This window comes from Chanos chanos, chromosome 4, assembly GCF_902362185.1.
Source record: "Chanos chanos chromosome 4, fChaCha1.1, whole genome shotgun sequence".
Taxonomy (NCBI): Eukaryota; Metazoa; Chordata; class Actinopteri; order Gonorynchiformes; family Chanidae; genus Chanos; species Chanos chanos.
Genome location: NC_044498.1, coordinates 19,935,872 through 20,080,050, shown reverse-complemented (window position 1 = coordinate 20,080,050; position 144,179 = coordinate 19,935,872). Strand labels below are relative to the sequence as shown.

Sequence of the window (144,179 nt, the reverse complement as noted above, 5' to 3'; positions counted from 1 at the left end):
ATAGGTCTGTCCCATTAGGACGCCGAACACAGTGTAGTCTTTGTGTCTTGTGGAGTTTATGTGAAATGTGAAGCTCCGTGCTTTCCTCAGGAGAAAATATCCAGATGTGATGCTCAGCAGAGGGTTGCCGTCATTATGCCATACACTGGGGAAATACTTTATCAGTCTCTAACTGTGCACACCGGCAAACTGTAAATCAAGGCCAGCTTCAGAACCAACTGACACAAATGCCCAAATCCAAGCAGTTCAACATGACACCTGCTAAAGTCATTCACTTTGGTTGAAGCTGCTTAGGCCTAATGTTTTAAATAAAGGAGAACTGGTTTGCATCTTTCACAACATCTTTTTTCATGTCATCTGATGCTAAAATGAGTACTTTTATGGAAAGATGTTGTTTTAAATGTTTCATCACAGCAACAGTTTTATAGCAATTTTACCAAATGAAATCTGAGTGCCGTTCTAAAAAAATATCTCTATAAACAGGTGTCCTAATAAGGAGGACTTTTACAGATCATGTAATAACAAGATCAATGAATAGTTTGAGAGACTTGTCTCAGGAAAACACATTTACACTGCTTTCACAAAAACATATATTAAAAAGACTTGGCAATAATACTCAGAGCCTGAAGCGTGATGTTACCTTTTATTTGGACTGAGAAGCATAAATATATTAACATTAAATAAGTGGCATTTCATCTGGTTTTAAAGCCGACCTGGCATTGATTTTGAGACAGGACACAATGCTTGTAGCACAACACAGCACAACACTGCACAACATAACCACTTCAAAATTAAAGGTCAAAATAATCCAAATGCTTCTGCTTATCCTAAATGGTATCCTCTGTTTCACCAAAGGGTATACTTTTTACAGTTGTAAAACTCTGTGGGTTCATTTTTTGCAGACCTCACAACAGTTGCATATTGCTGACACGAAGAAGAGGAAGTACCACATAAACGAAGTTTTACTAAGAAAAAATACAGTCTCTCTAACTCTTTCTAACTCTCTCTCTCTCTCTCTCTCTCACTGCCTCTGATGTCTGATGTCTGATTAGATGATCTCATGTCTGACTAGAGACTTTCTAAACTATTTCTAGTGAGACATTAGATCATTCTCCAGGAGGGGAATATGGAAATCCATTCCACACTCTACAACTAGTCGTTTCCCTTATAGGCCGTTTAGATGTTTACATCTGGTGTCTGTAAATACCCTGGAAGTTATTCAACTTCATCCTGGTGTTTATGAAATGTTTCTTAAATTAGTTGTAGAGTATATAAAGGGGCATTATCTTCTTCTAATATGGGCATATCTTAAAGCAACAATACCTGCACCACTGGGTGCATCTGGTCTCTTCAAATTGTTTCATATTCCAGGACCATAAGTCCATCCTGAACAGAATCAATCAGAGCCAGTCATTTACACAAAATAGGGGCCCATAATACACATGCAACACCATGCTTAACAACTGAGAGCGGGAAATGTTAGCTGATGGCTGTATTTGGCACTTTTCAAATACATACATTTCTACATGTAGGAAAAAGAGTGAAGAGACAAATCATTAGACTGTGTTGCTTCCTTCCACTGCTCAGAAGTGTTTTTATAGTAACTGATCTGTCTGTCCCTGTCAGAGCACTTTGACTTGTAATTACTGTTGTTCCCCTTTCCTGATGCAGTTTTCCTTGTGTGGCATTTGTCTTTGTTTTTGATACTTTTCCATTTGACAGCAGAAATGTGTTGTTTCTGGGATCTGCTACTCAGACCCCAGCTGGTGACCTCTTTCAAAATATTTATTTTTTTACTGTAACTTGAATACGTGGAGACAAAGTTTTAGATGACATGAATACTAACATTGACTAAATGAGCATTTCCAGCCGCTTTGCCCAAAATATCATTAAATTATATGATTCATTTAGGGCATGATTTCTCCTCTGTAACAGTCCGGGAAACTTGCAAAGCTTTTTTCTTATGTTTCGTTGTTTCTTTAGCTAAGTTCTACTTTGTTTGTACTCAAAACTAAACATATTCTTGTTGAACTTTGGAGGCATTGTATCTTATTAAAAATTCAATAGCGCACATTTAAATAAGAAATCTCCCAAAATTAAAAATTCCACAAGCTAGACCTACTCAATCATTTAGCTATGACAAAATGAGAAATAGATGATTGCTTTCATTTCTGCATGCATTGCTGAGCAGACATTCATTAAATACGGAGACAGTCTGCAGAGTTGCAGATGATATCAACCATCTTAGGAACACACGTCAATCAGCAAAAACCAAGCCACATACTCGCTGTGTACAGCACTAAGACTCTATGACTGGATGAAGTCTGAAGGCGCGTGTTTAGAATTGCTGCCTTAGCCTGAATGTTTGAGGTCACCGTTTCCTCTAACCGAAACCAGGACTCACGCGCCAAGCAAGTTTTGTTTGTTTGTTTTTACACACATGAGTAGAACGGTAGAACGCCACAGGTCTGAATGTTTTGAAGTAAGGGCAACAAATACGATTGCTTTTTCATACACATCTAAAAATTTTGAAATAAATCAAAAATGCGCCAAAGAGATGGTCAGCTTTGGCTCAGTTACACGGAGGAAAATTAAATGCAACAATTGTTTTTAGGCAGAGAAAACTGATATTTTTTGCTTTGCCACAAAACCCAAATACTCTCAGATGGCAGAAAAGTGCAGTTCAGCATACCATCACAGACACCTCTCAAGTTACACTAGTTTCCAGATGCTTATGAGTGTTGAGGCGCTTTGGGGTTAGACAGTGTGTGTGCACTCACCAGGCACAAGCTGAAGAATGGGTGAACAGATTTTAATCAGGATGTGAGTTAAAGACACTGTGTATTTGTGTACAGAACCACATTTTGGTGTGTGTGTGCATGTGTGTGTGTGTGAATGTGGTTGTGTATGTGTGTTTGTGCGTGTGTTTGTGTGTGTTTGCCCAATAATGCACAAAGCCCAACATCTCTGTTTCATTCTACCCAAGGGGTAGGCTGCATGGCTTTTTTTTACTGTCTCAAGTTAATAGACAGTCCAACCAATGTTATAATTATCACAACAAATCAGGGATATGGTATTTTTCTCTCTTTGTCACTGAAGTTTTGTGCAGATATTAAAGCCGCATTTTTAGGAGAAGGTGGTAGGGGATGAAGTCACCATGAACAACCTGACAACTTGAACAAACACCTCCACACTCTCTAGCAGATCAGATGTTGCTTCTTACAAATGCGAATGTCCTCAACACACTCACACACACACACACACCTGCAGTAAGCATACCTTCATGAGCCTCGGAGAGACTGTAAAAGTGTTTAGGTTCGCTAAGCCTTTGTCCCGGCGGTGGTAAAAAACAAAACAAAACAAAAAAAAACCACTGTATATAACAGTACAAATATAACTGGTTCATTTCATTATTTGGCCTCTCATAACCTCTGAAAAACATCAGACAGATTTTTCTGAAAGTTTTAATGAGGCAATTAGAGGTTTCTTCTAAGTTTAGGAGTTTGTGTATAGTCTCACAGATGATGTCATTTTCTCCGTATCCAGTTCCAAGAAGTCTGGATTTAGATAAGAGAATCCCCAGAATTTCTGGCTGGACCACCAGCTCTGTGCTCCTGGGGATCATGGGGGGAGGGGTGGGTGGGCATCAGACAGGGAGTAGAAGACTAGCAGACACGAAACAGACGGCGTTTCAGTCTCATGATTGAGCCTCTTTTATATCATGGCTCAATCATGAATGTTCTGGTTGTTAAAGACTTCCTGTATTTTATGTGTAGACATGTTTGTTTGCGGTGATGAAGATTACTGGTTCTTATAATTTGTTCAGTTTTACGGACTTAATGATTTGCACGTGGTAGTTTTCATATCCTTATAACTTCTGGAGAACGTGTGAATTTTTATACCTTTCCAGTGTACATTCTGCCAGGTTAGGAAGTAACACATAAGATGTCGAAGTAATTTTGGTCAAAAACTATTTTGCTCTTCTCTTTGTAAATATTTTCGCATCCAAAATGAAGATTGATCTTTGTATCAGCATGTGATTATTTATAAGTACAATCCTGTAATTGTGACAAACTTGTGAGAGAGCTGCACATGTTTAGCACTGGGGGCACTCATTGTCTGTCCTGTCTTTCTCCCAGGTCATCATGTGGCTTTACTGGACTCTGGGAACCTTACTGTATGTTGCCACGGTAATCCCAGCCCATTGCCAGAGTGGTGATGGTGGGGACTGGGGATCTGGTGATGAACTAGATTCTGTACTAAATGGCAATACGTCAGCTCACACTATTCATGTGGTAGGAGATGATCCAGCTGGAACTGGGAGCAGACGCTGGCAAGATACACAGTTCCAGGTCCTGCCCCAGACAAACAGTGATGATTGTGCTGTTCATTTCAGCACAAGCCAAGCCACTTCCCGTTATTCACGGGCTTACATGGAGGAGCTGGCCTATCTCAAGACTCTCCAGCATGGAAATCAGGCCGTGATGGAGAACTTGGTTCAGTTTGTAGGGGCGGAGATGGGAGATCAGCGCTATGAGGAGGTAATTCAGGAGAATATTATTGGCATCAAGGAGGATCACCTCAGCTGTGATGGTGTAGTGAAAAAAGTAGCTGAAGAGCTGGAGAGTCAACTTGAGGGGGACATCTTGGAGGTGCTGGCAGGGATTCAGAAGTGAGTAACTCCTTTACGGAATTTGCTGACATGATTCCTTGAGGGAAATTGCTGACATGATGGAGAATAACTTGAACTTTAGACTGGCTCTAAGAGAGATTGATCTGGGAGAAAACAAATCTCTTAATTTCAACTTGAAAACATCACCACATTTAAATAATTCAAGTGTATCAGTGCTATGAGTTCAGGAAATGTTAATATTTGAGGATGAAAATTCATGACATGAAGATGTCTGCTGAGGATAATTCTATAAGCTATACTTGACACAGAAACACACACACGCACACGCGCGCACACACACACACACACACACACACAATGCAGTTTTTGTAAGAAATCCAGATATTGCAAATTTATAGCATATTTCCCATCACCAAATACTATGGCGACGAAGCAATGAATACAATGATGTTAAAATTTAATTCATTAATTGATCAATAAGTAGTCTTGAAGAAGTTAAATAGAAAGGAAGCCCAGGTTTCACAGTAGAATAACGGTCAGAGTTTTGCTTTGTCCCTCATCTCTGGGTTTTCCATCAGGTCTGCTAGTGGGGAATGTAGATTCTTTGCCCCCTTTTGAGGCCCCTGATGTAAGGAACATTCTCTGGGTTACTTGGAGCTCACTCCTGCCAAATTTTCTTTTCCTCTCTTTTGCTTATGTTTTGTCTATTTCTTTTCTCTCTTTGAAAGGATCAAAGAGGAGTCTAAAGTATTTGCGGAAATGCTCCGTGCCACAGCAGACGTCGCCAGTCGAATAGAGAGCTCTTCTCGGGCGTTGCATGTGGAGCTTGGTGGGCAGAAAAGAAAGAATATGAAAGCACCCCGCTAAAATAGTCTCATTGTCCCAGAGAAAGATTCAAACTCTGACATGCCTCTCATCCATTTTCTTCGGAAATCAGAGACTCATCGCACATGTGCTGTGCTGTAAATGTAATGTTAAATTTTGTGATCACCATTTGAATACAGCTGACTTGGAAATAATTCCCAATTCCTATCATTTTTAAAAGAAATTAATATTTTTGCCATTGGGCACTTTGGCATGAAATTTCTAGCTTAATTTTTTTCAGGTAAAAAGGACGATACACAAATGAAGAAATGAATTTTGTATTGTTACGACAGAAGTCAGTTACTTGTCCATCAGTATGCTCAGTATCCTTTAGCAAACAAGAATGTGTAGAGAGCACCTTTTCTCAGGCAGCTTCAGTGTCATGGTCAAGTTGTCCTGCTGTTAGAGAGACATATGGGCAGCAGGAGCAGCGTGAACCGAAGGATTCAAGAGGGAAAATTCTTACATCTTAATGTCTTACATAAATTTGAGTGGTCTGAAAGAGTAGCACAAGCTCTACTGTGTTAAGCTGTCCTCTTAATCTATTTTATTCAATAATAAAATGGACAATTGACGTTTAGCTTCATATCCCCTTTTAAAAAGGCATGTCAACAACGGAGTCATCGCACAAGCAGCTAGCTGTTGTACACATTTATTTATCTATGCTTATAAGTGCTTTGAGCATGCAAGTGAGGGTGTATGTATATATGTGTGCGTGTGTGTGTGTGTGTTTATTAAAGAAAGAGAGAGAGAGAGAGAGAGAGAGAGAGAGAAGCAAATTGCTCCCGATTATACACATTGTTAAAAAAATACCTTTCATGTCTTTTATGTATACAGTAGTACAATTGTAAATGTATATATTATAAATATGGATGAAATAATGTCTTGAAATCTATGATGTTTGTCTTGGAGAATACATATCTGAGCATATTAAAAAGACTTGGCCATCTGTGTGGACTCGGTGTGCTCACAGGATCTTTTTGGTTTGTTTACTGCCATACACTCTGAGAGTGATGAGAGTCAAATATTAAAATAACAACAGCACAGATGAACAACCTTACAATGAAGATTCTTTCAAACAGTTGTCCCAATAATAATAAATTCACCTCTTCTTAACTGAGTAGTACATTCTCAGCTGGTATATTTAACTTTTCTGCCCTCTATTGGTGTTTTGAGGCGCTTGCACTCCACCAGTTTCCTTTCTCAAGAAATACCTGTGTTTTGAGCGGTTATAATTTTGTCAAAAAATAAATAAATAAATAATAAATAAAAAAAAGGCCATGCAAGCACAACATATTTATTTATTTGTTTGTTTTAGTAATTTCATTATTTTCCATTATTTAAATTCCATTCCCTCCTTTTGCAGTGCATGTTATATGTGTATGCAAATACGTGCATAAATATTAAACTAGGTCCTGCTCGATACTTCTTTCAGCAGTACACTGTGTTATCCTGGCATGAGTTCGCGGTTGATGGAAAGCTCGAAAGACAGTTCAAGAGAAGCTCTGGTCCCTCCTATTCTGGTTGACATCACTTTGGCGTGGCAGATAGTGCCGAGTAAAGCAGTTCATAGGTAGAAACAAAGCTACGCCCGGTCAGTCTCTGTGGGTGCGCGGTATTACCGCATCAGTTGGTATTTGGATGGCTGAGAGTAACTGAAGACTGGTCTATAGAGAACTGCGACAGGAGTTGCACCGATACAGTTAAGATTTCACTCTGTCAGATCGCTCTAAACAACGGCATTTCACCATAGAAAAAAGAAAAACTTTTTACTGCTGAATTCAGCCTTTAACAGGTGGCAGCCGGCTTATGCTTTTCAGTGTGTATTACTACACAATGATCATTCATCGAGGGTTGAAGTTTTCACGAGCCTCAAAGACTGGAGGAAACTGAATACATTTCACTGCTTAAAAAATTATTATGTTTGACCGCAGCCTTCTGGATAATGGTGCCTAACGTTTATACCACATTAACAGATTTACACGTGTAGCGTTTTTGAAGAGGCTTGGATTATTTGAGAACGACGTAAAAATATGTGATCACCTTCAGAAACTGTTTGTGTCAAAGCGAACTGTCTATCGAAAAGCATCACACTGCCCGTGTAACACCCGCCCCGTGACAGACGAGGTACTGTAACAGAAAAAAAACATGACTCTCTTTCTGAGCGAGATCATAGTACTGAGCATTTCTTCGTAGGTATGGCGTTAATGTAACATCACAGAAAACCCAGTTTCCTCAGCGCGCTCTTTGGTCACAGTGGAAGTCACTCTAGAGGTTATGGAGCGCGTTTTCCATCACCTGTTCTATCCGAGGACCGCGTTATTCTCTTTATTCTTATGGCTGTCAGGTAAGTTGAGCTTCGTTTTGTCGTGCTGTATGATTTGCACTAATAGGCTCTACGTCAGGAATTTTTTTTTTTAGGAAATCACAAGGTTTAAAAATGATCATAACAAAATTTTCAAATAAAAATTTTCAAAGAGCAGACGAGCGGGCTATTTCTTTAAAACAGAATTTTACGCGTTAGAATGAACCTTGCAGGTTTAAAAACCTAATGCTTTGATTTAAGTATTGTGGAGGTACCTTACTGTGCCTGAATCAGTCAGTTAAATTAAAAGTTCTTTAAGGGAGAAATTTGGCAGTTCGGATTGACCAGCGCAGCTGACTGGCTGACTGACTGAGTGTTTTCTTACTTTTCACTTTGACTTCAGAGGGAAAACTTTCTAAAATGTACCCTCCTGTACTCTACATATGTATATGTTTTCCCTCTTTTTTAACAAAATATCTGGACATCCTACATCCTACATTATCACCAGCTTGAAAGAGTTTGACTGAAGCAGCATGGCTGCTGACTGCATTTAGACTCCCCACCTGCTCCCAGCAAAATGCATGCTTGTGGGGTGGCTTTAGCACGTCTACTGTGCTGGACATCATCCAAGACACGATTCATGGATGGCCTTGAAGAACCGGGGTGTCATCTCATTTAAGTTCTCTCCTGATATGTGGCTTTGATCTAACTCACTAGAAGGCTCTTGTCAGTCCCTCCACCTGGTCTGTACTGTTTTCTGACAGACTCCAGAACATCTGCACAGAGCTGGCATCACATGTGGGGTGTGCATAATTGAAGCACGGTGTAGGAAGCCTCATCAAATCAGACTGCATGATTAATCATGAATGAAGGCAGATTTCCTTTATGTCAATGGTCAATCCACGAGGTTTGAGGAGACAGATGAGGTAGAAGAGTATACTTATTTTTCTCATGTTTAATTTGACCAAGGGGAAGGAGGGTTTCACAGATGTATGATTCCTAATCTTTTAGGGGACTCCGTTTCTCCTTTCTTCAGTGGTCACAGTGTAGAGACTGAAAAACTCAGATATCTTCAGGTTTTAAAGTACATTCAACTGACCATAACTCCCAGGGCAGATGTTAACATTGATTTTCGAATGACATAGTGGTATTCCCCTAGAGTCTGATTCACTGTCCAGTAATAGATAAGCCATCAGTAAGTGAGAGCTACAAGGGAGCTAAGTGCTAGACACTGACATTCACAGAGCTCTTGTGATGTGTAGCATCCTGACCTGACATGTTCTATGGATGAAAACTGCCCTATTAATGTAGGGTTTCAATGCCACCTCAGCTCAAAATTTAGACTTGAATTGTCCAACTTAGGGAGCAAGGACACTTGTGCCGATTTATTGTAGATGTTGGGGCTTGGGCAGGGGTGGTGGAGTGGGTTGTAGCTGAGGCTAGATATGTCATGTGTATATGTGTGGGGGGCGGGGGGGGGGGGGTGTAGTAAAAATGGTTGTCCTACTTACAGAAAACAACTTTCAAAGTTCATAAAAATCTAGTGTTAAAATAAGTATCTGAGAGGCCTAAGCAGTAAAAACAATTCTAATTATAGTACAATGCTGAAAGTTATGTTGATAATGAAAAAAAAATAAGAAGAGAAGAGCTTTTGCATTCAATGTTACGAAAAATTAAGATGAAAATCCTAGTGATTTAATCAATGAAAAACAATTGACAAACTCAGGATAACGATGCAACTAATTGTGGCAATGTGAAAGGAATTAATGAGAGTAATTAAAAAGCATAATCTGCAGATCTAGATATGGAATCTGTTAATTAATTAATGTTCCAGTGATATGCCACCAGTGTTGTCTGTAAGCATGATCTCAAATCCATAACTGGCCTCTTCTCTCTCATCACTAAAAATCAAACTTCTTGCCTTTCCCATCTACTTAATAGTGAGTTTGTATCAGTTACTGCTGACTTAAGGGTTTGACTATACCACTCTCATTTAGAGGATGCATGACCTTAAGTTATTGAGGAGGCATCTCCATGACTGAGTGCCAATAAAACACACAAGAGACATCATGAGTGGTTAATATAGCAGAATTTCTTTGGCTAACAAACATACTCTGATTATAGTACAAAGTGGGACATGGGACAGCTCATGCGTAGATCCTCTTAAAAATAATTTATATCAGTTTTAATCATTTAAAATGAATCTTTCATATTTGATGATAAATTGCATAGTGATGAATGTAAAATAGTAATGAGAGCAATAGGACGATGTTATAGTTATTCGCACGAGTGTCAAATATACATTTCAGTTCTCTTTTTCTGCCTATGATGTAGAATATTAATTTTTAAAGAAATCTAACAGTTGCACGTTGGTGCACTCTAAAGCAGCGAACCAACTGGACAGTGTCCTATTTCCCTTCTTTCTCTGTTCAGCGGGAATATTTCAGCACTCATCATAGGATAATGAAATTGTAATTTAAAGGGATTAAACTGTGTTTAACCCTTGTTTCGAGTTCATACAGCCTACCTATGAGAGCTGTACATGTCAAATGCCAGGTGGGGGAATTACAAGGGGTCATTTCAGCAGAAACAACACTCTGCTTGTTGGGTGCCGCTTTTCACCCAATAAAACATTTGATTTGTCTACATATTGAAGCCTTATAATCCATGTAACATTTTGTCTAGTTCAGAATAGGTGAATTTCACAGAGCATGACATTACTTCTAAAAGAAGTGCTACTTCTCATTTATTTATTTTTTATTTACCCATAACTGAATGAAACGTTTTACTTTTTCTTTCATTCATTTACAGGTAAGCCATACTTGATGGTTTGGGGCCAAGCATTTCTGCTAATGCTACAATGCTGCAACAGTTACTAATGTAATAAAGGAATGACTCATTTCTTCTCCTTAATTTGCAGTTTCCTGTTATGACAAGACACACTCGCATGCTGAGGATGAACTCTTCAAAAAGCTGTTCATCGGCTACAACAAGTGGTCCAGACCCGTGCCCAACACCTCAGATGTAGTAATTGTCAAGTTTGGCCTCTCCATCGCCCAACTGATTGATGTGGTAAGTGTCAGTATTCTCCTGAAAAAGAAAAGAACAAAAGAAAACAAAGAATGGGAAATGCAACACTCTTGACAGTGTATATTATTACAAGCATGAGGAAAACTTTAGCAGGGTTTATGTGAGACCTGAGCTCAGAAATTCACAGGAGTAGGCTATTTGTCTGGGCACTGAGGCTCTTGGATCAGGAATCAGTCAGGAATCAGTCAGGGGTCATTCGAAACATGTGAGCCTAACAGATTCAGGATAAGCACAGGATCTGTCAAACCATTTAAATGAAGCTGGGTCAGGTTAGGATACCAGCATCAGGTTACCACAGACTTCACAAAGAGTCTTTGACATGCAATGGACCTGAATTGTTTTTGCTAAATGACCATAAATTAAAGTTTACTGAGTGAATGTTTGGCACTGCGCAACACAAGATCATCTCACATGTCTTGCTGAGTTGTCAAAGTTTGCTGAGGATATGCAAGCTCATAAAGGCAGAGTGCCATAGACAGACAGTCATTTCAGACCACAGTTCTCCTGTTAGACAATTTTAAGAGGTGTTTTTTTTTTCTTCGCTAAATGAATTTGCTCAGTGGTTGTTGTTTAAAAAGTTTTGGTATGATTTTTTTCTGAAGGCAAAATTTGTCTTTGGCTGCGATGTTTGTCGACTAAAATGTCCATAATTACAGTGTATTCGGTGCTCTACATAATCTACCTTGTTTTTCACTGGCAGGACTGTTTGGAAAATGGTGCTAAAAGATAGCATTTCTGCCTCTATGGGCCAAATATTTACAATGTTAGAAATACTACCAGATGTGGGATAAAGATCAGTGAAATGTACCAAGATACGGGAAGAAAAGTTATGTCGCTTCGGTTTGTGTGTACACTTACCCCAGTCAGACTTACCACTCGTCACTTAGTGAGGGTATAGATAGTTCTTGGAACTTTGTTAAGTTGTCGTTAGGGAAATGAAAGAATAAAAAAACGTAAGAAGGAGCTAATCTGACTCTTAATCTGGTTTGTGGCATTCCATCACGAGTTTGAATCTAGTTTGTGGCTCTCCATCATGAGTCGAAAACAAATTTTAGCACAGAGACTGGCTGAGTTTTCCATTCTTCACTCCTACACACAGCAGCTCATGTCTACAGTTATATTTAGAAGTGTAACCTTTGTTGCCGAGGACAATCAACAGAAGAGTCACGCTCTTTCCAATCAAAGAGATTCTAAATATTCCCATTAAGTGTATCCATATTTCCTCTTTACACTTACAGAGCACAGTAAGACTTGTCTTCACTGAAGGCTTGTCCAAGAACTAGTTTCATACCAAGATTTGTTCAAGATAAAAAGAAATGCACTGATTTTTTTTTTATTATTATTATGATCTTATTTTAGTTCAGTTGAGACTTGAATTGGTAGCTAACCTACCCTTCATTAATGTGACCAATGATGTTAAAAGGGCAAGAACAAGAACTTTTCTGAAACTATACTGAAAGACTTTACGGTCCTGATGAATCATTTGTTTTTTGCTGAAGAGTTCTTATCCATCAGGATATTAAAGTTAAGATGCCGCTGTGCTCAGTTGTTAGGTCAGTGCGACCTGTCTCAATCAAAGGCGTTTTCCTGGACGGAACCCAGACTGTTCTTTCATCTTATCATCCTCTTCTCTCCTTCCTCTCTCTTTTTTTTTCACACTCTCCCTCCTCGCTGTAGGATGAGAAAAACCAGATGATGACTACCAATGTATGGCTGAAACAGGTGTGTACATTGTCAAAGCTCACATTTAATTCATTGTGTAATAGTAAAATTGAAAAATTGATATTCCCTTTGCATATTCATATATATTTTACACAGAAATAAAAAAGATCAGAGTTTCAATACTCAATGTGTATACTAAGATTTTGAAATAAGAAAAGATATACATCACATATACATCATTGCCTGCTGTCACTTCCTCCAGGAATGGAATGATTACAAACTGCGATGGAGGCCGTCAGACTACGACAATGTGACATCTATCAGAGTACCGTCAGAACTCATCTGGGTCCCAGACATTGTCCTCTACAATAAGTAAGTGAGTTCTAACAGACACAGAGGTTTGGGAAAGTGATATCACACTCCAGCGCAAAGGCTTTGAGGAGGTTGTTTGTGTCACTACAGACGTTTAGACAGAGGATAATACATGTCAACTCAAAATGCTGTGTAGAACATTTGAAATGCTGAGTTGGTACCTTCAAGTGTCCCAGACGTGAAATTTGGTCATCAGCTATTTTATTGTCATTGTAATACAATGCCACCTTCATGGCACTGTTTTAGGAAGAGGGCCATTAAAAATATGTAAGTTGACTGCCACCTACTGGAAAGTTAATGTCACTGCTCTCAGTGCTCTCAGCTGGTCATGCATTTCATATAATTGCTTAAAAGTAGAATATCCCTGTGGCAGATTATGATGCATGTGCTCACTACTTATTGTCCTGAAGTAGTCACTTGAGCCTCTGTAAATAGGCGTATAATTAGTTTGCTCCAGTCGGCCTGGATTGAGGAGTCACGGCTGGCGTAGGAGCATCTGCTTAAGGAAAATGACAGGCAGATGCATCGATAAGAGCTCTTTATTATCTCCTCAGCTAGCTACAATTACTGTCACAGCTCATGGTAATACTGATTGGATTAGCCAGGCAGCACACATTTCATCAACTTAAGTACATTAAAGATAAAGATCTGACTGTCAGCTACTCTTACGAAACAGTACTTTACTGAAGTTTATTTTTCAAAAGTGCACTTTACTTTTCAGGTACTATTTTTGTCCTTATTATGGCCTAATCATGACCTGCTTTTAGTGGATGTGTAGTCTAAGTACAGTGAATGTAACAGTGTTCCAGTAAAGAACGCTTTAAAAGTGTGTGTCTTCTTTGTAAAGATATTTTTTTACGACATCTTTTCGGTAATATGCATACATAATACATGAATGGTTACCGTATAAAATCAATATTCATGTGTAATATTTAAATAAGGTGGTTCATTCCGAACCTACTCAAGAATAGCTCTTTCTGGAATTACATATTTATGTTATGAATCAATCTGATTCAACCGTAACTGACCTACCTAATGTTCATCTACCCTTTCAGTGCAGACGGTGAATTTGCTGTAACCCATATGACCAAAGCCCACCTTTTCTACACGGGTAAAGTACGGTGGGTACCCCCTGCCATCTACAAGAGCTCCTGCAGCATAGATGTCACCTTCTTTCCATTCGATCAGCAGAACTGCAAGATGAAATTTGGCTCTTGGACGTACGACAAGGCTAAGATCGACCTGGAGCGTATTGAGAACACGGTGGACCTGAAAGACTACTGGGAGAGTGGGGAGTGGGCGATCATCAACGCAGTGGGAACCTACAATACCAAAAAATACGACTGTTGCCATGAGATTTACCCGGACATTACTTATTACTTCATCATCCGCAGGCTTCCTCTCTTCTACACCATCAACCTCATCATTCCATGTCTGCTCATCTCCTGTCTGACCGTGCTGGTCTTTTACCTGCCATCTGACTGCGGAGAGAAGATCACACTTTGCATCTCTGTTCTTCTCTCCCTTACTGTCTTCCTCTTGCTCATCACAGAGATCATCCCATCCACATCGCTGGTCATCCCTCTCATTGGTGAATACCTGCTCTTCACCATGATCTTTGTCACTCTCTCCATCGTCATAACCGTGTTTGTGCTGAATGTGCACCACCGGTCGCCAGGGACGCACAAGATGCCTCGCTGGGTGCACTCGGTATTTCTGGACCTGATCCCGCGTTGGCTGTTCATGCGCAGGCCCGCGCCCGACAGCCGACGGCGCCAGAGGTTGTTTCTCTTACGGCGCCAGCGGGATTCGGCGTCGCGAGCCGTCGGCCCGGCTCCCGCCTCCTGCTTAAGCACGTCTGCGAGTTGGTTCTCCGGAGAGATGCCGGCGGAGGAGCTACGGAGGCACTGCTGTTACGAAGACCTGGAGCTCGGAACGTTGTCGTCCACTTTTTCTCTCTCGTTCCGCCCACCCTCGCCCCGTCCCCCTGGCTCAACACCCCCACCGCAGCAGAAGCATGGCCCCTCCACTAGACTAGAGATAGGTATGGCTAACAGGCAGCTGGGGAGCAGGGCCAATGCCACAAAGAGACCTGCCCAGGTGGACAGTCCGTTGTCAGATAACCCAGGACTCACTTTATCCCCCAGTGTCCTGCAGGCCTTGGAGGGAGTGCTCTACATAGCAGATCACCTGAGAGCAGAAGATGCTGATTTCAGTGTGAGTGTGACCGCGCAAATCCAAGCGTTGTTTTGTTTTCTTATGCATTGGCAACTGCATAAAACCAGTTTACCAGCTGCACATTGTTGTTGCAGCCCGTTCTTGATCACATATTTCCTTTCTTGCTGAGCGCTAATGAACCTTATTTTACCAATGATAGATTTGGTGATTAATGAACAAGTTTAATCAGTGCAACAACAAAAATATTCTTTATAGTGAGCCTCAAGGATTATGGTGTTTACTACAAGATTTCTCAGTTAGCCTTAATCTCAAGGAGAAAAAGCTCTTGATTTCTGACTTGCTGTTTTATGGCTAAGAGATCCCTCTTTGAAGTACACCCCTCTAGAGCTGGGAATCATTGTCTGGCACAACCTTTCTGGTCACTGATTGTCAGGCTTGAAAGGAGAGTTTCGTGTGCCAAATTACATTATACACCATGGGACCAGGGATGTACACCCAAACTCCGAATTCACACATATGGAATCATATGTCATAAATGTAAAGACTCAATCAGTGCTAAACATAGAGCAATTACAAAAGAGAAGACCAAACCACCTGTAAATTAAGCTTGCTCCTCCTTTCCTCTCTGTTCCCTCTCTTTTTACACAGGTGAAAGAGGACTGGAAGTACGTTGCCATGGTGATTGACCGGATCTTTCTATGGATGTTCATCATAGTGTGCCTGCTAGGAACGATTGGCCTGTTCCTACCACCATGGCTGGCAGGTATGATTTAAGACTGGCACACACACACTGTCACATACTGCAAAAAAAAAGGACCTTTCATTACGGGCTGACTCACACAGGATCCACATAAAGATGCTGTGTCCTGTCACAAGGACTGCCAGAAAACCACCATCACGCAGGGACGACTGGATTTTCTCCTTGATGGACAGGGAACGTCTCACTCAAAGCTCCGAGGACCTGACTCGTTACTGGGAACTAAACATAAGCCTGAGCTAAAGTAGAGGCGTTCATCTAAATGTCTTGATGTTCTGACGCTATTATGGAAACAAATGTACAAAAAATAAAACTGGTTAGCCACAAATACAAGCCTTCTAATAAAAACTGACAACTGTAAAGAACACAATTTAATCTACTTGACAAGTTTCTGACAAAAAAGAGGAGCATGTGATATTGGCATCTCACTTTGCATGTCATGGACCACTAATCTCAAAGATGAGTAAAATTTTAAGGGTGCGTCACATATCCTGAAATAGCCCTACAAAGGCAATCTAACAATCATACACACACACACACACACACACACACACCACGCAGGGCTACAGCCCCACTGTCCTTTTCCTATGGCTGAAGATGTGTGATATGCAGAGATGACCTTTGGACAGACAATAGCACAAGACTGTAGAGGGGTGTCTGAAGAAGGGGGACAGAAGCTTTCTTAGAGTTTTCTGTTCATATTTATACTGTCAGAGTCATTTCCTGACGTGTGGGGGCACAGGTGCAAAAGAGGATGGCTCATTATTTGGTCTCCATGAGCAGAACTGACAAAGGGCACTGGATGTACGGCAGAACTACATAAGGATATATTTTATCTAAATGTAGGTACAAAAAGCAAACATCAAGGTCCACGCGAACCAGCGGCAAAATGAGGTGTTATGGATGACCATCGTGTCCTATTTGCTGATACGCTCATATTATAAATCATATTATAAATGATTTGACAGAAACTCTCCATTTGTGTGCAGCCTCTATGTGTCTGTACACACATAGTCAACACACTCCCACACTTTCAAAAAAACCCCCATGAAACGTGTTATTTCTAAAAAGCCTGCTAAACATTTTATATGGGCCCCGACACAACCATGTCATTTTTTTTTTTTAATTTAGGTGACAAAACTTCGAGGAATTGTTGCCCGTGTACCATGAACCTTTGCTCACAATCTGCTACTCCAAATGATGTGAACTTCAGTATAAAACATCTGAGACAGTTTAATAAGTTTGCAAAAGAAAAATTGCTTCACCAGAAGGGCCTGATTTGCAGAGGGATTTGTTTCTCGTTTGAAGGACTTGGTGCCAGTCTCTGCTTGGATCTCTGATAGAGCACTGGATGTGGGTTTCTGTGGTCTGGGTTGAGTTTATACATTATAACCCACACGAATAATCTCAGCAATTTTTCTTGTCTCCTCCCTCATGAATTAAGACTTTTCACATTATTTAAACAGCATGGTGCCTAAAGATGACGAATATATAGTATGTTTTTTTTGTAATGTTCTACAAAAAAATTATATTAAAACATTTGCGTTGCTATGTAGTCTTCACAGATATAAACCTCTTTTCTATGGAAAAAAACATACATTTACTAACCAGTTAAGACAACTTAAATTTGGAGAGGAACACAGACATAGAGCAGACATATTGGCATCCAGCAGTTTGTACTTAATTTGGACCTAACCTGAAGTTTGTAATATCAACCTGATATTATCATGTCCTTCAAATGTAAATCAGCTGTCATAACCACTTAAGACAGTCTATAATGACATGTATTCAATTTTCCATTTTACAGATCAAACTGTAATTAATCTCTCATAGAAGGTATTACTAATAAAAGACATAGCTCATCATTATGTCATGTGCAATTTAGATTTTATGAATCATGGCATCTGCTGACATACACACTTGTTATTTGAAAAATTACAACTTTATGATACACATAAGTTAATCTTTGCCAGTGTGTAGTGGAAGGGGAAATGTGTGGACTGTACTGAAATGCAATGTTTAGTCATTCATTAGCAGAAGAATGAAGATTCCTCCATTCCAAGTAGTCCAAAAAAAAGAGTTTAGACAATAGTTCAAATTAAATTTGTTTTGATAAACCTTTCGAAATCATTCCAATTCCCAGGGAATTTGACCACTCTTGGTTTTTATGTTACATTAAGCGATGTTTGCCTTTACAGTGTGGATTCATGTGTCCATGATCCTTTGAAACTGACAGTAGCATTGTTCCATTTTGTTATGATGCCATGCTGCTGAATAAGTCTTGAGACAAAGAATATTCTAGGACTGAAATGGTACAATGAACTAATAATGTCTTTTCATAAGCTGAGATATGGGCTTACACTGGGCTTGTTCACAGTTGATAGACTTTCAAGACCATAATAAGCCGTATAATCTTTAAAGCAGGACGCACACATGCCTCTTCGGGTTGTAGCAGTCTGGACATGGGTCAGTCAGTCTGCCCACAGTGAGCTTATAGAGCAGAACTATGTCTTCAGGGAGTCTCCTGTGATGCTTCTGAATCCAAAGGTTTGGGTTTGGCCAGGTTGGAACGCACACGTGCCTGGTCCACCGCATCCAGCAGGTTCTTGGCATCCATGGCCAGGGTATGGGCAGCTGCCAGCATCTGTTTCTTACACTCCTCCTTCAGAGAGGTGATGGCATTCTGCTGTGCCAACCGCATCTTACTGATTAGCTCAGCCATGTCCTTATTCAGCAGCTTCTCAGTGCCCTCAATCTACACAGACAGATGGGGGACAGAAACATGGATCAACTTATATGTTATTACTTCTCTATCAGCCAATTCCCTATCATGCCACCATTGTCTATCACACATCATTCAAGGAACACTGGTCACATGTTTATGTCATGCTCACAATGAGGGGTAAGCAGAAACGTAAAGGATACAGCAAGGGTAGAAGGGCTGGTTATGGATCTAGAATAGGAAGATGACGAATAGAGATGAACAGAGATGACGACTCAGGTAGAAAGGTTTAACCTTACCTCTGTCCTTATGGACTCGTGCAGAGTGGGCAGTATGTCATCCACGCTGTGAATCAAATTTCGTAACGACAGTCCTATGCCCTGAGATGGAAAAGGACGGAGACAGAACAGGCACCGAGTCTGTAAAACCACTTTGTTGATGTTTGCTCACACATTGTCTCTCACCTGAAGAACATTTTTGGAGGAACTACGTCTCCTTGAATAACAGTTATAAAATCAAGTCTCACAAACTAAAGAAACAAAAAAAAGTGCGTTTGGTAATTTGATGACTGCACTCTAAAACTGTAACTCACTGTTATACCACCACCTGAAACACACAGAGAAACAACTATCAATCTATAAATGATTCAGGCTCTGATTCTGCACTTTGTTTACCTTCACAACTGAAATGTACTCATTGGATGGCAGTGTATTGATATCATTCTTCAGTTGTACCACCACTCTGACCACCTCCATTACACACTGATACACCTTATCCTCTGACCGATCCAGCTCAGCTGTAGGCGCAGGCTAACAGACAAAGGAGAAAAAGAGAGAAAAATCAGGGCACATAATTGCATTTTTTAAGGAGATCAGTGTACGCAAGCCCACAGTTTCAGTTTTTCTGGTTTGTAGTAAGAATCCAAAGAACTGTCTTGTTTAGTTAACAGAAATCCATTTGAAAGACACTATGGAAAAAAACAAGCTTCCTGAAATTGAGGTGTTACCGTTTGTGCTGAATGTGTGTGTTTACAGGTGTGTGTGTGTGTGTACAGTCAGGAGTTCAATGAGTACCTGCACTGAGATTCTTGGAGGTTTTGGGGGAGGCTTGTGAAGAAGTTCAGCTTTAAGAATAAAATTAGGAAGAGTTTCAGTGACTCAGTGACTTAGATTTTTTTAATTACAGTGACTGATATACAAACACATAGAGAATGAATATTGAATTCAATACATGAATACAAATATTGTGTTGCGGTGTTAACATTTTCCTTTTTTTGCCAGTCTAGGGGACATCAGCACCACCACATAAGTGCACAGAGAAAAGAGAACTCACCATATTTGGTCACGTGCTCAGGTGACTAAGGGGGATGAAACAGAATAAAGGAACAGCAGATGTGAATTATTAGTCTAGTCAGAGAAGCTGTCGTTAAATTTGGACCAAAACTAATCTTAAGACATATTTCTCTGCTCTGTACATACCTTCGGGTCATCTGTGCTTTCCTGAACCATAGGATCCTGAAAAAAAACCCAAAATATGAGGAAATAACAGTTATTAGTTATCTTAGTAAATCAGCATATTTTTAAGTTCTCTTCACAGCTCACAGTCTAGAGTAGGAAGATAAAAACTGAAAAAGAAATTTAAAAAATGTGTGCTTTAAAAGTGGAATTTTCTAATTTGTCACAATTCCTTATGTAGTTTATACAGTTGGTGAGATAGAAGAGGGACCTGTGCTCTGTGCAAATAGGTCAGGAGTTTATCCTGTTCCTGGCACTCTGCATCAGATATGCTTCTCAAAGAACTCCTCCTCCGTCAATATGTTTCTAAAAAAGCTCTCGCTCCATCACCTTACATCAGGTTGTTTCTCAGACAAAGAACGTACGCAATTCAAGTATTAATGTAAATCTTTAATGGGAGAATGGGAGGGTGGACTATGAGAGACATAGCCCTCTCACCAGGAGCCTCTCCTCTTTCTCCAACCACTCCTTGTCTTCCATCATCGCCTCTCTCTGTCTTTTCATGGTGTCCTGCATACGCTGTTTCTCCACCTGCCACAAACGCTGAGCGTCCTCCTTACTGGATGGTCCAAAGGTAAACTCCCCTTCCTACCACAAACAAACAGAAACACGTACTATAGCTGACAGTATGTTACAGCTCTGTACAAGGCTGATCTAGATAAAGTGTTTCCAAGCAATAAAGACACACAAAGGTAATGGACAATATAATGACAATGCCACCAGATACTAAAATTAAGGTCAAAGAGATATAACAGACATTCAGAAATCAAGGAAAGCAGAGCTACGTCTGTACTCTTAGTAAGGTAATCCTTCAAATAAATATACAGACTGACTGAATTGTTTGCAAAAGAGTAACAAAAATAAGTTAGCAGTTTGAGGGGAAGGGATTTTAACAGGCACAGTAGTTTGAGGTCTTACTCCCAGGCTGCGGCGTCGGGGGGAAATCTTTGGCAAGACCAGGTGGTTGGTGGAGTCAATGGGTGATTGATATTCACATGGACTGGCCAGGTCAGGCGAACTGGCACACAACGCCTCGTTCAGCTAAAGAACAATCCACAGCCAAAATCAGACAGACACACAGACTCAAGGACTCACACACTGAAAGAAAGTATTCACACACCCATACACACAAACAGTGCTATAATTGTCTAAATCAGGGGTTTTCAGTCATGGCTTCATGAAACCCCAGGAGTTCGTGTTGGTTCTGTAGGGGGTTTTTGAGTTTGTGATAGAAACGTCATATTCAATTCACTGAGTTAAAATCTACACTGATACTTGAGGCAAACTGTTTGGGTTGAAGGGGTTCGCCTCACAAAACACATTGGACCCCCTGGTCTAGATAATCACTGTTTTCAAAGAACTGGCAAATAATTCTGTGAAAGCCAGAAAATTCCAACGAGCTACAGAAGAGAACAGGCTTATCCTGCTCTAATTTAGTGGGGTTCATTCTAAATCATATTATATTCATCTACAGTATATAAAAGACTCCAAAATTCTCCTTACAGGCATCAGAGGTAAAACACAATACCTGAATATGTAGGCCAATGCTGAGTGTGTTTCCGAACCGACCCGGTTTCATTCTTGTGGGCTGAACAACAAAGACATGTAAATGTAACTGTAATTATGAATGTAATTTTGACATCTACAGAGACGCACATAAAAAGTAATGTAATACATGAAAGCACACTGGCACCTTTGGTGGAGGCTCATTAAATTTAGGCTCTAAGAACCTCGTGGAGCGTGCTCTGTCTCTCTCCCTCTCCACCTCTAGTTCCTTCTCCATGTCGTGAACATCACTGATAAAGACAAAAAAATAAAACTCACTGAAGTACGACCTCGTGCATCAGCCCAATAGTACTGTATTATTAAACTAACTGATATTACAATAAAAGACAAATCATCTTTGATTAAGCTCTGAATCCTTACAATATCTAAGAGCCTCATGAATTTAATGCAGTACAGTCCAAACATGAGTGTTTCCACTCTTAAGGTTTGAAATGTTCCAGATGGTTGTAGAACACAACCATTATTATTACTGACAATAGTAAGTCCCAGACAGCTATAAGTAAAGACTTACCTGATTTTACACACTAGCTCAGTGAAGCTGGGTCTCTCCCGGGGGTCGTAGCTCCAGCATCGGGTCATGAGTGAGTAAAGGGCAGGGGGACACTTCTCTGGTTTAGGTAGTCGGATGCCCTGCTCCAACTGGTTGATTACATCACGATTTTCCAACCAGAAGAAGGGCTGCTGTCCTCGGCTCAGGATCTCCCACATACACACAGCTGGAGACAGACGGAGAAAGAGCTCAAAAGCTCCACTGGTTCATGTGAACAAAGCCTCCAAGATTGGACACATTCTGGGCCCACACTGAGATAATTAGTCTGAGGTCAGCTCATTAAGGTAAAGGTCAAACGTGGGATGTGCATTTAAAAATGTAAATTTGGACTGCAGGCATAAATCCAGAAGGACCCCAAAATAGTTTTGTATCACATTAACATGGGCCTTTAGTAAGAGAGCAATTTTCATAAAACCCAACCAAGCAGTTTATGGGCTGCAATAGGCACTCATTCCAGTAGAAGACAAAAAAAGAAGAATATAAATAGCCTGATAACAGTGTCCTATACTGCACCGTTGCTGCTTGGGCTCCTAAGTATGACTCAGCCACACAAAAAATTGCACTAAAAATCTGATAAAAATCAGGTCGAGAGCTCTCTAAAAATGATGTTTCTGGAGGTTTCATGTATTCAGGCTGATGCACGCTGTTTTATCAAATGTTGCAAAACATCACTCGACGCCATGCCGGCAGCTGTTTGATAAGTGTACGTTAATGTCCTTCCTCAGCAGAAAACCTCTCTCCCCTCTGCCGAGACCATGACGGATCAGAATGTTACGGGTCAGTATTGCATCACTGGGATCAGCTGTCTCCCCCGACTTCATTCGGAAAGCGAGGATGCTGTGAGTGGAAGGGCAAAGCTCTTTTATATAGAGCCATCCATCAGAGAGAATAAGCGTACGATTATGAATCAGTGCACACAGCTGCCTCGCTTCAGACAATTCTGCAGAGGAGAGCTCCTGACACCCACCATTCAAGCGTGACCTATCTGTAAACAGCAACACTCATTCAGTCAATATGTCAGGGAATTTTCAAACTTGTTGACCCCCAAGAGGTTCAAGGTGAATGTCTGGCGTTAGATGAACTGTGTCGGTTTACTGAACAAACAAACAAACAAACAAGCAAAAAATGCTATTTCCTAATCAAATTCGGTTAAAAAAATCAGTCTGAAATGACTACAAACATGTAGCATTTTTCCTTCAGAAAAAGAACAGGATCTCTTCCTCTAATCACAGTCATCACCAGAGGAAAGAAAATGGGCAACAGCCATTTCCCCTAAATTTTTTGACCGAGCAGCAGTCGCCATAAGAGGTCATTTGAAATTTAAAAGTGTTGACATACCAAACATATTCATGATAAGAAGATTAGGTCATATGACAGGAAATCTACAGACTAGGCTCCATGTATAAAAACATTGCTTACCTTGAAATTGTTCTATATTCCATTTAAGTACAGTGTCTATCTACTTGTGTACAAGCTGGTTACTTGGAACATAAATGTTATGACGGTTAAATCTTATGGTGTTTTCTTAAAAATCTCTAAACTTTTGGGAAACCAGAGGACTTTTTTCATGCTTAGTAAATGTAAAGATAGATGCATGTTTTCTATTATATTTGTGGAATGATGATGGGTTGCTTTATCTCTTTGGTCCCACCAATAACAATAATCTGAGGTAATACAAATATGCTGCAAATAGGTAATGAATTCAGTGGTTCAATAAATAAATTATGTTCTTCTACCTTTCATATGTTGTTTATGTGTCATAAAACACATTTTTATAAATATATTACACTATTTTGTAAACTAAATTTATAATCCTCTACCTACTTTGATCAGGGTTCATCTCAGGGAAAGAGAAGAGTTTTTCTTATTCAGAGTACTTTTGTAAATAAGGAGGAAGAAAGAAAGAATAACTGAATGACTGAGATGATGAATCTTATATTGATCTCTCTGAAGTGGTCAGATTACAGGCACTCACCAAACATCCACACATCACTTGCAGAGGTGAAACGGCGGAAGTTGATAGACTCAGGGGCCATCCACTTGATTGGTAATCGGGTCACAGACGCTACAGATAAGATTCAGAAATCTCTAGTCAAAAACTGCATGTATCTTGTCTAGAAAAGCACTGGAGTTAAGTCTCAAAAATACTGCATTACTGTAGTGCATTTTATTAAAAAATATTCCACAGACGCCTTTATGCTAAATTTCAACAAATTCTGGATGTCAAACGAATCACAGTGGCCAGGGAGCTTTGGTATCTAAAACAGCTTTTTACCTTTGTAGTACTCTTCATCCTCAATGTACCTGGAGAGACCAAAGTCGCCAAGTTTCACACACTCCGGCGTGGCCACGAGCACATTCCTCACGGCAATATCTCTGCAACACAGACACACAAAAACATGGTGATAGTGTAAACTTCAAAGGGTGACCCATGGTTATATCCAGTGTATAGCTTGTTGGTTCTATACAGTATCCATTTCTCTGCAAACCATCGGTCTGCTGTCATAAAACTTTGAATACTGCAAACAGTAATTTTAATTTGAAAATAAATAAAAAGGACTGAGCCATAGCAACACTTATAGCAAACAGAAAAAAGAGACAAGAAATGATACAAATGAGAGTTTAAAAAAACACAAAACAAAACAGTAATATGACTTTTTTTCATTTGAGGTATTTCAAACAATACCTAAAACAAAGCTTGTCTCTTTCTCACACATTTCTAGGCATGAGATTCTCTGATATGAAGTTCACACCCTTATGGTTAAAATGAGTTTGTGTTAATAAGTTGCACACCTGTGAACCATGTTTAATCCCTCTAGGTAGACCAAGGCTTTGCAAATCTGCAGGCTGAAGAGGACTAGCGTGACGTCGTTCAGACTCTGCTGGTTTTGGGTCAGATAATTCCCTAGCTGCAAGTCAAAACATACAGTAGCAAAGATATTAGTACACTAGTGTAGCATTGGGTTCAGGTCTATGCTTGTTTCAGAGTATCAGCTCGCACCAAAATTTGTCAAATACGTGGCATTTAGGACTTGTCTCTGCAGAGTGGAAGACAGAATGCAAAAGGTTCTACTCTAGCCTTAACTATTATCAACCCCGAAAATGTCTTACACTACATCCTGTTTTCTAAAATTGTGGAGATGGAATGTGAAGCAAATGTTCCATTGGGATGGAGAAAAATATTTAAAGGTGCCTTTGTGTGTGTTCACAGGGGTGCATCATCCTCATACAATTTGTGACCGACAGAGTGTTGTTGGCTATTTCAAATTATGCAGTATGAAAGTCCCCTTGGGCCTTGTCAGCAGCTTGAGCATTAAGACTTTTATGCCAAACATACGGTAAATGTTTATGAATATATTTGTACGTCCTTTTCAAACTGATTTGGATAGATCATTTTAAGTTGATATGGCAAATGGATTTTTTTTTTTACAGATATAAACAGCATCATGAGCACTCAGATACTATTGATGCAGTGCAAAATTAAATTTGGGTTCGCCATTCAATTCTGCTGCAACAATTATTAAATGACTGTATAAACGAATCAATAAGAGTTCTCCATAGAAATGTTTTTGTGGCTTCTGCCAGCAGTTTTCTCTAACCACGCAAGCTGTAACTGTCAATGATAAAATTAACGTGGCTGTTTTTCACCTCTCCGTGCTTGTAGAGTTCCATGACTATCCAGACAGGGTACTCCTCAATGATTCCTATCAGTTTGACTATGTGTGGGTGGTCCAGCTTCTTCATCATCACTGCAGATAATGAGGGAGTCAGATAATGGAATAAAAAGACAAAAAAGAAAACCTCGAAATGGAAAAATGCCAACAGCTTTTTTTTTCATTCAGAAAACAAGCTTCCAAAACAAAAGCAAGACATATAATGTTTATAGATTCTGGAAATTTCCCAGAGCATTTAAAACATTACATGTAAACATTCTGTGAACTGTCTGTTTACTTGACTCTATTGATTCCCAGAACATTCTACAAATGTTTACAGCAATCCTTTATTATAAGCATTTTTAGGACATTCCTGTCATGATAATCAGGACAATACTGGAATGAAATCATCATCTGAAGAACATTGCCAGGAACTTGACCAAATATGGTCAAGAAATCACTTTGTTTTAATTTGCATACAGGCAAATTAATTACAGTGATTAAACAAGGTGATATCACAAAATTTGTGCATTACTTGCATTTTGTACAGTGAGATCATAACATCATGTCAAATGAGACCTTTTAAATAAGTCTGTTGTTCTGGATCGATTTCACATTCTTACCTGCTTCACTCATAAATTTCTCCATAACATCCAGTGAGCAGTCCTTGCAGGTCTTCACTGCCACTTTGATTCTCTCTCCATTCTAATTTAAAGACACAGCAAATGGTTAAATACTGGAAAGAACGTATTCATACTGTACAATTCATATACGGTCCTATATGTATATATGACCATAGACTGTGGGGAAAATAAACATGCCTTATTTTTGTACATTCCTTCATGGACCTCTCCAAAAAATCCCTCACCCAGAGTCTGTCCCAGGATAATGTCTTCCCTTGAAATTCCATATTTTTCTGATAAAAAGTACAAGATAGATCTCACACAACTGCTAAATATGCCACCAAGTAAATATGTGAAAATGTGTAGCATATTGCAAAAATGAGCATGTTTTCAGCAAAGCACAAATGTGTCGTATTTTAGTTATTTCTTCCTTTTACCAGAAGGTGGAGGTCTTTCATCCAAAATTTCACAGTATATATCAGAATCTAGAGGGGAAGATAGGTATCAATAAGTTGACAAATCTGTTGCAAAAATAAATAGTTTATTTACAACTGGTATTTCATATTGCCATAGTTATTTGTACAGACTGAAAATACTCACTCCTGCTGTATCTGAAAGAGTCACGTAGCTCTCTATTTAGAAAAAAAGCTGGTTTTAACCAATGTACACAATAGGAAAGTAACACAGTGTATGCAACTATTAAACTTTATATTTTATATCAGCATCAATGAAACAGGCACAGCAAACTGAGAACTACAGTATAAAATATGTGAATTCACTCACTCTGTTGGGATTTCAGGAAGGGAGTTGCGCATCTCTGCAAAGCAGACAAAGATAAAGATAACGAGAAAGATGTAAAGATAAAAGATTTACACAGAAAAGTACTCTGTTCATATGGCTCACGTCTCCGATTTCACACTGAAATTCACAGTGATTCAGTAAGAGTGTCTTTCATGTCAGTGGGAATTACAACACTATGGCTAAAGTAGCCCTGGCTTCTCTGAATGCTAAAGCATGATAATAATAATAATAATAAAAATAATAATAATAATAATTATAACAACAACAACAACAACAGACCAGGCATTTCTTAACTTATTAGACATATTTTATTATATTTGGGTTAATCTCATTATGTTTTGTAGATTCAAAAACTTGCCCAAGGATTATACAATCCTTCCACATGCCCACTCCCTCTTACGGATGCACAGATGAAATTTACAGGCGTATATGTGTTCAGTACATTGCATAAACTACGGTCTGATGGAGAGGAGCTGCTCACCTTTATTGGACCTAAATATTAATGATATGTCTGCCTTATTCTCCAACCGACAATATCCATCAATCAGATCAGCCATGTTCTCTGCGACCGCCAGGCTTGCCATGTTGATGGAGAGCGACTAAACAAAGTAAAAACGCAACTTAAGCATTTAACGTCAATATGATCATTCCATAAGAGGTACTAATATTCAAGGATTTACAGCATGAAACCACTGTGAGATTTTCATCACCTGTCTGGCACCCTCAATGTCGATTTGTAGCAGTGTCTTGCCATCTGTTTGGGGGGTATATTTAATACCCCGTATCTGTCTGAATTCTGCTAGGCACACTTGCTGCAAAGAATTCACCAGAATAAACAAGTAAGAAACACTCTTAAGAAAAGTACTTGTTCTACTCAGCTCTAGGTGAAATAAAAACAAATAGCTTTTATTACACCATGTATATAATCAGAAATTGGAGTAAATTAATTAAAAAATTAATCAAAAGCCCCACCTTACGTGTACCTGACACCATGTGTGCGTGTGTGTGCATGCGCGGGTGCATGCGCGGGTGTGAATGTAAATATATACGTGTGTGTGAATGCATGCCCACCGATGAGTCTGCCTGGGTGCACTGACGAATGCCTCTTGCTCCAATGACCAGATCCACGGCTAGACTCCAGCCTTGCTGTGGATAATTAATGGTTAAGGTGTCAAATGATATGAAGGATACCTTACAAACTCTGCAGTGAGAATCAGTTTAAATCCAAGCTCTTAACCCCTGTTTCTTCAAGTCCTGATGGTGATCCCACCATAGCAACGATAACAGTGAAGATCTCATAGAGTCAGTACAGACCACACACAGACAGAGCTGCTACTTCCGTGGTGTAAATCATACTGGAATCACACATTAGGCTTAATGCTGTGAGTTCCCTCAGAAGTACAAAGCAGCATATAGTCCATAATCTGCATGTCACAAAGTATAAAACGCTTGTCTAATCGTCATTTACAGGTTAATGAGAAACCTTTGAAAAGTACCTCTGTTTCATTATCCCTGCTATGTGGAAAAAAAAACAAAAAACAAATTTACGTATGCGGCCTACACTATATTCGTAAACACAACAGAGAATGTATATTCTGAAGAACTAGGAAACATTCAAATAAAGATAAACCACAAGTGCACCTAAAGTGTACTTTTAAAATATCTTTAGTGTGGACCTATACTACACATTTTTTATTTCAAAAGCCTGAGGAAGACACTCACCACAAGTTCACAGGGGTAGACCTCCTCATCAAAGCTGAAGAATTCTCCAAAGGCCTGAAAAAACTTGATCATACATTCCTCCTCTTTCAGATTAGCATACTGCTGGAATGTTTGCTGAATCAGCTTCCTCAGATGCTTTGACTGGAGAGAAAAACAGATTAATAAGACTATTATTAAGATATTTATCATACAAGTCACTTGATTGTCTTAACTTAACAATCATATCCTTATTGAAGTTATTCAGCTCATTAAAGGAGCTTTGAGCCTTGTTCCATACATATCTTGAATTACGGAGTGTGTCATACAAATGTTTCATGCATACCAAAGTAATTCACAAATGCACTATTAGAGATTTCATGAACATTCTTATTCCTGAACGGCAGAATTTTTTGTACCTTCATGCTGTCCATCAAGCGCTGAGGAAAGAAGAGTTCCAGACCCACCTCCTTCCTAGAGGAGACGAGAGTGAACACACAGATGGCTGAAGCAGAACATATTAATCTTTTATGTTTCAGGCATGCTAAATTGAGGTTATAACAAAGCAGCAAAATATGTCAATCATACATTTTCAAAATTATTTAAAGTGTCCCAAATAAACCCCCTCAGAGGTTTTTTTTTTAATGATTAGTGACTTACTCTAATAACTCAAAATTGGACTTCTTCTCAAGACCTTTAGCATTCATGTCTTTGTAAAACCTCCTGCAAGAAAGCACTCATGAATTAGAATGAAATCATTCATGTCTTGTAAATAACTGGACAATTTAAAAAAATGTGTGATGCCAAAATTGTTGTGCTTCTGCTTTATTGGCATTCTCTCTTTAAACGACTTTACTGGTGTTTCTATGATCAAGATAATAATATGAGTTTCAGTCAAAACCTGTCATTCTGGTGGTCCCGATGTCTGTTCCTAAATTGACTGAATGCAGTGATTGTTGTCCTTACCTGATCTCCAAACATCCCAGCTGCAGAGCCATGCCATCACTGACTTTACTAGCATGATATTGCATGTAGTCACTTCGCACCTAGTGGAGACAAAACACAGCCATGTGCGAAAGCACATATCCCACGGTTCAGGGGTAGACAGCGTTCTTCTCAAAGTGCCACAGGGTATATATGTTTTTGTACACACCCCACCCCAACATATCTAATTTAGTTAATAAACATTTTAGGAAGTCTCACATCCCAACTATAGATAGTTTAATTACAGTTAGCATATAACATATAGCATGGATTTTTTATGAACAGAAGCTATGACCTTCGTTTTGAATATAAACCCTAGAAATATTTCCAGTTTAGACAGATTTTACTGACCTGCTGATAAAAATATAACAGGGAGGTATGATCTTCTTTAAACTTCTCCAAGAAATCAACTGGTATGTAACGTATTCTAAGGTCATATCTGGAAGACATACACACACACACACACACACACACACACACACACACACAGAGGCAGGCACAAGATAAAATAAACTGTTAGCTGTTAAATGATTCCCAAAAAAACAAGAAAACTCTTTATAAACTTTAAAATGAAATCATTCATAGCAATCCATATGTGAGGATCATTTTTTCAGTTTTTCCTGCATCTATCAACTGAAATGATTTCATTTGTTTAAGTACATAAGGAAAAGCATCAAATGATACTGTATTTACAAAACATGGAAAATTGCATTAGCTGTCTCAACTTGCCTCAAAAAAAGAAAAAAAAACTTAACTCAGCATCATACAATACAAAGCAAAAGCAATAATGAATCCATAAATCATAAAGTGTTCACTTCCCTTTCAAGGACTCCAACAACCTGTCCAGCTATAAACCTGTGCTCCTCCCCCTCTCACCTCCACTCCGCCTCTATGTGATGACTCTCGTAGCGCTGTTCCACTTCTCCCACAGTCAGGTCTGGGTGAAGCCAGTGAAGCTCCTCTGACTTCAGGTGTTTCAGACGCAGGCCAAAGCAGCCTGCGTACTGTATGTTTGGGCCGAGGTGTCCGCTCATCAGGATGGACTGGATGATGGTCTGGTGGAGAAAGGAAGTCATATTAATGAAGTGAAGACAAGCCATCATGCATACAGATCAGAAAAAAATCTGAGAACACTAAAACTACAAAGAGTAGACTCATAAATTAATTTGGAGAAGAATGACACAAAACATAAAGGCTATTAATTATGAGCTTAAAGTTTCAAATTACCTATAAAAATTTTAATTACAAATTGCATCATTTCAGCTTGACTGTCTCAACGAATATGTTTCAAAGTAAAATACATCTGAATGAAGGACTATGGATTTCTTTCAGATAAAAAAAGAAAAAATGACAACAATTGATCCTTACCCGAACCTGCCACGAGCTGTCGCATTTGACAAGCTTGAAGTTTTTGCTCAAATTGTTGCTGCTACAAAAGCAGACTTTGAGGATTTTAACAGGACCACCATCTCCAGCTAAACCAAAGTCAGGGCTCTTCTCAGCACCATCATGGTCCTGGGTGGGCAGCCTCCAGGACAGAGTGCGGGTATCGCCTGACATTTCCAAAACTGCCATCACTTCACCACACCATTACACCTTACAGTCTCCTGGGAAGTCAAAACCAGTTGAAGGTCAATTTGTTTCATTCACTGTTGTGATCAATGCACAAAGATAAACTAAGACAACCAAAGCCATAGTCATAGCCATGATTACAAATGAAAATGGGTGATTTCACTGGAGATGTTGATATAGCGCTACAATATCAAGTAAGCACAGTTCGTGCAGGAGAAATTAAGTTATCCATTTTTAGCAAGCACTATTAATAATTAACAAATTTAAAACCATATTAACTTGCGTCTTACTCACTCATCTCTCAACAGCTATCTACCAATAAAAACATGAAGTGATTTACTAAGCAATTTTGAGATTAAGTTGAATCATGTTGAACCACTAGGCTGTATGGTTGAGCGACAGAGCCTGTAATGCCCTTGGAGTTCACTTGTACACTCACGGCAAATTCCTTCTCTGTATACGGATATGCTGCACACACTCTTCCTGTGTATAATGCACTGGTCAATTCAACCACACCTATATTTAACTACACAGCATGAAAACTTCCTCACTCATATAGCATAGACCCGACTGAGCATCAGGTCACACTGAATCAATTCCCCTGATAATTTATGCCACCACTATTACACATTCATTTTTTGATAACATTATAAGTGTGACAAATCATATGAAAGTCAGAGGAATGTCTCTCCCATTTACATTTATCTTCTCATGCATTAATCATTTCTTTATGTATAGTATGCAGTACTGTGGCTGTAAGAACTTCAGCCTACTGTTTTGAGAGTAAAATACAATACCCCTTCCACAATAACCTTCTGAAAAAAATCATTAAACAAGACTCATACTTTGCACCAAACAGACAGTGTAATAAAACCAAGACAAATTATGTCAAGATCCTATAATAGGTGTATGCTGTACTGTGACAGCTGAGAGCTTTTTAGTAGACCATTGTAAAGTGTAGTGATTATCCTGTGTGTGTGACTGTGTTGGTCTTCCTCTGTTTTCGGCCTCTAAGTATGTGCTGGTGTTTTGTTAGCCTGAGGCAGTGCATTCCACACCAGGACTGAGTCTACATGCCTCAGATAGTGCATTCTATTGAATGAACCTGTGTGAGAGAGTGTGTGTGTGTGTGTGTGTGTGTGTGTAAGGGAGTCGCCAGTTCAGAGGACACTGGAAGAATGTACCGTCTCTTCACACATTATCTAATACTATAAGAGTTAACTTGTCGTTGGCTTTGTATAGGCTAACAATCAAGCTCATGCCAGATTAGAATAATTTAATTACCTCGAATTATAAAAAGTGACGTTTGCGGGGAAAAGACTGCTCCAATATGTGAAACACAACAGGAAGAGTAAGGTCATAAGATATTTAATTCTTTGGAATATACAAGCCTTGATACATGTCAAAGACTTTAATAATGACTTGTGAAACATCACTTGAAATGACTTCTCTGCCCATTTATATCCGTTTTAAGAATAGTTCATTAACTGATATATCTATTTTTTCCCCTGAGTCTTTGAATGGTTAACCATGCAGCGATAACAACACTGTGAGGTTTGACCTCTAGGGGTTAATATGTTTAACAGGTAAACGTTTGGAGTTGGGGGAGGTACTGAGAAACATGCAACCATAATGGAGGAGGAATGTTACTAAAAAGAATCAAATGGTGTCTTTTTTTACCCAATCTTCACTGTACATGCTCGCAAAACAAAAGGGTGAAAATAACTAAATAATTTATAGTGTGTTTATACCGATTTAAGGACATCTGTGCAAAGACTAAAAATAAAACAGCTCCTGAGTTTATGGCCAAATACAACATCCAAATATAACAATACTAATAATATGACACCTTGAGACATATGATTTCAGACTGAAATATTACATTACTATCTCCTTGTCCATTCTGCACTAAGTCACAATGTCAACAAACACAAGATACACAAACCAAGTGAAGTGCAGCCTTGATATAAAAAGACTACTGCAAATAAATTCCTCAGACAAGATTTTATCTCTCAGGTTTGAAGTCACAGTCACAAGTTCTGTAACAGGGCTTTAGCACCCTGTCTCATGTAGAATCCCTATTCGCTTGTACTCCAGAGAATCTTACAGTCGAGGAGCAACGTGCTCACACAACTGTATGTCGTCCAATTCGTTCACACGGTGCGGGAAAGATCTGCTATCCCTTAAGTCATTGTACTCATAAACCTTACTGGCAGAGATGTGACTCTCATGGCTTGCGTGGCATGGAAAAAAAAAAGCGGCGCATGAACCTGTGTCTCTGTCAGGCTGTGCAGACACAAGAGTTGTTATGGGAACCCTGCTCAACTGGGAGATAATGTCTAACTCACACACCCAGGGGCTCAGTGACACAACGTTTTCAAACTCAGTTTGAAAAGTGTACGAGAGGGTCTTGATCGTGACACAAGAGGGATTAAGAGTTTCGTGGAGCACCTGACAAAGCTCACGCTAGCTATAAAATATCCGCTTTTAAATGATTGTGCTACTGACATCAGTGGGTATGTCGTGTAACCCTGAAATACTAGCATTACATAAATATGCAGTAATACTAAGAGAGATGGAAAGTCGACTAGCTATTGCTAGTGCGCCTATTCCATTTTTTAGCAGTTGGTGAGACTACAGAATATAGTCTTTCGACATCACTTAAGCATTGGAATGCGCGGGCTGATAACTGGACTTGCGCAGACTTGTCTCGCAAGTTGCTTGAGTGAAACTCGTGCGAGAGTTGTACACCGACAGACTCCAGTAAGCTCTGAAAACCGTTTTCAGTGAGAAAACTAACTTGCAAATCTCAAAAATCACAAACACGGTGCACTCTATGGAATGTGGTAGGCCTACTGTCCCATTGTAATACAGCATGGTCACGTGAAGGCCAATCATGCAAGATGAATTATAGTAACACAAATCAAGCTTACTATGACTCTGGGAAAAATAAAAATCAGCTCATAATGAAGGCCGAACCGATCAGATTCTAATATGAAACCACCACTGTCTCTGTATCCTGCCAGTCCAGGTCAGTAAATACTGTTAACTGCAAGGAGAGTGCTGAGACTTGTTTTTTTTTTTTTTCCAGAGGCGTTATGCATTTAATTTCAGTTAACTTTAGTTTGTTAAAGATTTTTTTGGCAAAGACACCGACAGACGCACAGAAATCACAATTATGTTCCGTATTTTAGTTCCTGCATTGTCTTACCTTTGAAGCTCCCACTTTCTGTCTGAATCATACCTTCGAAAAGTAGGTAGCTTGAGTTCGTACAGTGTAATAACAGCTACGATTGGCACTCGGTTACGGAGGTATCGTTTCAGCCACTCCCTTGCTGGATTCGCTCTTTGTACTTCCTTACTTTTGTAAAACACACAATTAAACAGAGGGGATTTGGAGCCGCCAGGAGTTATTCAGTGATATGTTTTAGAGATGTTCCTCGGTTCTTATTACTTTACTATAATAACAAATAATGACCGACAATTAATGCGGAATTCTTCTCCCTTTCGTATCATTCATGTGGATTAGAAATGCTTTCCCCCGCTATTTACAGTAAATAGTATTACTGCAATAGCCTAACTGGTTACTCACCACTGATCTCTATTTTCTCCTGGAGTTCTTATCTTGCAAATTTGATCCCGATGTTTAAAAGAATCTATCCTCTCAAGGTTGTTTGAAGCGTTTTTAGTCACAGATATTTAATGCATATTTTTGTGACAACAACAGCTGAGAACAACCACACTGCCAGAAAATGTTCATATTCCAACCCTTCACTAAAAGACGTCCCCAGGAGTTGCTCCAAACGGTGATTGGCTGCTCAGGTTGGTTGGTGATCTGGTACAGCCCGCAAAACTGTATCACTCAATCACTTCATGTGCTAACAATAGTTTTAAAATATATTTTGGTCATATGAAAACTGGCTTGTTCAGAGAATTAGGAGAATCCTTAAACGTATTAACCATAATAGATTTTTTTTTGCTGCTACGACGCAGTTTTGAACCTCGTGTGCAAATATAGCCCATTTCCATCCTTTTTGCACAACAGTAACAGTTCTATCATTCGCTACCATGACATGCTCAAACCTGTCACTTATCTCCCATTTCATAGTTAAACAAGTCTGACACCGTGTGGCCAAACAACCCGACATGGTTAATTATGAGTCGGACTCACACATCCAAGTTATGACACAGGTAAAAATTTATTTTGAACTCTTGGAGAAGCCTAAAGTAGTCTCTACCTTTGGTAACTTTCCGAACAGTTAATGGAGATTTGTGTGACTGAACATAGTGCACAGTTACTGCGCAGATCTGTTTTACAACGAAGGTTTGTTAATGAAAAGAAATTATAATTCATCTCAACCTTTGGTAAACAGTTTCTTGCGGAGGTTGTGGCCTAATGTCGATTAATACACAGTTAATTATACAGTTCTACTTTCAAAAGGATTTGAGAGAGTCAAACGTGACCTGACAAATATTAGAAGTTAGGCATAATTACTTGACCAACACGCGCGCGAGCGCATAAATTTACACATAGCCTACAAGATATGCAAAATAAAACACTAGTTTAATTTTACCACTATGCTTTATTTCAAAACTTTTGAAGAGACAGTTCAGTGTACACGTTTCAAGAGAACTTTAGGAGCTCAAAAGACGTGTAACAAAATTGCGACAAGCCCTCAAAAACCCATACGCTTATTTTAAAAAATTGATATTTTCTTATATTGATTTAGTGCCTCATGCTGAATTTAAGGCTATATCGAGACGTCTGGGTTCCACTTTAGGTAGAAAAATGTTGCTCATAACTAGGTTTGCTCTTAAAACACTAGGGGGCAGTAGGTTCACATTTACATACAAACATCGCTTTTCAGCTTTAGTTCAAATGTTAAGGGACATGTATGCTAACTGTCCATTTTTCAAAGAATACAGTTGAAAAGAGATGAGTCTAGTGAAATGACTAAAAACTAACTGCAAAGTTATGACATAATGTCACACCATATATGTATGCACAACCCCAAGATTGCAAGACAGCTGATGTGTTTTGCCACAAATTATCAAGCAGCTGTAATGCAAACTAGTAGATTCTAACAGCTTGGTTCTTTAAGCATGAATAAAAACCATTATTTGAAATTAACTCCCTCTCAAAGCCACAGTGTTTTGGACAGATGGATTTGCTAAAAAAAGAATGAAACTTTATTTTGATTTCTCAGCATAAGGGGGAAAGTGGTGTCACTAGAGTCACGGCATAGACTCGTGGCTCTATGATTGGGTTATGCTCTGCCTCGTATTTTGGATGATCTTGGTTAAGCACACAGTGTGCTCTAGTACAAGTAGCAAGCCCATATATATAGGAGAGAGAGAGAGAGAGAGAGAGAGAGAGGCATATACACAGGAAAAAGGAACACAGCCCCAGGCGCATAAGTGAATTTTCTCTGTCCATCTCCACTTTAATTAATTCTGGTAATCACTATCCGCGGCTGTACTAAACTATATCCTCATTCCACTGCCAGACGCATAGAAGATTACACCTGTAGATACTGACAGTCCAATTACACCCACCCTGCCCATCAGAGTGCAGAGTTGCTATTATTTGTGCTGTTCTCTAATGTGCAGTGGGGGTGCAGAGGGCTGTGTCACACATCCTATATCATAATTTAATTAGACTTCATTACAGGAGAGATGAGTTGACCAGTTCAGCCCCCTCAACCCCTACTACTGCCTGTGTTAGACAGGACTGAATTAATGAGCTTTATACACACAATAACACTACTGTGCCTCATTAATACTCATTCACTCACACACACACACACACACACACACACACACACATATGCAAATAGACAAAATCTGTTTGAGTGTGTGTGTGTGTGTGTGTGTGTGTGTGTGTGTGTGTGTGTGTGTGTGTGTGTGTGCGCCCGCGTGCATTTCAGGTGTTGAATATATGGAGATATGCGCTGAGAGCTTTTGATTTTTAAATTTAAAGTAGATGACTGTAATCAACGCCAAAAGGAGATTCAATGAAGTTTCTTAGGATGCTACAGGGTGCCTTTCCTACTTCTCTTTAAGCATAACTGTTAAATGCAGCCTTATTCTCTTTCCTGAACCTTAGCTATACACTGAAAACTGCTATTCATAAAATAGTCATCCAAATGAAAGCGCAGAGTATGGAGCCAACTGAGACACACTGCACATGTGTAACACAGGGACTTACAGTGTTAGAGACTGTCGCTCTTGCAAAGAATTCCAGGTGGAGCATGAGATGCCTCTACAGTCACTCAGGGGATTTGGCAGCTGATAGTGTAACATCATTTGTGTACACAGTCCTCTGTGACAGCTCCGCTAATTGGCCCCTCAGTCACCTTTCTGAGGAAATTAAATGATGTAACTTTTAGGAGTGGAACAGGAGCAGTGAGGGAATATGGGGGTGGTGCACAGAAAGTCTCTGAGGACTGCTGCATTTGGGCTCAGGGATGCTGCCATCTGTGACAGTAATAATGATAATAATAATAATAATGATAATAATAATAATAAAGATGATGATGATGATGATGATGATGACGATAACCACAACAATCATTATCATCAACAACAACAACAACAGTCATCATCAGCAGCAGCAACATCATCATAACACCTTTCCAGATAAGCAGGAGGCTTATCAACACTAGATCATCACATCATTAAACAGTAATCCTGCAATAGCAGCACTAACAATAACATACAAAGAGTCACCAAAACAAATCCACCATCATATGAGTAGCAGGTGGACACTATCCTTGACTCGCTCATCTCTTGACTCCTAACCTGGGTTCATGACACCACCTACACCCGCACCCCCATATTCGTGACCACTGGCACAGATGCAACAGGAAAACCATCCGTCATTTAGTAGAACCTCTCCATTTTAGCCAAACATTGACAATCAGCTGTAGCTAGGATTGATCTCTGTTTAATTTGACCTTTTTGATGACAACCACAGCTTGATGTGATGAAGTCAGACGATGAGACCAGGAGGTTCTTGTGTTCAGATTGATCTGGGTGCCATTCAAGATTATGCTTATAGAAAACCTGGCCAAGATGAAGAATCTGGGTGATGAACAGTAGTGGTCCTAAAATCAAGTCCTGTGGTACACCCTTGCTGACAGGGGATGTAGGTGATCTTAGACCAGCTAAGGCTACAAACTGCTCTCTGTCAGGCAGGCAAGACACAAACCAGTCAAGAATTATGCTGCTGATGATAGGAGATGACTACATTTGCTTCAGCTGGAAACAGTAAAAGGCTGTATCAAATGTTCAGGTGAGAGCATTTGAGCATGACAGGACTGTACGAACTAGTCCTGAGCCAGAAGCCGTCATTCAGTACCTTAACCAGACCTGGCTCTTTGCTGTACAGTACAAAAGCTGGACTAGAAACGGGCCATTGAAATGGATGTGAGCCTGAAGCTGATGTGCCACACTCAACACAATCAAGTACTTCAGCCATAAGAGCCAGATGTGATATTTGCTTATAGTTCAAAGACTTGGGATCAAGACCAGCTTTCATTAAGGCAGGACTGATGGATGCAGTTTTTAAACCAACTGGAACAAATCCAGATGAGAGAGAACTGATTATAATGTTCTCAGAAGTGAAGTGGGTTTCTAAAGTTTCTGAGACACTCAAACTATCTCCCATTTGATTTCATTAGACAGAGTTCTGGGGTTTATCGTGAGGATGCATGTATTCAGGGGAGCTGCAATATCCAGTGCTGTGGACAATAAAATTTTGTAGTTAGTTTCTGGCTCATTTGTCATACTGTGAAGGATACAAGGGTCAATTCATAGTAGAAATGGTGTACTCTCCATTATGCAGTTTTGTAGAATGCTTTAGAACCATTAAATCTGAAATGCTCTTGAGCATTGCTGTTTCTGTTGTAACTGTAACTGTAACTGTCAAAGACCTAAATTCAGCAGAAGGAGTGCAATAGAGACGCTGCAGACAACATTCATCTTGTTTCCGTAGCTTAATATAAACATTGGTTGAAATAATCGTGCCTGTCCTAATAGTACAACTAAAATATATGCTGTTAAGTGTAAGAAAGTTAACCAGTTGTAAGAAGTCAAAACATTTTTTAAAAATCTGCAGCAAATATTTATTTGGAAGAATTCATGCAAATATTGAAATCACTGAGCAATGCAGCTGAATAAGACAGAGCTCTCAGTTGTAAGTAGTTCCAATAATTTAAATAAAAACAAGGTTTGGCAGTGCAGTGAGCATGGAGAGCAGTAGTTTAGAGATTGCACTCTCAGATACTCAAATAAGGTAACAGAATGAGGTAGCGATATGGAATCAAATTAATGCCAAACATAACACACATTGGCAACATGTTTTAGAAATCTCCATAAACAAATTCAATATTGCCTATATTGTAAAACATGTTGCCAAAATGTGTTATGCTTTACAAATATCAAAAAATAAATTCAGTGTGTTTTGCAAATACACCGAATGAGTATCCAACAAATGAAACACAGCTTGTAAGTATATCACACTTCGGCAATAAATGTATATCACACTTCAGAAACAACACATACTAAAAATTTCAAATGTTAAGTGCAAACAAAGACAACCAGTGTTGCAAATATACTTTCACAGGTAAAGAAGATCTTTTGCCATAGTTTTTATTGGGGCCTCATTGATGAATGTTTTCCGGATAAACTGAACCAGATTTGCCAGTGTGTTGACAAACAGACCCTGTCTCACAGGAAAGCTTTGTAACCTAGTCTGTTCAACAAGATAGTGACCAAGTAAAGTCAAAGTTTATTACATTAGTGGTAATGATGCTCTGTCCCATTCCTCTCTGCACATATGGAGTATGTGGAGTTAGAGAGAGATGGAGTTAGAGAGAGAGAAAATGATGACAAGTACCTGCTTTAGTGAAACCCTCAGCTGTACGAGATTTGGTGGTGTCTACCAAGAGCACACAGCAGTTAGATGGTCCAGAATGGTCACATGGTCCAGAATGTCCAAATCTCAGGTATTAATCTGGAGGGAAACAAGAGAGGGAGGAGGTGAAATAAAATTGCAATCAAAGGTGAAACTGCAGCAAAAATTCAAGCAGGTCACAGTGCTCTATTTCAGACAAATGGTCTCCTTTAGTTATCTCTGCTGAACCACTAGGATTATTTTTGCATAACAATAATGAAGATGTGGACATGGTGGAGCCATTATGCCTAATTCCAGACTTAATATCCACATTAAATTTAGACTCAGTGCTTTATTAAAAATGATACTCTGCCCTACTTATGTGGTACTGTACGGTCTATGGCTTTTGCTGTGCAGGAGAGTTACTATAAAATAGCTACATGTTGTAATCATGTCCAATTTCTTCTTTCAATGGTTAAACTCAGCATCCTGTTTAAGCTAGTAGATGTCACAGCCAAATATATATTCAACATTTTATTTCCTTTAAATGGTTATAAGGGATTTATTTTCATCTCATCTGTAAGCGGAACAGTGAGACAGCTCATACTCTGGAACACAAGGCTCTGGATCTCACACCAGATAATCCATCCCATGACATGTAGAACAGGAAGCTATATCAAATAAATGGGCCCCTACTGTCACTCACACATGTGCCCTGTGCGCACACAGGTAATTCTCATAGTGATGCATCACTCTGAGCACCTTCTCAAATCTACTTTGTGTTAATCATGTCTGGTTGGCAGTCAGAGTTAATAAACGTGTGATAACTCTTGAATGGATGGAAGCTTTTAACAGATCATTAGAGGGAGGAAATTAGTTATAAATAGGTTTAGAGAGTACTTGGGGCCAGTTACTCTGACAACAATTACAATTTGAATGAAGATCCTCTATTTGAAATCCATTACAATTCATTACTGGTTTTAATTCTTCTCTGGTAAAACTTTCTGCTGATGCTGTCGTAGATGTATTTGCAACCATTAAACAAATATTTTCAGCTTTGCTCTTTAAATGGAACCAGTATATTCTGAAACAAATGAAAACTTAAAAGATGATACTTGCTTTGAAAATAATCTTTTGTCTTTCAACAAAGGTATCTGATTTTTCAGATACTGCCATATAACTAAATCGCTGGTGTTACTATCACTGATTAAGCACTGTAATCACTGTAGAAGCATCTGATCCTTGGAAGATAATCTTCCACGGCTGTATTACCTGAACACTATGCTATAGTTTTATGTGTGCTAATTATACACATCAAGGCATGTTTCCTGCAATCTTTACATATTCAAACACAACAGTCTTATTTATCTATTACTAGCTTGTGTGTTGATAATGCAGGACTAAATTATTCCTTCACTCCTCACTGCTCCACCTTTTTTCTTCTAATCCCCTTCATCCAGACCCACTGACAACACCTCTTTTCCTCAATCCCACCGTTCTATTCCTCGACTCCTCTTTCACTTACAGCAGATAAAAGCTTTGAGCCAGTGTGCAGCGTGTGGAAAGCATTCAGATAGGTAAAGCCTCTCTCATTCAATGTGTCCATGGTTTTTCACAGTGCTCTGTCTCATTCACATCGCCCTCCCCCTTTTATCGCTCTCTCCATTCATCCCAGATCAAACCATAAATTTTCCGATAGATTCCTAACACCACTTCCTGAGCTTTCCTCATTTGTCTCTTAAGCACTGCTACGGGTGTCTTGAATGCCAGAGCTCAAAAACAGGCCAAATGCTCTTTTCCAGCACATCCCTCTCCCCTCTCCCCTCTGCCCAATTAAAGGACATTAAAATTTCAGCTGAATTGACCTCTTTAAAAATGAAAGAGAGCAAAATATTGATTCCTCCATCCAGTGATTACTTTCAGCACAGCACTGTGACTCTTTGATCCGGTCACCCCTACAGAGTCCTTGTTTGAACTGAAAAACTCACCCAAGGGTTCCTTACCAAATATTACAAGACTGCTGTCACTACTGTAACCTCTCTTTGGATGTTCGTGGGAATAAGGGAGTAAAGAGAATACAAAAAGCAAAGGCCCGTTTATGCAAAAATAACAAAAATGCAGAAATACATTTGAAATATATTTGTACGTACATTTTTTTTTTTACAAAATTAACAAAAATAACTTTGGGGAATTGGGATTCAGACAATAATGATTTTATTTTATTGCCATAGGAACATGTGTGCAATAACTCAGTAACAATGTGTTTAAATAAATTTTAATAAATATTGATCCATAGAGAAATGAACGTGCCGACAGTGAATAGTTCTTATTATACAGATAAATAATATCAGACTAAAAAGACTTATACATTCTACTTACTACCACAGGCAAAAAGAAACTGAGATGAAAATTAGCAGAAATTAGACGGAAAAGTAGATGCAAAAAATATAACATTAATAGTGAAAAAAAAACAAAAAAAACCCCAACTCTGAACACTGGTAGATTTAGAAAGGGTTGGTTCTGGCAGCGAACTGTACGTCAACTGCAATTTAACTTGGTCCCCTTATGAACAGAAAAAGTCAATTACCTCAAATTCTGAATAGGTGAGTGTGAGCAAGGTGGCAGTTGGACTTTTGGTTTTTATAGACAGCCATAAGGTTTTTAGTTGAAGTTGCTGTCAACCAAAGATTCAGACAGGGTGGAGGCTAAATGTGTTGTACCCTGACACCCTGTCCATGCTGAATACCATATAATGGGAAATGTGAGTGTGTGTGTGTGTGTGTGTGTGACTGTCACTGAATATGTCATTGGTCTAATTGTGCGACTTCACAGTATATGTTCATCCTACATGGTCATATGATTGAAACATTTCTTATTCCTTCCTCTCTATATGAGGTCAAAAAGTGTTTCGACACTTTATCACACGAGTAAAGCGTAGATCTCCGTGTCAAACCTCCTGTCCAGACAGACCCTGTCCTAAGGAAGACATGGAGATCCTACATGTTCGTGATTTGTGAGCTTTCAATTATGTATTATCTATGATGAGCAATCACACAATCAAATTATCACTACAGACTTCATAGTGCTTAGAAACTTGTTCTCACCTAGAATTTTAACTTTGCATCTTTTGTTCAATCTTTGGATCCTTTCCTGATTCATAAAGAACACAGAACTTCGCAGCAGCATAATAAGAGGTGTCGGAAATGCAGTCTTATTGCAGAGGACCCAGTGTTCTGTTGTCAGGGAAACAAGTCTGTGAGCATCTCTATAAAGGGAGAAGTAATAACAAGTACAGGTGGGGTCTTAAGGTATTATAGCATTACTCTGCATATGACTTCCAGAAGCTGTTAAATAAGTTTCTTTGAAAAAAAAGGTTATTTTTAATTCTATTTTGCAGAACATGTTATTTAGCTTTTTAGGAGCTGCATTGGTCTTTTTTTAACATTGCTTCTTCTCAGCTAAAACCCTCTATTTTAGGCAAGCACAGTTTAAGTGCACTAGTTGTGATGCTGTTCCAAAAAAAGCTTGCAATGTGTTCTTGGAAGCATATTTATTTTTTCTAGGGATGGCCAGTATTCTTTTGAGAACATGCAACTGAAAATAACTATAAACATGAAAGTCACTTTAGAATGACTGTAGCAGTGTCACAGACTCTATGCTCAGCTGAGGTAATCCCTAGGTTAGTGGTTGACTTTATTCTTCCCAGGGGAGTATTTTGATGAGGTGCAGATCCTACAATGCCTCTATGACCAGTGACATCCCCTGGTTAGACTTTGATCTCCCTTAACATATTTAGACCAGGCAATACAGTAAATCAGGCCAGCCAAGTCAAAGGACAGAGGTCAAACCAAAGGAGAAGACCTGTCATCCAGAGAGGGCTCAGTAGCACCTAAAATAACCCTGCTCCAGGAGAAGTATTACCAACATTTCAGTTCAATCTACTTCACATGGAAGCAGCACCGGATACAACACACTAACACAGAAGATCAAAATCACACAAACTTGCATGGACTTTGATAAATATGTTGTCAGATATCAGAAGTTCTTAATGGGAGGGAAGGTTAGGGAGTGTTTGTGGGACATCCTGACTGCTGCCAGGATGTTGATATATCTGACTATTACGGGATGCTTTGGGTACTGCAGAAAGAGATGCTAAACACCAAAAAACAAGCAAAGTCAGTGAAACGCACTGACAAAGCCACAAACCATCTGTTCAGTAAGTTACGACCTTAAGTAGTTCTTACCCCTCTGTGAAAAGGCAACACTATAAAGTGTGTCGCTTAAATCTTTCTGCCAGATAATTTAGCATTGCAGAACAATACTTAAAATGCAAATGAGGAGACTGCAACCATTCCCCATTCGCATGCTACATCATTCTATCACACCCCTTGCCCAATCACAGTCAGTCAAATAAAATAAATCACCCAATCCTGAGCCTTCATCTGAGAATGAGGCTGTTACTCTAATTCAGAGACAATTCTTGTTCAAGAAAAGGAAGCATGTTACTAATAAATGCAAGATACTGTTTCCCTATCTAGCAAATCTGCCCATTAATGTCTCACAGTGAAACCCAGTTAATATGGAGTCTACTTTGGCTAACAGTAAACAGGATTGTCCTTGTGGTATAGATGATTCATGGCTCTGAAAACTTCAGAATATCTGGATTCTTCAGTTTCTACTGGAAGGTTGTGGCAAAAAAAAAAAGTTTTCAAAACCATAATCTTTTTTTTTCCTCAGCTGTCTCTGTCCCCTCTAAAGCAAAGTAAATCAAAAGGCAAATCACAAATTAAGTAAATCACACCATCAAAGCAGACTTTTAAAAATTGTCTGGATGAAATATGTGAGGGAAAATCAGTGGTAAATTTTACTGATACATGATTTGCAGCCAACTAAAAAACTTCCTCTGATGGGGCAGCTGGTCGCAATTCTCATCAACTATTCCTCATTATTTTGTAAATGAATTCCTCTTGTAAACTAGTTCTAATGTAAGTCAAACATTCATTAGGCCTGTAAGCGGATGAGATATGGGCGAGCGGGTTAATTGTTCGGTGGCATTAAAATTGCATTAAGCATAGACAGGAGCAAAGTGTGAGCATAAGTCTTTCTGTTCATTAAATCTGATTAATAAGTGGAGCTCCTAGGTATTCCTAGAGCCTCAATTGCAAGTGTATTTGCTGGTAACTAGGTTCGCTCTGCCAGCCTACTTACGCTGCTGCTGACTTCTTCTTTGATTTTTTGCAATGAGCTCAAATTACACATGCTGATTTCATCTCCCAAAAATGGGACAGGTCACTACTAACACTGTCTGGTATTCCAACACAGAGTATATATTTTTCCCACTGATATCCAGTTATTCACCGCATTTCTTGTGACAATGCACCTCACAGCATGTTTTTTTTTGGTTTTATTGGAATGTTTTGTGGCTCTTGAACTCTGGTAAATGAAACTGCCTCACATGAGATTCTCATTTAGAGGTGCAACATGCTGCTTCATCTGGGTGAACGGTGCTATAAAGATGGAGTTGTGTTTATTGAGGGAGGTAAACAGAGGCAAACTGCTGAGTCCTGGCTCATCAATCAGACTGTGCAACCTGAGAACAGACGGTGGTAAAGCTGGCAGCAGCCAAAGGTACACCAACTGGCAATCCAGACAAGGGTCCTGTTTAATGGGAGAGATCTCAGAAACTTGTTTTGGCAACTTCACTGTAGGAAAGTCGAGAGAAAAAAGTTCGGTTAGATTCATTGCAACAGAAATGGTTTATGGGTGCACAAGTAATTGCTTAAACCTGGGAAGCTCCAACATAAAGTGTCTTTAAAGGGTTGTGGGACTCCGCAAGCCAGCCAGACCAGTGTGAGTGGACCACAATATACATTCTGGAAATGTCTGGAGCTCCATTAGATGGATGCAACAGCCTTCTTCCAAAAGAAATTCACAGATCTGATATTTTGTTGGTGGTAGAACATGCTGTCATAGGCACCAGTCCAGAATCTCCTACAAGTGTTCATCTGGGCTGAGATCTGGTGACTGAGACAGATATGATTTCAGTTTGCGTCATTTTCATACTCATCATACTATTGTCAGCCTGGATCAGACCACTCAGAACACAAATACTTGGCAATCACCCAGAATGGATTTTTATTTATTGGCATTTGCCTTGCTCTCTAAGAGGTTGAGTGGACCTTAACAATAACTGAAGAATATTCTCCAAGTTATAAAAAGCTTCTAGAAGCCTTCACTATCAGAAACAACCACTCAAGCCTGTAGTTATATTCTGGCATCTATAACAAGACGATGACTGTTCATGGATTCATCTGCTGGTTGAGAATAGAGTGAAATTTTACTCATTGACAGCTCAGTAGACCAGTGTCTGTGTTCTTTGCTCCATTTCTCTCATGGACATGCATTTGTACATGTAAGGGCTTTGTGCTCTGTAACCCAATATGATGTTCTTCTCTGTGAAGTTCTTAATGAACTGCTTGTGGTGCCCAAAATTGATTTTGGAGGTTAACTAATTCAGAGCTACTCATCCGTTGAGCCCTACATATTGAACCAAAGCGGAAAAAAAAAAAAATGAAGTGGAGTATGTCAACCACAAATGTCAAGCACAGTCAACTCTGGCAGATGAAGTCTTTCCTTCAGACATCCATGTGAGCATCCCTATCACAACTGTTGCCCAAGAAACATTAGCAAGTGAGGCAATCCCAACCACTAAAGTGGTACCTGTAATTGTTGGCATGAATGATGTACTTCCCCCCTACCGTGTCAGCATGTTAAGTATTTTACTTCTTGGTTTGTGCGGTTGCAAAATAGAAGGAAGGCAGTGTCATCACTCTAGAGAAAACCCAGCAACTCATAGTAAACGGTGATGTGTTTCACACTTTACAATAAGGCTTCCTTCTCCAGTTATAAATGTTAGTAATTCATCAATAGGTGGTCATGTGTTTTACACTTTACAACAAGGCTCCCTTTTGGCAGTTATAAATGTTAGTAACCCATTAGTAAATGGGTTTCACACTTCACAATAAGGCTCCCTTTCGGCAGTTATAAATGTTAGTAACTAATAAATAAATGGTCATAAAAATGAGATGAAGCTGACAGTTTAACATGCTCACTGATAAAGGGACAACATAAAGTAAGCTCAGCAACTAACAAGATCTGAGATTCAGCAGAATAGATAGATAAAAAGTGCAGCAGTAACTTGATCTTGCCAAATAGTGAGCCCTCATCGATGTATGAAAACTGTGCTATAACTTGTTTATAAGTGTTTATTAATTATTTATAAAGTGTTTAAAATCTAATTAATAACCTAATTGTCAGCCATTTATGAATCCTTTATAAGGGTAGTCTTATTGGAAAGTGGTACCACTAAAGCTCCTGCCAAATGCCCCCAAACAATCAGTTTTCTTTTTAAAATCTCTGGTGTCTCTTCTTTTTGAAAAGGTAATAAAAAAAATCCAACATTTTTAATATATGCCATTAATCAGAATGGGATGGAAATTGTTTTTATAATTCAGGAGCCACACCTGCGTGAAAGTGCCTGTTTGCACAATATTTCTACTCTATCCTTGCACACGTTCCCTTTATTTTCCCATTTATCTGAAAAACATTACCTGTAGCTTATTGCACTGCTACTATTTTATGCTGAAATTCTCTCTGAGTCTGAATTCTAACCCATTTACTTGCCTGAGGACAAAGGATAAAAGTACACAGCAGCAGAAATAAGGACCTCAGCAGTTGTGAGTGTGCAGAAATGTGCTTGTTCAGTCACGCACACGCGCACACACATTCAAACGCACAAACAAACAAACAAAAGAGCACGCGCACTCACACTCCGTCTTACAAAGTTATTGCTCCTGACATCTCTGCTCTCTGTGGTGGAGAAACTTGGAACAAATGCCAAGGTCAGAGGTTTGTTCCTCAAAATGAACTATCATCACAAATATGGCATTCCATAAACTGATATGTGTAAAATTTTTGAAAATGTGTTAAACTATAGTATTTGAAGCAGACCAATGAAATGAGCAAGTGTGTGTGTATTTTGAAATTCAGTTATGTATCTAAGGAAATGCGAGATAATAAATTGGCCAGTCACCAACTAAATCTTTGCTCTTTATGTAACATTCAAATTTCAGACACCAAAAAGTACATGAACTCTATTAATAGCTCAGAAGTACAGGCTCAGTTATTTTGATTCTCGGGAACAGATGGTGTTCAATCTCCGAGGACTAGACTTTCAGAGATCTGCAGGGAATGTTGCATATTAAAACATCAAGCAAGAAATCTTTATGAACTGAAAGGAAACAGTTTTACTCCCTGAGACTGGCAATCTTCATAGACCTAATGTAATTTCTGTTTACATCACAGCACAAAAGCCATGCAAATGACTTTTAAAGTATAATATCCTTTAATATTGCTATGCATTAGACAGTTTATGGGTTCCGAAAAGAATGAAGGTAAGGAGGTAATTTATCCCTCAAGACAACATTTGTTTTTCCGGAAATACCCCAAGAGCTTGCCGCGATTTTCTAAAACCTGAACACATCCTTTCACTCTGACAACAAAATGTCAAGCTATTAACAGACATGTGCAGGGGAAAAACTGCTGTAGTGTATAAATCCAAGTACTCATGCATGACTAGATCCTGCTACACAGACTAAGGGGTGAAACTGACCAATGTATGCAGAGGAGGAGACCTCATTAAGATACCTTACTGGCCTGAGGGTAATAAAGCAAAGGCTGTAGCTGCCCTAGGAGAAGGAATATTCTAGACTTACTCATCCAGAGAGTCTCATCACTGCTACAGAAAGCTCGCAGAGAGGCCAAGGAGGTGTCAACCAACTTCCATTTTGAATTCCATCCATTCTTCCCTTCACAGATCATCCGACGAGACCCAACTGTCACAAAATCGTCTACTAGGATTTTCAGACAGTGCTCAGAGACAGACATGCTTAAGCCCTCCAAACAGGGAGAGCTCAGCCTTTCTACCGTCTTATTAAGATTGCTAGGTTTGTCCTCATGAACTTCTTCCTTCACCTTACGCTCAATAGGTTGCAGGTTGTAATTAAATTAAGCAGTCAAGTGAAAAAGAGCAACTGCTGAACGGTCTTGTTGGCTCAAGTGTTTGTGGACTCGTCTGAACACGAGACTTGACAGAAGAAATTGTAATAAAATTAACTTTGCATCAAAAATGTATCTTATACATAACATTTTAAAAGCTGTGGCTGTCATGAAGAATGCATGAACGATGACCTTAATGTTGGCACCCAACACATAAACATTTCATATTTTATTCAGACATATTTTATTCAGGAAAGTGTGACATATGCCAAAATAATAGATCACTCTAATCCACAATCCATGTACATATGGTGATGCAAAGTGCTGTATACTGACAGATCATAACATATCCTTAAAAGCACAAAAGAATCATGTAGTCTTTTAGGGTAAAATTCACCAAAAAGCCTGTGAATTTTTTTAAAACATGAATCAAAACTGATCTAGCTCTCAAGCACATAAACTAACCTCTGAAATGAACTCTTGTCTTCACCTGGTGAACCCTTGCAAAATCAGGAGCCTAGTAAATGGATGATATTTGAAATCTCTGTCTTATTCTTTATACATTTAAAGTAATATCAGAAATAAACATAAATGTGTTTCTAAAATAGTGTGGATAGTTTTCAGCTCTGTGCCAACAAATAAATTTCCAGCCAAAACAGTTAGATCACATTTGTACTGTTGTGCTTCTTAACACACTGGAAATGATAAAGTAAATGTTAAATTACACAAATCTATCCACCGTATGTCTCTGCGTGAGGTTAAAACCAAACTATAGGATGAGGACTACAACTACACTATAGAGAAAGTGAGTGCATCAACCATCGCATGTTCTTTAAAGTGACTGAGTGTCAGTGCAGATTCAAAGGATTACAGCTGCAGTCAGAAAAATTGTAGGACTGTCCACACTCCACAGGCTGGCATTACTGTAATGTCAGTTTGTGTCAAGTCTAGCTCTTGATGCTTGATTTCAGTCACCTCTGACGCTAAGGACAAGAATGCCGAGAAGTCAGCCATCTGGGGCTAGAGACGAAAGCATGAGAGGGGTGAATAGGGGTCTGGTGTAGTGTCAGAGAGGAATGGGGTCCACGTGAGACAATGCATGAAATTATGTTATTACAAAAATTGGCCACACAGCAAACCAATTTCTACTGACACGGCAACTGGGATCATTGTTGACCCTATTTTACAGTGAGAGAGGACAGATAAAAAAAATGAAGAAATTTTGAAAACATTAAAGCATCAAAAGCAATTGAAAGATAGAAGTTGACTGAATTTGGATGTGTAATAAGAGCTCTTTTTCTTCATTGCAGACAGCCACATAACACATCACGCAGAGAGCTACACTGTCAATTTGGATTTATTATTAAGTTAACATTTCTAATTCTGTAAAGCAGTTGGAAATTGGTTAATGTAGTTTGATTTTGATGTTTTGCTGCAAGGTAGGCCACAAGACAACATTGAATTGTACTTACAAATAATGTTCACATTATACTCTGTGCTTTCAGAATTAATTACTATACAAACTAATCTGTCAACTATACACGAGTCAATGCATGTCAAAGTGCAGGACATCGGTGCCAAAACTCCCCTGCCAAACAAGAAGAGAATATCAATTACTTTGGAGAATAACTGAATAGTTCAGGTTTAGGAGAAACAATTAAGTTGCAAATTTATTCCATTTTTCAGTGTTTCCACACTCAACCTTACCCATGGCAAGCAGGATACATTTTTATCTCAAAGTGCTTTAATATTGAATAATATGAATAGGCTATTGCGGTAAATCTGTATGATTTATGAGACACAAATTAGTCATATAGCACCTAAGAATATCAGATAGCTTTCTTCACATGTGGCTAAAACTATTACATTATTCCAAATGTATTGTATACTGGTATCAGCATGAAGTTAAAATAACATCTTGTCACATAAAGTAAGGCTTATGAAATCAGCGGGATAGGCAATCAATGCCTCGGCCTTTCTGAGATGAATTTAGAGGATCTGAATGCTTTGCCACTCTATAATTCTCAATAAAATCACGTATGTTGTCATTTTTGTTTAGGCTGATCATTACAAGATTTGACATCGCTCCCCAAAAATATTTTGCTGTGGTTAATTACCTCATGAAAAAATCAGAGCAAAATTATTTTCAGAAAGAAGCACACAACCTCATGTTACATTAGGCATCACACCCATTCATGCTTCATAAGTGGAAGTAAGGAATTCAGTTAAGCTTTTAAACACGTGATGTTGACTGACAGTGGGGTATGATATTACTGTTGTGCCAAAAATGTGCTTTTGTTCTAATGTTCTTGCTTCTTTTCATATCTGTACTTGGATCTTCTACTGCACTCCTCAGGATGCCGAAGGAGTCAGCATTATACTTTTTTTTTTCAGTTCCCTTACTACAGCTTGACCTTCTGGCATGACATATGGCACAAAAGCATCTCTTGAGTCAAACAATTTGGTTCTGCTGTACTGTTTCTACTCAAATGCTCAGATTTTCTATGTGATTTTGTTTTACGCAGGATTAAAAGCACATCTTGTCTATACACTAAACACATCTTCACAAAATGTCTAGCAAAAATGATATTTGACCTTTTGATAGGCACTGAGTCGCCGGTTAATTCATTACTTTTTTTATGGGTACAACATCGTATTCAAACTGATCTCAGGAAAAAATAACAGTTTACTCACTTTAATTTTAGGTTTTGTGATGTATGGTTTTGTTACATTAGTCAATGCCAAAACTGAAACATTTTGTAAAAAGGTTCATACATTATTGAATCATTCATCATAATTAAATAAAATATTATATTTATTGTGCTATTTCCCTGGAGTCCTTCATATTCTTCTTGGCCTTTGCAGCTTAGATTCAACAATTGAAAACATATCATTAATGCACTTCAAATATACATTTACACATTTAGAGCACTGATTTAACATTAAGTAAACTAAAAGCTTTCCTTATATCACTATAGGCGGACCAAAAGATGAGGTATAAAATGTAAAATTAACAGTATATGCAAGGTTGTCTTTCAGCACTACAAGTACAAAACTAAATATAACTGTAACTGGACATAGTCTGAGAAAAGGGAGTGGGCGTCCTAATTATCAGAATGTGCAGTGAAGGTCTTCAAATAAAGTTTGAGTGGCCTGAGGCAGTTTGAAAAGAATCGCTGTTATGCTGGATGATGGATTGTTTATCTCTCTTGAATTATTAAATTGAGACAGGAAAGAATGACTACATCTGATACAATGCGGATGGAATAGCACTTAAGTCTTCAGTGATAAAGCTTCACTCTCTGAAAAATAATTTGGAATGCTCATCTTTTGGAAGATTATAGTATATGAAACACTGTAATATAGCAGAAGAAAGGGATGGATAAGGCACTGGATGTGAGAAATTGTCCATGAACAAGGAAATGTGAGGACCACTGCTAGGTATGTTTTGCTTATTGCTTTGGACTGCTTATGCCAACCATATAAAGCCCCTTTGGTTAAATGTAATCTTGTGTTATTAAACTGTATACCTCTGTAATTCCTGTTTTCCTCAGACCATTGAGTTTGATTAGCTCATGGGAACTGGGAACACATGCAGTAACGCAGCCAAGGTGGTTGAATGCACTAAGGCACAAAATACTCACATCAAAGTGTGTGTAACCTACTGAAAAACCAATACAGTTTGTTTTTAACTCTTATTATTGTCATAATTATAATGATTTTTATTGTTGTTGTGGGGCGGCACGGTAGCACAGTGGGTAGCACTGTCGCCTCACAGCAAGAAGGTTTCGGGTTCAGTTCCCGGCCGGGTGGCCAGGGTCCTTTCTGTGTGGAGTTTGCATGTTCTCCCTGTTTCTGCGTGGGTTTCCTCTGGGAACTCCAGTTTCCTCGCACAGTCCAAAGACATGCAGGCTAGGTGAATTGGAGACACTAAATTGCCCTTAGGTATGAATGTGAGTGTGTTTGTCTGTGTGTCTGCCCTGCAATGGACTGGTGACCTGTCCAGGGTGTTTCCCTGCCTTTCGCCCTGGGATAGGCTTCAGCACCCCCCGCGACCCTAATCAGGATAAGCGGCTTAGGTAATGAGTATTATTATTGTTGTTGTTGTTTTGTTGTTTTTGTTATTGGTCTTAACAGAGAAAACAATAGATTCTGATCCAAATTAACCACACATACATATAACACACACTGCTGCTACTCCTCTCAGCTGGCTCAGTACAGGTCGAACAGGCCTTGTCCTCTGTAACCATGGATACACTGTGGCCCTATCAAAAATAATTGCTGTAGTGCAACACTGTTGTTAAGACATGGATAGTGGTTCTGGGGCTGTCTGTGATCATGTGCCTACAGTGTCTTATTCCCTGTGCATCTCGGCTAGCTAGCAAATGTGACAAACACAAAACCCCAACCTCACCTTTTCAAAACCTAATCGCTTTTTAACTCTGTTCACATCAACCAAAACTCTTCTTTCTGGATGCTATTTGCACAAGTAAGACAGTGGTTTTGCATAATTGAGGGAAATAACACTACAAAGAACGTTATGTACCACCTTTGTGAGACATCTTTCACACAGTCCAGGCTATGCAGCATAATGAGAGAGAAACTCACAGAGGAAATCATAATGAGAAAGAAACTCACAGACAAAATGAGCTTGGAAAATTTAGACAAGTTAAACTTATTTACATGTTGTTTTGATTTTTTAGTGAAGCAAATCATTTTGAGATTAGTGGATAACTTTTCATGAAATTACAGTGGTATTCTTTATTATATGCACCTCCTTATGTCGGCAAAAGAACATTACAAGAGAGCAAGGCAGAGGTGAAGTTAACCATTAATCCTGTTAATCCACTGGGTCTCTATTAGGGAGAGAAGCTAGCTGTCCTGTGCTAAGTGAGTTCTCAGTGAGTATCACTGTTAGGTACCACCCCAAGGGAACAGCTAATGCTGATATCAGTCTATATACTCTGCAGTTTCCTCTTCTTTTTAAAGTGGATAAGGTCTGCTTACCACTAGTAATACAAGACTTGTAAAGACGTTTTATCATTATCCACATCCATTGTGCCCTAGTGACAAATGCACATTCCCAGGGATCTCCTCAGGTAGAGATGAAAAAAAGTGATCAGTCGAAGTAGCAGGAAATGAAGTTAAGTAAGACCCCTCTGCACTGGAATTGGAAGGTGATTAACCTCAGCTGGAAAAGGTCTTCCACACAAACTCATGAATGCTGTTCTTTGATTAAAAACAGATTTACTGTATGACAGAGCTGTAAGCCATTTAATATTTTTGGGAGGGCAGCTATGTCTATTCTTGGAAAAAAATCATTAAACTGGTCTATTGGTCAAATATTCCAGAGGAAAATGGGACTATGGCACATGCACACACACACACACACACACACAAATAATAAATAGCTTTATTATGACTAGCAAAACACTAGTCTGCTGTGTGACATGTCTTATCCATAATATTGGTGATCTGACCTGGCACAGCTAACATATTGCACCCAACTATAAAGTTAAATTCAAATAATAAAATATAGCTACTCCCTCCCTAGAAATGAATTGTTTGGAAGCGATGTTTGGCAACAAATACTGAGATCTCTGAAACCAGTATAGGTCACAAACTGTCATAAAAATTCACATAGGTCCCTTATTATTACTTTTAGTCAGCTTGTTTAAATGACCTTTTCAAGGGTAGAAAAATATGAGCAAAAGATATTCTGAGTAGAAGTTGCAGTGCTTCGCATTACTGTTTACCTTATATTTTTATGTAATACGTTAAGAGACAAGATTATTTCTTTGTCTTTGTCTTTAGTTCAGTCAGTTTTCTGTGACAGCTGGTCACAGAAAACAGTGGTTTTTCAAATTGTCAAAGCATCAGGCAAATCGATTTGTCCGAATTCACAATGGATGAGGACACAGTAAGCAGGGAATATTTTTTGATGGATCAGGATGGCCGCTGAAACACGTGTGTGTGTGTGTGTGTTTGTGTGTGTGTAAGTGGAGAGAAGCAATACAGCATTTTTCCCCCAATGACATTAATTCTTTCCTTTGACCAACTGCCGGTGTGTTACAGCGCTGTTTCCCTCTTTACATTTTGTTGCCTCTTGGAATTCTGTTAAAAGACATATTTTGATTTTGAAAACTTTATGCATGTAAATGTGTTATTTTGTCAATAAAAGAGAGAAAAAAATCATGTTGAATTATGTGAAAAATTCTGTAACACTACGTCACATCTTGGAAGAAGATATTCAGCTATGTATGGAGAAACATGAAGTGGGCCCTTGAAACATATCCATATATCATAGAGCTAAAAATAATCCATTTACTCTTCAAATAACCAGTGTCATCTGCAGTTCACAAAACCGATGCATTTGATGCAATATTTACTGGGTAAAATGAGAATGGGAAATGAATCATACAACGTGTATGGAAACACCTTGCATTTGGAGTTATCACATCAAAGAAAGATATCAGAGAGCAGACTTTTGATATTTAGATTCTGCTTTATACCTGGATTATACAAAATAACATATATTTTACCTTTTACATCAAATAACGACATATTTGGTGTTATTTCTTGAAATTGACTTCAATGTGTCTGTGTGTTTTCCCTCTGCATACTTCACAAAAAAGTTCCTTCTTTTGAATGGTATTAGCGATATGATGCAAGCAGACTGCAACCACCAGAAACACATAATGTCAATTATCTAGACACCAAGTTTTCAGATCAATCATATAGATTATAGGTGTTATAGGTGTTAGATTGTTATAGCATTTTTTGTGACTAATGCCATATGGTGATACTCTCTGGATGTCTCCTAAAATGTGGGTATGCAATGTTCTGTTATACTGAAAATACCATTGACTCTTGAGGAAGAAGGTTTGAATTGGCTAAATAAAAGAAATGTTCTGCATGTTCAAGACTGAAAAACACAAGTCTACTGGGCACACTGGTGTCACTCAAGGGACAGGTATTTGGTACTCCCAGACTTATCCGCTGTTGAACACAAGAAACTGTCACTGAAATGCAATTACATCCAGGTAAGTAGGAATAATCAGAAACAGCATGGGGAAAGTAGGCCTACTGCAGTGTCCAGTTACAGTGATCCTATAATCTCGGGCCCTAAACAATCCCTAGTTTCCTCTTCTAGACCCCTCTAGAAGATCTAAGAGGTAGAGATATATTTCAGTAGTATGGCAATCATTTCACTTTACCCTCTGATGGTATGCTTCCCATAGTCCCAAATGGTTTTATCCAATTATTTCAAATATGCTGGTGGGATGGAGATGAGGAATGATTTAGGATTGGGCAAGAAAATCAGCAACATATGAGAAATGTTCAAGTTTGAAAATGCAAGAGTTAATTCTCTGTGGATTGTGGGAGGGAGAGATGTTGTAGAGAAGTGAAATCTGTCTTGTACCTCTGACTCATCAGGGACCTGATTATGGGCTTTTCCACCCCAAGTCAAAAGTCCTCAGATCAGTAACTTGACCAAGGTTGGATATTTCCATGGAGACAAGGGTCTGTCGACATGGTCGCTAGTTGTCAAGGAAACACCTGTGCTCTGGCAGAAACCAAGGACAAAAACGATTCTTTAAATAATGTGTGACTGAATATTTCACAGATGCTTTTTCATTTTAGGTCAGTGTGCCAAAGCTGATATTTTTCAGTAACATAACTGGCAAATGGCTATTATCATAACAGATGGCAGTCTCTGTATAAGTACTTTGGATCTTTTGTGGGTTTTTCAATTATTTGAGCATTTCTCAGAATAGATAGACTCCTTTGTTTCAACCTGCTAAATGTCATCCTTTATGTGATGAAGCGTGGTCTAGGAGTTAATTGATAATGAAGGTGTGTTGAAATATTATTAAACACCATTAGATAACATTTTTTTCCTCAGGTGAACTAGTCAAGAATAACACAATGACTGCGGAGTTAAAGTATATATAATTATGAAATTAAAAGAGTGTTTATACAGAGTTAACACAATAAATTTATTTCTATATAACCTCAGTGTAGTACACTGTATATAACAAATAATATCTTATTCATGCCAATGTGGTAAAAATACTCCCTCCCCCTCAGGAACATTAACATAACAATACTTTTTTTTACAATCTGAGAAAAAAACAAAAACAAAACAAAGTCTTATGTAGAGTGAAAATGAATTCAAGAGTCAGTGACCAGTGCATCCAAGATGTCAAGAGTAACTAATGTGTTGTCACTGAGTTAATAAGGACAGAGGGCTTCCAGTGTTCTGCTGTCTCACCATGTGGAGCAACATCCAGAGAGGGACATGTAACTGAGATGTGAATGATTTCTAAGTAGGGTTTCATTGATAGGAACAAGACAAAAACTCGATGGAGTATATTCCAACAGCTTACCCTGCTGTAAACAAATTGATAAGAACACCTGATTGAGTTTAGGGTTCAGTGGTGCATTGATGAGTTGAATTAGATGTGTCAGAGTTGGGCCGAGACCAAATTATTCAGGAAAGGAAGGCTTGAAGAATGGTTTGAGAGACACAGACTTGAGCTGAAAACAGGTGAGCTCCTCTATATGTTTTAGAGCCATCACCAATAACAGTTCAGTAAGACACTTTAGAATTATCTCCACTAGCTCTTCATGTCAAGACAGCACCCAAACATGTCTGCTCTAGCCTCTTCAGCTCTGTGGAGGTGTCTATCATTACCTTTCCCCTTGGCCTTCATTAGTGAATGTGTGTCTATAAGAGTGGTAACAAAGAGATGCTTTGGAGGGCAAATGTGTTTCTGACTGGCTTTAGTTAATATATTTTAAAAATGTAGCATGCAGTCAACACCACATAATCATCATGGACCAGAACAGCTTTGTGTGGTTCCAGTGTCAAGTGTTCAGTTTAGGAGGTCGTTCTCTACCAAGAGTCAGTGCTTTCAGTGGATTTTTTTCAGAGTCCCTCCCAGGTATTCCGATACTATCACCCACGCTTCACTACCAAACCTTAAAGAGATACTCAATCTAAGATAAAGCTGAATTTATAGTTCAATTCCATGTCTGTAATAAAAAAAAACACAGAAATGTATATTGTTCTGTGCATCTCTTGGTTGTTCAACACTTTAATTCCCCCAACTTATTCATGGTCGAACGAGGAACTCAGTTCAGAATCTCTACAACAAGCAGCTAAAGCTGCCAAAAACTACATGTTAGCCTCACTAACACTCATGTCTACAAAGGTATTGTGCACACCCTTGCAGGGACACTGGAAGATATTCAGTACTCTAAATATGGGCAGAAATATAACTGTTCTGAAATCACTGTGCTGTCGCTTGGTTACATAACACTTGGGCTGTACTGCAAAATACATCTGATGATATTTGATGAAATTTTGGTGGATTTTGATGCCTCTTTGAAGCCCTCTGGCTTTTGGTCCTCTGTTTTGTACAGTTGTTTTGGAGAGGTTACATACATCAGATGTAAAATGAAAGAAACAGAAATGGAGGTGAATAAAGAATAACAATCATTTTTGCTGGAATATCCCAGAAAGAACCCAATAACTAAGGTGTGAGTCAGCTGATCAAAGTTATTCAGGTGTTTTATCACGTCTTACCTCAGGTTCATTAAATGTTCAGGTTCATTAAATGATGGCCTTCATAATGGATGAAAAGAGAAAAAAAATAGAGGCTATTATTTGCAGAGTTAAAGAAAAGTTAAAGAGAATTTTCTCTCACTCCAAATGGCAGAAATGAATCCCAAAAATTGTTCTTTCATTCATGATGTAAAGGATACTTTAGGCTTTTCAGATCTGATGGAAATGTGAAGCTGTAAACACATCCTCTGAATGGAACTGGTATTATCTGACTTCATAAGGCTCAGAATATTAAATAAAAACAAAGACCTTTGGTTTTACACATTTTGCAATCCACCTTTTCGACAGCATGAGAAAAACTCACTGTCGTAATACGAATATACCCATTACAGAGGCCATCACAGAATCTTCTCAATTTTTCCAAGAAATATATAGGGACAATTTGAGAGAGGTGTGAGACTTCATAAACTAAACAAAACACTAAATATTTAAGCAATGGAAACGTCGTAAATATTTCATGTGCCGGCCCCCAAAAAAAAAACTGTTACTGACTGTTTATGTTGTGTCGCCAAAAAAACAAACAAACAAAAAAAGGGGTGTGGGTGGGTGGTAGTGAAGCAAAAGGTTTCTACTCTTCACTCTCTGCTATATCTTACAGCTAAAACTCCTTCCTGATATTCATGCTGAAGGAGGGTGGGGGTGGGCCTTGGGGGTTGACAAGTGAAGCCAATGGTTTCCACTCTTCTTTCTTTGTCATAGCTCACAGCTATGACTCTTCCTTTATACATCCTGATAGCAACAAGTCTAAAACAGTTTATTGCTTTTGTAGCTTAATACAACAATTCTCATGGGACATATAAAGTGTAAGAACTTGCAGCTAAAGTTCTGCCTGCTTGTCTACCATAGTCTATACTGTACTGTACATGGTGAGCATCATTAGACATCCCTTGTGACTAAGGCATGACGTCAAGCAATAACTTTACTGGGCCTTCAGATGTTAAGGCATTATTATACAATACTAGACTGTTGGAGGTGCTGTCCTGTGCTTGTAAAGAGGTTGATATGAGAGTACCTGCCGTGTTCACCTTCTTGAGGCCAGAAATGAGAAAACATTTTGTATTAAACAGAGGGGGAAATCTGGCATCTAGATGATTACAAAGAAAAGGGAAACACTGAAACACTGTAGACGCAGCAACAGATTAAATTTGTTTCTTTGTTTGTGTGTTTGTTTGTTTTGAAAGCATATCCAACCTGTGGTATGCAGTCAGCATAGTTCGGTAGCCAAGATTCAAACATCCAAAGTAGTTGGAAAATTTGTTTTCATGAGTATTCATTAGTGTCTCATGTACATTGAAAGATACTGACTGGTGAAATCAAATGCTCTCGCCCTCAGACAGAGACCAGTTCAGTGGGGGGGGGGGGGGTAAAAATAAACAAATAAATAAACAAATAAATAAAAAAGACAGCATTTTCCCCGAGTGAATTTGGTGGTTTGAATCTAGGCTAGTGTATCACATGATAGAAGAATCATTTTAATTTCAGTGTTTCTGTAAACATTTTGTCCACAGTGCCCCACTGGGACCATTAACACAGAAGACTTCATGCGGGATAGATTTTGGCATGCTTGTATTGTTTTAACTCAGATCTGATCATGCTTAAAGTGCTGCCTCAAAAAAGGAATTTCTCCTTAATGCAGCCAATAAAGAAAGATACTGAGTGTTCTTGTATTACAATGGGATGTGGGCAAAATAAACATGTTCTACTACTACCATGCCAATACATACAGCAAATCTATCCAGCATGCACCTATGTACTGTATATCACCCTACAGCACGTAAAGCATAATCCCTTAACGACAAATGTAAAACTCTGGACTAAGAGCACAAAGTTGTACTCAGATTTCCTCAACAACATCTACTCTGACACCTTTAATGCGTTCCCCAGGATTTGAAAAAAAAAATCAAAACAAATGACCCTGAATCAGTGACTGAAGCAAAAACTAATCAGGTTATATTGCTTTATGGAGAGAACACTATGTCAAAAAAAATAGGGTAGATGAAACCTTCCATGGGGAGTTGTAAGATGGTACATTTGATTCATCCACTCATGGATGTACTTCTCACATTATATTTTCAGTTCTCATCTTGTGGTTTTTCAGGTTGAACAAATGTGAAACACATGAGGAATAAAAGCAGCGGCTATTACAGCAACGAGGACTGATCTGGCGATAGCCACTCATAGTTGTGTTAGTCTGACATACATTTTTGGAGGGGGAAAAAAATACAACAACAAAAAAACGAAACGCTTAACTCTGCATCACAACAGCAGAGCGTCTGGTTTCTGAACAGAGTGCATCTGCTCCTCAAGATAAATGCCCTGAAGTATCTTTTTTTTTTTCTTGTTTTTTTTTTTATCAAGCCCAGTCAAAAAATGTTCAACATGTGAGACCGGTATAAAAATGCTGTCTCTTTAAATCATGTCTGCATGCAGTCAACTGTATAAATGTACAAGCAATAGCCATCCTTTAAGTAGACTTCATTGGCAGGCCAGATTCCAGCTGGACATGCAAGAATGTATTTACAATAGAGAGAAAGAATTCTTCCACTTTGACAGTTCTGTACATTTCTCATCTGAGAGAGAGATAGAGCGGTTGTAGTAGCAATAAATAAATCCACCAACCATTACTTTATGAATAAAAGCATGTTTAGATTTTTTTTTTCCTTTTTACTCAAAAGGGTCCATCGTCCCTCTCTGTGTCAGGAGTGACTGGTCTGGAGACAGTGAAGATGTCCTGGCATTTGATTTTGGTCTTAGGAGTGGAAGTCTGTGGAGGTGGTGTGGGTCTCCTCTTCTCTGAGAGCAGTCTAAGAATCTCACCCACCTGAGCTTCCAGTGTCGTTAGGCGGTTGCTCAGAGCTTGAATATCTCCCTTCAGCTCCAGCTTGGCCTCCTGGAGTGTACTTTGTAGTAGAGCCTGCTCAGGTACAGCCTGGAAGGGAAGTCCTTGAGTGGTCAAACTCCCAACCCCAGGACTGAGCTGGTCATAGGGACTCCTCTCCATAGGACTTCTTTCCATGGGGCTGCGTTCGTACAGGCTTCGAGAGTCACCGGCGCGGTCTATGCGCAAGTCACTCTTGGTGATGCCGCTGTCACAAGAGTCTGTCTTGTGCAGAAAGTTCTTGTCATCATTGCTTTCGCCTCCTCCATTGCTATTCCCATTCCCCCCAAGCCCTAACCTACTAGGTTCCCCAACCTCTGTCTCCTGGCTCTTGCCATCCTCAGACAGCAGCTCCAGAGATTGGGTTACATCTCCCCATTCTTCCTCTTTCTGATGCCTCTCTGGGTCAGGTGAAATACCTGTGTTTCTGAGGCGCATCCAGCCCCTGGCTGTCCCTCCCCTGGGCCGCACAGGGCTTACAACCTTTAGGCAGTTCTGGTCCACCATGCTCAGGCTGGGTTTTAGCTCCAAGGCCTCATGACCATCCCTTTGGCTGGCCTCCTCTGTCTGAACATAAGCCAGTGAGCTTGGGATGGGAGTAATTTGAGAGACAGTCACCACACTGGAGCCACTGTTAACACCTGCTCCACCTGCACCAGGGGCCCCGTTTTGCATAGGAGGGCCGTGTTGGTGTTGGAGAGGGTGATGGACCTGGTACTGGGGCTGGTGCTGCTGCTGGTGGTGCTGGTAGGACAGTGGGTGAAGGTGTTGCTCCACTTGGAGCTGGTTTCGCTCCAGGTCATGCTGAACTGAGCTCTGTGCCCGCATCTCTTTCTGCTGCTTGAATTTCTGGAAGATTTTGCGGACTGGATGGTCCACAGGGATGGAGAGAGTCACCTCGTTCTTCTGGTGCCGTCTCTCCTCTTCCTCCTTCTTTACATCTGCGATCTTACGGAAGATGATCTACAGGCAAACAGAATGGAATGTCACATTGAGTAGATATGAAGAACATTAAGGCTCTCTTCCCATCTCATAATCTTACGTCCTGTAGTTAAGATTAGCCATGTTTTTTGTTGACAGCCTACATAGCACGATGATGCAACTGTAATTAACACTGTAGAAAACTCTAATGCGCCACGACCACAAGGCCATCTGCACAGATGTTTTATGAATGAACACATTTTCTAGGAAGAGCATTATCATTTGGTGAACATGCAAAGAAAGGGACAAAATGATTTTCTGAAGACAAGGGTAAAAAGGATAACATTTGCACTTGTGTCTAGTTTTGCCAAAGGATGAAACTACTATCTATGATAAATCTGTGTTTCCACTCTACTGACATTTTCTGTGAACGCAAGATAACAGTGGTCACAAAGAAATATTCCCTTTAGGCTGTGAATAAATCGTAATGATTCTAGCAAACGCATGAGAGATTACAGTGAAGCAGGTTCACTCCAACTCATCCTCAGTAATGTACATTCCCTCATTATGACAGGATCATTAGCTCTGTGTAAGCTATTGCAACCTTGTTGATTCAGATATCACCTCATTTACTGATTCATTGAAGTGGACCTACATGTTGACACTGCATTATATACAACGGAGATGAGAAAAAAATTCTCCACGGGAACAACACTGTGGTATAGTGCTTTCTGAGTCAAAGAGAAACTCCTGCGGTCATTCAGGCTTTTGTTGTTAAAGATTTGTTGCTTCTACTAATACTATGAGTGGGCGCTGGGGTTAAGGGCCCATTTGGCACAGAGAGCAGGCCAACTTTGAGTTATAAACAGAGAGCTGTTTATTGAGCTTCGGCAGAACGAACAGGCTTGGCAAACAGCCAAACGTGGCCAGGTTTGGATTTGGGAACTATAAACAGAATGCTGTCAAACTTTCAAACACTTAACCTGCTGATAGCTTTAGGCTACTATGGTCACATCGACCTTCAGTAAACAGCACTCAGTGCTCCTCAGGCAGACAGGCAGGCAAGTGAATATACCAAACCACCAGAATACAGTGTTTCTCTCCTCTTTCTCTTCTCTGGATCTCTTTCAGTTGTGGGTGTGTATGCTGTTCAGTGGAACCTTTGATCACATACAGTGTTAATTAGACAGTGTTAATGAGCTGCTGAGCCCCTTGCTGAGCATGCAGGGTAGGCAAGCAGGGCTAAGCTACACATACTGTAGAGAACCCATGGCTGCATACCTTGTTAGTCTCAGTAAGGTTCAGATCACATTTATGAGAAACCGTCCTGGGTTAAGCATTTTGCCTATTTTGTATCAGCTGCTTGTATCACTGCACTGGAGAGGGCTGATTAAATAAGACAAAGCAAATCATTATGTGTACATACACACACACACATACACACACACACACACACACACACACATATATATATATATGTATGTACATATACATATATATGAAAGATTAAAAAAATTATTCAATGCATCAGCATGATTTCAAATTGTTCAAATGAATAGAAAGGAATGAATGGGGGGAAAAAATGACCGTAGCCCTTTTGTCACTGTTAGTGTCTCCTGGGGTAATGTCACAACAACTGTGCTGACTTTAAAAAAAAAAAAAAAGGCCCACCTCCGCAGGGCTATTGGCACTCCACAGTGCTAAAAATAGATCTGACTGTGTCACGTGCCCCCTTGTTATCCCTGCACGGTCTTTCAGCACCCTGAAGTGCTTCCTCCTGCCTGTCACTTCCCATCTCCCGGGAGGACTGTGGTAAATGATGAATTCAGCTTCCCATTTGCCTCCTCGTATTATTTAAGTATCACTTAGTGTGGTGAGAGAGAGAAAGGAGTGACAGAGAGAGCAAGACAGGGGAAAGAAAGAAAAAAATGGCAAGAAAATTAGAGAGAGACAAAGATCTAGCAAAAGACAAAAGAGAATTCAGCAGAGGAATGCTAAATTTGCATAGAATTAAAAAAAAAACAGATTGAGAAAGAGTGTAAAGAAGATCTGGCACTAATAGCATTAGAAAAATGACAGGGAACAAATTGGAACAATAACTTAAGTCAATGCAGTACAGCAGAGATTAATTCAGAGCAGGGCTTGGTTTTAAATGTTTTACTTCTTGCATTAATGTAAAATAATGTTGTACCAACTTTTTGATCAGATCAGATCAGTATTAATGACTTTGAAAAAATTAAGAATTATTTTAATAATTTCTAGTTACCATCTCAATCATTTTTTAGTTGCACCAAAAATTATTTATAGTTATAAGTAGTTATTATCTAAGCACTATCTAAAACATAAAGACCCTTATTACACACCAGTGAACCAGTGGGATGCTGAGTCACTTGTCCAAAATGACTACCGTAGGAATTCAAAGTAAGGTTTTGCACCAAACGTCAAGCTTTTCAAGAAAATGAATGGCAATGTATAGCATAAGTACAACAAAATGTTCCAAATGGTTAAGGACTATTGTACAACCCAGCTAGTACATAGAAACACCTATGCCATGGATTTCATGTACAAGTACACTGGTTTAAGAACTGCAACATTCTTTAACACGACAAGGGAAAGAGAGGTGCGATAGCATATGCCAAAAGAAGGAGGGCAACATCAGCAAAGAGAAACACGAGGGGTAAATCTTAACTCAATGACAGGGGTAGGGCAACATTTACCAGAATATGACCTCAAAAATGACCACAGAACCTATATCTGTGTGCGCTACTCAAAACAAAACCTAAACTGCCTAAAGTTGGAATATAAGGTAGTGTCGATGCTCACAAATTGCTTTTAACCATGGCCAAGGTGCAAAAAAGGATTCTTAATTAATGTAACGAAAATAAAACCTGAGCTCCTGAGAAGTGGCAAAGTAATACACTCTGATTAGTCAACTTTTTTAAGGCTGAAAAGACGATTAGTCATCTTTTCCTATATCCAAACCCGTTTGTGTCTGTGTCTGGAAAAAGTCTGAAAGATTATGCTGACAGTATGTTAGTATGACCTAATAAGAATTCAAATCTAAGTCTGCAAACCCATTTGCACAGACATAACTGATAAGAATCTAATATTGCTGAGTAATTGTTTCTGGTACAAGAACCGTAGTTTGTAATCATTAATAAATTGGGATGCTACAACTTATGCACCGACAGAACTACTTGTTGAAAACCAAAGTCATGCAGGATTTATTAGGCCTAATCTTGTGATCTGGAGTACAAATAAAAATATTAATTATTCAAGACTACCACCGATTTAGAAACATTGTTCAAATAGCCAGCATGCATCTATGCAGACTTCCAGAAATACAGCCTTTTTTTTTTCTTTTTCTTACATTACGCAGCCTTCCGACACCACTCAGTAGTCTGCTGCATCCCTTACAGTAAGATTAGCTGTTACAGTCAGTGACAACATTTCACTGAAGGCCCACAGCCGTACTGCTTCCTAATTCTCTACAAGCATACATAGTTTATCTTGCAGCATGTAGCATGCTCTACTCTTTTTTCAGTTTACAATATATTCCAACTAACTCTAAATAGCTCTCTCTCTCTCTCTCTCTCTCTCTCTCTCTCTCTCTCTCTCTCTCTCTCTCTCTCTATATATATATATATATATATATATATGTGTGTGTGTGTGTGTGTGTGTGTGTGTGTGTGTAATAAATATTTGTTGTTTATATTGTGAGAGTGCATGTTCACCATTGTAGCGGACTTCATGGACATAATTCACCATCATTGGAGGTTTGGTGTATGTTCCACACACGCAGTTATATTGTGTGCCTCTCTGTGTTAGGTAGACACAGTCCCTTTAAGAGAGAGGTTTTTTTGGGGTAACGTGAGCTCTATGTTTGTTATTGTTTGGGCAGCGCCATCCTGAGCTCGCTCGCTGTGCGTGTTGAAATAAATGACATTCGTGTTCATGAAGTCAGTGAGAGAAATTGTCTGTCTCTTGTTTCCCACACTTTCTACACCCATACACTATTGTTTGTACTCTTGTATTTGGACAGAATGCATTTATTTCCTTGTGTGCATTTTCACGTATTACAATGAATGATTATATTTCAATAGATCTCTGACAAGTTTCTTCAAAAGGGCAATAAACATTGCTCTAGCACTGTGCCATGAGCCTGAATATAAAGAGGATTATTCTCCGGCATCTGCATAAAACTATGATTAATCATTCCCTCTGTACTAGATCTTATTGGATAATGGTAATTAGCACAATACTGGAGTTATGTGAAGGGGGGGGTGGGGTGGGAGGGAGTGAGAAAAGAGATGTATCAGCTGCTTGTATCACTGCACTGGATAGGGCTGATTAAATAAGACAAAGCAGATAATTAAGGATTTCTAACGATCTCTAAACATCCAAAAGGAATCTGAATCAGGAATCCAATTTTTCATTTGCACTGGCTGAGTCAGAAGTTATTATATCCAAGTTTTATCCACTAGAATAGATTGATTTTTTTTTAAAGACATGGATAGCCTAATAGACATAATTACACACACATGTGGGGGTCGGCATTTGTTTCTTCCTGGCGAATAGTATGATGAATATCAGGCTTGAAAGATAAACACCAATTTTAATGTTTAAGAGTATGTCTTTTAAAAAGGTATGCGACACTGATACAACATTTAGACAAATTAATATCATCACCAAACAGTTGTTGCGCATTTATTCAAACTAATTAGGCGTCAGGCCATCCTTTGCCCTTTTTGGAATATTGTTATGCAGGTTGTGAACTGTTTCTAATGGCATATTGGGCCACTTTTTTTCAAAAGGAAAGCCTCTGGTTCTTTGAGCGACAATCTGTTTTCTAAAATTTCTCATTAAGGTTCAATGACATTTAGATCTGATGCTCCAGGAGTCCAAAAGGTGTATGAGTTCATTAAACCGCTCTCTGATCAGTTAAGCAGTGTTTGCATGGGGACACTGTTATCATGAGATATGGGAATACTGCAAAGAAACAACATATGCACTATAAGATGCACCTGAGACAGTATCATATTCCTTGGCCATAACTCTACTGTGTGGAGTAATAACTGGACTTGATGTATCCAGTAAGACAGCTTGTACCATAACAGATCTACTACCATATTTAACAGCTGAACCAAGTGCGGGTTGAATTTCACTCTGCTTTCTGCAAAAATGAACTCATCCAGATGTAAGAAAAAGAGTAAAGGATTACTTATCAGTCCACAATGTGTTTGATTCATTGTTCAAAGTTGTTCATGTTTTTTTACTTATTACACCATGCTATTTGGAACACTGGTGGTGGTTATAAGTGGTCTCTGAATGGCAGCCTCAGCGTACATATCAGATTTGAGCACAGTTTTCATTAAGACTGTGTTATAGTGGTGTAGATTCAGTTCTGATCTCATTTTTGAGGCTGCATGACTCCCAGTGTTTCTCTTTTCTGATGTAGTTTTGCCAAGAAAAAAAGCAGCATGAAGGACTCATTAAAGGGCTGTTGGTGAATTGCTGCAAACTCCATATATTTCAGATACTTTAGATCTGTAAATTCTGTCTCTTCGTCAGAGAGTTTAGTTATCAGTATGCAGAAGGGTAGAGCTAACATTGTTACTATAGAGTCATTTCTACATACATCCTCAAATGAAAACAGATTCTCACACCAAACTCTTAACTTTAAACCTAAAAAAATAAACTTCATTCCATTCATGATTACAACATAAGCAGATATTCTAGTGATTTGAACAACATTAAATAAATGTTGATTTGTCGGTATGAAAAGCTCACTCATCTGAGGCTTGTTTTTTACTCACCAACTCCAAGAAATTACTTGGGTCACTGTAGGTCCTTCAGCTGCTTAAACTGGTTCCATCAAAGTGCAATAAGCAGTAATGCACAATGTGTCGTCACACAATTACACTACCTGTTTTCAATATTACGACAGAAATTAAAATGCCTGAGAACACTCTTTACAATGATGAGCAAAACCCAAGGCTTCTCACTTACATCTAATACCCAAGAAACCAAACAAACAATGAACAAAAATAATCAAAAATATACGTATTATCTGAATTGTAAGTTATATGGTAACTGTATGCCTGATGGCTTGGCCATGTGCAGTCTATAGTTCTTCATAAGCAGTGAGGGTGATACAGTCATGCTCTATTATCTATTTGCCTGAAAGGAGATGAAATTCAGAAAAGTAACCTATCATATATCACACGCCATGGCAACTCATTCAAAGGTCTGTGAGAACTCACAGGTTATAAAACTCAGGAGAATTGAAACAAGATTCTTCTTTTTTTCCCCACAAAGCTCAACAACTCAAAGCTCAAAGCTTTTTTTAAGAAATAAAGTAATATATTAATAACATTTAGATCGTGATATCATACTGTCTCTTTTACGTAATTATTGTTGTGAAGATTATGAATATGCAAATTAGGCACCTTGTGCAATCACAATATAGTCTCACAGTAGGAAGATATGCAGAGAAACTGCGTGCTGCATACTTGAACAAAGAGGTTAATCTGAACCTGAATTTGTGGACATCTGCTGTAGTTGAAGTTTGAGACAGAAACCCACGTATCTCAGAGCTGTTCTGCAGTGTGCTAAACCACATAAATATCTTAAACTACCTGTCAGTGGTAAGAATGAGAGGGCACTATTGGCCAGAATGAAAACAGAGAAAACCAGCAGAGTGAGAAATAGAATCAAACATCTTTATTTGTCAGAAAGATAAAAAAAAAATCCAAATGAAGCTACACCAACCAGCTGTCTATTTTGTATACTGCAAGTTTCAGTACTTTCATTTCAAATCCACCAGTCTGCATACCCACACTCATACCATCATGAAAAGAGCATATATGCATACACACATGCATACACGGTGCTTGTGTAGTATGGGAAAACTAAGCCATTTAGCTTAGAAAGAGAACACTGCACCCTTTTACAAGTGAAAATTCAATTTTATCAGCCAACAAACAATATTCGAAGAATATTAAAGGAAAATTAAATGATATTTATACAGAGGGGGCGTGCATGGAGACCACACCGTTCTCACAGATACAGTTCGATACAACAGTTAGAGAGAACAGTATTTACTGTTCATCAGTCGGGGATTTACCCTTACATCCTGCTGCTGTCCTGATATGGTTTATATGTGGGTGTCAGTCTGCTCATAAAGTGCGTCATAACACACTGTCATTTACCAAACTTACTATGCTTTACATAGCTTTGCATTGTGACTGTGAATACACTTACAGACGATCCTATAGTTCCAATAGTTTGCTCTTACTGTTTTTGGAGCACTGGTTCCAGTAAGTTTGACTTAAAATAAAAAACTGTCAGAGGTCCAACTGTGTTCTAATACTGACACCAGACTGTCATTTGCTTTATCTTCTTTGCAATGGGAGAACTAGGAAATATTGCAGTAAATTCTGTCCATCAACCATTTCAACACAGTGCCAAACAAGTCCCAACGAAACAGAGAAAGAGGGAGTTTATGGGGTTCCTTCTCCTTCTCGGTGCTTCAGCTCCTTGTGAATTGTGTGAACCTACTCTGTTTTCAAATGAAACAGCTGGACCACAGCGTGACACAGTGCTATTAACAGTTTCCCCAAGTGATGATGCTCTGATTTTGTCTTTATTTAGACAATATTCAACGGAAGGCTGTGTAATTATAGTGAATAAGGACATAATTTACATGAAAAAAAAACTCTCCAGAGGTCTGACAATTCCCCTTTCTTTTTGGAAGCCGGCAAGCAAATGCTTTTGGAATTGGATTTGCTGCCTGAGGTCAAAACCATGCAGTCTCAGAGTCATTCAGCCAGCAAAGCCAGAGAAAGAAGAGCAGACTCTCTACCTTTGTTTATCTCTATGACTGTCTGGGTCTCTGTTGATATGACCATTTTGGCATGAAATTCAATGCTGCCAAGCATTCAGGTGAAATGGAGACTGATGGGCAAAAAGGCTGCGGTCATAAGGTCTGCCATTCTTGTGTTATGGTCCTGAATATATCCAGCAAAACATTCATTCTTAGTAAAGCCCAGTCTTGTAAGTCATTGACAACATAATGAAACAGTAAGACTTCATATAAAACCAGAGCATCATGCACTGTGATTCAGTATAGCCTTGTCTTTGTCATTTCAGACAGTCACATTGCATAATAAATAAGACGTACTCTTGCCAATCACAGTGCAATGCTAAGGCAAGAGCAGTAAGTTCTTACTTAGTAAAAAAAAAAAAGAAAAGAAAGAAAGAAAGAAAGAAAGTCATTTTTGCCATTTGACCAAATAATACTCCATCATGTGGATCCACACTACATATCAACTGTCTTGTTTTGGGGATAAAAATTGAGGTTGTGTTAACTTTAAATTAATTTGAAAATGGGGCTGAGAAACTAAGGCAAAATTCTGTAACCACAGTCACTGCATTTTATTTTAGTTTACCTACACAAGCTACTGTGTTTTGCCTGCTTATTATATTGTATTGTCACTAACTGCCAGTCAAAAACACTAACAGCCTACTAGCTTGCTAGTGTGGGCAGACCATCAATGACAGTGACAGTGAAGCCCAGTAGAATGATACAACACAAGTGTATAGCACTGTTCCATTATTTCTAATTACACTTTGGTGAGAATAGTGAAAACTGCAAACACAAATGACACAATTTCACCTCTGTTACTCTAGTCATGACAGGGCTAACTTACAGCGAGGGAAATATTCATTAAATAAGGCAATATTGATGTGTAACACAAAAAAATGATAGATGCTGCTCATGTAACACTAGATAGTACTAAGGCAGAGGTCAGTAAAAGTCAAGTGAGTGTTAAAGGTCAGGGGAGTGGTTTGTATTCAAAATAATTTAAAATATATTCTATATTTTAAAAAAAACACGTCATTTTCAGTGATGTACTTATTAATCATTGGGCTGGACAGTAAAGAAACTTTACTGTCTTTTTTTTCTCAGTTCCACTCTGGTACTAGAGTTACTGTCCTTTGCCTCAGTAAAGCAGTTCAGATCCCTTACTGTATCCAAGTATGTTGTGGAGATCACACATTATTCTGAGAAAATATCAAATTGTTGAAAATAGAAGTAAAAAACACACTGTATCTTTTGGGCTGTAACAATGCAATGTAATTGTTTGTGGTTTGTATGAAATGTTGCAAACAAAGTTGCATGTAAAATCATAAATGGTTATGGTTAAAGTTAGCAGCTGTGTTAGCAATTGTACGATTTTTGACTTGTCAGTATGAATTGAACATACTTTTCATATTTTCCCATGATTTTATACGGATATTGAGAAAAGGCAGGATAAAAACAGATTTACATGTTCTCAGTAATTGCTAGCTTCAAAGTGAAAAGTTGCCAAGCAATTTAATATCAAGTTTCTTACTCAGAGATTGTGAACCGTTCTAAAAAAGATCATTGCTTGTCCCTGCAGCCCAACAGCGTGTCAGAATACATGCCCTGTGAGATCTCTGATATTTGATTTCATGGCTGCATTTGACATCAGCCATTTTTAACAAAAGGGCCTCCGCAAAATCTCTTCTGTTCCAGGTAGATGAACAAGGTTGACTTTGATGAATGCTCTAGAAGGATGAGACATTACAAACACTCATCACCACTGACAAGAGCCACAAGAAGAGACACGACTGACTGACAGCAGGTAAGCCGGGGGATGCTCAAGAACCTTTTCCTGTGATTTTAGCACGGTTTTACAAAACGACCATGAACAAAGAGAGCATAAAGTTCCTGCCCAAAATTTGGAAGCAACTGGAACTTTGAATTACTTTGGAGGACATTAATTGTTGACAGACAGATAGATGAATACACAGAGGAATGGACAGACAGACAGATAGATAGATAGATAGATAGATAGATAGATAGATAGATAGATAGATAAATAGACAGATAGATAGACAGATAGATAGATAGATAGATAGATAGATAGATAGATAGATAGATAGATAGATAGATAGATAGATAGATAGATAGATAGATAGATATGGATGGCCACAAGATGAAAATGCCCATTCTGTTTGCAACATGGGACTTTGATTTCACTAAGCAGTCATTTCATCTACTACACATTGTTGAGAAGTGATCGCCATATTCTGTAGTTGCTCCCGCCGAGTCGAGTGCAGGAGCTAGCAGGACAAAAGCCTGTTGTGGCAGCTGGATTACCCCTGCAACCTATACATCAAAACGAAGCTTTGCAAAATAGTAATTTATGTTTCCCTAGCGAACTGCAGTAACATTAACACATGAAGAATTGCGAATGCAGCATCATTGGACTTTAAGATTATTTCCTTGAACTGGAGGATATTTTTTTGTACATCTTTGCTGTAAATAGTTTTTTCCAATACAAAACAAAACCTTTCGATTTTTAAAACATTTTTTCAGTTTCTAATTGTTCAATGTCTCCCAGTTAAAGGGGTGGTGGATGTGGGGTTCAGACAGTTGATAAAACTTAGTTGGGTTAAAAATAAAAATAAAGCGGGAGAGAGAGAGAGACAGAGAGGGAGAGAGAGATAGAGAGAGATGAAAAGTACAGTATGAAGATGTGGACATATATTTCATAGTTATATGCCTATTAAATGATTTTGATGCTTTTAAGGCACTAAAAATTGCATTGGCAATGAATATTAGGTTAGAAAATGCAACATTTGCCCTATTTAATGTGACTTCTGGTATAAACCACACTCACTTCCGGTCAACTATCCGAACACAGACACAGAGACAGATAATTTTGTTGGTTGAACAGATACAGATACAGATAATGATATCTCTGTACACCTCTAATAGATAGATAGATAGATAGATACCACTATTTTAAAGTGCCTTTCATTGTGTATACTACAGTGCATAAGATGTCAAAGAACAAACTCAAGAACTATACGAGATCTCGCCAAAGAACAATCAATATTAATTGACAAGCATTCAGCACATATTGTTCTCGTGGCTGTATCTGGTAATTAGAGAATGTAGTTGCATTCGGCTCCACTAGAAGATATTGCCATTTGGCCTGTCTGAAAGCCACATCTTGAGGTCTGCCATTCTCCAATCCAGTTAACATTTGAGAGTAATTAAGGACAATTCACAGACTTCAAATGCCTGTGCTGTTCTACCTGAGCGAGCAGGAGCTGTGAGGAGCAGAGACAGACAAAGGTTAACACTGATAAAGGTGCTTCGTGAGTGTGTGTGCTTTAGAGAGTTTTAAATGAGCTGTTTTATTTGACTGGAGCATTTTGAGTTCTCAGATTTTTGCGGAGTATTCAATTGCTTTGCCATTTAATTTTGGAATAGGATGTCCAAATAACCATTCAATTAAGTGAGTTGCTGTTTGCTTGCGATTTCACAAGACCCAAATTGAATAATCACGCAAGTGAATTATCGAATACAGACAGAAAGCTTTGGGTCGCAATGTGCTTAAGCCCGTCTTCAAGGAACGCTGTGGTCACAGTAAATGGCCCACTAGATACTACTGACAGGGTACACAGTGGATACATATATAGTCCATGTGGATGCCTGATTTGAGCTTTCTTCTGGTAGCTGTCATCCTTATTAGTATTTAAGTACCAACTGTTTGAGAGACGACTACTCATTAAAGCTTACAGAGTACAGCTTCATCCCACAGTTTCCCAGTTCCCAAAGTAGAATTGAATCTCATAAAACAAATAATGTATTTGTGTGTGTGTGTGTGTGTGTGTGTGTGTCTATATCCTGCTTCCTCTTTTCCTGTGTTGTGATGGGCAGTAAAAGATATACAATATAAACAGTCAAATACTGTGTCAGCTTAACATTCTGCATCATATTACACTTACTGAGTCTCAGAGATACAGCATTACACAGATTACAGTTAAACTTAACTGTTCAAACCTCATGAGAGGTTTCTGGTGAAATAGTTGTATAATAAAGTCCGTTCTCTCTTTTCCTCAAACCAATATATATACAACACTGAGAGAGAGCTGAAAGGCAATGAAAGGGCATAGAAAAAAAATTGCCATGATACTAAGTGTGTGCAATGCCCTCTATCAGCAAAATCCAGCAGTTTGGATTAATGAGATCTGGCAGGTCTTTATCCTTAACTGGCCATTCTTTTCTCCACCTCTTCACTGTGCCACTCTAACTAAAGCCAGGGTTGGTTGACTGCCAGAGACTGACTCGACTTTAGCGCGGCACGGCAGCCCTGCCAGCCCTGCCAGCGAAGCCGGGCCCCTCTCAGCACATTCCCACTGAGGTAGCCAATCAGCCGATTAGCCCCCATTGCTACCAGGGACAGAACAATGACAGCATGCAACATACAAATCCATCTGTTCACATGAACTTGAAAAGCGCCATGGACTTTTGTGCCTGAAATGATCAATTTCGTCAGCGTCATTTGTTAAGATCCGTTCATTGTGGGAATAGCCCTATTAATAGTTACCCTTTGAGTTTAAGCTTTGTCCTGTAGCAATTCCTTTTCGATGGACAAAGGAAGAATGTCAGCAGAATTTTTAAACTTATTTTTATGAAAGTATCAGCCTAGGTAGTGTTCTATCAGTTGAAACCTATACTTTGAACATACCTGTTCAATAAAAGCAAGCCAAAAACACAAAATACCTGGTGAAGCTTGAATATATTGCTTTTACAAAGTCCCTTAACAAATAAGGTAATCTGCGTAACAAGTAATAACATTCAAAATGTTACATGAACTCTGAAAAAGTATATAATAATCTGGATTATTGTTGACAGGCACCAGGAATAAAGCATGGAGATCTATTCTTTAAACTTCAAACCCCCCTCAGTGACCTGAATAATTCACTGTGACATATGGACTGTAATAAGCAGGGAATCACTGCTATTTGCCACAGCTACTGCAACATGGCCTGTTACACAATCTGTCAAGACGGCAAAGACATAATGGGCCAGTTTCCCAGATAGGGATTAAGACCGGTCCTGCAATAAATTGCATTTTGAATAGAGCATCTTCATTCAGTCTGCCATTTAGTTCGCAAATAAGCTTAATCCTTGTCTGAGAAGCCCATTTAAAATTGTGAAGATGAATAAATAAATAAATAATCAACCAAAGGAACTACCTGATAATCTTAAGATTCTTTTTTTTTTTTTTTTGGTAGGTTTCTTTTTTTTTCTTTTTTTTTTTTATTTGTTCAGCCAAGATGTTACGGAGGAACGGAACTAAACATGACAGATATCCTGCATGCCAATTTTGTCCTGCCAGTTTAAAGACCAGTAAAACAACTGATCTAGCCTTGGACTACACATCTAAGTCAACTATACCAGTGGGTGAAATTCAACAAAGCTTTTTGCCTTCAGTCGTGGCAAACACTGGTAAGAGACATTTCTTTCTTTTAATATCATTATCTGCTGAAAACAGCTAAAGCATCCCAGCCTTTAGCTGAAGGAGACAAAGTAATGATTCTATGGATCAGAAACCACAGGATTTCTGATGGTCCAGACACAGGGCATGGGGTCTGTAGGAAATAGCCAAAGCAATGTGTTGTACCAGTGCACGCTCTGCTTATGGCTTACTTGTCATTTTCGATTTCTTGCGCTCGCATAATGCTCTAAAGGCTGCTTTTCGAGACACTTCCCAGGACTGAAACTCTGGTCTCTGAAAACTGCAGGGACTTGAAGAAAAATGGGTCAGTTCTCCAACCCCCGATTCATTATTTACCAAATAGGAATGGAGAAAATATGTCCTCTTACATCAGACAGACCACCGAACACACGCCCATTTTGTTCTTTCTCTCGCTCTCTCCTTCCTACACACCCGTACTCTTCATCAGATAGTTCTTTCCTCACATATTACATACCCCTGCATAACACCCTCTTGTTCTCTCTTTCTCTCCTTTATAAACACACACACACACACACACACACAGTCACGCAGTAAGTTTGTATAAAATTCTGAAGCCAGTATTTTCCCCTGAAATTATCACTGTCTCAGGTATCATGGCTTAGAGGAGTGCACACAATGTGCCAGAATGGAACTGCTTCTGCTCTGTACTGACACTGTAGCCCAAAGGAACCTAAAAATCATCCGAGACAGTTGCATCGGTTGTCACGTCTGGCGGCACACAATATGCCACAGAGTGAAGGTTTCAGATAAAGAATGGCAGAGTTAACAGAGAACAAGCCTCAATCTCATCAGTCAGAGTCCATTCACTGATGAAGTAAACCCTAAATGCCGATTGACCAACAGATGTAAGCATTTCCAGGACTGGGAGGGACCAAAAACAAGCAAAACAAGCACCGGAGCCAATTTCCTGTGCTTCGGTAGACAGCCTGCATAGTCCTCTGTTAGGGATTCCTCACTGATGCTGAGAGAGCACTTCTCCGCCTCGCTTTATGGCCATTAATGGCAAGGATGATAAAGTTGCTTTGCCTGCCTTATTGGCGGGAGCTTTGCAGATCTCCAATGAAGGCCTTGTAAATCTAGTTATAGAGAGCCGCAGTGAGGACGCAGGATTCTGCTCCCCTCAGTGTTTGCTGACGAGTTGGATCTCGCACGCCGTGAGATTCATACTGTTCAGGGCTAATCAGCTGAGTAAGGGTCCAAGATGAATAGAGAGAATGAAGGCCTGGAGCAGAGAGTAACGTCAAACAAACATAATGTGGCTTTTCTGCTGATACTGCAACAGGGAGGATGAGTATCTGCACCAAACCCATGGATGGACACAGGACCAGGGCAGTCACGAGACCAGTTCTTACGTAACCCACAAGCCAACGCTTCTTCAGCTACCCAACAAAGCAAAAGACATCTCATCTCTGTGATCGAGAGAAAAAGGTTGGGTGTAAAATCCCTTTCATCTTAGGCTGCAAGGCGTGCAAGATTTTGATCCAACTTTGGACAAACACATGATTCAGCCAATCAAAGGCCAAATAAGCTCCCAAATATTAGATTCAAATGTGTTAGGTGAGAACTAGAGCAAAATCCTCTGAGAGTGTGGCCGCACACCCTTTCTATGGGGCTCCTTTGACATTAAGACTCACATAGGAGAGATATTCACTTTCCAACTCTCTGTCATCCATCAGAACAAAACACTGAACTTTAACTGGTTTTGGGTCACAGACAAAAGAATAAGAGAGTCATCGGTCAGAGTTTCATAAGCCTCCAGGAAAGCGTAACTCAGTAGTGCACTAATAGCCAAAGGCCCAGGGCTCTGGAGCCATGGTGTTGTAACCTTTTCTGTCAGCAGTGTTTACTGGGCATTCACAGAGCTTTTCACATGCAGTTAGGACACCATAGGGAACCATGCAGAGAGTGAGCATTGACCAGCCAAGGTGGGTTACAGTGAAATGCTTTGATTGACAGCACAGAGATAAAGGTACGACGGAGAGAATGATTTTAGGACAGTGGGAGATAAGGTAGTTCACTGGGTATCATATAGACTTCTGTGTGTGTGTGTGTGTGTGTGTGTGTGTGTGTGTGTGTGTGTGTGTTTGGAGCTATGCAGCCGCCGTGAGAATATAATTGTGTATTTACATGTTTTTGAATTAGTTGGACTATGTCTTTCTTTGTGTTAGAGTCCATGCATGTGGGTTTAGTTTGTGAGTGTGATTTCTTTCTGTGTGTGTGTGTGCGCGCGTGCATGTACCCGCGTGCATAGGCACACCTGCTGATCTATCTGACGCATGAATTATTCAGAGCGTACTGGGTGGCGGGGCGTCCCTCCTCCGTAAAGCTGGCCTATCCTGCAAGCAGCCCAGCTGTCAGAGCTCAGACAGGGAGCCAGTCTGTGTCACTCTGTCAGTAAGGAGACCAGCATGTAGCCCGAAAACACGCCAACTCTCTCCACATCACACAGGTTATTATGGCGCATGGCTGTTCCTGATCAGCTACACCAAACCAACTGGCCATCACGTCAATCAATATCGACAAAGTACCATGATCAATCATTTAGAACTAGCATTGATCCCATCTGGCCTTAGAAACCTGAGTCAATGATAGCTAAAATAGTTTCCTCTGACTTGCCTTAATGCAAAAAAAAAAAAAAAAATGTTAACACTACCATGTTGTTCGCCTTCTTTTGTCTTGAGCTTTTCCCCTGCGGCTTGTCACTTTTGCTTTGTCTCAGGTACTTAACAGGAGAGAACCATTGACTGCAAGGAGACTTAAACAAGATCAGCCAAGTGGTTGTTAGGGAATTTAAGTCATTATAAGTCTTTTCAGCTTTGGCATAAAGGCAAAACAGGCTAAACAGATCTCATTATAATATTACATGTCATCAATTAACCTCACAACAGCATTTTCTTGAAGTTATTGCATAGTTATTACAGTCTGTACAACAGTTACTGTGAGAATCTGAAGCAGGAGGAAATCGCGAGTGAAATATATTGAGCTTACAGCTGTCTTTTTGTGACTATTGTCTTCCTAATGCAATAGCTGAGAGAGACATGAATGTTCCAGTTCAGGGGTCTTTTAGCTTCTTTAAGTACGGCTCAGCGCATTCTGATTGAGTCTGCCTGTGTACACTGAGTTAAGCTATGCTGTGTATTTAAGAGTCTTGTGTTCTTCCCTCGTTCACCCATCTCAGAACATGTGCTTTCTGGTGTAACCAGAGCTATGCAGAGGAGGCAGACAATGGCAACCATACATCAGTGAAAGCTGAAGCTGATATTTTTCTGTTAGCATGCTTTCCATGATAGTTTGCTAATCTTACTTAAATCATCTCAAAATGTACAGTGTTGTAAATCTTACCAGGGTATAATTATGGGATAAAGGTGTCTTTGTAGTGTTATTGTTAATATACAACGTTGCTAAGTTTGCAACTCTGCTTCCCTTAGAGTGATGAACAAAACAAAATATTCATTTTGTTCAATAGTAGGCCTAAAGGTTGGCAGCTTACACAGTTGTCAAGAGGTTAAGCTTAGTGGGAAAAACAACAGGTGGGTAAGGAATATATGCCCTCTTCAACTTAAAGCGGCCTTCTCCACTCATCTTTCATGTTGTTTTTCTAAAGCAAATATAGCTGGCATTAAAGTATCTTTTTTCAAACCTCTTTTTTGTTAAAGAATTAGATTCATTCAGGGACCAAATAAGATTAGTTCAAAGGAATATTTCATTCAGTGTTGAATTCATCTTTTAAGAAATGCATAACATGGATGCACACTGGGGAGACAAAGTGTTCTATTGCATCACCATTTTGACAAAAATTCTTTTCAACCACACATTACACATTTTCTTGACTGCTTGTGCACATTTCTTCACATAATATTCATCATCATTCATCAAGTGGTAAACACACCCACTGCAACTGAAATGCATTGACTTAAATGACAGGTATTTGTTGACAAACTGCATTATGTCAAACAGACCTTTAAATGCATGGTACAGTGATTGAGCATATAATCAAAACAATATATGCATGGCTGTTTGTTTGTCACTTCAGATTGGTGCCATAAATACTCATTATGATGTTTACCATAACATATAGCCCAGGCTAGTTTTTCATATGGGTATTTTCATATAGTGATGATGAAAATGATAATCTGCATTCGCAGATGTATTCATATTCTTTAAACAATAACTTAAAGAGGAACTGGATTCACCAATAGAAATCACTTTTGGGTTTTTTGTTGCTGTTGTTCTTTTGTTTTGCAACAGCTAAGATGATTGAACAAAACTGTATCTAAAATGGGCAAATCTAAAAGTCACATTTTCAGCAACACAATGGGAAATTTCACATTCCTTTCAGGCTACATCCAATTGTCAAGCACCTGTTGTGCAAAAGAACATAGACAATACTCAAAGTGTCCCAAAATGAATTGAATGGAATTGAATGGAAAACTCCAGTCCAACCAAATTCAATTATTTAGTCCCAGCAGGTTACCGATATATCAATGCGGGTGACTCCCCACTGGACACATGTAAATGTCACTGCCAACTATTCAGTCATCACTGCATAATTACACAGAAACCAGTTCACCACAGAGTTGGATCTGGTTAGAGTTTGACATACACAGAGAAGTAAAGGCCACAGTTATATTCAAATGGTCTTAGCAATCAAAAGAAACCATGACGAGTGTCAAAGTGCACTCATGTACATAGTGCTCCTACTTGTAACTTGCAAATCAGTCTTTCATTCACTTAAGGACTCATTAATCAGGGCAAGTAAAGCATCTCACAGTTACTTCAAGGCAACATTGTAAAATTGTGTTAGGAGGGGTAAAACCACCCCCTCCTCAGTGAAAGACATGGGGAAATATTTGTAAAAATAGTTTTATTCTAGCATTCAGTCAGAAATAAAATTCATTTCTCAGTGTTTCTCAGTTTACTTTATAATGGAAGCAGTTATGCGGCTAATGACACTGATATATTTCATTAACTTTGCCCAAGTACTGCAACATAACATCGAAAAATCTGGGAAACTTTCAAAATTCTTTTCTTTTTTCGAGTCCCATCATCAGGCAAAACAACCAAATAGTGTCCTCCAGCCATTCCACAGTGGTGCCAACTTTCTGAGTATGACTGAAGTAATGTTCTCTCTAATTAAGTCTTTCACAAACTGCATGCCTCTTCTCTGACAAATCTATACTTCTGCACTAACGTTGCATTGCTGTTCGAATGTCTTTGCTTTCACGAAAGGTTTTCGGATGCTATCTTCTCATTGCTGCTGTGCCAGTACCTAAATAGCACATTCAGGATACTTCACGAGGTGTCCTACATTTCAGCGGAAAAGTATGTTTAAGCTGTAGAAATGTTTATGAATAACTCATATTCCCTAAGGTAAAAGCAGGGGCAAAATTGCATCATTTCAGAAATTTTGAGGTTTTAGATTATAAGCCCTGGTCCTAAAGTTACAATAATGCTACAAGCTAAGCCACAATACCTTGAGTTACAGCGATCAAACCATGCCTGCCTGCTAAACATTTAGGTTAGTCTAAAACCTTTTGCAAGCTGAGCAAAAGTCTGTCAATCTGCCATGAGAGAGATCCCACTACAGTCCTGTTCGCACAGATTTACTAATAATATCCAGGTAGTTCAGCTAATCGAGGTCTCATGGAGCACCTAAATATTGGAATCACACTAGTCAGATTTATGAAAGATCAGGAAAGGTCCTGAATGGGGATAAATTCAAAGTGTGTGTGTGTGTGTGTGTATGTGTGTGTGTGTGTGTGTGTGTGTGCGCACGCGCGCACGCGTGTGTGTATGTGAACAGGTTTAAAGATACAGGATTAGAAGGCTGCAGAAGCTTACCCGCTTGCGGAGATTGCATGTTAGGATGAGGTTGCGGGAAAAAGAGTTAGCGAAAGCCGTGTAGAACTCCAAAACTTTGAGCAGAGCCTCCCGTCGGATGACGTGCAGGTCACAGTAGGTCAGGGCTCGGACGTTGGCACAGGCGTGAGCTAGAGTGGTCTCCTTCCAGAAGAGATCCCCAAACACATCGCCCTTACCTGAGACAGGTGTAAAGAGAGCATTTATAGAAACACACCAGACAGATCAGAAATTGTCTGATGGGACTATGCATTTGAAATGGAGTGTCCTTCATTTGCCTTTATAATACAAGTTTAGATCCAGGGTACACAGTGTTCCTCTTGGCTGGAGGTATGGGGTTTTGGGGTTCGCAGCAGGGTTGTTGGATTAGGGTTTAAAGAAATTTTGCTACAGTCTGTTACCACAGAGGGAGGATTTCCTAGCTTAAGCTTAGTTTTTTGCTCAAGATGGAATATCTAATTACTCATTTGTAGGGAAGACAGTAACTGAAGAATTAAAATACAGTTTATATGAGTATTTCCCATTCCAAAGACTTACATGTTTGTCACAGAACTTTTCCATGCTGGTGAATAAATGTTAGCATCACATTGTTTATCTTTGTTTATCTTTAATATAGCTGAAGCAAACATATATGGCTTAACAGGGTCACTGAAAACACACAGGTCAGAAATTTCAGCGCAAATACAGCAGTCGGACATTTTGGAAACACAGAACAAACAAGACATAGTGAGGAATGGCTAGCTCATGGTGAAACAGGGTGGAAAGTGAGTGTGGAACACTACACATAAAAAATTCTGTGATGCTTTCACCATAAAGCGTACAGTGAAAGTATTGGAAGATGGAATTTACATTACCACAAATGAGTTCACTCTGTTTAAGCATGTAAAAATGACTCCGTATGTAGAGACAAGAGGCTGTAATTGTTTGTTTGTTTGTTTGTTTTCTAAAAGCAGTTTCAATTCAACCACAACACACCCTAGAAAGTTAAATATATTTCTATCTGAGCTTAGTTTTATATGTAGTGGTATATAATCTTAATCTTAATCTTAATCTAATCTTAATATGATCAAAGACAATAAAAATAACATTGTGACAGTAAATAATTTGATGCTAACAGATGCAGGACATGATAAAAGGGGGTGAAATGTTTTCAGTTTCCTGATGTGAATCTTGGGTCTTTTGACCTGCACAGATGACAACTGTTCACATTAGTTTAAATATAATATCACTGCACCCGGACCAGGTCTTTAACCTGATTGGTTATGGCATACACCACTGCCTTTTGATGAGGGGTATCATTAAGGGCCCAGCAGGTTCAGAGTGGTGGGCTGTAGTGAACGCCTTGGGGCTAATTAGTTCACAGTGGTCCTTTCTCATTTCAGTTCATAATCATTAAATGAAAAGCGTGTCTGATCTAATACTCCATTAGAAAAAAAAAAGAGACTTTCAATCTTTTTCAGCACACTCTAATCAGCTAACACGATATCATGTACTTTCAAGTCCTGCATCACTGCTGGGCACCACATGTGCCTCAGGCAAAAAAAAAAAAAAACGACTTCATTCTCAGATGAAAGATGGCAAAAGTGTCTCAGTTCAAATATATAATTATTTAAGAAAATACATAACACATCCTGTGTGCTTGCATGCATGCAACGGTTTGTGTGTCTTGAATGGGTCCCTAGCTTGGATTTGCAATGTTTATTATGTTTATGAAGTTTTCTTTGCTGTTGAAAATATAAAGAAGTAATTAAAACAAACTGATTGTTGAGTACAGAATAAACGATAAAATAGTGGGAGAGAAAAAATCAATAAAAATTTCAACATGATTGGTTTTGATGACAGTTTTTCATCAGATCATTCATGTTAAAAAAAAAAATTATAAATCATATTGCTTGGTAAACAAGTAAAATATTCTACCTTGTTTGCTGCATTTGGGACTTGCAACTATGCTTGCATATCCCTGAGAAACAATAGAGTTGGAGAAAATTGAGGGCACAGATATCCCACCAGGTCCCTTAAAACAGACATAAAAAAAAAAAACCCACAATCCATGCATAATGCAGTGAATAGTGTGTGTGGAGGTTTTTTCATTCTAATGGAGTGTGATACTATGACAACGCATGGCTAAAGGTTCCTTATCTTGAAATTAATTTTAAAATCCATCTATCTTACGCTCTGGTGCAAATATTTACCCATGGATTTCTACGGCCGCACCACTAACACACGTGGAAAGTTAATGGAAATATTTTTACTGTATACCTGGATACTCACATAAGGTCAAAAATGTTAGATATGACTATGATGAAGTCCTCTTCTCACCTCTCTGACGGTCAAATGCTTTGAACCCCTTTGAATCTTTAACATCATAGTGAATAAACTTCAAAAGTGGTGGTAGGTGTGGGGGGAGAAAACTACAGTTGTGAGCATGAATATAAAATATGAGACAAGTTCTGAAGACGTCTTTCTCAATACATTCCGGTGAGGTCTGGCAGAAAAGAATACAATGCAAATAATAAGAAAAGAAGACAGTTATTTCCAAATCCCAGTGTCTCCAGACTGCGCTCTCTAACTAAACCGCTCTTTTTCTTTTGACCGAGTGTCTCTGAATTCAGGGCACAGAATGGCCCACGCAGTCAGGAGGAGAAATGATGTTGTCTTTCATGTGTGTGACCCAACAAAACTGACTCCACACACAATCATCAACACTCCCAAATCAATGAATTATGTACGCCACAAAGATCAACATTTTGATCCCTTAGGATTTTTTTGTCAGGACCATAAAAATTTAAGTACTCATATGTACAGTCTTTTGGGATTGAAATGCTCGGTCTGCATGGTGTAAATATTATTCAGGTCAGAGGAGTATAGAGGTGTCATACTTACCCAGGATTGCAATGACCTCATCATCCTGAATAACCTCCAGCGAGCCTGACACCACAAAGCAGAGCGTGTCCACGCTTTCCCCCGCGTGGAAGATTAGGTCGCCCGGAGCGCAGTGTGTGGTCTGAAACTCCACGGCCAGAGAGCGCAGACAGCCATCACTCGCCAGGCGAAACGCCGGGTGCTCGTTAAACACCTGGCGGTTCAGGTGGACGCAGATGTCTGCTCGCATGTCTTTGGGACAGATGGACAGGACCTGAGGGACACAGGCACAGGCATGGCAACGTGTAAATATTAGCTTGTGTGTACGGGAGTGTGTGTGTGTGTGTATGTGTACGTGCATGTTTTGGAGGAAACCGCGAGGAAACGTTTAGGGAATTATACACCAGTTGACCCAGTACTACTTGGGGTTTGGGTTGCATGTGAGAAGGAAGCATCTATTTAATAATACAGCAGAGTTGGAAAAAAAAAAAAAAAAACGCTCTGTGATATCATGCACAGAGAGCCAAAAAAATGAACCTTGTTTCAGCGCCTGTTGATATCTGAAACCAACAGTTTACCAAGCGGTGCAGTTGAATATTTAATTTTGTTTCTGTCTGGAGTGAGAATTAAATAAATTAGAGTTTGAGTGAAAATTACCAATACAAGAACACGAAACAGACCAAAACAAGATCAATAATGTGATGGCGTTAATAAGAGACGCAAGACATGAACCTAAAGATTTTATTACAAGTGGGAATGTGGCCTCATCAGTTTCTCACCAAAAGCCCCTTAATCAAACACTGAAAGAAAATCAGTACTTTTAAAGTACATTGATCCCTTGTGTAATGATTCCAATAGAGGCTATCGAGCTGTACTATGTCGTTTACAACACATCAATTGAGAAACTGCTGACAAGAGCCTCATGTTGGGACCAGTTTTGTTCAGTTCCGTTTCAGACGGCCCCCAGTTCAACTTCCATTTTGATTTTCTGCCTTTTACCCACAATGCCAGTGTCTGACCTATTTCCTCAGGACAAAGACTGAGATTGTTGGTGCTGCACTGGTTTAACTGGTGCCTTGCCAGAAGTTTTTTCCATCTAACGTAAGGACCCGACAGGCAACACAGCACCTGTGGCTATGACTCCGTTAGCCTGCGGCCAGTAAAGCTTATCAGTCATTCACACCATCTGCACCAGGGTTCACATACACATCCCTGATCCCAGCCTCTGAGCAACTGAAAACACAGGAAGGTTTCAATAAGGCTACTCAACCCTTTTTTTTTTTTTTTACTGTCATTCAGGCTACAGAGAACCCAGTGCAAAATTTATACAGATGTCATTTGATAGTTTGCTGATGAGCACTGCCCTTTGTAAGATGCCCATTGTGAACATCTGTAATGTGTACCAAGCATATACTGTATTAATGCTAATGAATAGCAGCCTGTGGTGTTTGGAGATTGTAATTCACCAGTCTGTCTTGACCACGTTTTCTCATAGAGGTTTTTCACAAAAAGGGGAAGGCTAAAGAATGAACTCAAACGTGATTTTCCCACCTATTTAACTAAGAGTTTCAATACCTACAAAGACAGCTAATAGGTGAGAGTTAACTCATGAATAAAAATTCATTCAAATCAATTACATTCATTGAATAGCATTTATATGGCTTTGCAGTTGACATAGTGAATGTTGGCTGTAAATGAAATATTTGTGAGCATATGGGAAATGTGTGAGGGTAGAGGAGAGAGAGAGAGAGAGTGTGTGTGTGTGTGTGTGTGTGTGCGTGAGTGTGTGCGTGAGTGTGTGTGAGTGTGTACGTGAGTGTGTGTGAGTGTGTACGTGTGTGTCTGCTCAGGACGTGTGTGAAGCTGTGGCATTAACGCTAAATTATTAAGAGCCAAGTAAAAAAAGTGGCAATGTGCTGGGCGTATTCACATGCTAATGGTTCCATTAGAGCCTATGGCTGAGGAGAGGAGGCAGTGCAATGGAGCATGTATTAGATCTCTCTCTCTCTCTCCCTCACTTCACAAAAATGTAATTAAAACACTGTAGAAGCCAATTCACTGCGTGACTGCAGCATGATGGGTGCTCTCTGTGGGAGTCTATATATGACGAGCGCATGTGACTCAAACTCTGTATTACTTCAGCCTTGATTTCAAATCTTCATGGGCAAAAGTAGCAAAAATGACACTCCAATAGTTTAGCTTTGACAATTACTGCATTTTGCAGTACTGGCTTGTGGAAATGTTGTAAAATGATCTTGTTCTTGACAGTGATCTTACCAGACAGAGAAAGTGGAAGACAGGAAGAGAATCAGTAAGAAAAAGAAAAAGAGACTGAGAGGGTGACTGACACTACAGACTAAATGAAAGGGCAAGAAAGAAAGAATGAAACAGAAAGAGATAAAGACTTCTGATTGTAAAGTCCCCTTTATTAACTAATAAACACAAAGAAACGAAAGAGAGGCGAGGTCACGTTAGCCTGAAAACGCACCTAGGTTAACCTCTCACAAAATCTGCCAAAGTAGCAGCAGAGGCTTAGAAAGACAGAGAAATCACCTACCCTCTCTGTGTCGATGCCCTTGGTCATGGCCCAGGTGGAGACAATGTAGTCCATTACCCTCTCACTCAGGCCTTTGGGCACTTGGTAGAGTTTCAGAAAGTCTCTCACGTTGTTGAGCATCTCGTGGTAGCGGTTAGTGTTGGTGTACATCTGCTGGAAAATGGTGGTCACGTTTCCAAAGATGGTGGCATAGAGGAGGGCTGTGAGACAGACAGATATAGAAGAGCCCTTTTCAAGAGAAGCTAAAGCAAAATCATCAAAGGCAGCAGAGGTAAAAGAGCAGAGAAATACAGTATCTGTAGAGAGACAGGGGGCTTCAGAGAGAGGTGGCAGGTAAGTGCTACACTGGTGATGAGAGTGCTTCTAGGCTCATCATTACTTTGCCTGTTCTGTCGCTGTGGATTGTATCTCATTTCTCTTCCATAAATGCCTTATTAAATATTTGTTAGCCTAAGAATACTTCAAGTGTAAATGTCATTCTTATGTAAAATCTTGTCTTGGTAACTATGCATTACATTTTTTCATGTTGCTATGTGAATTTGCTGGGGAGAAAAAAACTGTGCATTCGGAAGGTACAGGTAAGCACCCATTCTCTAATTATACTACAGACAATGACAGCGTTCACCTGTCTTTCTCCTTAACCAATCACAACATTCCACAAGATGTTGCCATGGAAACCTTGACCAAAATAGTTCCTCAAATCTATTGTTGTTTTGTTAGGAGAGACGGGGAAATCATGTAAAATAAGAGCTGAAACACAGAATGAAAAAAATGCTCAAGAAACGAGTTCTCATATGGAATCAAAAAGAAAAAGAAATAAACCAGAATTGTCTTACATGTCAGATTCTCACTCCTTGACTGACAGGGCTCTATTCAACTGGTTATCAAGATAGAGATGCTCAGCCTTGTTGCACCAAAGAAACAACTACTCGTCCTCTTTCTTCATTGTAACCAGAAATCAACAAGAACACAATTACCCTCTTATTGGGGTGTTTACTCCATTTGAAAACTAAATGTGTTATTTTATGTCTTTGGGGTTGAACGCAGGTTGATTAATGAGAATAAACTTTCATTTTGATGCAGTGCATAATATCCATCACTGTGCTGCAATGCAGTTCAATTCCAAACAAATGATTCATCCATTTATCTCTACTTAAACTTAAATCATCACTTCTTTTTTTTTCTAGTCAAGGCAATGATGAGTCTGGCAATATTTGCTAAACACCATTAAAGCATTCCTATAAATTAGCATATTAGTACACACTCCCACATACAGAAACACACACACACACACACATACACACACAAATACAGAAACACACATGTACATGTACACATACACACACATACACACACAGCACAAAGAAAAATAGGAAAGGGAGACATAGAGAGACAGGGAGGCAGAAGGGGAGAGCGGGGGCAATTATAGCACAGTAAATAAATGGACTTTATATATTCACACTGGACAACATTCCTTGTCCGTTTGATAAGCCCAGTAATTAAGCAGGGATTACCATGCATTTGTGTTAATTGATACCGCTGGTTCAGTGGCTAAACCCACTGCTAGTGTAAAGGTCAACCAAACACAGTTATAGCTGAGAATCAGGGGGAAAGCTGAACATACTAAATCCACTCATTTCACTGCATCACTGCACAGGATGGAAAGAAATGGGGGGGGGGGGGGGGGATAAAGACGGTAAGAAAAGGTCATGAGAAGTCTAATCATTTGACTCAAACGTCAATCCCTGTAAGGCCACCAAACAGGACAACTATCCAGGGCAGATATCTTTTTTTTTTAAAAGTATTTTTAGCTTTAGTAGAGTGAAATGCTATCGTGCACACTTGGCTTTGCCTGATCTTTTTGGAACCTAGCTGGGGCCCTTGCCAAGATTTTAAATCCCTGGAGGCAGTTCACAGAGCAAGATATTTCTGTAAACTGGTTAACTTCAGCATAGTACAGTCAAAATACACAATTACTAATCTTATAACCAATTGGACAATCCTAACTCTTTAGAGAGCATCACACTTCAACAATAAAACTTCTTTTGTGGAATATTCTTCATTCTGCGTCACACCATATGCAAAGGGGATCAGTATAAATCCCACCACACCAGAATCTCCCACAACACATAATGAAATTAGGAGAAGATGCGTAGGTGAGTGGTCTCCATATAAGGCTAAGATTGTTCACTCTTTTTCATATTAGATAAAACTTGAGTGATGGCTGGAAAGAAGAATGAGCATGTTTGCCAGACATTCGTCATTTTTCTGGTATTACGGTTTTTATAAATGCTCTCTCTCCTTCACTGAAGCAGATATTTTCTCATTAGGTCAGAGTAATAGCCAATTTGACGCCTTTTTATGGGGTGATAATGGAAACAAAAAAAAAGAAGAAGAAACAGAAGCGTTACAGATGCACATTTTGATGAGTGTAGATGAAATTAGAGTAAGGAGTTTGGGAATTCGAGAGGAAATTCAAATAGACAATAATGCTTATGTACTGTGTGAGGAAACTGTCCCTATGCACTTTCACAGCACTATATAGGATGAGCTCATAAACATCCCATGATCCACAGCATGCTGAAACTGTTATGATGGACCTGTTCTTGGAACAGTACTTTTCTCGTTGTTCTAAAGATTCTAAGAATGTTTGAACATCTACAGAGTGCCTGTCTCATGTTATAAGGAGACATTTTAATAATGTCTTTGGAAAGTTCCATGCAGAATGTTGTCTGAGACCGGAATATTCCCTTCCGCATGACTACAAGAGAATTAAGGTGATGTCCAATATGCAAGAATGGAAATAGTAAAACTGTTTTGTTTCATTTTCTCACACTTCAGCCCTTTATAGCCACATATGTATGTATCGTTGTCTAAAATAAACTGAGATTACTAAGTATAATGTGATTTCATGCCTGTCTAAAGTAAAGACCTATGTGAATGCAAAGACTATAAACTGGTCTGTGATTTCATTGTTGCAGAGTGTGAAGTTAGTTCAAGTGAGAGCTAAGAGCGGGGCATCTTTATAGAAAGCAGCAAAGACACAACTGGCTCTTTCCAAAACACAGTGCAGTAAACACTTGCTTCAGAGTTGTCCTCCAAACACTCACGAAGAATAAAAAAATGAATAGCTCACAGCTTTGTGACCAGGGCCCTGACAATGACAGTGATATTAAGAATAATGGTGCTTACAAGCACTACAAAGTGAAGCCGTAGTAATATTTTCCCACTCAATATCCAAACTCTTATTAAATATTTAATAGCCTGACTCACACGCTCCTTAGGAAAACTGTGCTGCAGAATGGCACAGAGATGCATCCCTGCAGAGTCCTTGGGAACTCAGAAAACAGAGCTATAAGAACCCAGAGCTATAAGAACGAGATTACAAAGCAAAGGCATGCTGCTTGCATGTAAGTATGGATGGTGAGCGGGAAAAAAAATGAAACCAGTCAGGAATATGCAAAATCTCTTGAGGACCAGATCTCGTGCTTCCTGGGTAACTTGACTTGATTGTTTTCACGGGTATGAGGCCACATTTTACTGGCAGGTAAAATTTCTGCTTTAATAGATTTTCTTGTTCCTCGAAAAGCCTTTTGTACAAAATGAATTATACCAAGAAAAAAGGTAAGAAACTGAAAACAAACATGGTCATCTAAAGTACAACGGAAATGGTAAGAGGAGATCATTTGGGTAAATAATGAATCAATTCAAGGCTCTGTGTATGTACACGTGAGTGTCATCTCATGTGTTTGTGAAGTGGCATGGAAAATTCCTTTACGTATACCAAGTTTTGTCAGCCTGTCTACATAAATGTCAATCAAAATCATATGCCCATTGCCCCACAGATATTTCCTACACTGTATTTACATGCAAAGAAAAAAAGAAAAAAAAAACTTCTCTTGCTTCTTTTGGCAAACTATCCTCCACAAAAATATTTAATTCAGCAAATCAGCGTCTATAGAAGAATGTGAGGGTTAAAAGCAGGTGTGTCCTGAGTGAGGCTGGATGTCCAGAAACTGTGCAACTGGAGCCTTAAAGAGAATGAACAATTTGTGTGTTCTGTAGAGCTGGCTTTTTTTTCTGCGTGTGTGAACACATACACTCCCACACCTATACTTTACATGCAATGAAATAATGTCACACTCCCTCTTGTGCATTAAGGGAGACACTTAAAAAACACTTAAATATACATGCAAACACAGCACAAACACATTTATGTTCTCATAAAAGTAACTGCTTAGATGTATATAATCATATGCATGAAGTATTATTTCATACTGATATGCAGGGATCTGTGCTGACACACCTACACTCCTTACTGATGTGTGCATATGCACGCGCACACACACACACACATACATACACACACACACACACTCTAAACTTGGTGGGATGTCCTTCGTTTCACACTGTTGGTGCATCTTTATCCACTATCATCTCTCCCTCTACATCTCACATTGCTCAGGTCATAATGACAGCAGACTCTCTACCCCACCTGGAGTATGGACTGCTCCCTCTAACATCTTTATTTAGCCCAGAGAGAGAGGGAGGGGGGTCAATGTTCTATGTGGAGTTGCTTACAACCATATTTATTATGGATAATTATTGTTTTATATTATAATTTAGATTAGATTAGATTAGAACCTGGTATTATAATCCCTCTCTGTCATTCCAGTGTGTGAATAAATTATGACTAGAAGACAGTTTGACTGTGCTAGGCCCTGTCTCACCACAGTTTTCACAGAGACAAACTGCTGCAAACTTTTACAAATACAAACATATGGTTTCAGAGGCAGAATCCAGTCATGAAAAATACTTTATACACACGAGCGGGAACTCATAGCATCTGAGCTTAGTGATTATAGTCTCTACAATCTGGTGCTGTTCATATTAAAAAAAAAAAACTTCAATTACAATTAATTAATTCACATCCAGAAACAAAATGTTTCATTTGTTCCCTGCGAGGGGGTACCAAACAACCTATCCTGGACTAAATGAACTGAGGAACTACAGTACATGAACAGCCTCAAGTGGGAAAGACAATCTGCCAGGCACTGCCATGGGGTCACAACCAGTTCCAACAGTTTCCCAATCCAATGAGAACTGTGTCTGTTGTAAGCCTCAGAGACAGCTGGTGTAAAGTCAGATTAACAGAATTCAGCAGGTCCAACGCAGTGGTTTAGAGAACAACTCTAGCTTGTTGATTAGAACAGAGACTTTCAAAATGGATGTATCAAACTGAAAATGGTTGAAGTAAACATGAGAAAAATCACAAAAATGATTATGAAATTTTGTTTTTCCTCATTTTGGTAGCTATCATCTGGCTGGAAGCTTCTAACTGTAAAAGCAGATTCAAAGTGAAGCACAGCCAGGCAGAACTAGCACTGGGAAAGAAATGTAAAATATATGTTCTCTCTTACAGTGCAGTGAAGAAGTCTTTCTTCAAACCGCTACGTAATATGTGATTTCAAATTAATCTGTTTCACACTGAACACACATTGTAAACAAGCCCCATTTTATATAAATTAACTGATAAACACAAACTTGAGGGAAGATACTGTCAGTTCACACTGTCAGTGTGTGGAATGGACATGATTTTTCCAATGCTGCTCTTTCTAGAACTCTAGTATTAGTGCTGCAACATTATGGTCAGTTTTTTCCTCATCTCATCAAAGAGGAGCTGTCATACTACAGTCGATGAATATGAATTGAGAATAATCAAAAAGCTTACTGTAAAAGTAACGCTAGTTTAACTACAGTGCAAACAATTAAACAGACGGCAAAATTCATTACATAAACAAATAAACAAAAATTAATCTGAGTCACTTCTCCTTATGCTGCTTGTGTAATCCACCTAGGAGAGACCACAGTTAACACTGATTCTCCGTTGTGTTTGCTTACTCTAACATATGAGGTTTATTTAACACTGTTGACATATTAACACTCTCCTACTCACATACACACACACATACATGCGTACACGCACACACACAAACTAAAATCACACCCATGCACAATCCCTAGATGTGACTGTATCTTAATTTAGATGGCACTGTTTCCCAGCAGCCCAAGTGAGATGTAGCATTGGCCCAAATGAGTCAATTACAGTTGTTTACTGTGATTTCTATGGGATTCTTTTCTGTCTTACAATGATAATAAAAATAATGAAACCGAGTCCATCAATTACAACAACAGCCTGCAAACAATATTTTAGTGTGTAATCTCTATCTGTCGATCTGTTTCTGTTTGCAATTCTTACTTTCTCCTCTGGCATGGGATTTCTCTCTCTCTCTCTCTCTCTCTCTCTCTCTCTCTCTCTGTATATATATATATATATATATATATATATATATATATACATTTATATATCCACTGTATACACACACACACACACACACACACACATATCTCCTCTTCAAATGCTGCTGGAGGGAAAGATGCAAATCTTTTATGAGTCTTCGTTACGAACTTTTATATGAAAAGGACTCCAGGGAGCTTCAGGGTCCCCTGGCAACACCTGACTAATCTCTATATACCAGAGCAATCTACAGGCTACTGCTGTCTGCTCCTAACACCCATCAAAACCAGCACAAAATTTACAGACACTATTGAAATCATGTACAACCTGTGTTCACTGCTTGCTGCCTGGTAATGAATCACTTTGATTACCGTAACTTATGAAATCTGAGAGAGCCCTGTGTGCTAAATTTCTCTAGGTACAAATAAACTTTGCCTCCTCATTCACCATGCCAATATGGCTCCACATTACATAACTTCCTCTCTGCTTTCTAATTCTGCGTGTCATATTAAGCAATCATTACTGTATGGTCAGCAGTTTAAAGGCTGACTGCATATATATGTTAAAAATTTCTTTCTGCTGTCCAGTGTACCATTCAGAGTTCTAGAAAAGTTTCCCAGCACTGTTTCCCAGCAGCCCAAGTGAGATGTAGCATTGGCCCAAATGAGTCAATTACAGTTGTTTACTGTGATTTCTATGGGATTCTTTTCTGTCTTACAATGATAATAAAAATAATGAAACCGAGTCCATCAATTACAACAACAGCCTGCAAACAATATTTTAGTGTGTAATCTCTATCTGTCGATCTGTTTCTGTTTGCAATTCTTACTTTCTCCTCTCCAGTGTACCATTCAGAGTTCTAGAAAAGTCAAGTCCTTGAAATCCTGTGCTTTAAATAACTTATCACTGCAAAATGAGACCAATCGATGTCGTGTCATGGTTCTAAGCATAGGTCTGAAGTGTGGAGTCTGAATCTGAAGACCCTACAGACTGGCAGTTCCACACAATATATCTGTTTCGATAAAGTCCTTTTTTACAAGTAGCTGATTTAAAATTGTATTCTGTGTAAATCCAGAGAGACACATTTTCCAGCACCTGGAAGAAAGCTGTCTACTGCCTGACACAAACTGATCTCAAAGGATACATTGATTGAATGCAAGAGATTTTCCAGATGATCTGGAAACACAGGTCACGCAGGACAATAGGCTGCAAAATCTTCAACTTACATATAAGAAAATGCTATGGAGACACAAAAAAAAAACCCAAAGCTAAAATAGTTGATGATTTACAGCCATACGTCACAGATGCCGCAACAACCAGGATCTACATCAGACAAACATAAGTTTTCGTTTTTTGTTTTTTCCCAAAGAGCATTTGAGTTTTATTGCATAGAGTCACTATTCAAAATATAGGCTATTACAGAGTTAAGCCGAAGGGAAGGACTCTCCTGAGGTCTTTTCCCCCTGGCAAATTTGATGCTGGATGCAAATCAGCCGTGCCAAACCAATTTGAAGCACTGAACTAATCCTATGTGTCCAAAAATATTGATAAGGACAAAAGAATAGCTTGGAATGTAAAATAGTGTCTCAGGAGGTTAGAGCACCCTTCCTGAAACCAGATCTGGGGCTTTCAGTATTGCCTTTTGTTTTGAAAAGCAATGTAGACTCAATTCATAATATCGAATCTTCGAGAAAGTCACCAGAAACTCTCTGCATCTTTGCTTTACATGGTGCATGCGTAAAATCCCTCTGGATTTTGCTTATGCCTTCTTTGTTACAGAGAGATTAAAATTTAGCATAGCAACTCCTCTCTTGTCTGAACATCAGCTGCCACATGTCCATGCACGAAATGAGATTTTGATTTTTTTTTTTTTAAATTCATGATCCAAAACCTGGCATTAGACAAGCATGAAAAGAAAAAAAAAAAAGAACGATTAGCTGATCTTAAAATACCCTCGCCTTGCTTAAAGGGTCGAAGCCCTGCTATTTACAATGTCTCCGACTCCTAGATCAATACCTGTCACTTAAAAGCAATGTGGATAGTGGAGTTACATCACAACAAAACAGGTAGGATCAATAGCCTCTCTTTGCCTTAATCCTTTGACAGCTGTACTCCACCTCCCACTTAGAGAGGAAGAATGTAGCGACATATTGCATAATTTGTACAATTCATCATCTGTGCTTGGCCTAAAGCACAAGAGGGATTTGTTCCTTATATTTATGTGCATTGGCAGAAGGGAAGCTGTGCTTTGTGTAATTCAGCAGGCTCTAACTTTGTCATAAGAAACCAGTTAAAAGAGTGTTATCAGAGGAGAACAGGGAGCAGTGAACATTAACTTATGTAATTATGCAGCATGGTCCTTGTCACTGTTATTATTGGGTATTTTGCCCTTGCCGACCATTTCCCCTAAGTACAGCAAACCTAATTTAAGAGTTTAACATATGCATAACACAGTGTCACCACTCATTTACTCATTGTTGTGTTTGTGTTTGTGTGTGTGTGTGTGTGTGTGTGTGTGTGTGTGTGTGTTTGGGCATGTGTATATGTGAGAGAGAGAGAGAGAGAGAGAGAGAAAGAGAGTGTGTGTGTGTGTGTGTGTGTGTGTGTGTGTGTGTGTGTGTGTGTGTGTGTGTGTGTGTTTGCACGTGTGCATGTGTGTCTGTGTGTGTGAAATTTTGATGTTGAAGACTCCATCTGGAGCTCCCCAAATTCTAACCCTGACATCAAGGCTAAACAAAACACCTTCATGTGGCAGGAGAGGCAGGAGAGGCATGAGCCTTGATCCCCTGCCCTAAGTGGAAACTCACAGGGAATGCTGTTAACAAGCCCATCTGGGGAAAAGGAGCTTCATTGGTAATTAGTCAGATGCCCAGGTTCTTACAGCAGATCAATGCTTAGACAAACAGAGAAGGCATCCCTGTGCTTCACTATATCAACGAGCCGACACATAGCCTGCATTTATGAAGACAACATGCTATTGACTCAGGAGGAAGCAAAAAGATCAGATGCATTTCTGTTACCTACACAAAAAACATGCACAAAACTACACAAATGCTACCATAATCCCCCGTGGTGATGAAGTTTTGATGTATGCTCATGTTTCTAAAATAATAAAGTCCACCAAGACTTGCTATGTTTACATGACTGTAACATTTCAGGACTTGGTTACTCCTCGGCTCCAGATAACCTTTTCCATTCTTTCTTGTGAATCCATGCATGATCTTTGTCTTCACATGGGTAAAGCTCTGGCAGTGCCTTCTGCAGTGTCAGTATGGGTTAAATCAGGAGTGAAGAGGTGAGCCAGTCAGTTTATGTGGAGCCTGAAACCAGCCAATCACTATCAGGCTCTGAGGTGGCTCTGAAGTCTCAGGGGCACAGTGTGGATGGCTTGGGTGGCACAGCTAGATTATGAGCATTTGGAGAAATGGGCAGGGACAGCTTATGGTCAGCACATTCTCCATGTGGCACAATGAGGGTGTGTGTGTGTGTGTGTGTGTGTGTGTGTATGTGAGTAAGTGAGAGTGCAAGAGAGAGAGAGAGAGAGAGAGAGAGAGAGAGAGACAGAGAGAGAGAGAGAGAGGGAGAGAGAGAATGACAGACACAAGATGAAAAAAAATGAGAATGAATGTATCAACATTTATACAAGGTAAACCTGAGAACCATAAATTCGACACTGCAATTCTTAGTATTGGACAACAGACTGGACAATGTATTTAAACTTAGCCAGGGATGACCAGATAAGCATAGGCTTTGTTACATTCCTTCAGTGCAGAAGCCTGTACCAACCAAATTTAGGAATCTTGAAACATGCATCAAACATCCCTGTAAATATGAGACAGCCAGAATGATTCTGACTGCCTCTGACCACCTTACCACAAAATCTATGATTATCAGACCTGACAATTCAATGGATCTTACTAAAAGAACGGCGTCGCGTTTGAGCTGGTATGTGACGTGGCACTATTAGTGAATGCTCTGCGACACTATGACAATGCAAGATGATCTGAGTCACTGAAGGAACCAGTCATGTGCCTAAAAAAAGCCATCAGAGATCCAGAAGGTAAACCTCAGAGGAAAAAGAGACTTGTTATAGAAAATGAGATCAGGCAGGATGTTTTGTGAGTGCTCTGAGACGAGAACAGATGTTCAGCCTGGGTGTTCACACCCTGGGAGTTTTGCAGACAGCGGGGATAACTGATCCTGATGTCACTTTACGTGATGTAATTCTCTGAGACATGCATCCACACCTTCTTCAATTAATTACTGCTTCAGATGACACTCAACTGAGCCATGTGAAGAACTCCTCTACTTCATAAAAGGAGCTTTGCATTCAAAACCAAGACTGCAGCTAGGAATGGAAAGAAGAACACACACAGGAGCCACAACTCAGATCATCACTGATCCACTGATCACTGATGAGTTTCTCAGGGGGGACAAAGCATACAAAATCCCTGGGGCACATGAGGAGTTCATTTGGCCTTGCGCGTGTTTAGTCTGCCACAGGCTAAGCTCTGTTGAGGTAATGCAGTGAACTGGTCAGACAGGATGGGGAAGGGCCAAAGTGTAGTAATCAGCAGAAGTTGTGGATGTAATCCTGAGTACAAGAGACTGTGGTCAAAAGGTAGCACATTGCCCTGAGGAGGCCAGGAGCAAAAAGTAGCACTAGCCTTACTCAGCAGAAAGTCCTCTTTCAGCCGCTATTAAAGTGTAATGCTACTGCACAGCCAGCTGAGGGGTCCTGTTGGATGACTAACGATAATAATGTGTGTATGTGTCTGTGTGTGTGTGTGTGTGTGTGTGTGTGTGTGTGTGAGAGAGAAGAGGGCATACTGTTATGTAATTCGTATGTGTTTTATTAACTGCATAGGACAGGTCTCCCTGAGCCCGGTGGTGGAACAATTCACAAACACACACACACAGACACAGACACACATACATACATACACATACACACACACACACACGGGGAGGGGGGGCGGGGGGGGGGGGGGAGGGGTGCACATAGAACAGCCATCATTTAAACCCTGAAACAGACAATGAATAAACACAGGGCCACAGAGGAAGACAGCAAAAAGAAAGGATGAAATGCAGTGCAGGGGCATGTCACAGCACTATCGCACTAAACCAGGGCAGGATTAAGAGACTGAAGCTTTAGCTCTGGGATTAGCCAATTTCAAACTATCGTAACAATCCTGTTTCACACAATATCACCTACTCAGATTTAACACGCTGACCCAACATATACAGTGACGGAAGCCTCCTTGGTTTAACACAAAAATGCTGAGGTTTAAGACTAATGACTAATCCTATTACATGCTGGACACAAACCTTGGAATGATCCAGAAAATCCAGACATTGGCCGTAGTTCACTTTATTTTCTCAGTAATCCAACTTTATCCTATGTTGTTTTTGTATCCTTCCCATTTAATGAAGTTCAGTTTAAGAATATGGTACTGAATGTAAACTGGAACATCGTAATGAACACAGACAAAGGCAACACAATGAGAGGTCCTGTCTTCCACCATCAGAGCAGGCACAGGCATCACAACATCAAGTAGCAGAACACTGCAGTCAGCACAAGCTATTCAGGCAGCCAATGGGGAACGGGGCAGACGGAGATGAAACTTGCCTTCCCTGGTGCCTAAGACAGGCTGCTGCAACTCCTGTGTGGGTTCTTCTCACTCACCAACTCCCCCCAGCCCACCCCAAATGGTGCTAGTCACAGTTTACCCAGCACTCAGCCTCCCTTCAAGTAGCTGTTAAAGAAAGCCCTGGGCTCCAGAGAGTCACCAACACACTTTCACCCCTACAGCTGGGGCAGTGATATTTCAGGGTCTCCCAAAATGCAGGCCCCACTCAAGCCTATCTCTGATGATGATCCAGAGTGACTGCTACCAGTGGGGAGTGCTACTACGTCTTAAGGTAGTTTAAGGACAACACAACACAAGTAGAAACACAACAGCCTAGTACAGATAGCGTTGTAGATTGCTGATTTGCAATCACTCGTAAAAAACATCTAAATTGTACAGAAAATGTACAAGTAACATTTTCTATAAATATCCTCTTGAAAAGCTTGTTTACATAATGCTTCTCATAATGCATGAAATAAAGTATGGCATAGGTATTAACTGATTTCACATAACCATTTACTTACTAATGCTTTAGACACCAAAGTTCTTTAGTGAACTGTAAGAAATCTTTACAAAAATACAAGACAAATTTATACTCCCTGGCTCTCAATTCTCTAATTAACACACATACGATGCAATGACACTTCACCTTCTAAGGAAATATGATACTATCTCTTAATGCTACACAAATACAGTTGTAATGGTTAAGGCTTCTAAATGTGCTTTTTAACACATTATTAATGGCATATATTACAACTGCCCATAAAAAAAAATAACAGACAAGTTCTGGAAGATTCCAACAGAAACTTACAGCCCACCATCATCATGGCCACTGAGAAGATCTTCTCCCCGTCTGTGGTGGGAGCAATGTTGCCAAAGCCAATGGTGGTGAGGCTGGTCATAGTGAAGTAGAGAGATGAAATGTAGAGCGTGTCTTTACTTGGGCCTCCTTCCCATTGACCTGAGCCACTGGCATTGTAACGGTATGGTGTGCCAATGCTGATGGCCAATTGGTAGAGCCAGCTGTCTGTCTTGATGGTGTTGGTGGCCTCATCAATGACCTCATAATCACCAATACTGTACCAGATGCAGGCCAGCCAATGAGCTACCAGGCCAAAGACACACACCAGTAGAACAAGTACTGCTGCACCATATTCCAAGTAGTGGTCCAGTTTACGAGCCACACGACCCAAACGTAGCAGACGGACCACCTTCAATGAGCTGAAAAGGCTGCTGAGACCCTGGAGAGAAAAAGGCAAATGCAACATAAAAAAGAGGACGATGGAAGGAGATGGAGATGAAACATAAAAACCGACCTGCCAGAAGCTGATTACCCCAACACTACTACATACATCAAAGTAGTAAGGGGGAAAAAAAACTCTGCAAGCATAAACACAATCTTATTGTAAAAGGACACAATAATCCCCAGGATTTAGACCTTTAAAAGAGGCTCTTTCCGGAATGATCAATATGTGAATAATGCAAAAGAAAGTACAGTATTTTAGCAGTTTAGTTACGATCTCAAATGGTCTCAACGACAAAGATGCAGGAATTTGGAGCTGTCAATATCGGAAAAAAAAAAAATCCATTTGAACAACCCAGAAGATTCTTCCCATGGTTTGAGAAGCACAACCCCCGATCCGTTTAAAGAAAGATCCCACAGGTTTATTCCTACATGAATTATTCCAGTTTGAAGACTAGCTACAGATCCTTGCCTCCTCTCCCTAAAGCTCTTTGATCTTTCACCTTTAATGTCAGAACAAGATGGGAAAGAGTTGTATACACAGTGCTGGTTCCAGATGGTTACAGAGTGCTTCAAATACTCAGAAAATCTGGTTCATTAAAAATCTGGGCAAAAATTACAGACTTCATTCAAAATTGATTATGGACATAGAGTGGCGTGTCAGACAAGGGGGAAAGGCATTGTGAAATCATCAAGCAATGACTGGTCTGGGGCAAATTATTATAAAGACTTTGTCCTAGTTAGAGAGAACTTCTGCATTGGAGCTGTGCGTTTGTTAGAGAAGAAATATTTGAATACGCCCATATTTGCTAAAGACAAAAAACATGCTAACCTGCAGGTGTATCTATCAACTTATCACACATGATTCCAATAAAATTTTGCATTATTTTCTGGCACCAGTGACACTACCCTGATGAAATGTAGAGATCACAAAAAAAAGTAGCAGAATCTTAAAATACATCACCTTAAAGTCATGGTTCAGCTAGTCTCATGGATAAAATGGACTGGTGGTAATTGTGGACTAGCCTGGAAAAAAGTTACTTTTTGGGGAAAGTGAAAATGAGGGGGTTGGAACTACCAGATAATTGTTGCATCTTCAACAGCTTTTTGTATGTGGCAGACTGTCAAGCGGCCTGGAACTGTTTATAAATAGCTTCCGCAATGTGCACCTAACATTTTTAATTAGCATTTCTTCTTCCACGGGCCTGTGCATTTTGTTCCAGCCGTCACATAATCAAAAGGCTAATTTCTCAAACATGCTTTATATTCCTGAAAGGAGTGATTTCCCCCAGACACTAGAGGAGGAGGAGTAAAGCAAAAATAGACATGCACATGCTGATTGTGCAATAACCTGAGGGCTTTATTAGGCTAGCACAGGACTGATGCTAATAATGCTCACAAAGTCAATGGACAAGCTGATCATATGCAACTCCAGGCAATGCTGCTCATAATTGCAATCCTTTCTTTGTAAAATACCATTGATAGGTCCAATTTTCATCTGTGCTTAGTTAGCATTTGGAGAACAATAAGTTGCTGTGTTTTGGGGGGAGGGGGTGTTGTTGTTGTTTTTGAAGGGGGGGGGGGGGGGGCATGGGAATCTTTAGATCCAAGGCCATTTGGGTTTCAAAAATGTGCTTTGACTCTGATTGGTTGATGGTCAGTAGATACACATGAGGAAGCAGTCCCCTTGCACACAATAATAAACAATCATATTGATTAAATTATAAAGTTCTGTAAAGACAACTTAAGTTTGGGGAAACTGCATTTACACTTGCTAATGAAATATACAATATATGGGGGCAGGTTTCAACGGGCCGAAATCTCTCGCTATTAACAGTAAATAAAGAGACACACAAAAGGGTGAAGTATACAAACCAGTATTAATAATAACATGTCAGCAGTGGTTCCTGTTCAATATTGCACCCTGCTGGGCAGAGAGGAATCCTTTTTAAAATGGTTCCACACAACTACTTCAGCATAACAGAAAGAAAGGAAATCAAGCTACCGGCAGCACTGAGTCTTCAGCTCGTGTGGCATTCCTGGGTGAGTTAGCGGTCGTTGGCATATGTCCAACTGTTGAGGGGTCCGAGATTGGGTCCTGAGACACAAAGATAAACTTGTTTCAGACCACTACATCACACCAACCACCCAAACTCATTTCAGACCACCCAAACGCAAGTAAGTTACATGGAAAAAGAAATAATCAGAGATGCCAGTTTAACAATTTACAGTGTCACAAACCACATTACTTTTAAACATCAAAAATGTTTTTAATACTTTTTGAGACTTCAACCTTTTTGAAATGTAGAAAATATTCATGCATGTGATGAGGTTGACACTTTAGAGAATTATACAGCAAGGGAAAGAGGTATAGGTGAACAAATGTGTACTAAAAGGAGCCTGACCAAAGTAACACAGCTTCATGTTTGCTGTGATAATTTGGAACAGATGGTGTGAATTATCTGTCAGCTATTATAACAACAGTGAGCAAGGCTTGCTCTTTTTCCAGTTATAGATAGTGGGCAGTTGTGATTTAGCAGTTTGAAATGTTCACATGCTTTAGCTGCACTGACTCAAGCTCCACATTCAAATTCAAGAGCCAAATAAACTGAAAACACCAATTTCAATGGCTTTTTATTTGACTCAAGCACTGAAGGTGACTCACTGATGAATATACTTATATGCTTTCTACATTTGAGCAGCCAATTTTGGTAATGAAATGATTTTGGAATTAGCAGGGCGGGGGGGGGGGGGGGGGGGGGGGGGGGATCACATTAGCTTTGTGGTTTTGTTTCCTAATGTGGTTGTTTTAACTGTAATCAGTCACTAGCCGTCTTCCACAGGTACACCTTCCCCAAGGTAGCCCGGACAAACAGCCAAGAGCCATGTAGTTGTGCAGTACCACGCTGCCAGGGAAACAACTTCGTCTGCCGTGCATAATATATTTTAGCGATACATCTGAAAGCCGCTTGAAAGCATTTCAGAATTACATGTTAATAAATGCAGCTAGGTTGTTGTCTTTTAGCATTTTGCTGCCCCAACCCGACTCCTCCCCCCCACCCATCCCCACCAGCCCTTTCCCCCCCTAGCCAACCATCATCAATAATTTACTCTCAGCTCTTTAGAGAAGGAGAGCAAGAGAGAGTTTCTTTGGAGAAGGAGAGCGAGAGTCGCTTATGCAATGTTCTGACTCTTCAATTATGTATCAATACTATAGCCCTGATACCGAGCTACAGTAAAGCCTAGGTTCAGTTGAGGAAATGGTTAAACAACCACAGCCACAAAGCCACAGGGGAGTTTTCATGAGTCCGGAGGTAGGTGGGAAAAATGGCTACAAGGATACAGAGATGTACTGACATACTGACAGCAATGTCCCTCCGAAAGGCATTTTCTGACAGTTACGTGTCGTGACGGGTGACAGACAGCTGTGCTTCGGGCGACAACATGCTTTGGTGACATTATTAATTAAATATTTCACTTTCGGTTAACAAAGTTTAAACGGGCGTGAACAATCAATTTTCCAAATGATGTTTGACGTGAGTTTTGTTGCCTAGTGTCACTTCTACAAAAGCCAACATAAGGCTATGAAGCACAATGGAATATCAGTGTAAAAGCAGCCATTCAAAGGGCCATTGTGGTTCACAGAGAAATGTGGAACTTTGTCAAAGTGTACAACATTGCACCGGATGACACCTGTCAATTCAGTGAGTGTAACCACGGAGGTCTGGCTTCCCATCACCTCTATAATAAGCCAGAGGGGGGGTTCTGAATGGAAAGGCAGCACATGACATTTTCACAGCAGGTATTCTCACAGCCCTTCGCCTTTGTGCTTTTCATAAAAATCAGATCTGTGAAAACATATGCACACACACAAACATGTACAAAGACACAAACAGACATGCACATGCACAAATACACAAACATGTACAGTGACATAAACACCCATGCACACACACAAACACACAAATGTGTAGAAAGACATAAACACGCATGCACAGCACACGTGCACACAAACACAGAGACACTTTTTTGATGTTCAACTCATTGTTTTTGTCTTTGTCTTCTTTTCCTCTTTGGGTTCCATCCATTTTCAGTCTTCAGCTTTAATACTGAACTTCTCTCTCTGACACATGTCCTGTTATAACCCTTTATATAGTTCTCTCTGGTTTCCCTAATGTCCCCAGGAGATGAATGTAAAGTATGTAGGCTTTGAATATCTTTAGGGCTCTGGCAGCATACATAAAATCAGTTTAATTAAGTCATCCCCAGTCTTCAAAAAATACATATCCCACATATACAACTCCACTTTAAAATAAATAAATGAATAATGAACTTCATCTTGAGACAGACTAACTGATAAAGAATTCAGCGGAGATGATAATACCAGCCTGAGGCAGAAGGAAAAGTCAAAGAACTACAAAAACACTACTAAGGGCATTATTATCATATTATATCTCACAGAATCAAAACAGTGGGTATTTTTGACAATGTCTTTAAGATGACAAAGCTACCGTTTTGACATACAAGAGCTTTATTTTCCGCTGTATGTGTGGACAGATCTAAACTCTAAAGAGCATCAGTATAGTATGGTGTGGAGGTTTCAGAGCCGGGTGTGTTAATGTATTTTAATATAACTGTTTGTGCATTATGGTTTTACGGTGTGTCTTAGTCTCAAAGCTCCGTGAGTAAAAAGCTCCAAGAGCCTCCAGTGTCAGACTTTTTACAGGTTCAGAGCGGAAGAGCCTCATTCTCAGTTAACAGGTTTACAGCTCTTGAATTGCAGACACAAAACAATTTTCTTGTTACTGGTTGTGTTTTTGGCATACTCTAAAGGGATTTAAAATAAATTAGGTGATTATACTTGGGGAGAAAAAAAGATATCATAACCCATTATTAAAATGTAAGATGGTGAAAAAAAAAAAAAGCAATTAAAGCATGGGAGTTCATGATGAGTTGAGTTGAGATCTTAGTCACATACACTGGTCAGAGAGTATTAAAACTACAGTTTCAAAAAACTCATTTTGTCTACACGTGTTGTGCATGAGGAATGGCAGCAACCATCCAGACGATACCATGAATGATAGTATAAAGAAAAATCTAGTTCTGAATTCTATTAACTGTTTTCGATGTTGGAAAATGCCGTTCTCCAGAATACATTTAAAGTTATGGTCCAATAGGCCATTATCATTTTGAAGCAATCAAGCATTCTATAGAATTATATGAAGTTTATGAAATATCGTCCTAATCCCATAAACAATTTTCAATCCATCAACAGCATACACTGGGCCTTTATTAGCAATCTTATCCAATATCCTTGACAGGAGGGGAAAATCAATGAAAAGAAATGACTCGCGGCTGTATATTCCGCCTCCCTCGGATTCTCGGGGTAGCACACCGATGCTTAAGATGTACTGACATTGCTGACATTCCAAAAACTGGTAGATTAACAGATTTTGGAGCGTTGCTCCTTTGTTAGAGAACAGGGGGGAAAAGGGGACATTGACTTCCCCCTAAATACAACAGAACAGTGGCCATACATCTTCTCTCTGAATACACAGGTTACATCCAGTCTGACCAAAGCCCAAATTAATCCAGTCTGTCTTCCTGTGTGTGTGTGTGTGTGTGTGTGTGTGTGTGTGTTTCTGCATATCCAGTCTGCATGATAGAAAGTGGCTCAGCCGTATTGCGATGTAAGTGCATCAGGATTGATTAGGCAGGGGAAATGGAGCCTCAGATGCCTCAGTGAGGCAGGGCTTTATTGAGATCTCAGCCCTGTATCATTTTGGGGCTTTATTGCATTCCATGGTTGCCGGAGTTTCTGCACACCAACGGCATCAACCATGAAGGGAAATATGATGCTTGTTGCCAAGGAAACAATGAAACTAATAGGCAACAGTATGAAGCTACTGACCTTTTTATTGCATAAATATATCATGCTGTACATATTCATACCCCTTTGGATAGAACATAGTAGAATATAATAGAATATTTTTGGGAACTGTAAAAGAGGCCCTAAGTCGAGCACAAACTGGACAACTATAGCCATCTAAGGATCCTATACCTGTTGAGAACACTCCTAAAAATGAAACAGGCCTGGAATGATGGGCACTGGGCAAACCCTTCTTACCCACTGTCCATATTACCTTCACTTCATTAGGCCTTCCAAGCATGACTCTAACAACCATAGCATCATATAAATGATAACAAAAACTGCATGCAAATGAGAGTTATCCGGGTTCAGTGATAACTTTAGACCATTTCCGAAACACCACCACTTTTGCTAAGTCTGTCCGTCTCAGTCAGGGGGTAAAGGAAGCACCATATCAGTCCAGATATGGCTCTCCTGTGAAAGCCGTTTGGGTCATCTGTGCTCATTTTCTCTAATGCCCAGCACTGTATGCACACAGACACGGATTGACACAGAAACGGATTGGTGTAATGGACTTAAATGTTCGCATGGGGATTTGAACAAGAGGAACTGATGAAGACACATAGGGGGGTCCGGTCCAACTGTTGGCTGTGGTACAGGCTTTTGGGAGAAAAAAAAATAAGCTTTGCAAATGCCCAATCACCTCACTCATCCAGATCTCTGTTGACTCTGCAGGAGATGGCAGTTTATGTAGGGGATATAGTATGTGAGATACAATTATCCCAATCCATATATGAATAATTAGATCAGAATTAGTGTAGTAATGGGAGGATTGGTTATCTAATATAATTTAAGTGAGAGTTGAGTAGCCGTTATGCTTGCGATGTGGTGACATCAATAATGAAAATGATTATCTCATAGTTTTCGGCTGGGTGATTTTTAGCTATTTTTGGGTTTCTGGACACTGCGACAGACTGTACTCTCTGTTCTTAGCATCTGACATGTGGGTTGATGAAATAAAGTATTTCTCATTTGTATCCAGTGGTGCTTCATTGTATTCATCTCCTCTCAGGAAAAAAAATGCTGGCTTAGTCAAATGTCTTTTAAAAGATCATTTGAAAAATAAAGTGGCTTAGGCCTGTGAAGTGCTCTTGTATCACTGTTCTTGTAGAGCTCAGTGCATGAATAAAAAGCATTACTCACAAAGACATGTTAAAACACTATGTCTGTGTAAAAGAAAAAAAAAAGGCTGAGCAAAGTCTGAGCAGTCCAGTATACACAAAGTCTCTTTCTTTCTCTCTCTCCCTCTCTCTTTTATACACACGCACGCGCACTCACACACAAACACACACACACACACACACAAAACATGCCCTCTCTCCCTTGCTCACTCATCACTTTCACGCTGACATCATCCGCTTACCTCATCCACATTCTCGAAAGCATTAATGATGTCATACGGCAAGCAGGAGAGCAGGTCTATGACAAACCACGTCTTCAGGTAATTCATCCGGATCAGCTTTGGGTCTGATATGACCTCACCCCCAGGGCCGACAAATGTCGTGTGGAAATTGAGCACAATATCCACCAGAAAAATGACATCCACTACGCTGTCCACCACCAACCAAGCCAAGTTATTCTGTTTGGTCTTAAAGGAGACGTTGTAGGGCACCATGATGGCCGTGTAGAAGGTGAGGATGAGGATAACCCAGTCCCAAGTGGTCTTGAATGCACAGTAATGCAGAATAATATGTGGAGGAGTTTTAGGGGCTTCTTGCTTATACTGCGGGAGGATGTCCGATCCCAGCTGGAGTGCCTTGAAGTCCACAAGAAAGGGATAAAGAAGGATGGAGGAAAAAAGAGAAAGAGAGAGTGAGTGAGAGCAATAACAGAGAGACCAAAGTGCTATTGAAAAATGTTTTGTCTGAGGACTGAAGTTGGGTAGTATGGAGTTGCAGGTATAGACTGTGCAAGCTGGTCCTTAACCAGTGGATGATGGATGGCCAAGCTCCTAATCCCCTGCTGTGAGATTATTCTCAAAAAGAGAAAGGTCTCTAAGTCACTGTATGCATTATTGAGACACCATCGTGGGTTTTAGGAGTATCATGGGAAATAATAGCACAACACTGTAGGGTAATACAAGTATGCGTTGACACACCACACACATCAGCCTTTATTGGTTGTCCAACCGGGAAATGTATACATGTGAGTCTAGGTCATTATAAAAACAACAATATAGGAGCGTTATGCTTGGACATCATTTCACTGTTTTTTTCATGTCACAGAGGGCTTTTGCACAGTTACCTTTGATTGATTACAACCTCACAGCTTTAAATGGGTTGGAACAATGAAAAGAACAATGAAAAATGAATAGAATTACTGGCCCTCTGACCAGTTGAAAGTTGAAAAAGTACAAAAAGTAAAAAGTTTGAATCTCCATACATACTTGTGAGGGGCTAGCCAAAATGTTATTTTACATTAAAGCTTAGTGTGTTTGTTTGTCTATGTGTATGTGTGTGTGTGTGTGTGTGTGTGTGTGTGTGTGTGTTTGCAAGTGATCTTCACCTCAGCAAGTCTCGAGTGCTTGTGGCTGACTTCAGTCTTGTTCATAGGCGCAAGCTGTTGCAGAGTACTCCGACTGTTGGTTAGCGCTCTGGTCAGCCTTGCAAACTTGGTCCATCCTGTCAGAGACGAGATCCGCACAAGAAGAAGTTAGTTAGTGTAGCAATAAGAACAGACTGAAGCACAGCCACAAAGAACAGGGCCAAACATATTTCCCATGGGACCGCCCATACTGTTTTCCCTTCTGAAGTTGCCCAGGGTTTGTCGATGGACCCTTGACGTCCGTCTGTTTCTCTCTCTCTCTCTCTCTCTCTCTCTCTCTCTCTCTCTCTCTGTTCCATTTCCTCTCCTCTGCAGTTCCCTTGTTCTCCCTCTCCATCTACATCTTCCCTTTTAAATCTCCGTCCCTGTCTGTTCTTTCAAGGCGTTATTTAAGACTTGATTCCAGTAATTCTCACAGTGTTTTTTCCCCAGTCTAGCTCTCAGCCAAGGGATTCAAAAGAGAACATTTGTGTAGACTCTTTCCATCCAATCAGACTTTCGTGTTCCTGTCAGCAAGCTACAGAGTTAACCAGCCTGCTCCTTCACCGTTTCTGTGTGTTCTTTTAGGGAAGACAGAGACATGCATGCCTTCCGGGAGCCCGTAAGGGCACAGCATTGCTTTCTGACTGCAGAATGAAGAGCGTTATGACACAGAAGGACAGGGAAGGGTAATCAGGCCTGCTGGGAGCTGCATTTGATGAGATCTCTCCTCATTAATGTTTTAATGGTGAGAAGTCGCTCTTTTGTGTTATATTTCCCTACAGTCCAAACAACAAAAGTAGGGAAAGAGGGAATTCAAATAAAGGATATAGGAATTTATGTAGAGTGCCATAACAGTCCTGGCTATATAAAAATGTAAGGGAGAGAATTCATCCTGACTTTGCTTAAAGCCATTCTTCCCTTTCTTCCCTGTTAAGGACAGGTCATCTCTAGTGACTGCAGTAATTTCAGTTAATCAGGCACTGACTGGAGTCATTCTGTAAGAAAGGCAGGACGATCATGCCTGATATTTTTATCTGCAATATTTTTATCCCAAAAGCAAAAACACAGTTTCATGGCTGAGTTGACATTGAAGGTCTCGATCAAATATATACCAAGGGAGAAAGTAACCGTTAAAAGAACAAACAAACAAACAACAACAACAACAAAAAGTTAAAAGTATGCAAAGGCATGAAAAGTTCAAGTACAAATTCTCTTTGGAAATTTGTCAGTTTGAAAAGAGAGATGCATAAGAGGTGATCTGGAATGGGGAGTGATATCCTGTTTTCTTTTTGTCCATCTCCCGCTTCACTTGCAGTGACACAAAGCTGTTCTCTGACTGCACAGCCACACGAGCACACTGAGGTAACAAAGATGGGAAGTCAGCCGTGTGCACAGATTGGTGAGGCAGATGAAAAGAGCCTACTGGTCTGCTGAAGCCCTTTCAGAAGGAAATGAAAAAAAGAAAGAAGCGTTCGGTCTTATGTTCCGAAGAATCCGTGAGAAGAAAAAACACAGGTCTGCATGTCTACATTATCAGATTTGTTTAACAGAGATGAACAGGGAAACAAAAACACTGAGGTCAACATTGTGTGAGGCCTCAGATTTGGATGGATTTATGCAAAGACGCTACATTCGTTGTGAGTGAATATTTATTTTAATTTCAAAAAAATAATAACTTTCACATGCAAATTTATGCAATTCTAATATCATTAACAAAACCTTTCTTTTAATGAATCACATTCCTGATAATGTTGTGGTCTCTGAGGGGTATAAGCCACTGTAACACAGGGCATATTCTGTATGCCTGCATAAGAAGGCGAGAGAAGTCATGTCCCACAGGGCACCCAGGGGCCAGCATCATCAGTCTCCCTCAGACCACAGCTGCACACATCTGTCCACCCAGATGCACCACATCTGGCAGAGCAGGGCAGTGTGCACGGCATGGGCTAAACAATGTCATAACACCCCTTCACAATAGAGTAAGGAGGAGGGAGAGAGAGAGAGAGAGAGAGGCAGAGAGAAACAGACAAAAAGACAGAGAGACAAAGAGAGAGACAGACAGACAGAGAAAGAAAGAGAAAGACAGAAATGGATACGGGGGCAGGCAAGTAAAGTAGCCATATCAAAGGTGAAGAAAAAAACCTAGAAAAGCATTCCCTCCTTCTGTTAGATGAAAGAAATTACAGTGGGGGTTGAGCTAACATCTTTAGTCCCTTTGGGCTGTAGGTTCTGTTGACTCTGTCTCAATAGTCCTGAGTATTGGTGTTTAACTGGTAAAGTGAGGTCACACTGTTAATAGGGAACAATTTGAGGAGCTTTCAGGTGAGTACTAGACGCTGACAGAAAGGTCTAGAAGGAATCTCACAGGAATCCACTGTTGCCATGGAGCCCTCCATCCTCACTTTTCTCCCTAATGTTTTATTATTTGAAGTTTGCACAGCATCGTGAGTAAGCCCTATCAAATGAGATCCCTGAGATGGGTCAAAGAGGACTCTCAAATACACACGCACGCACACGCACACATAAGCGGAACTTTAAAAACACATTCAGTACATTACAAATCTACTGGTGTCATGCCAAAAATTACCTGAGGACCGCTTTAAAAAAAAAGGAGACAGAAAAGAACAGAGGTGCATTTTACAGTATTCTCAGACACAGAGGAATGAACAGAAGGTCTGCGTGTTGCTGAAGAAGATTGCACTGTTATTGCTGTACAGACTTTGTGCATTTTTCATGAGCTCCCTACGGGCGGTCTCGCGCATGGCTGTTTATCCCTGAATGGAGTACGTTGTTCCCAATGGAAACCTTCTGTCCTCCCAGACACACGCACACATACATACACACCACACACACACGCACGCACGCACACACATGCGTGCTCACTAACACGCAAGCTGTGTTCACCTCTAGGGAGGCAAGACTCACAGAATTAGGCTCAAGGGAAAGAGTCCATTACACAACAGGACGTAAATGACCACACAGAAGGATTCAGATAGAGAGTCCGTTACATGAGGGAGCTCCTCTTGATCTGTGATCTACCATTAGACCTGAATGACTGTCCAGCCATTCTCACAGATACTTTCACAATGCACTCCAGCATAATGACAATGCACTCGGCCGTTAAGCGCAGGAATGCTTGCAGAATGAGGATCTACACAACTGCTTGTGTCAATTTAGAAGGTCATCTGTTATAATCCAGCCTTCAGCCCTTTATTGTGCATGAGGTCAAAGACTGCCTCTGGTGTCTGTCTCCATGCATGCATCAAACAGAGAGACAGGTGTGCATTCTGTTTTTATCAATTGAATTTCATTACTTTTCATGAGTCAGCAACCTAGTGGATTCTTCTCTGAAACACCTGGGTTACCTCCCCCGAAATGCCCTTCTTACTATGGCCAGTTTTCTTTCAAATAAATAATTTTTAAAAAACAGCAACAAATATACCCTTTCAGCCTTAGTCCTGATGTGTGTACCGTGAATGATAGAGTGTGGTTTGAATGGGGTGAATGCTCAATCATTAAAAGTTGAGAACATTGCACTGACTGACATCTAGGTGAGGGGCAAATCATCCATTATCTACAAAAAGTGCTGAGTGTCCGCTGGTATCAGTTAAAATGTCTAAAGGATCTCTGAATCATTTCTGAAAGTTCTTCCAAAACATGCGTAACAGGCTTCTCTAATGGGGATGATTGTGTGTTACAGGTTTGTTAATTCAAGTGGTGTGATATACAAGCTTAGATAAAAGATGTCAAATCATTAGCAACATCTAGCTGGAAGGGGAAACAAAACTCACTAAAGATCACATTTTTGGAATACTTCTAAAGCGGGAGTGAAGGTGTCTCACATAGAGCAGCAAATGCATTAATGCTGGCTTTAAGCATAGATAATAAAACCAGCGAGCTCAATCATCTGCTCATAAAATGGTAGAGCTTCCTTTAGGGCAATTCAACATTCTCAAAACAACCGACAGTTGCACAAGATCATTATGAACTGATAACATCGTAAGGAGATCGTGTTCACTAATGATATGTTTCATAAGAAGAATGTTCTGTGTGAATGACAAGTGATAGCACCAGTGACAGGTGAGTAAGAGCTTTCAGCCCTGAAATCTCATCAGTTTGGTGCTGCTGTCAGAGCGTACGGCGGATAAGATAATATTCGACACCCTTAACCTGGACCAAAAATCAGCAACACCCTCCTGCAACACCCCGACACAAAAGCCTCAGCTGGACTCAGGTGCACCGCCCCGACATGACAGCATCTGACACACAGCCTCTCAAGGGAAAGAGTAGGAGGAATGTGTGTGTGTGTGTGTGTGTGTGTGTGTGTGTGTGTGTGTGTGTGTGTGTGTGTGTGTGTGTGTGTTTTGAGTCCTGTGTGGGCCGGGATCCCTGTCAAAGGACAAGCTCTTCAGCTTAACAGAGCCACAAGGTCTGTCATGTGGGGAAAGGGTGAAAGAGATAAAAAGAGAGGGAGTTTCTGTGTGTGTGTGTGTGTGTGTGTGTGTGAGAGAGAGATAGAGAGAGATAGAGAGAGAGAGAGAGAGAGAGAGAGAGAGAGAGAGAGAGGAAATCTGACAATGCCCATCAATCACACACACGAGAGGGGCGTTGTGTGGCTCGTTCCTCCACAGCGCGTTCAAATACAACCTGACAGTTCGTCTGTCTCGTGATTTTGCCTGGCGCTTTACTGCAAACTGTAGTTGCTGCCTCCAGTGCCGCATGATTTAGCTTTATTGAGCTGCCTCTAATTGACCTTGTAATTGTCCTTTCAAATCTCAATTTCTTTTAAATCTTAGTGTTTATGATCTTCATTTTAACTTCACAGAGAGAGAGAGAGAGAGAGAGAGAGGAGGGGGGATTTCACACGTTTATTTCTTTCATTAGTACTATGAGATATTGTAGATATTGCAAATCTTATGTTTGAAGTGGGGATTGGGAATATTATACATCCCTAACCTACTGTTTTGCTAAGTGGCAGTAATATCATTTTCCATCATATAGTACACAGCCTTACTTTTAAAAATTCAAGTAATACCGTTATATTGCTTTCTTTTTTTTCCCCCCACATACGTAATGCCTCATTTTCAATGAACATCATCACAGAATGTGGTGCAAGTTTTGGGCCAGTGACCTCACATCCTCCTCCACCCACCCGTCCAAGTTCATTTTTTTTAGCTCACTTTTCAAAAATTCATCGAAATGCCACAAAAGAGGCAAAGGCACTCTCAAATCTTAGAAGATCGATTATCTGACTACGAAACTGAGACGTGGCAGATACTCGTTCATTTTAACCAAGTGGGTTCTGTTGATGCGTGTGTGGCTGACATTATACTATCCAAATATGACTCAAACTTTTATTGGATGTTAGCATAAGTAAGGCATGACAGTGGCGGGGGAGTTATTTGCGAAAGCACACCAACACTTTATCTACTACTGATTACTTTCTCCAAAATGAATATGTTAGGGCAACTTAGGGCAAGACATGATTAATATATCTGACTACATAATGCTGTGTTTAATGATATTATCGACGAAACCAAACATGGGCTGGACACAAAGTTATAGGCACAAGCTGAAAACGTCATTTTAAGCATCTACGCTCTTTTTCAAAACTTTACAATAATAATTTAGCCTCCCCAAAATACTGCTGAACAAATCACAGAATTGCAGAAGTAAACCATAGTGCAAGCATGGTCCAAACAGGGTTTGAACTTACCTTTTGTGGTCTCATCCTCTATAGGCTGTTTGAAGACAGTGATGTCCTTGAAGGTGCAGAGGAACAGAACCACTTTATCATTCTCATTCCTAATAGGAGCCACCTGCATGTATAACCACACAGGGGTTCCTACAAGAACAAGAGGTGGGGCAGAGGGAAATGACCAGAGAGATAAAGAGAAATAAAATGAGATCAAGAATGAAAATGACAATTTTAAGAATACTGATTTTTCCCTTTATAAACAACTTTAAAATCTTAAGAGGCCATTTTAATAGTGTACCATTGTTGGTGAGGAAAAAGTGATTAAAAAAAGTCACGGAAAAGCAGGTGTGGCAGGTATAAAACAAGACTTGTTTTAACCATGCATGATCCATTGTTATGTCCTTATAGCAGCTCATACTGACTATGAGCTAGTATGAGATCCACTAAAGAGTAGAGTGTATTGATAGCACATTTCAAAATTTGAAATATACATGCTCATGACAATCAGTGATGTATTGCAACTGCAAGTTTTAAGGGAAGGACTACAGAAGAAAGCTTTTAGAGATTACAAATCAATCATGCCATTACTCAACAGTGCATTAAACAATATAGAGCATTTTCTTGCAAATCCTAAGGGAACTGGGTAAAGTCACTCCCTAAACAATGGTGGAAGTCAAATCACATTTCTTTACTTTTGAGAGACCACTTATGATCTTTCTTATAAAATTGATCAAAAGAAGTACAGTTAAGCATACTAAATAGTGCCTATTAAAGATATTTTTGCAATCAGAGTTAATCTACAAGTGACTGAACATTGGGTTCCAGCAGACTTTTGGCAGTGAGTTTTCTCTATTGCCCCTTATCGGGACAATAGTTCAGAGTTCCCCAAATTTCTTTTCTGGGGCGCTTGTGTCTAATACTGACTTACTGAGCCCAAATGACCAACGAATTATGAAACTACTAATAAATGAATGCAGTGACTCATAGCATGCAGTTCCTAAGGAGTGGACTGTGAAGCACATTGGGATGGGTCTCGTGCATGCCTGAATACATGGTGTACTGAATACAGGGTGAGGGAAGAGGAGATGAAAAGTATCTGAGAAGAGTAAATGCTTTAAAAAGCCTTCTTATAGGCAGCACAGAGCACAAAAGAGTGGCAGCATGCTCTTTCCAGAAGCTCACAACCTGGCTCAGGGCCTTAAACACATAGTGATTGCTTGTGACATCAGCAGCGGGAATACTCACTGTTCTTCTTATAGAGCAGTACTTCAAAGCTATTGGACTCATAGTTATCAAAGGTCTGTCTGACTTTTTCGACTGTCTTCTTGTCTGTCAGTTCGCCATACATGAAACTGCAAAAAAAAAGAGAGAGGAGGAAAGACAGATGGGAAAATGATAGTGAAAGACAGAGAGAGAGAGAGTGACAGAGAGAGCGAGCGAGAGAGAGAGAAAGAGTCAGGTAAGTTCATACACCTGTGCAGCACAAACATCTGCCCAACAAACTCTATCTTGTCTGTCATTGACAATTAATTTAGTTGTCTGTGTGTGTGTGTGTGTGTGTGTGTGTGTGTGTGCGTGTATACATATGTGTGTTTATTAATCAGGTAGCTTGATGACAAAGATTGTCAAATCATGCAGATGCAGTGTTAAGTTTCAAAACATGGGCAGGCTGGGTAAACAGCATATAGAGACATATAAGCATATAAGTTCTCCCTTTTCCTTTCCTGTGAAAACAACATTCATTCTCATTTAATTACCTCTCCAACACAATATAAAGTTATATCAAGACAAGCCAAACTATTGTTTTTACCACTATGATAACTGATGAAAATCAGACATAACTCTGGAATATACAGAAAACGTTTTAGACTTTCCAACTACGTATATAACAAAAAAATAAAACATTTGTAGCTATGACAAGTTATTCCATCACATTCAAGACAGTGTGTTGCCTTGTTGGTGATGAAAGACTATGGAAATTACTTTATACAATTTAACTGTGCATACACTATTGGTTTAGTTCCGCAAACTCGTCATGCTCAATGTCAGAGCGGGTCTGTCCTTAAACAGCCTGATACTATAGTGGAGGATGCATGTATTCAGGGGTGGACAGTAACGAAATACATTTACTTGAGTATTGTACTTAAGTACATTTTTCAAGTATCTGTACTTTACCTGAGTGTTGTTTTTTTGGAAACTTGTAGTGGAGTAAAATTACTTTTACTCCACTACATGTGAAAGACAAATATTGTACTTTTCACTCCACTACATTTCTATGAAGGTTCTTGTTACTCATTACTTTGAAGCGTTGAAGTCAGCGGATGAATTTTATTTTCTAAAATGTGATAGGCCATGTTGTGTTTGTCACAAGAGAAAAACCAGTCACAGTAAACTACTCCAATGCTGTCAGTCAAGTGCATGCTGCATTTTTTTTAACAATTGAACTTGGCATTTTAACTGATGGCTGCTACTACGGCAGATAAAGATGAAAAAGATAAAGGTTCCTCACCAGAGCACCCATGGCCATATCTTAAGTCCACGTTTGAGATTTCTGAAACCAACTGCTTGCCGTACGCGTTCACGCGCTGTGTTCGCCTAACTTTTTCGTAGGTGGCTGTGATGTAGTGCTCACTGCTCACTTACAATCATATTCGCCGCAGTAGATATGAGATGCGACTTGAAAATCGCGGTTACAGTTTTTTTGCGATTGCTTACACACTTGTTGCCAAATTTGGCTCATTGTGTCAAAACTCTACAAATAAGACACAACAAATGGAGATAAACATCTCACTTCCATGTCAAAATGAAACTCTGCAATCAAAACCTAACTATCCTTTTTCAAAATGGCATTTTTGCAACAAAATGATACACACATGCAACATTTGAATTCCTCTTTGAAAGCAACAACACACTGATGTACTTAATGCAAAACACTGCTGTCTTTAGTATTTCGTATACCTTTTTAATTTTCTCTTACAGGCTCCTGTGAAAGATTGTTCTAGTACAGTACATCTACTTTCATTTCAATGAACGGAAAAAAAGAAAGAAGAAAAATATATACCGCTTATTTTTATATATCGCTATTGAAGGTTTTTACAACAACAAGAAAACACAAAAAAAAAAAGGGAATTGCAGTATAGTAATCAATACAATATGTTATGCTAAACTCAAAACTAAGTACAGTAAATAACAGTGCAATGGTAAATAAAAATTAGTATTGTAAGGGATTGTAAGGGATGGGGTAGATGGTTTATGGATCCCACCTTCTGTTAGGGTCTGGCCACATCACCTCATTCACATCATAAGCAACGTCATCCCTAGCTGGGCAACAGGGAAAATATCACCTTGCGTGCCATATCCAACCCTGGACTGACCCCACCTCAGTGTCTCCGCATGCCTCTTCCATTGCTTGCAGAAGAGGCAGGTGGGCACGTGGTTGGTGGTCATACACTTTCCAATGCCAAGCCAAAGAGAATTCCTCAGTACGATTGAGAAATGGGGAGTAAGGGGGCAAGTATACAACTGTGAAGTTATTGTGGGTCGTGAACCAGTCTCGGACCAGAGCAGCCTGGTGGAAACTAACATTATCCCAGATCACAACAAACCTGGGCTGCTCTGGTCTGTCCAGTCAAAGTATGCAGTGCATCCAGAAATGTGCTGTGTTGTAGCGACCTAGGGTGGCATGGTGATGGAGAACACCTTGCAGACTCCTTGCAGGAGCCCCCACAGACACTCCACCTCCACCAAAAGCTTACCTGAGGTCTATTGGTAGTGCTGAGGCTCAGACTGATTGGTGTTCAATTACTGTGTAAGTGTTTTCACATGTGTGTATGGGTGTTGCCAGTTTCAGGAATATTTTGCATTTCTAATAGAAGTGTTTTCCCAGTGATTACAAGAGGTTTCATTCATGAAGAATGTGTCTAATGTAAGAAACAGTGTGTAGTGTTTAGCAAACAGTCTGTTGCAGAATTGCAAACAAAGTGCAAAGCAGAAAATGTGTTTGTAGTTTTGGTGCCTTTGTTTAAGGCATGGTTACAAAAGTTAAGGTTTTGGTGCTTTTGTCTAGGCATTCACTTCCAGTGTGTAAGCCATCAACAAAAACTGTAATATATTTGTGAATGTGTGACGAATCTGGTGACAGAGGCAGACCACAACTGCTACTGTTAACACAGCATGTGAACATGTACGGAAACCAGTTGGCTTGGAAAGCATTTGGGACATAACACCGGGTCCTGTTTGAATCCACTGATGATGCGTCCTAATAGTTAGCTGGCGAAAATGCCGAGTTAAGGTTCGGACAAAAATCCTTTCAGAAATATATGTATTAATCTTGTCAGATGAACACAGTACTATCAGTAAGGTTACGCGAAGGCAGTGGATGCACATAGGACCCGGTCCCAATAAGACGAGGACGAGGAGGGGCGGGAATCAAGCGGTGATGAGGGTCATCCAGCTGTTTCACATTTCAGGCAATGCTATGTAGTAGAAGCAAAATTAACCTAGCCTACCACATATTGACGTGTTTATCCTTTTAAGGCCAATCCGAGTTAACCTAGGGCCTATTTAACTGAAGCTATACACTGTCTTTTATAGGGGAAGCATTTGACTCAACTGTTTTTCTATAGGCTTTGTAGCATATTCCACAAGCTTTTTAGTCTACAGGTTCTACAAGCAAGTCAGTGCATTCAGTAGGTTGTTTCAGAGTCATTAGGATTGGTAAATGCTTTGTGGCAACAATACCACAATGTGTTGACATTAAAAAGAAAATGTACTTTTGAATACTTAAGTATTTTTAAAAGCAAGTACTCCAAGTACTTTAACTCATGTAAAAATTTAACTGAACAACTTTTACTTGTATTGGAGTAATATTTGACCAGGAGTATCTATACTTTGACTCAAGTAGTGGAGTTGTGTACTTTGTCCACCTCTGCATGTATTACCCCAGGACTGGACCTCTGTCATTACTTGGACGGTTGTGAGATGCTGATTTTAAGGGGTGATCTGAATTTAATGAAGTGTTCAGGTAAATGATTACATAGCCTATATAAAGGATAACTTTTAGCCTTTTACAAGCTCATAAACTCTATAAACCCTTAGCATCCACCTTCTGTCACAAACTGGTTCAAACAGTTTTAAGGAGTGGAAAAGCTTACTGGTGATATTTCCATGGTAACAGTTCAAGTCTGAGGTAGAGAAGCCCTTGCTCTGCAGTGAGGGGATATTTTGGGCTATGACTGTGGACAGGTGGATATGGATGCAGCAAAATGGATAGGTCTCTTTCTCTTTTAGTGAAATAACAGCGATCTACCAGTTCATTAAGCCAGTAAAAAAGATCAGTGAAATACAGCATTTCGACATCCTTGCATCTTTTGTGAAGGGTTTTTTATTACACAGGTGTCTTTATGAGTTAAGTGTCTGCTCAAGATCATTGTGGGAAGGGAATCTAAACAGGACAGTATTTGTTGACTCCTGGGTTCATTTCAGTGTTCTGGGTTCATTTCAGTGTTCTTCCAGCAAACTCCTGTCTCTCATTGTTGCTTTCTTTCTTTAGTATAGTTCTTGGGGGGGGGTTTGTTTGTTTGGGGTTTTTTTTTTTTTTTTTTTACCAATTATCATGCTGAGGAAATGCTTTGGAAGGCATAAGAACCATATGTTCATGGATCAAAAATTCAGAAATCATAGAAGTTGTGCGGGTGTTTGCTGACATATGTGGTGGTATACACTGTCAAATCCTCTTCTATTATTGTTTTAGTTGGCAAATCCTTGTGCCAGTTCTGTCTTTGAGATTCCCTGTGCACCCCCAAACTGCAGTCATATCGTTTGGAGTGGGAGGTGTTTCTATTCTGGTGTGGGTGATTGGCAGTGAGTTGGGCCTATTAAGTCACAACAGAACATTCACTGTCGGCTCTGGGGGAGGGAGCGGTGGGATGCTGGCTATCTGAGTGGCCCAGTGAAACCTCAAAGCGTGGGTCAGGTGTGCCTGAGGGCTCAAACAGCATTATACAGGAGTAATGAGGGGTTGATTTGCAAGCATCACTCATAAAGCATGACAGAGGATGCCATGTAACATATTCAGCTGAAATTGAAAAAACCAAGGCTGTCCAAATGCCATCCTGGAGATCTAAACTCCCTAAAAATTACAGCACTCCTGCTACAGCACACTCTGTGCAGCTCATCATGGTCCATCTACATGTAAGGATAAAGACACATTAGGGTTGAAACATAATCCTGCAGAAGTATGGATCTCTTTAATGAGTAGTATATCCAACAGATCCTATTACCACCTATACTTCAGTGACACCTCTGAGCACAGAAATGAGAAAGAAAGATACATTTGCAATTTTCTGGCAGCGACCACACTATTTTTTTTTTTTTTACTGTAGAACTCAAACGCAAACATCTGCAATGCAGCACTACATTTTCTTATGATCCTTATCCAAATACATGGGCAACAGTAATTCCTACCTCCACTACAGTGCTGCTGCTAGTGAGACAACCAGCTGTAGACTTAGTTAGACTAAGACTAGACTGTTAGACTAAGTTTATGTTAGAACACAGATTGTTATTTAGTTGTTTGAAGCATTAAGCGTTAGATCCTGAAGTTTAAAACTTAACCAAAAACAAAACAAAACAAAAAATAAACCTCAGTCACATTCATAAGTAAATTGTGGTTTTTTTCTGTTTCTTCTTTGATGACTGTCTTTTGTTTGAGAAAAGGGGGTTGGAAGTAACATGATTGACAGGTGAAAGAATCACTTACCTGCAGGTGCTGCTCTTCTGCATGACCTCTGCCCTGTGGTAGCCTGACAGCTTGCAGAATCCGTCATTACTGTATACAATAGGCCATTCAACTATCTGAGCATTCCCCAACAGGAAACTGGTTTCTAGACACAAACAAAAGGCCAAAAACATATATTTATGCATTTTGAATTATGTATATAAAAAAAAATGAAAAAAGGAAAGGAAAAAAAAAACTCTTTTATTACCCATTATTGCTAAATGCGCAAAATACTTATCTGTACAATGACTATCTGCAAAATGAGCACTGTTATTACAATCAAATGAAAAGGAATTTGTACAAACTCAGACTGAAGGCAATTACCTGCAAGGCTGTTTCAAACTGTGTTCTGCACTAAATTCATCTACTTTTGTTTCTCTGGTGTTTAATCAGACAAATTTAATCTAAGTCCCATCACCCAGCCTTTGTGTAAGAAAATACATGCACAGAAGTGCCAAAAACACCACACATTCACACACGGATAAACACAATCTCAAAAGCCACCTAAATACACATCAATTTGTCAAGAGATACATCTAGATAAAAAAAATTTCTATCTCAGACACATAATGGCAACCATTCAGACATGTATCTAACAAAAAAATCATAATCAATGCTATACTTTATGCCTCATTTCTGTCTCAAGTCACAGATAAGATGGTACACTGGTCCCCCAGCTACAATGAAACTCCCTACAGTTTCCTTGCAGTATTAGAATAGCTTTGTCACCTACTCTGCTTATGTCTGTGAGGGCTCACAGTGAAGCTGAAGTCAGCTAAAAACTACAGTCTCTTCAAATAGGTGTAAAAATAGATAAAGAGGACATGATGGCAGAGGAAACAAATCAGGGCACAATTTATAACGGAAACGTCTCTGGACGAGCATAAATATCTCCACGCACACCTCCACGAGCCACTCTCAAAGTCGGCTGATCCCTTTCACAGTTGGGCAAGCACACTTAGTTCCCACTCATTCCAGTGAGAGAGAAAGAGAAAGAGAGAGAGAGAGAGAGAGAGAGAGAGAGAGAGCAGGGTGGAGGCCATCATGGAGAGAGACAGAGAGAGAGAGAAAGCTACACAGAAAGAGAGAGTTAGGGAGGAGGTGAGAGAGAAAGAAAGGGGCAAAGAAAGGAAAGAAGAAGGAGGCTAAGGCACATGACACAATCATTAAATGGGTTGGCTGCATCTCTCACTGGCTCAATACACTCATTTCCCTCTCTCTCCTCCTCCTCCTCCTCTTCCTCTGTCCTCTCCTGCTTCACTAGCTTAAAGGAAGCTTAGGATAAGATGAAGTGATGGCCCCTGGAGGGAGAGTCTGAGGCTAATTACAGGGCCCTTTACAGTATAGCCCCTCCTCCAGGGTCAAGGGCCAATAGAGAGGCAGTAAACCCTAAGGGCTGCTGTGACCCAGATCCTGTTCAGAGATCAAGACCCTACCAAGTCATAATTGTGTAAGTCTCTGTCAATGATGATATACTCAGGGCATCATCTGATGAGGAAAGCATCCTTTCTAAAGAAACCAGAGCTATCATTCCAATTCTACTAATACTGCCTTGCCTAATATTCAAATAAGGTGTGACAGTCTACAATCCATGGCTTCAGACATATACAGTACATTATGAGAACCACTATTCTCAGAGCAGACCAGTTTGAATACAGTGAAGGGACACAAAAACCTCCTGCTGCAGAGCTGCAGTAAATGTGGGTATCTACTCTGACTTTGCACAACTGTCGCTACTATTCAGGAGCTTAATTAATCAGATGTGATTAATTACCTGAATCAGGTGTGTTTTAATAAAACTGGAGCAAAAGCTTACACGCCCTCACACTCTGCAGGTCCAAGCCTTTCTCTTATAGGCTAGTCAGCAGATTCTGAAGTGGACAATAAGTGGCTTTTCTGATGAAGATCCAATGTCCAAAATGAGCAGTAACATAAACTTTGCGACGGCCAAAAAATGGGGTGTATTAAACTGTGCGGTTAGCGATTAACTAATTCCTTCCCTCAAACGACCCTCGAACCATCGCTCTGGCGACCGAGGGTCTGACGAGTTGGCGCTTATCTACAATAACCTCTCTGATTTAATGTACACATTGAAATCAACGTGAAGCCCGAAGCAGTCTCTCGTCAAGTACACCATATGTCTTTGTGCCTGTGATACGAAGTTGGCGAAAGCTTATCGTGCGGCTGGTGAATAGGAAGCATATTGAAGGGATGAAAGACATAGTACCGTGCGCAGCAGCTCCACGTGGGAGGCAAACAAACAGCTGCCGGGCCGTTTTCCAACGATTCCGCTGTAAAGTATTTATTAAAAACACACAAAAAAACATGCCCTCAACATACACGAATATGGTATGCAAAACTCCGTATAAAATCAAGACGAAACGGGAGAAACACTCCTGTGATTCAGTTCTGATCCAAACTTTGATACGAGGAGACAGGCATACCTGCGTTCCAAACAGCTCTCAACGCAAAAATTGGCCTGTCTCTCTCCCCCCGTCTGTGACAAGCCCATGTTCAGTTACTGCATGGCACTTGTTACATGTCTGCTTTTTAATCCATAACTACTAACACAGAGAGGGATTTAAAAGTCAACTAAGCAAGAGGCTACCGACGCGCAGTTTTAAACATTTGCTAAGCAGATATCTATTCTGTGACTGAATAAAGGAGTGGATTATTTAACTTGTTGCGCACTGTTCGGATTCAAAACGCAGAGGTTCAGATCGGGTGTGAAATACGCACATTGAACGATCGCACATTGAACGATCCAAACCGGGACAGGGTAGGACCACCGCGTAATGCGGTTTTCTTGGTTCATCATAATGAGCCTTGATTCATAAGCATCCAGACTTAAACCATGAACTGGATCTGAGCTCTTCACACATTACAAATAGGCTATAGGAAGTCTATATACGGCGACTGAGGGAAAAACAGATCCTATTAAGCAAAATAAACCCATAATTACTCTAGGCATAGCATCCTAAGTGCCTACGCATTTGTGAGTGAGCCTGTTTTTATTGCCCATTGCCGAGGTAGCAAATACACGCGAGCCAGGAGAAGCTATATCTGACTACAGGAGGATTTCACATTTTCACGTGGAGGGAAGGCAAAAAGACAAGGTAGAAAGTTCGAATGACGTGCTGCTGTTGTCTACTTCTTTCAACCAATTAGAGCGCTAGCCTTCTGCCATAGTCAACAAGGCGCTTACAAAGGGTGACATCTGCTCATTAGGAGGTTTCCTTTTCTCTGCCACACTGTCTCCCTCCGTTTCACAGAAAATTTTCTAGCGATCCTTACGTTCTGCTCATCTGCTGCAGGTATCAACGTCTTTTTCCGGTCTACATATATATAATCTCACATATTTTATATATATATATGTATGTGTATATATATATATATATATATATATATATATGTTTCTCTCTGCTTCTCACCCTTTTTCACATCTCATATTTACAAGAGCTGTCCTTTTTCCCTTTTTGTGTTTTGTTTTATTGTCTTTTTTTTTTTTTTAATTTTCTGTCTGCACCATAATATCTGTGGGTCTGTTTATTTTTGTTATCATTCCTCACTGTATCTACTCTGCCTTTACTTCAATCCTGAAATCTCTTTCACATTCTATCCCTCTGCCTCATTTTTCCAAACTCTCCCTTTGTCTTCCACCTGCATTCTTCTCTTTGGTCCTTTTCCTCATCTCTCTCTCCCTCCATCCATATTTCTTTGCTGATGAACATTACAGTAGAGCATGCTGAGAGTGCGGCAGGATGTCTCTCTAAGGCGAAGCATGTTACATTGCATAAGCCTCAGTGACAACTGAGCCACTCTAAGGAGTGAAAGAGAGAGAGAGACAGAGAGAGAGAACAAGCAGCAGCTCCTCCCTCATCTCAAACCATTGAAATTGCACAATATGAAGCATCTTAGTTACGGCCAACCCCATGTCCTGTCCTAAAGGTGCAAGACAGTTAGGACTTCATCAATAAAATGACAGTTTTCATTATCTGTTTAGGAAAGTCATTTTATTTGTCCAGCAAATGACATCCCCCACTGTCTACAATCAAAGTTTACCTGGCTAGTCACTGCAGCAGCCCCGACACCCTGTGAGTGATTACGTCTCTTACACAAACAAATGGCATGGAAATATAGGGTCTTTACTCTGCTGGGGAAAAAATAGGTATTCAAGGTAAGAATGGTTTATAAAGCTGGGTTATGCTCTCATATTTGATTGTCTCTATTCTCCCTAAGCAAACACTATTCTACCTGCCCCACACAGGAATAATAGAAACTTGAATAGAGGCTGTAAATGAGGGAGCCACATACAAAAGCTTCATAAAACTGACAAAAAAAGTAACAAAACAAAACAGAAAGCTTCTCTGTCGTCATTATTTTTAAGGTTGTATGCTGTCCGTATACAAATATTTTGGCTGTTAATCATCATTGGAGACTTTCTACTTTCTAAATCATTCAAGAGTGTAAAGGACATGTGGTGGCCTTATGTAAACCAAAAGGAGAACTCAAACACACAGACACATGCACACACATAGATATGTACACCTGCCCCCCCCCCATCCCCACTCCTAACCCTAATGTGTGTACAAAAAAAAACAACAACACTTATCACCACTACTATATAAAGGAGTGATCTATACTGCTGTTTCTCAGCGAAGTCTTCCCTATCTGTTTTCATGTAGTCTGACACTTTAACCACCTTGTTCTACCGTGATTTAATTATTTGATCCAGTATTCAGTTTAGGCTTAAACACCAGTGCTAATGCCCAGGTGCTGCTGCAGATCTAGTTTAGCTGATTCAGGTGTGTTAGACTGAGGACAGAACAAAATCCTACATGAGAGTGAGGAGCAGAGCCAAATACCACCAGGTCAAGGAGAGAAAAAAAAAATTTCAGGGCTTGATGGATCTTGTAGGAACGGCTTCAGAAATATTGATGCCATTTGAAGAATGGAAGAGGTCCTTTACACTATGGAGTGGAATGTTTACTGGAGGCATAAACACAATGTGTCAACCCCCCCCCCCCCCCCCTTTATATTTCAAAAGCATGCAACAGCACAGAGAAAAGCCAGAGATCAGGGGTGGTACACACCGCCAGCGTGGTTATGTCATGTCAGTGTACGTGTGTCATTATGCGTAAGACAGCGTGTAGTCGGGGGTCAAGACAGGCACTACAGGGTCAGAGACCACGTGCTAAGCAGGAAAATGTCACACCACCCCCTCCACACCAGGAGGGGAACCTCCAGAAAGATGTGAGCAAGCAGATGAAGGACAAGGAGGAAAAATATCATCCTTACAGCCTGGAAAACTTCTGAGGTTGATATTAGATCACCAGAAATTATTTAATTTCTCAAGCAACCTATTCATCTACTTGGATGGATAAACGTGATTTAGGGAGTGAGTAAACAGCTATTGTTAATCATTAGTGAAATGTATTGCATTTTTCCATGGGCTTAAAATAAGCTGTAAAGAACATGGTCATATTTCAGGTGCACAAAATGTCAACACTAAGTCAAACAGTGGCCCGTTCTTCATTGCTCTCTCTCTGACAATAGTAGTTGCTTGCAACTTCCTTTAAGTTCAGGAACAATCTCAGTGTTTGATAAATTCATATATGATAGAATCCATAAAAAGTAAAAGAAAGTTGGTTCCTGAATGCCAGGCTTTGTGAGCAAAATAATATATGCTGACCTCAGGAGGTGAAGAAGTGGCACAGACAGTTATTGCTGACAATTAGACAGCTATCATCCCTTATGGTTTGGGGATGGTCTCTGCCAACTGTCTCGGTCAAACCACTTAAAGAGTATGCTTGTGTAAGAGTGTGTGTGTGTGTGTGTGAGAGAGAGGGGGGGGGGGGGGGCTACCACAGTTTTACACAGGTAAGCGTATGAAACCTGCTGACGATCCCCTTCAGATGAATTATTATGCAACCAGAAACAAGCAAATCCTGTCGAATTGTTCACGCAGTTTAACTCTTCAAATCTGAATCTGCGCAAGCTGTCGGCGTCAGCGCTGGAAAAATGCAAAGCAAGCGCAACACGCACAGACAAGAACACTGTCTTGTTTTGTTTTATCATTCAGATGACGCAGCTCGTCTATTCTGGTTAAAACTACATAAAGATATAAAAAGCAGAAACATTCAGCAATCCCGAAACTTGATCGTACACAAGACCTAAATGGTTAAGAGCGACGACTGGCACATCGCAGAAGAATCCCTATCTCCGTTTAGAATGAATTTCATTTTCTCTTGTGTTTCTTCTCATCTTCTTTCGTAGTAAGCGAGTGACTGCCAGAAACGAACATTTTACATTTTTATCCTATATTTTGCAAACTGCAGCCGTAATAATAATAATAATAATAATAATAATAATAATGTCCAGGGCGCGATAATTTTTTTTTATTCCGACCATGCTTTATGATAAATTATTTAACACTTGTTCAACACACTTCTGGAGCACAATGTATAAATAGACTCTTCCTCACACGCACTCAATTCAGTATGAGAGAAAAGTCATTGTGTGAGAGAAAAATTAAATAAAAGCAGAAATTCAGAAACGTGCCAGTCATGTGCAAATACAAAGGAAAACAACCTTATCAGAAAACGGCGTAGGATACATCGTAACCGCAAGAATATATAAATATTCCAATAGTTCAAATTTAGATAGTTAACATTTGGTCATCTATAACAGCTCCACAAAAGCGATTTTCAACTAAGCATGAGTCTCCCTTCTGAGACAATTATTGCGGCAGAAGATTATTATATACCCAGTTTGTCTATGCCAGCAGATCTGAGAGTTTTCAGATCGTTTGAATAGACTTATTGATTAGATAATAACTAGCAAACCCTGGCTATTGAACTGTTCGGTAAAGGGCTCTGATGAAATGAGCTATAAGATGACTGAGCCAACTTCGTTAAGCTCTGTTTTGCAGTCTGTGTCGCGTCTGTGGACGTTATTTGCGTTCTCTCATTCTTCCTTTTAAACTAACGATAAGTGTTTTTTAAAAACACTAAAGCACAAGAATTTAAAATTGTAAAAACCCCTCTGAATAAGCTGTGAGAGGATAATACACGTGTGAACAAATATAAAGTCATATCAAACTGACACAACAGTTTACGCACGAGGAAAAAACAGACGATTTGGCAGCTCAAGTGATATTTGGATGAAAACCAATTCAGCGCTGGGTGGGTAAATACTTGGTCCCAGTGAGACACTTCTCCTTCGTTTGATCATGCAGAGCAATCTGGAAAAGACGATGCTCTTACCACTTGAGCGTCGGACAATATTTTCCAAAAAAGTGTTCTGTGGTGCCACCAGCCCTCTCTTTCCCCCGTGCATTCTGCGGTCGGGCAGCGTCGGTCAGGCTCGCACACTTTGCGGTAGCTGGTCGTGAAAGTGAAACTGTCAGGATGGGTATCTGGGATGGAGAGGCTCATGGTAACGTTGCGCCGTGCCTGGATGGTCGAGGTCCTCTGTGTCAAGGAGCCGAGGCATCTCTGCAAGCTGCGTGCTTCGCTGTTTGAAAGCGCCTGCGCACTTGTGCGTTCGAGCACTGCACACCGACTGGCATCGGAATCTCCACCTTGATGCCTGGTGCCATGGTTACAGCAACGCGCTCAACAGCTGATTCTTGTCCTGTTGGAGGCGTGGGAAACTTAACAGAGCAAAAACTTCTGTCAGCGATACGGCGATGAAATACTCGTAGGTGTAATTTGTAAGAATGATACTGTCCCCAAGTTCCTGTATCCAATAACAGTACCATACAGACAGCGCAAGTTGTACATTAAGGTTTTATTTACTGAATATTTCAGTAGACACAACTCTTAAAACTGTGAGGACTTGTAAACAACTATATTTAATTGAAATATGTAGGCCTAGTGGTTTCGCTATAGATTAGCCACTGGAGGCCAACCCGAAAAATACATGCTTCACTTTTACAAAACTTTTCACCGATGAGTCTGATCCTTTTTTGCCCACTTTGCTGGAGGCATTATACAGTAGAGAAAAGAATACAACTGTGGAATCACATTATGTGAATGAAGGTATAAATGTATGTATGAATGACTGACCGACTGAATGAATGAATGAACAATTATGCGACATAAATACTCTTCCTGAGTATAGATTTTTCTGTCATTTAGGAATCGGAGTCAGAGAGTCAGGGTTACACAGCCCGCCCCCTATGTTGCTGTAAAATTCCCTCATTGAGTCTATGCACAGAGCCCCTGTTGTTCCCAGCCCACTTCTGCTTAATGTGGCATTTGCAAGGACAACCATGATTTCATGACACTGCAACGAGAACTGGCGAACCAGGCGTTTAGGATTTTAAAATCGGGAGACACACGGCTCACCGGTGCCCTTACAATCTGTCCTGCCTTTTGTACCCATGCGCACGCATGCGTATATTGTTATGGTTAGGGTTGGGGTGGGGTTAGGGTTACGGTTAAGTTTAGTACTATGGTAACAAAATCAGCGGGCGAAGAAAAAAAAATGTCACAACATTGATTAGCTGTTTAATCTGTGATTTCGGTCACGGAAACTTCAGTATGACGGGATGAAAGTTGTCGAGGAGCTCCCAAGTGTTTGTGATTTGGCAGTCGACGGGGCCAAATTATTTTGGAGGGGGGAGCTAAAACGTGGGTCACCAATTTGAAGGATTACGGAGATGTCCGAAGTGTGTGAGTGAACATAGCGCAGCACACGCTTACACTCTGAACAACCGAATGTTGGACTGTATCTGTTATATCGAGGTGAACTGTGTTCCGTCACTTCTTGAAACAGCCAAAGAATATAGGCTTTCCGTGGCTTTGTAGAGATTAAATTCCAGCAGTGGAAAAGTTTGTGGACTTAAACTAATACGACAATGCCTGCCCGCAGTTCAAGAAGCAGGCAGAATACAACTCCTGTAGGAGAGGATGGGGGTAACAGCAGCGATGTCTCTAGCAATACTGTCAAAAAGATGTTGAAATGTGTGGTGGTCGGTGACGGAGCAGTGGGTAAAACCTGTTTACTGATGAGCTACGCAAACGACGCCTTCCCCGAGGAATATGTGCCAACTGTATTTGATCACTACGCAGGTAAGGGATGATTTTTCATGGCACTGCTCTGTGCGCTACAGGATTCAGTGTTACCCCTATGTGCCCCCCCACCCCCTAATGTTTCCGAGACAGGGTAAGGCCGGTCCCAATAACAGACGTTTGAAAGAGGAGATGCATGCAACTGCCAGACCGGGGACTATGGCCTGGTTATAGCGAACGAGACATACAGAGGCATGAAGCTCACAGAAGATTTCCGTTGATTTTAACTGTGGACTAGTCTTATTATAAGCAGAGGTTTATAGGCTACAATGATTCGTAAATTTGCAGCACACGCTGAGGAAGGCGTTCAGCAGCAGCGGGAGTGGCTGGATCAGATTTGTACCTGTTGCTTAATCACAGAAATTACTGTCGACATGTTCAGAGTTGCTCCCTACAGAATGTTGTACGAATTTAGACTTATTTCTATCCAGCACTGAAGGGCTTTAAATTACCTTTTATGAATTATCTTCAGCAGATTTTTATAAAAATTACTTATTCATTAATTTGATTTAATTTGACCATATTACATTAAGCTTATCCCAGCCTTGTCAAATCAGTTCATTCTCTCTCTCTCTCTGTGTCTCTGTCATACACACGCACACAGAGAGGAAGGTTTCTAACGCTCCACAGAATACAAAGCCTGTAGTTTTGTGTGCGAGGGAAAACCCCCTGTGTCATATCACATGAATGCTGAAAGCCTTAAGGGTCAGCTCATGATTACACAGTTGATCCGAGGTCAGCTCACACATCCTCTGAAAACAAGACTAAGTTTGGCTCAATAAGAATACTACGGCATTTCTTTTTTTTTTTTTTTGAAGAGTTATGGAAATATTAGAAATAGTTCAAGTCAGGTCTAAAGACGTCGGCTCTTATTTAATGGTTTGAATGGAGCTGTTTGGGGGACTCCAGAGAACTGTAGGAGACTCAGGGATGAGAAAGCCATGTGTTCGGGGAAAAACGTGATTCCTACGCAGTGACGTCTGCTTCAGGTGAATAATCAGATAACACTGAGGAAGTTGCTCACTGAGCACAAGACAGACACTTTATTTTGATGGTAGAATGGAATAGGTCCGGTTGTAAGTTCATTACCAACAGCTCGAGTGGTGACTCAGAGTCTTCCAGCGATGGCCGTTGAGTGGACTGGTAGTGGAAAGCTTGATAAATAGAGTCCCTGTGAGATTCTTTTAATTGGTCCCTTAACAGTTTGCTGGAATGCAGATGTGACCCAGGATTTTACATTTTCTTTTGCCTTTAAACCATGAATACTTTAAAAATCACTGGAAACTTTTGATATACTTGTAGCTTTGCATTTATGCCTTGTTTAGAAGTACCGGTTCAGCAGACATTGTCCATACTACACCTAGCGTAGCAGAGATATGCACTCATCTATAACAAATAACACATACTGTACATGATTATGTACCCAGACGCAAACACACACATTAAAACACACGAACACAGAAATGTACAGTAAGTGAGAGAGAGATGGAGAAAGAAAGAAAGAAAGAAAGAGAGAAAGAAAGAAAGAAAGAGAAAAAAAACAGTGGAGATATTCTTCTAGCTCACACAACAGGGTAGCGTGAAAACACAGCGCCCATCAATCGTCCTCATTCAGGATTTGACCCCACTACTCTCTCCACATGGAGAGGGCTTTGGCACAGCATCATAATATAGTGACTGAATTGTGACACAGTGCCTTAATGTCTAGGCAAAGAAACACAGAGCCCCTATTGTGTGTCAATGAATGGTTTTCAGTGTGCCGCTAAGGCAGCAGTAGTGTTAAATGAAAAACTATCTTTTATTCTTGCACTCTAACAGGAATGGTTGGGATTGGAGCAGGCAACATTTTAAAAATCCCACAGGAGGAATGTATCCAGCAACACAGAGAAATACTGTCTACATGACCTTTTGTAAAATACCCTGTCTAGTACAGTGAATGACTATATGTGTGTGATCGTGTGTATATACATTTTTTTAATCGCCATAGACTTAGAGATTTAAATTAAGTTTGATTTGGCTATGGTACTTGAGGCTACTTGTTTGTCAGGTTTAGTATGAAATACTGTGCTTAAAGTCAGTTTGTGTCACAAATACATTAGTTCCTTGATCTCAGTTTTAATAAGGCGCACAAAATAGCAGGTTTGACAAAAAAATCTTTTCCAAATGTTTTGTATGGAAATCTTGCAGACCATTTGCACTTTACCGCACAATAATGTAACAGATTGTGCCTACACGCTAGTTACAAGTTACAGCAGATATTACTGCTCAAATACACAAGCATGACTATTTGATACATAAATGTAAAGGGATACTTCAAATGAAGTGGAAGTTATTTCCTCCTGTTGAGAGAAGAGACACCACCATCTTATAACTGGACCTTTCTAACTGGATATTTTAGAGTTCTATCAGGTGTCTTAAGATGATATGAACAGTCTTTTATGCTAACAGTTGAAGGGAAATGATCATGAGTCATCCGAGCTGACTATTCTAACCTGAGCTGTAATGTATCTTCATCATGTCCTGTTATCCTGTTGTCCTCAACTCATTTACTTGAGATCCACTGGAACAGGAGCTCATGTGGGAGGTGACAGAGACTGTGGTTTCCATTCCCAAATCCCACTGGATGAAAATTCAGTTGGCCAAAACAAACAGATGACATTCCCGCACCGTAACGTAGTGCCTGCTAATGCTTCGGAGATGAGTCATCGTCTCGCATGGCTCCGTCCAGACTCCCAACGCAAATCGCCTAATCTGCCGCTGATATTGCCCTGTCAAGCCACGGGGCTCGCTACCAAACACAAGAGACAAATCCAGAGGAATATTGAAATTTTAATTTAAAATGACCACGGTGACTGGAGGGAGCGAGGGTTATTTGAGTGCCGTCATGTGACAGAGGAAAGATTCATTTCTAATTTATATCACTGAGGGGCTCCTCAAAATTTGTTACAAAGGTCCGTCAGCTGTAGAGACCTATTTTTTGGGTATGCAGTGACATGGCAGTGATACAGGTACATTCAGAAGTTGTGCTCCTGCAAGCTTAAGCCATCCAGTGCTGGTCTTTTAGGGATTTAGAATCCTTTGGGTTTTGTTTTTCCATATCTCACCTTACTTGTCTATATGGTCTAAATCATAGACACCCTGGCAGATTATAACCAAAACTTGCTTGCACAGCACAGCACAGGACAGCAGTGTGTCTCTACCACCCTAGACATTGCTGTTTTTGAGATCTATCTACCTTTAAGAAGTGAAGCAATGCAAAAAGTGGCTTGACTTTTGCTGTCTTAGTACACTGAAGAACCATTTTTGCTTTTCGTTTTGGTTTTCAGTTTGTTTCTTACTTTAATTGTACTGCAATTCACCACAACTCTCAGAGGCACAAACTCAACTGGCACTTGAATAAACAGTTGGAGCAATTAGTTTGGGTTTTATTAGAATCATCAGCCCAAGGCTTAAAACACACCAGTGAAGATCCTGATTGTAACATGCATTTTCTAGTCGTAATTTTGAACAGGACAACAACCTCCAGGGCCAAATCTCTAGAGTACCTCAGTCGTTTACAGAATTCTTTGTTTAATTTAAGATTGCGCTGTGAAGAAAGGCAGGATATGAGAAAGAAATGTAATCAATATGCAGTGTCACATAGCCTAAACACACTGTCACTCAAAGAATTCATTTTAATGTGAAATCATACAAACACACACACACAGACACACACGTAATCCCAGACCACACGCAGGCAGTGTAGTACAGTAGTTCAAACACGCCGTTTGAGAATATAGTGTTTACAGAGCTAGAAACCACACTGGATCAGTGCCTCCATTACTTTATAAGGGTTCCAAAGCTTTAATTTGATTAGTATGTATAATTCATGAAGCCTATAATCTCAGAGGAGTGTAATCTATGCTAACATGCTGTAGCGATCGTAACATTCCCACCTCAGCCAAGGGCAAAAAAGCTCATCCTTCAGCCTGCCTGATTTTGCAGCCCCTCTGGAATTTCCGTTTAAAAACACGTAAAATTAATCAGATTAAAGGCCTCTTTTTTCACTGATGCTGTGCAAAAGTGTGATTCAAAACAGCGTCCATATTTAGCCACTTAGACATCTGGTTGCAGGAACTGGGATTAAATGGAGTTGGAACTTGGAGGAGCATCCGCTCCTTTGAGGTGGGACAGACTCATTTGGCACGTGTGTGATAAAGCCGACAGCTTTTTAGACGGCGCCTGAAACCCTGGAAATGCCAATTTGTCTGTCCCGTGAATGAAATACCAGAAAGAACACATCTTTGTTACATTTTTTCCCCAGAGACAAGTCAACCCATTTTTCACTTCAGAGCTCATTTAAACATTGAGGCTGTCTCATTGGCATGTACCCCAGACAGTTTCTAGATCGATTGCCGGAACATTTAAAACTACTGTAATCAGCATAGGCTGTCCCCGCCACCATATGTGGCCTTTTAATGCCTTGAGTTAAAGCGTCCAAGCAAACGTGCTACAATAATTCTTAATGAGTGCAAATACATTCATTAGTAAAGGCAGCTGTTTCATAGGTTAATTAGACAATGGTTGAAAATAATGAATGATTATTGACTAATCACACAGTTGTAAGCAAAGTGTGCTCTTTTGTAGGTTCTTCTGAGAAGCATTCCTGATTCATTAGTTTATCACTGGGGTTATTTCTATTATATATCAACAACTTTTTTACAATACATGTAGATCAGTATTTGGTTGGTCCAGAAAGGACTTCATGTGTCTTTAATTCTGCTTAAGTTTGCACAAAATGCAACACAGTTTCTATAAAAATGCTCAACAGTACCCAGATTATTAAAAGAATGCACAGTCTTAGCAGGTCACGACTCACTGAAAGTCACACAGTTTCTAAGTGCAGTCAAAAGTAAATGTATTATTAGTGCCACCATCCCAACTGGTGTCAGTTTATAATGAGGGGCCTGAAGAGTGCTGTCTTTTTTCTTTATTTATGATTAAGCTTCTTCCACAACCAGGTTTCACTAACTGTGGCCAGTTAATTGGTTTTTCTCACTTTATAACTACGATAGTAACGTTTTAAACCTCTTACTTCCTTTGTTTAAATATTTTATGAGTGGCAGTACAAAGTTAGAATGTGTCGTTAGAGAAAAGAGAGAAGTAAGGTGGGTTTTACAAACAGTGATGTGAGCTTTAAAACTTGAGTCTAATTAAGATATACTGCCACTGGAGATGAAAACCACAATCAGTAAGTGAAACTATGCAAATATACAGCTGATGTAATATCAGGCAAAGAAATAAAAAAGGTTGATCGAGCAAAATCAAGCCTTTTCATCTGAAAAACAAAGTAAAAATAGAGTTTTCAAACTGATTTTGTTTCCCAGTTCAATCCTACCAGAAATATAGTCTATGCAAAGACAAGATGTCAGTTTACAGTGGAGGAGAGATTGACCTCCTGTACACACCACAGCCAGGCTTTTTGGAGCTAGTGCAGTTTACCACCGATAACCAAAAAACATAGCCAAACTTGTTTTGTCATCATCAAACTGATCTGATCACATAGTAGCTGTACTGTTTTTCTTTATTTGTAATAACATGTAATTCATCAGACCTCCATTTCAAACAGCAGTTGGAGTGACTTTAGTGTGACAGGCATACACTTCCTGTGGCACAGGTGAGATATGCCTGTGATACTCTGAGTTGTGGAGGGAGAGGGACCCCATTCAACACACTCATACTTGGATTCTTGGTCACAGCAATCAAATGTGGCACTCCTGGAGATTTGAACAGTAAATCCAAGATGTAGCATACACCTCCGTCCTGTAATGCCTGTTAGACAGGGCCTTCATTGTTCGTACACTCTGGGGAGCTCTAGATGCCAGTTGCTGAAGTACATATGAGTAGATAACGTAGTAAAATGTATTTGGTTAGAATGATGGAGGGAGAAGTTTGAAGGTATAGGATTTCATACAGTTAAGGAGACAACTATGGTGTGTTCTGCATATGTAATTATTGTAAAATTATTTCACTATTTATGTGAAAATAATAAAATTGTCCTACAAAACTAGAGGAGTTGTAGCATGCCAAAAATGAATGAATAAATTCACCAAACACAAAGAAGCAAACATCACTGTGGCACCATAGCATACACACTGAAAGAATGGAGAATATTTGGAGGTCTTGGGGGGTCTTAGACCTCTTGGTTTCCCAAATCCTGTTTGTGAATTTGGGGAAAAGAATGGGAAATGTAGACTCAGTCTTGTAACACAACATAACACCCCCACCACCCCAGCCAGAACACATGAGCAGAGGGGGGCAGGGGAAGGCCTAAGCCCCATGGGGAGAGACAGCTGACCGGATACGACAGCTGAGCATCCGATGCACAGCGTACCAAATCCTTCCCAGCTCCACCTACTTCTCCACCTCTCTCTCACACACAGCCAGAGGAAATGTTTTCTTCTTCTGTCTCACAGATGAGGTCTCACACTGTCTTAAACTCCTCTCCCTCCTCCTAGCCTTCTGTATTAACAGACCAGAGAGAGAGAGAGAGAACAAGGTAGAGATGGGGTAGGCGGGGGCAGAAGAGAGAGAGAGAGAAAGAGAGACAGACAGAGGAAGCCAAGTGAAGACGCCTTATTTAGCCAAGCCTCAGGATGAGCCGAGAGTGGCGCTCGTAAAAGGACCTGTCAGGAACAGCTGATACGCTACGACAGAAACTCGACCAACACTTTCCGTCTCACCCTCGGCACCAGAGGGGGGCCCCGTTTCAGAGCCAGTCTAATCAAAACGCTACTGTCTGTCCTTCAGCAGCTGCACTGCTCCTCCACCAAAACACAACTCAAGAGGTGCCTTTATCTCTAGCCTAGCACCTCCCTTTTGACCCAGTGCTCTGTTTGTGGCTTCGGTAGGAGCATCGGTGATGCCTTTCCTTTGAAACTGTTTCATGTTCACAGTGTTGTACAAACGAAAGCTAAAATTAGCTAAGAGATTACTAATGGCTGTACAAAACAAACGACTGTTTCATCTGAATTTCAAAACTGCTCAGTGTTCTCTCGGGGCTTGAGTCACTCAGTAATTGTCTTCATAATTTTCAGGCAAATGCTACACGCTCTTGGATGAAACGGGAGATAATGGCATCAAAATGAGAGCCTTTAGAGTTTTTCCTTTTACTTCTTGGCATGTTCTTAAAGAGAATTATGTTCAATGCATCTGTCTATCTGTCTAGGTAGATACATACATACATAAATGAGTAGATAGACTATTGAAGACAGAACGTGCAATGGCAGCTGCCAGAGTCTTATGTAAAGCATGAAGTTAAATAACCCCCTATTGACACATAGCAGTGCAGTAGTCTGAGCTCAGAGCTACGCACACAGTATCCTGTCTTTATTGGACGTCTGTTGATAACGGTATAAGAGCTGTCTGGGTTATTTCCTTTGAGATGTGTCAACACAACCTCTCTCTTTCTCTCTCAACACAGGACTCTCTTTCTCTCTCTCTCTCTCTCTCTCTCTCTCACACACACACACACACACACTCTCTTTTCCTCCATTCCTTTCCAAAACCAGTCACCTCCCCACCACCCTACTGTTAACAGCTGTTCTATTTCAAAACAACAGTCTCTCCAACACTCAAATAATACCCCATGCTGCCGTGAAACAGTAGGTCCCAGCTTTCATATGAGGCTAGTTAGTCAGCTCCTTGTGAACAGTCCTGAAACAGCTGTGATGTGGTGAAACTGAAGGTCATAACTCATATATTATGTACAAACTAGTTTATTATCTGGTATCCTTGTCCTAGTTGTTTCCACAAGAGCCTGTAGACATGGGTTTTGTGTTGATGACATATTTTGGTAATTTTGGACTTTGTCTCATCATTTCTCTGCTCTCATTTTCATACACAACGCCTTATGTTTTGTTTGTTTGCTTGTTTGTCTGTTTGTTTTTTTTACAGTGAATGTAACTGTATCGGGAAGACAACACTTGCTGGGATTGTATGACACTGCTGGACAGGTAATTCACTGTCATACCTCCTCTGATCCTCCAACCCACCTCACCTCCCCTTTTCTAGTGCTCTACCAAAGTTCAACTACACATTTATACGGAAGCGAGAATAAGTCGTGAAACCTGACCAGACCGGCATTTAACCACCTCCAGTGTTCTGCCGCACATTAGTAGCGCTCTGCCCGGAAACCACATTTTCACTTCTCCTTATACAGGTTACTGATCCACAGATGTAGCCAACATTTTTTCCCATTGTTGAATAGCAGTTTTTTATTCTGTGATTTTGGACCAGGATGCACTGACTGGTCTGCTATTCCAGCTACTGTATGATATACATCTCTGAGGTTCCCTACGGTTCAGTCACCTCAGTCACCTGTTGATGATTTACCTGTATCAATAAATTAGCCAATGGGAATCAAATAGTCAATGCTGCATAGAGATATGCTGCTTTTGACAGCTTTTGGCACCTGGGAACCCGTGAGAAAGTCGTTTGAGACACCCGATACTTATTGCTCGGTAAGCAAATCATCCTTGATTTGTGCTCCTTTAGCCCTACAGTCAAGAAGTATTGATTGTGACCTGTTTTTGACCGAAGTTGACACCATCAGTAGTAGGCTTAGTATTGTGTTGGCAAGCAGAGTGACTCCATGAGGCCCACAGTTCTGTGTGGTGGTGGGGTTGGCTGGAATTAAACAGCCGAGACAATTCACTCTCTGTCCCTGTACATTAAAAGATAACCCACAGCTATCTTGGGTTGTGCCTCTCTCAACCAAGCCTCTTATGGGACATGGCCGCTTAACCCTGGGGTTTGTGAAGACAGTATCACAAGACCAGGCAGCATCCGCAGGGAGATGTGTATCAGAGTACAGGCTTTCTGATTAAACCCACCCAGAACGCTATGAACACAGCTAGCCTCTGGTAAGAGACATGCAAACCTTGTGATTCCCTGTGTTCAAAGGCATAGCGGGAACCCTTCAGCACCAACAACAATAGTCTCTCATAAACAGAATGCTTTTAATTCTTTTTACCCAAATCCAATAAAAATGTAAGCACCAGTGCATTCATCCTAGTCCGTCCACATAATGAAGAAATACACAAGCGAACCCCATGTAATCTTAGCACACTGTATACATGTAATTCAGAAGTTGTTTTCCTTTATCATCAGGTAAAGATTATTGTTCGAATGAATATGGGGAAATGAAAGCACCTTTTCAGTCCTCAAAAACATTCAGACAAATAAAAAAAAAGGAACTAGTATAAAGGAAATGTCAAAAATTTTGCTTCTTTTTAAACCACAAAAGAGATCTGCCCTCTTTTGCGCTTCTCACATTCAACAGATCCACACGAACAGATCCAAATGTCTGGCAAGGTTTGTGTACATGAGCTGGACTTTTTGACTGTATCAGCCAGAGAGATCATTGCTGAGAGCCCATTTTCTAAACTAAAATTTATAAAGAACTGGCGTACAAGTCCAGTCTCGGAGGAGAGATTGTCAATGCTTGCAATACTCTGTGTTTAGAATCAACTAGTGAGGAATACAGATGTTTTCTAGACCGATTATAAGGTGCAGAAACAACTTCTTCGTTTCAGTATATAATATGAGTAATAAGTAATAAAAATAAATGCAGTTCTGATTTGTCAAATCAGCTAAGCTTATAATTGCATATAGAAACCAAGACATTACATTTGGTTACATGGTTACATTTGGAGATTTGGCTAGAGGAAGTGTGGAGATGGGTCCAGCACTACTCATAAATGTGGTTTTGTGAATTGGTGGAGCCGTGAAAACTATAAAACTCAAACTAACCTTAAAAGGACACAGTTTCTCTCCTCTGCACTGGACCAGACCATGTTTAAAAACAGTTCTGGACTAAGGCAGTTTAGTCCTGGAGCTTAATTCTTGTCTGAGACACACAGGGTTGACAAATCAACACTGATTCATGGATCTTCACCACGCCAATGCTTAGGAAAGCAGAAAGCTAGGACATTTGTGTCTGGCCATTATGACTATTGCCTTAAAAAGCTTCTAATTGCATCAAGTGAATGATTACTCACCTCTGTCTGTATATACTGGTTAAAACAAAATGGGCCGTCATGTGTGAAGTAGAAGATGCTGACGCAGTCAGAAGGAATCATTCATTACATCAATGAGTCAAACTCATTTCTGTGGGAATAAGACATTTCCTGTCATTAAATCATCATGTTTGATGGTTAAAATTAATATCAAATGGACATTGCTTCCCTTGGACTGTATGTGTCTGTTCACAAAATAATGTAGCTAGCATAAATACTAGACATAGATCACCACTGTAGAGATTATACCATCACAGTCTTGGTATGGTGCATTGTTCTTGAGTTGAAAAAGAGATTGTAAACGCTGTTTAACACGGCAGACAATTTCTGTTTAAATGAATGTTATGTAATTCACCACACCTGCTACTGTAAGCAGTTTGCTAATGCAGAGGACCATCTGTGAGTAGCTGGGTTCTACTTTAATATTGATTTCTCACAGATTGATCAATTACACTTGAGCAGAGAGTGTCTGTGCTGGGCAGAGAGTACTGGCATGCTCCATCTATCCTGTCTTCCATAAAAAGAAACATCCTTATTTAACAACACAGACAATGTCTTACTATTTCTTTATTCCCTTTGCTAATGTTACCATTCCATTCGCTTGAAAGTCCATAACACTACTGACACACGCCTTACATTTTAGAGGTAGATCGGTTGTGTTAAAAAAAAAAAACGCATATATGCGCACAAGCATTTCAAAGTAAGACAACAAGATTCCACAAGACATTTTCTATCCCAGATTTATCTGGCCTGTGCTGCTTTATAAAAACTTCATATTTCACATTGTCAAGTTCATGAACTCAAGTGCATTCACTGGTCATTACAGGATTGGAACAAGTCTCACCTCTTTTCTCACTCTCTCCTCTTGTCACTTTCTCCTTGCTCTACAGGAAGACTACAATCAGCTGAGGCCGCTTTCGTACCCAAATACAGATGTTTTTCTTATCTGTTTCTCTGTGGTCAACCCAGCCTCCTACCATAACATTCAGGAGGAGTGGGTACCTGAACTAAAGTCATGCATGCCCCATGTGCCTTACATCCTCATTGGTACGCAGGTGAGAACCAGACTGCTCCAAAACATCACTGACACAACATTAGCCATGTTTGGATTTTTCCTCTGATATAAGGCATATTCCACCAAGCCTTCAAACATGGGACACCTTGCAGTTTTCAAAAGGCTCTGCATTAGCCACATTCTACATCCTTTGGTGTTTACCAGATACATACTGTTTGGTCTTTTTGTGGTCTAGATCGACCTACGAGATGATCCAAAGACACTGGCTCGTTTACTCCAAATGAAGGAGAAGCCCCTGACCTATGAGCAGGGGCTGAAACTGGCCAGAGAGGTAGGAAAGCATGGGTTATATGATGGGTTATTTACAAATTATGTTTACTGTATCTTTCTCAATAACATCTACTGCACAATTATTTTTACCAATTATTTGAATGGGTTGTATTAACACTATGTGTCTGTATGTGTGTTTTTCTGCAGATTGGAGCTCAGTGTTACCTTGAGTGTTCAGCATTAACCCAGAAGGGACTGAAGGCTGTGTTTGACGAAGCCATTTTAACAATCTTCAGCCCTAAGAAGCCGAAGAGGGGCTGCGGACCCTGCAGGAGCTGCTGTACGATTGCATGAGGACACTGACGGGGCAGGAGACATGCCCCACCCTGACTACCCACCTCCAAAAAATTAAGTTCATCCAACAGAGGTGAACGTAATGGACTCAGCCTCAAAAACCACTTTAAAGTGCCGTCCTCATGACCCTCAAATGTGAGCGCCCCCTTCAGGACAGACCGAGGCATTGCTCTCTCTTTTGGACCTGAGGAGCCGATAGCTGTCTGTCTGAGCATCATTTTGAGCTAGAACTCAACACACCTCCATTGCTTTAGTCAACTTGTAAAGCTAATACTTTCAGAATCCTGCTTTGTACCACTCAGTTTTCAGACCAAAAACCTCTCATGGCTTCAGCCTGCATTTTCAAACAGGACAGAAATTCCCTGAATTGACACGGGGCAAACTTTCCCGGGCACCAATCAAACAAATGTCTCTTCTTTTTAACTCTAGGCTATTGGTTCCTTAACCCCATACATTACAGGCTTTCTCAGGCTCTGTGGAAAAATGTTGGAAATCCATTCCTTCCTAAAGGCTGGTTTCTTCTCTGCCACATCTGATCGATTGCTTGCTCTTTCTGGAGCCAATGCCGTAGCAGACTGAGCTAGTTAATAAGGGAAACTCTCAGAGGACTGGCCAATGCGTCAATAAAGAGAAAGCTGTTTCAGTGGCCAGAGAGAAAGAGAGAGACAATGTGAGATTATATTTAAAACATAATTCAATCGTGAAATGGGTCATTAAAATGAGAACCTCCATGTGATACAACTCCAAGAAAGTCTGCTACATTCATATGAACCTTTGAGCCTTGTGTCCAAATTCAGCCAATTACAAATGAAGATGGTGTCTGTCAAAAATGTTAAAGCTTGTGCTTTCACATAGCTTATTACCCCAAAGATAACACAGTGTTAAGCCTTAACCTGGAGTTAATTTATGCGAGCTCAAATGTTATCCAGTTGGAAAGAGACACAGTGTCATGTGACTATGATTGTTGCTGCCAGGACAAACAACTAGGGATCCAAGGACCTTTCAGAAACGATCTGACTTAAATCCATTTTGCCAATCATGTGTATTTAAATAATATTCAGTGTGTAACATGAGTCATAGATGTCCTTATGTTTTTCATGCAGAACTATTTCGATAGAAGAGACTATTTGTCTCTCCGTTGTTTTTTTTTGTTTGTTTGTTTTTTTGCTTCAGTCACATAAGAACTCTTTACTTCTACAGACTTAAGCACTCAACAGTCACAGACTTACAAATACTGTTGGACAGTTCCCCTGAGCCTCTGCCCAAATCCGGCCCCTCGTTCGGCTGCTGTCGAGCAACAGAAACACAAAAGGCTTTGTTCTAAAGCCTTGTTTTACTTGACAGAACTTTGGTGGCTGTGCACAATCCTAGTGTCCCCTCATCCAAGACTGTGAAGTTATCTTCACCATCACTCTACTGTTTATTCCTCTTACAGTGGGATTACTTATTGAGTAAAACCACGGCAACACTAAACCACCTTATAGCACAAATGTAAAATGTACAAAGCGTTGAATGACCCACTTTTTTCCCCCACCTTTTGCTCTATGAAGACTCAAGAAAATGATACTGTTCCCCCATGCCAGACTGGCTGTCTTTCTGAGCCGTTTCCTCTGACTCGGTCCAAAGGAACTGCAGGCATGTAACAAAACGCTTTCCCAACCAATACCTGATACCTCTCTCTGCCAGACAAGGTGAAACAAAGCTTGTCGGATCAGGAGCCAGGACATTCAG

General features: G+C 39.9%; 4 protein-coding genes across 4 annotated transcripts; 2 read left to right on the top strand and 2 right to left on the bottom strand.

The window, feature by feature from the left end:
- Positions 1-4,145: 4,145 nt before the first annotated feature.
- LOC115810234 (neuronal acetylcholine receptor subunit alpha-2-like) lies at positions 4,146-15,878 on the top strand. The gene is made up of 7 exons (XM_030772162.1): positions 4,146-4,672; positions 5,362-5,462; positions 10,723-10,874; positions 12,570-12,614; positions 12,817-12,926; positions 13,982-15,143; positions 15,753-15,878. Exons 1-7 carry the CDS (start codon positions 4,146-4,148, stop codon positions 15,876-15,878), a joined length of 2,223 nt encoding a protein of 740 aa, XP_030628022.1.
- Positions 15,879-18,373: 2,495 nt separating this feature from the next.
- On the bottom strand, positions 18,374-31,544 carry ptk2bb (protein tyrosine kinase 2 beta, b). The gene is made up of 30 exons (XM_030772161.1): positions 31,341-31,544; positions 30,849-31,027; positions 30,324-30,411; positions 29,955-30,034; positions 29,649-29,711; positions 29,408-29,462; positions 29,013-29,153; positions 28,362-28,436; positions 28,001-28,102; positions 27,772-27,889; positions 27,273-27,306; positions 27,090-27,121; positions 26,927-26,974; positions 26,688-26,782; positions 26,490-26,571; positions 25,862-25,962; positions 25,007-25,122; positions 24,489-24,589; positions 24,189-24,278; positions 22,175-22,379; positions 21,791-21,893; positions 21,626-21,685; positions 21,016-21,138; positions 20,536-20,685; positions 20,062-20,097; positions 19,916-19,940; positions 19,657-19,706; positions 19,258-19,392; positions 18,883-18,963; positions 18,374-18,616 (listed from the first exon to the last, which is right to left on the bottom strand). Exons 1-30 carry the CDS (start codon positions 31,530-31,532, stop codon positions 18,374-18,376), a joined length of 3,003 nt encoding a protein of 1,000 aa, XP_030628021.1. The 5' UTR covers positions 31,533-31,544.
- A 30,252-nt stretch (positions 31,545-61,796) lies between these two features.
- kcnh5a (potassium voltage-gated channel, subfamily H (eag-related), member 5a) lies at positions 61,797-129,012 on the bottom strand. Its single transcript, XM_030771626.1, has 14 exons — positions 128,940-129,012; positions 121,657-121,780; positions 116,142-116,248; positions 114,915-115,043; positions 109,178-109,293; positions 108,036-108,428; positions 100,312-100,741; positions 87,573-87,772; positions 85,037-85,289; positions 82,136-82,332; positions 62,768-62,969; positions 62,309-62,680; positions 62,120-62,266; positions 61,797-62,071 (listed from the first exon to the last, which is right to left on the bottom strand). Exons 1-14 carry the CDS (start codon positions 129,010-129,012, stop codon positions 61,797-61,799), a joined length of 3,018 nt encoding a protein of 1,005 aa, XP_030627486.1.
- Positions 129,013-130,537: 1,525 nt separating this feature from the next.
- rhoj (ras homolog family member J) lies at positions 130,538-142,448 on the top strand. Its single transcript, XM_030770588.1, has 5 exons — positions 130,538-130,751; positions 138,687-138,745; positions 141,700-141,864; positions 142,060-142,155; positions 142,302-142,448. The coding sequence occupies exons 1-5, from the start codon at positions 130,538-130,540 to the stop codon at positions 142,446-142,448; spliced, it is 681 nt and encodes a 226-aa protein (XP_030626448.1).
- The last annotated feature ends 1,731 nt before the right edge of the window (positions 142,449-144,179 follow it).

Coding starts and splice junctions, on each gene's coding strand:
- LOC115810234 (XM_030772162.1), top strand. CDS start 4,146: ATGTGGCTTTACTGGACTCTGGGAACCTTACTGTATGTTGCCACGGTA. Junction 5,463..10,722: donor GGCGTTGCATGTGGAGCTTG/GTGGGCAGAAAA, acceptor CTTAATTTGCAG/TTTCCTGTTATGACAAGACA. Junction 12,927..13,981: donor GACATTGTCCTCTACAATAA/GTAAGTGAGTTC, acceptor CTACCCTTTCAG/TGCAGACGGTGAATTTGCTG.
- ptk2bb (XM_030772161.1), bottom strand. CDS start 31,532: ATGTCAGGCGATACCCGCACTCTGTCCTGGAGGCTGCCCACCCAGGAC. Junction 27,307..27,771: donor AATATTTAGGTCCAATAAAG/GTGAGCAGCTCC, acceptor TCTGCTTTGCAG/AGATGCGCAACTCCCTTCCT. Junction 19,393..19,656: donor CTCCAAGAATCTCAGTGCAG/GTACTCATTGAA, acceptor TTTGTCTGTTAG/CCTGCGCCTACAGCTGAGCT.
- kcnh5a (XM_030771626.1), bottom strand. CDS start 129,012: ATGCACGGGGGAAAGAGAGGGCTGGTGGCACCACAGAACACTTTTTTG. Junction 115,044..116,141: donor ACTGCTCTATAAGAAGAACA/GTGAGTATTCCC, acceptor TTGTTCTTGTAG/GAACCCCTGTGTGGTTATAC. Junction 62,681..62,767: donor CCAAGTGGAGCAACACCTTC/ACCCACTGTCCT, acceptor ACGGCCCTCCTA/TGCAAAACGGGGCCCCTGGT.
- rhoj (XM_030770588.1), top strand. CDS start 130,538: ATGCCTGCCCGCAGTTCAAGAAGCAGGCAGAATACAACTCCTGTAGGA. Junction 141,865..142,059: donor ACATCCTCATTGGTACGCAG/GTGAGAACCAGA, acceptor TTTGTGGTCTAG/ATCGACCTACGAGATGATCC. Junction 142,156..142,301: donor GGCTGAAACTGGCCAGAGAG/GTAGGAAAGCAT, acceptor GTTTTTCTGCAG/ATTGGAGCTCAGTGTTACCT.